Below are 111,434 nucleotides of genomic sequence, written 5' to 3' on the forward strand. Positions count from 1 at the left end.
ATAGAGACTGGATTTAGGTTCTCTTGAGTTCTTTTAAGTGTGTTATTAAAAGTAGCGCTTAAATTGACGTTGTAAAATAGAGTATTAAACAAGAATAGCAAGCAACAATTATGTGAAACTGATTAAGGGATCTTTCGTTGTGCTCAATTAATATGATGGACTGTATATTAGGAGAGGAGTGCATTAATTTCGAGTCTATCAGTTGTGAAACGTATTCTCTTTAATAACAACGCTTTGTAGGGTGCTTTAATCCAATCTACTCTATACTCATTTTTTGAACTTTTTTAATCCATGGAGCCTCATAATTATCATGAGATTGTTTTTTTGTCCATTTTGTGTGCATTGAATTCATAATTCTATAATTCTAATTGTCTGTTTTATTTAATATTTAATGTATAACAAAAAAAGCTCGAGGAAGTTACAAATATGATATAGAAAATAGGAAGTACGAAAAGAAATTCTCAAAAGTATATTTACAAGCATGTATATATATACTGTGATGAATGATTTGGGTCGAGAGTCCAACCAATTGATGAATGATTTGGACAAAATCTTTAATCTCAGCACCGTATTGCCATTTACATTAGAGGGTATTTTAGAAAGGTAGCAGAATTAAGAATTTTGATTCTCATCTCATCCATATATTTTTATACTAATAATACGGTTACCAGCAGTTATCAACATTCACCACTACACAAAGGAGATTGTGGGCGATAGCAGTTACAAAAGAAGTTCCAACCAACAACACGATCACAAGCAAATCGTGGATAACGGGCATCAACAATTGAAAGTAGTTACTAAGAAGTGTCTGCAAAAGATGGAGAATGGTAGTGGTCTTCCTGCCTATAAATACTCAAAAGCGCCATTTTACAAAGGACGACTTTTTGCATCCTGACATCACACTTAAAATCTCTAAACGTTAAAACCCTGTATCGCGCCAAACACCAGCTACAAGAAAACTCACGGTGGCTGTTGTTCGCTATTGTGATGAGTCATACGTTTACATTCACGCACCTTTACATTCCCGTACATTTACCCTTCTACATTTTAATTTATGTTTCTTTTGCTTATTTCCTTGTAAGCAATTTAGTTCTTGTTTCTGCAATATGTTTCCTATTTAGCACTTTCTGCAAAGAACCTCTACGTTGTGATTCAGTTTTTACGAGTTTCATATTCATTATTCTTGCTAGATTGTGTAATTTGCGACGTCCATTTTACTGTTACGTTAACAACACACTTAAAATAACTCAAAAAGGACCTAATCCAATCTCCAGATTAATCTTTAGATTATTTGTTTACAAACTGTCATTTTTCACCGTGCTACTACTGCCGCACAACTTACACCAACAACGATGTTACCTACGCCGTTATCCCCGTAGTTAGCCAATTTATGATAATTTATTATCTTTTATGATAAATTATCCATGTTGACGCGCGTGTTAATATTTGATATAATAATAATAATAATAATATACATATTTAAATATATTAAATATAAGGAATTGATGTTCAAATTTAAAGCATGTGAATGCTTACAATATTCCTCACCGTCTTATTTTCCTGTTAATTTAGCGTGCGTTCTTCTTCATTTTTCCCATGATATCAAATGCAATAGGTTATTTGTCAAGCTCATATGCCTACAAATATAAATTAAAATTTCATGTTTTAAATAAGTAAAACTAATTAATCTAAATTACCTAAACACCTTGTTAAACAAAATGTAGCTTAAATACCACCCTCTTCCGATGCATAACCGTAGATTTGGAGCCAATAATGTACAGAGAGGCACCGTTATTAATAACTATCATCATTATGAACTTGTCAGTCAATGAACCTTCGAGCTTTACCTTATTTCCAGGGCGATTCATTGCCCTCTTGTTCTTACCCTTAAATTGTTTATTATGTTTTTCACAATGTTAGAATCTTTGTGCTCGAAACTGCTTCTAGTCTCATCATTATTCGAGCCATCCACTTAAAATGTATTTTAATGAAAATAAAATATCATGCAACAAAAATTAATATAGATCAAAATAATCTTATTAGGGATTGGATGTGTTCTTGCCAATGTTATTCTCAAGCCTAAAATTGTAGAAAAATGCAATGAATAAATTCAAATATCAATACATAATCGTATAAATAAATTTTTAAAATTATTTTTAATGTTTATAAATATTTTTCCTTTTATTTCATCTTATCTATATATTAAACATTTTTCACTCTATTTTTATTCTATTTCTTATAATTTTACTTTTATTTTATCTTTTATTATTTATTTCGTCTCTATTTTATATCTCATTCAAACAGGAAGAGTCTTTTATTTTCCCAAGACCAAACCTGAGTTGAAGCCCAATATTGATTTCCCAAAAAGTTAAGGCCTAGAGCGACCCATCAATGTGTTATATCAGCATTCCCATGACTACGCCCATCATCAATTCAGGACCTCATTACTAATCTAAACAAATACAGTTTGTACTTAAAACTACTAAAAAGATTATCACTACATGTGATGCTACATATAGTTAATAAGTACTTAATTTATTAAAAAAACATTTAAAAATGCTTATAAATTATTATTGAGCATGTAATTCAATTAATATTGAATTGTTGGTAAAATTTGAATTAAAAACTAAATTAATAAAAAATTGTAAAAAGTATTTTTTTTATTACATTACATTGTAAATTTTATTTTAAAAATCAGTCCAATTCAAACCAAATTTTTATAGTCACGATAGTAAAATTTAGATCATGACAGTTTTTCTGGTCAATAAATATGACATTGACCTAGTCCATCAACCACTTAGCAAGTGACACTAGGCTCTGTTTCAGTGTCGTCCACTTGGATCACCACTATACTCCAAAAGGTCGAGACTTGAATTTTCTATTTTTGAAGTCTAGTCAAACACATGCTACATGTTATGTAATTAAAATTAAATTTTTATTTTGATAATTTATATAATAGAAGTTGATATTAAAAGTTCATATATGTCAAGATAAAATTTTAATTAAAAACTAGTACTAAAACTATCTATTCTAATATACCTAAATTTTGTCCAAAATTTAATTTTACATGATAAAAGGTTGTATACCACTTATATCAAGTCATTGAATAAACCAAATACAAATAAACTTGAACACTACTATAACCTAAAACCTTGAAACAAAAAGTTATGATACAACACTATTTGTATATTACTTAATTATTCTATTACTACTCACGCCATATAGTTATAGACGTATTTAACGTATTCATTTAACGATGATATTTAAAGGAAAAATATAATAGGTAATGCAACATGATAAAAAGAGATAAAAAAATAATAATTAAAATTTAAGAGAGGTAAATATAATGTCCAGGTGCATTGGCACCAATGTTTTTTGGGTACCATTTGGAAGTTGGAACCTTCCTCTGTAACAGTTCGTCAAGTTGGTTCTTACAAATATTGACATGCAACATTGTGTTAGATATTGGAAACCAGTCTTGTGAACAAACATGGCATCGACTTTTTCTTCAGCCACCTTTACGTCCATATCAACACTGTTTTGCTTCTGCATGTTTTGCATCAATGCAACAACCAACAAAGAATTCATACTAATGGGGCAATCATTGGGAACTTCAGACACCATTGTTTCTTACGGTGGCAACTTTGAACTGGGCTTTTTCTCCAGAATCAGAGACAGCACCACCAAGTACTACATAGGCATATGGTTTAAAAAAGTTCCACACGACAAGGTTGTGTGGGTTGCTAATAGAGATTACGCAGTTCAAACATCCTCAGCAGTTCTTACTATTCATTCTGATGGAAATATTGTGATCATAGATGGACCAATGATGTACCATGTGAACAACGTTTCAAATAATTTTAGTACCTATGCCACGCTCTTAGACTCGGGAAACTTAGTACTGCTCAACAACTCAAATAAAGCGGTTTTGTGGCAGAGTTTTGATTATCCAACCGATACCCTTTTACCAGGAATGAACCTAGGACATGATGCAGCCTTAGGTTACACTTGGTCGTTAAGATCATGGACAAGTGCTAATGATCCTGCTCCAGGAGCTTTTTCCCTGGAGTACGATTTTGGCAGGGCCAGTTTAATAGTCAATAAGGGTTCTAATGTGTTTTGGATTGATGACCATTCAAATGTAACTATTGAGAGTGTTATTAACCGAATTGGTGCGGTAATGAACAATTTAGATTATTGGACTTGGCCTGCGGATAGTAACTCTAGGCTGGTACTAGAAGTTTCTGGTGAGCTTAATGAGGAGTTTTGGTCAGAGGAAGCAAAGCGTTGGGTTTCTTTACAATCATCAAAGTGTGGAACGAACAATTCATGTGGAGTTTTTTCCATTTGTAACCCGCAAGCTCTTCACCCTTGTGACTGTCTCCATGGTTTCAAGCCGTTTGATATTGATTCGTGGAGGAAGGGGAACAAATCTGCTGGCTGCGTTAGGAAAACGGACTTGTCTTGCAGAAATAGCAGCAGTAATGATGGATTCCTCCAGTTCAATGAAGTGGAATTACCACCAACTTTGGACGGATATAGTGAGAAAACAAAGACCAATATGGCGAAAGAGTGTGAAAGTAATTGCTCCAGAAATTGTTCTTGTGTTGCTTATGCTTATGATTTAAACGGTAATTGCCAATTGTGGCTAGGTGAGGTATTGAGTCTAAAGAACATCTCAACATATGAGGATAAATTTTATAATACTAATCCAAGCTTTTATCTCAGACTTGCTGCCTCTGAATTGATTCTCACTGGTATGTTCCTTTGCCTTGATGTAGATATCTTTCATTTGGCTATATAAGTAAAGAACTGAGGAGGATTTCTATTCATAAATAATTTGACACAGTTGCTAAATAGGGCTGCTAAGTAGATTCCTAGAACAGAGTAGAGATTCTCTATACAACAGAATAAACAGATAAAAATAGATACCGCTAACAACTAACTTTGTGATAATATCCTTGAAAATAAGGATAAGGATCACCGGAATATATGGAATCAATAGAATTGCAAAGAGATGTGTTGTCTAAGTTATGTCAACATGTTATGTAGCTATACTAGAAATTAGAATCCATGAGTTGATTTTCATTCAGCTGCAATTTGTCTTTTCCTTCCCTCTCGTCCCTTTTCTTTATTTCTCAGCTTAGGTACATCTAGGAGCCAAAAGTACATGGGTTTGGATAATTTATAATTCTTCTCTGCAGAGTCAAACACAACAAATGGTAAAGAACCAATGAATGATTTTCACAAGCATGAAAACAGGAGGAGGGATCTACTTCTAATTGTTATACTAATCTCATTTCTAACGTTTCTTATATTGGGCCTATTTGTTTACTGGACTAGAAGGCAAAGGAGAAAAGGTAAGAGAGAAACAAGATTTTGCAGTAGATGATATGACCAGTTCAACCATTAAATTAGGCAACTTATCATATGAACTAATTCTCCTTACTTTCTAGGAGAAGATTTGCTACATTTTGATGTAGGCATGAGCATGAAAATCACAGACTCTGAGCTTAGTGAAACAGACAAGGGTGTGAAAGTTAAAAAGAAGGAAGTTAAATTGCCATTATTCAGTTTTGTGAGTGTTTCAGCAGCAACTGATAACTTTTCAGATGCAAATAAACTTGGTGAGGGTGGCTTTGGACCCGTTTACAAGGCAAGTATAAAAAAACCTTTTTCTTAGCAATACTTTCTGAATACAAGTGAACTTTGATTCTTATGGAATGTAATCAATATAACTCTGGTAAATCAAAAAATACTAAACTACTAACGAACGTACTTTATTCTCTTTTTACTTATCTACACTTTTTCCTTTGATGCTGAGATTTTACACTCTGCAAAAAATGAATTGCAGGGTAAATTATTGAATGGAGATGAAGTTGCTGTGAAAAGGCTATCCCGAAGATCTGGTCAAGGGTGGGAAGAGTTGAGAAATGAAGCCTTATTAATTGCAAAACTGCAACACAACAATCTTGTTAGACTTCTAGGCTGCTGCATTGATCGAGATGAAAAGATGCTGATTTATGAATTTATGCCTAACAAAAGCTTAGATTTTTTTCTTTTTGGTTAGTACTTGCAGCTCTCCAAAATATGATCCCTTCTATGAAACTCAAACTTTGGTATTGACATGTTTTAATGCAAAACAGATGCAACAAAAAGGAGGATGCTAGATTGGGGAACACGAGTTAGGATTATTGATGGGATTGCTCAAGGACTCATTTATCTTCATCAATATTCCAGGTTCCGCATCATTCACCGGGATCTAAAAGCTAGCAACATATTGTTAGACATCAACATGAATCCTAAAATATCAGATTTTGGAATGGCAAGAATATTTGGTGAGAATGAACTTGAAGCAAATACTAACCGGATAGTTGGAACTTAGTAAGTCCAACAAAAGAACACTGGTGAATTGATAGAAGTAATCATAGATTCATATAGTTTCCTTCAAGATTTAAGACACATACCAATCATATATTAATTACTGTGTTGATGATTTTCAGTGGCTACATGTCGCCTGAATATGCCATGGAAGGCCTTTTCTCAATAAAATCAGATGTATTTAGCTTTGGAGTCCTGTTGTTGGAGATTGTACATGGCAAAAAGAATACTGGTCTTTATCAAACAAATTCCTTCAATCTTCTTGGATATGTAAGTTTCTTTACTCCACTCAAATGTTCTTGATTTGCATGGTTGGAATTCAAGTCAATTTCATGAATTGTGAATATTTTAAGACATTTTGAAATGGTGCATTAAATTAGATCAACTGTACATTCCCAAAATATGCTCCAAACATCGTAATTTTGGGCTTTCTTGCTAAATCAGGCTTGGGATCATTGGAGAAGCAATCAGGGAATTGAGCTAATGGATTCAACACTGGAAGATACCTCTAGTACGCATGTGGTACCAAGATATGTGAACATAGGACTTCTTTGTGTTCAAGAAAGTCCAGCAGATAGGCCAACAATGGCTGATGTTGTATCAATGATTGGGAATGAATTTGTGGCCCTTCCTTGTCCTAAACCACCTGCATTTCTAAATCTGAGAGGTGATGAAAATTCAAGATTTTCCAGAAACATGCCAGAAAACTTTTCTGTAAATGGTATCACAGATTCTCTTGTGGAAGCAAGATGAGAGGCTTCTCTTGTTGAAACATTTAAACTGCAACTTGTTTTGGAAAACAAGACATATTTGCTGGACTAATTGAGGTGCTTGATATGCAATATAATTGGATTATGATTAAGTTAGTAAATGCCACATTCACATTCAAATTGTTATTTAAATAAATTTAAATTCATTTTCTGCAATTTAGTCATTTGAGATTACATTGGACTATGAATCAGATCAAGTAAATATTTGTTTCACATATATGTGAAACAAATATTTCTTATCTTTCATTACTTATTCCTTGTACTATTTAATAGTAGATTGAGAATCCAGGCAGTACACTGCTTTATAGATAGTTCTTATTTAATCCGATGGTAAATTTATGATAGATTGATAGTCACTAAATAAAAATAATCTTATATATACGTCTCCTCAAATGAAGCTAGAGTTAACTTTTCAAACGAAGATTAGTTTGGTGACATTTAAGCGGAGTCTATTCAATTTGCATCACTGAAAACCTGATTATAAAGAATATAAATTTAATATAGTGGTGATAATTACGGAAATTCTAGTTATATTAATTTAGAGAAACACATTAGAAAGAGTAAAACTTGGCATGTGAGTGTGAGTGTGTGTGTGTATACTCGATATGCTCGGGCTTCCTTTCATTCTGTTCCCTTCCCCTCAAATGTTGGAAATTTCTCTTTACACCCACCTCTTTTTTATCAAAAAATTTATTCTAGAATATACATATAATATCCTTTCACAAATTAAAATTTTAAGTGATTCTAAATTACCCTTCTAAAATTTAACTTTCAAAATGAACTAAACTCTTCTAAATTATTTTTTATAACTTTTGAAAATAATGAAAAAGCTCAAGCGAGTTAAAATAAGATAAAATAATAAGTGTAAAACGAAATTATCTATAGTGTTTTCAAGCATGTATATACTATGCTGTTAGGGCCTTACGGGACAAATTCAGCAACTTTTTTGTTTCGGGTAGGGAGTTCAACCAATTCGTGAATGATTTGGACTCATTTTTTAATCTCTGCAGCATATTGCCATTTGCATTAGGGGGTCTTTTAGAATTGTAGCAGGATTAAGAATTTTGTTTTTCATCCCATTCATATATTTGTAGACTAATAGTATGATTTTACAAGTAAATGGCACTAATCTTCCCAATTATATTTCTCCTGAAAAGATGAAACGCAGAAAGGATTACATGACCATCATGGAATCTTAATCCTATGATGAAGAACATGCACTAAAATAAGTACTTTTATGCATACACATTTCCCAGTTAGCAGAAATCACTTCTACAATTCGAGCAGAGAATCCACCAATCTGACTTGATACTATCAATGATTTTGTACCAAATGAGAATCTGAATTTGACACTTCTTTTTCAAACCTTATCCTTATTGAATTGATGATATTCTTAAAAAGATAAAATTGATTGCTTTATAGTGTGCTTCCAATTTTTCTGGTCTTTCGTGAAAGCTATGTAAAATTACAGCAACTTCATATATTTAAATTACTAAAACTTGATACCATATGATAATTATTTTTTATCTCTCCCTTACATTTTATTTTTTGGTATGCACACATCTAAAAAATACACTACAAAACACAACAGGACACCTAAAGGCGGCTATCTTGAGGTGTTCAACAAATATTTTCCAATTCAATTTGTCAAAGTAGTTGGCATTACAGATAAAGTGAGGGTGTAGATTCAATTTAATAAAATAGGTAATAATTCAGTCTGTGACTAAATAAACTGCCACAATCTATCATTGTCAGTCACAACATTGGATTTTAATTAGCTGGTTAGTTGTTACGGTCATTTTAAGTTATTGACTTGCAAGAGATTACTAACGTTAAGAAGGGTCTTCATTGTTCTTGCTTGGAGTAAGAATGTTATCACTAAATATATGTTTAGGAGAGAGTTTTTGAAGAGAAAAAGAGGGAAGGACTTATTTTTTAATTTTGTATTAAAAGAATTATATACTATTTGTGATGATAAATATATTATTAATATAAATTTATATTTTTTATTTTTAAAAATTATAATTTTAAATATATTTATTTAAAATATAAAATAATTCCTCTCCTCCCCTTCTCTCTAAAACCCTCCTTCACAAACAACTCCTAGCAGTTATACAGTAATTTATTATGTTGAGTCTTCTTAAATTTGGGTCTCAACATACCTGCTCATGCTCAAGACTGAAACTTAGTGGGGTTAGATTTTTTGTTTTACAGTCAAAGTTCTCAGTACCATCTTAAATTTGGGTTTAGACTTTATTTGACTTGACTCCAAAAAGTTAGCTTGTAAAATAAGAATGATCATAATTTTTATAAACTTTTTTAACTATATTTATAATTGACGTGGAATCTATTTGAATTACCCTTGTATTTTATATTTTTGTCCATTCTACAATGACAACAACTAAGTTTTTTCTTACGAGGTTGAGTATATAAATTATACGATGCTATTAAATTGAATAAAAAAACTAAATTTTCAGAAATTTAATTAATTAAATGGTCTCTTTTAATAACTTTGTCAAGATTTTTTTTTTAGTCTTCTTTGACTCTTTCTTATTGGCCATGAGTATTGCAATTTACTTTCTTTATTAAGATTTTTAAAAGTCTTTTCTTCACATGACTAAATCACCTTAAATGATTTTTAGTCATATTTTTTATATAAGTGTTATTCTAATATTCTTATATATACTATCATTTTGTATTATATCATTTTTCGTGTATCTACTTATTGACCTTATTCTTATTTACACTGACATTTTTCTCGTGTTGTTCCTTTAAAACTCATTATTCACTATCTTGTAGGATAACTAGTCGTAAAATTTTCCTTTTAACTTGACAGGTATTTCACTGTCACAAATAATTTATGATGTCTTTTTTCTATTTTAAACACCCAACTTGTATTGTGTGAGAAACATTTTCATTAATTGCTCTATTATTTTGTATAGTAGATCCCAAGTACTTATTATTGAAAACTTGTAATATAATATCATTTCTAATTTTATTTTTCAACACATGATTCTCATCTTGTTCTTCGTTAAACCTATAATACATATACTCTGTCTTACTTCTACTCAAACAAAAATCTTTAAATTCTAAAATCTTTTTTTATAATTTAAATTTATCATTAACTTCTTCTTTTGAATTCTCATCCAACACGATATTATCTCTGTCTATCTTAACACAACATAATTATGTTAATAAGTTATGGGAGAGATCCAAAATTCTAAATCCATAATGGAAAAGTAGTACGAAGGACAAGTTATCAATTAGCATTATACCATTTTATTCCTAATCTCATGCTACTCTTTTTGCTATTGGTGAGAAAAAAAATCATGAAACATAAAATGAATTAGGATGAATTTGTGTGTTGTGACCACACACCAAAACATATATTTATAATAAAAATAAATAATACAGAATATACAAAATATACAGTTACATAATTACATACTAATTTCTCAATTTAGAATATTAATATAATTACATAATTCCAACGGCTATCGTCTCAATTATCTTCCCCTTTAAAAAAACCACTTCATATCACCCAAACCCATATTCTAAAGCTAGGCCAGCCTATTCAATATTAACCTTCTTGCACTGTGCACAAAATTTCTTGGTATCACCAAAATTGAGAGAAAATGAATAACATTAGAATGTTACCTAAATGCTATCTTTTATTCTTCTTCATGACAATCACCACTTCACTGGACAGTATTGCTCCAGGTCAATCCATTCGCTACGGCGAAACATTAGTTTCAGCCGCCGGAGCTTTTGAACTGGGATTCTTCAATCCTGGAACTTCTGGAAGACTATATGTTGGAGTATGGTACAAGGATTCTCCTTCAACAGTGGTATGGGTGGCCAACAGAGAAGCACCACTCAACAATGCCTCTGGAGTTTTACAAGTCAATGATCAAGGACTTCTTGTCCTTCTTGATGCCACAAAGAGGACTGTTTGGTCCTCTAATACATCAAGCATATCGAAGAATCCAATTGCACAGCTTTTGGACACAGGAAATCTTGTAGTAAGAAATGGACATGGAAATAACATGGACAATCTTCTATGGCAGAGTTTTGATTATCCATGTGATACCTTATTGCCAGGAATGAAGCTTGGATGGAACTTGGTAACTGGTGTAGAATGGTTTTTGTCATCATGGAAAAGTGCAGAAGATCCTGGTCATGGTGACAACACAATTAAAATAGACATTCAAGGCTATCCACAATCATTTCAACTAAAAGGAAATACTATAAAGTACAGAGCAGGACATTGGAATGGCCTTACTTTTACAGGATATCCATTTGGAAGGCCTAATTCTATATTTAATTATGAATTTGTTTTCAATGACAAAGAGTTATATTATGAGGATGAACTTCTGAATAGATCCGTTTTCACTAGATATGTCATCTCCAATTTAGGTGTTGGGCAGCGTTTTGTTTGGACAAGTCAAACAAGTAGCTGGGAGGTAATGTCAGTAGCCATAGCAGATCAGTGTCAAAATTATGCTTTCTGTGGTACATATTCAATCTGCAACATCTTTAACATTCCTGTCTGTGCATGCCTGAAAGGATTTGTACCAAAACATCCAGAAGAGTGGAATGTGTCATATTGGTCTAGTGGCTGCATTAAGAGAATTCCATTGGAATGTAATAATAATGATGGTTTCCAAAAGTACACGGGTCTGAAGTTGCCAGACACGTCTTCCTCACAGTATAACAAGACCATGAACCTTACGGAATGCCAGAAATCCTGTCTACTAAACTGTTCCTGTACAGCATATGCAAGTTTGGATATACGCAACGGAGGGAGTGGATGCTTACTTTGGTTTGATGGTTTGCTTGACATTATGCAATTTGCTGAAGGGGGACAAGACCTTTACATTCGAGTTCCTGCATCAGAGCTACATAGTAAAATTTTGTTTCTTAAATTCTTCGTCCTTTTCCTTTATTGCAAGTTTCTTCGTTTTCTGCACATATATCAGTGTGAAGAGTGGATGAGTTTCTAGATTTTAGTTTGAAATGCAACATGCAAAATAGAAGACAGTCATGCTCTTTTAACATTTCTTATATTAAAGAGTGTGTTCAAAAGAGTGTATTGCTAGCATTCATTTTATAAGCATAATTACAGAGATAACTGCCAAGGGAAACTTAGAGTAGTGCTAATCCAATTTAAATAAAGAATTTGTTGGAACTTACAATGATTTTACTCTTCTGCGTGTGAAACAGTTTAAAGAGCATTAAATACAACTATCAAAGCCTTAACTGAGATGTTGTGCGTGAATGTACTTACTAACCATTCTCTTTTATTTGTCAGATCTTGCTGCTGACCATGACCATGGAAAGTTCAAAAAGAAGATCCTAACAGGAATAGGAACTGTGTCCATAATATTAGTCATAGGCTTGATAATTCTTGGATGCACAACATCCAAGTTAAAACAGAAACTTGAAAATATAGGTACATCTTGTCATTCCTGAATTTGTAATTAATTTTAAGACTGATAAAAGATTGGCACCAAAAATTAAGAATGAAAGAATATAAGGACAATTGTTGTCATAGTAAGTAATTTATTGTTATTGCCATAATGCAACTCCTGAATGGCAGGTAGAATGTTCAATTGGAAGCAATACAAAAATAGACTGAGGAAAGAAGACATGGATCTGCCAACATTTGATTTGTCAATCATTGCTAACGCCACCAACAATTTTTCAAGCATAAATAAAGTGGGGGAAGGTGGATTTGGACCGGTCTATAAGGTAACTATTAGAATTTAAGTGTGGGTCTGATCAGAGAGTTTGGGCTTTAAGCTTGAATAGCCTATTTAACTAAAAAAATTTAGCAATGTAGACTTATCGCGCTCTTGCTTATATACCCTTCAATTTGGTGTTAACCAATTAATGTAGGAATTTTATAATCTAACAGTACCAGGAATATAGCCAGCAAAATACAATAAAAATCTCTATTTTCTCAATATAAGTTGTTTAAATATTCCTAACGATGTTTTCAGGGTAACCTAATAGACCTATTTCTCAATAAAAGTTGTTTAAATATTCCTAATGATGTTTTCAGGGTACACTAATAGATGGGCAGGAGGTTGCCATAAAAAGGCACTCAAAGTCCTCTGACCAAGGATTGGAAGAGTTTAAAAATGAAGTTGCATTGATTGCAAAACTTCAACATCGAAATCTTGTAAATCTTCTTGGTTGTTGCATTCAAGGAGAGGAAAAACTGTTGATCTACGAATACATGCCCAACAATAGCTTGGACTACTTCATCTTTGGTTAGTTCCTTTTAAATTTAACATACGCTCTAACATTTTTGGCAATCTTTATATGATTATCCTTAAAACCAGTTGATAAAGCAAATCGTATACTAATATTGTACTTGAAATTGATCAGATGAACATAGAAGCAAGCTCTTGGATTGGATTCAGCGTTTCCACATTATTAGTGGTGTTGCTAGAGGACTTCTCTATCTTCATCAAGACTCTAGACTGAAAATTATTCACAGAGATTTGAAGACCAGCAATATCCTACTAGATGCCTATATGAATCCAAAAATTTCAGACTTTGGCCTTGCTCGGACATTTTGGGGAGATCAAGTTGAAGCCAACACAAAAAAAGTGGTCGGAACATAGTAAGTTACCATATTTTTGTACTTAATGAGTGTTGAATATGAAATTATTTTTTTTTTACTTATTCATCTGCAAATAATACTTGCAGTGGATACATACCACCAGAGTATGCTGTGCATGGTCATTATTCAGTAAAATCAGATGTCTTCAGTTTTGGAGTAATAGTATTAGAGATTGTGAGTGGGAAGAGGAATAGGGGGTTTTCTGACCCAGAACAATACCTAAATCTTCTTGGACATGTAAGCATAAAGACTAAGACTATCCACTTTGCTACTTGTTGCTTAGTCTCACATTAGTATCGATTTGAACTGAGTGATTACACTAATATTCATGGTTTTAGGCATGGAGACTATGGAATCAAGATAGACCATTGGAACTGATAGACAAACACTTGGCTGAAAGTGGCAAGTCTTTTGAAGTCATAAGATGCATACATGTTGGTCTGTTATGCGTACAAGAGAAACCAGAAGACAGGCCAGACATATCCTCTATTGTTCTTATGCTAAATGGTGAGAAAACTTTGCCTCAGCCAAAGGCTCCTGGATTTTACACTGGAAGTGATTTGCCTAACGCAGAAGCTTCATCTAGAATGTGCAATCCGTTCACCCTAAATAAGATGTCCATTACAATGTTTGAAGCAAGATGAAGTATGTGAAGATATGAGCAAATGAAGATTGAATTTTCTTGATCAGGAAAGGAAGTGATTCATGCACTCGAACTACGTTTACACATCTTTCAATGAAAATTCAAGCACACACTTAACATTCACTATGTAATGTGTTGATGCAAAACATGAACAGACAGAACCTGTAAATTTGATCCAGCTAAAGTTTGACAGTTCCTATGGAAAGCTCATTATTTTGGTTTGTAGGTATCCGGGATCAAATTGAAAAAAGAAATTAGAGCAAGCATGGTTTTCAATTTGGTTTGTAGGTATCTGCACTAATAATATTGGTTCAATTAATTTAATATTTTTTTTAGGTACTCGTTACAGTACTGATAACGGTGAAAGGGTATTATATATCTAATGACTGTTATAATTTTTCTACTATTAAGATTAAAGAGTATTTACGTATTTTTAAATAAATTACTAACTTCACTATCGATTAACATAAAACTCTCCTCTTTTCCAATGTGTCTCTCAATCCCTTTTATTTTACATAATATGTATTTTTGTTCACGTCAATAAAGTTGTATCTTGGTACACAAACGTCTTTAACACTAAAAGTACTGTAATTTCATTAGCTAAACGTGATAAGCACACACAAACTTGCACTTTGACATAAAATGACCTGAGAACACATTGTCACACTTGGGCGGCACCTTGAAGCACATAGATCTGTGCTTTGACGCTAAATAGCCTGCAATCAATATCTAAATTTCAACAATTTTTACCAAAAATAGTAGTAAGATAAAAAAAATTATAAAAATTAAAATTCTAATAAATTTTTAATAAAATAAAAAGTTAAAAAAAAAATATTAAAATTAACTAAAAACTACGTACTACTAAACTCTTAACTACTTTCGTCAAAGGTTTGCCTTCACCACATGTCTGTTTTATTGCATTGCACTTGCAAAGATGAAAATGAAGAAAAAGATCTAATTTTGTGGAAGAAGTGAGAAGATCTGGAAAGCATTTCTCACCTACCGTTGCTCACAGTCAAAGTTTATTTTAATTTGTATTTTTAGGGTGAAAATAGAATTTAGAATCTTAAATTTGATTTGAGATTTGGGAAAAAAAAAGTTAACGAATAATATTAATTTTTAAATCTTAAATTAAAGGATAATTTGACAATAATAATTTGATATTTTTAAAGGTTAATAAGAAAATAATTTTTTTTAAATTCTTTAAATATAAAATTAAATTTAGTACATATAAAGAGAGTATTGTATGCCACCTCAATACTGAGGTTATGATAGATTTTACCTTTAAAATTTTGTACTCATAAATTATCTATGGAAGTTGATGTATTCTGTAATTTGTTCCAATTTTTAAGATTACAAAGTGGTGGACTTAATGCAACTGATTTCAATGTTTTGCTCTCACTCTCCTCAACGTGTTTGACTGTATTTTGTGCTATGGAACTAATGAATTTTTTCTCCCCAGTGATTTTCTTAAATTAAATAAATAATTAAAAATATATTATGTAATTATTTTAAAATTTTATAAATTTGAAAGAGAGTAAATATGTAATTATTAAAAATAGTGATTCTATTATATTAAATAGATTAAATAAGGAGATAATTTTTAAATTAAAAAATATTTAAATAATTTAAATAAATATTGAATTAATAAATAAATGCTTATGTTGAAAAAAATGTTTAGTGAAAAATAATTTATTTTAATAAGCTATACTAAGAAACTTATTAAAACAACTTATGAAATTCATGTTATTTTTCACAAGCTGAGAATAGGTTCATACATGTTATTAGAAACAGAATTAGACACACGACTTGCTATATTTCAAAAATAGAAAATTATATCATCGAAAAACATAAATAAATTTATTCATTCATTCTTTTTTTATTCATTTTTATGAATAAAAAATATATTTAAAGAGCATAGTATTCATCTGTTCAAGGGATCTTTCATTGCACTCAATTAATATGATGGACTGTATATTGGGAGAGGAGTGCATTAATTTCGAGTCTATCAGTTGTGAAACGTATTCTCTTTAATAACAACGCTTTGTAGGGTGCTTTAATCCAATCTACTCTATACTCATTTTTTGAACTTTTTTAATCCATGGAGCCTCATAATTATCATGAGATTGTTTTTTTTGTCCATTTTGTGTGCATTGAATTCATAATTCTATAATTCTAATTGTCTGTTTTATTTAATATTTAATGTATAACAAAAAAAGCTCGAGGAAGTTACAAATATGATATAGAAAATAGGAAGTACGAAAAGAAATTCTCAAAAGTATATTTACAAGCATGTATATATATACTATGATGAATTATTTGGGTCGAGAGTCCAACCAATTGATGAATGATTTGGACAAAATCTTTAATCTCAGCAACGTATTGCCATTTGCATTAGAGGGTATTTTAGAAAGGTAGCAGAATTAAGAATTTTGATTCTCATCCCATCCATATATTTTATACTAATAATGTGATTTTACAAGTAAATTGCACTAATCTGAATCCTACTGTGAAGAACATGCACTAAAATAAGCACTGCTCGCAGACACATATGCCACTTAACAGAAATCACTTCTACAATTTGAACAGAGAACTCACCAGTTTGACTTGATAGTACCATATGATTTTGTACCAAATGAGAATCTGGATTTGAGACTTCTTTTCAAACCTTATCCTTATTGAATTGATAATGAAAAGCAGAAATATACATGAAAAATAAAACTGATTGCTTTATAGTGTGCTTCCATTATTTAAACTACTAAATATAGACATCAAATACAATTATCTCTTTCTTTCATTTACTTTTTACATTTTTTGCATGCACACGTCCCAAAGATACACTACAAAACGCAAAAGGACACCTAAAGCTAAAGGTATCTTGAGGTGTTCAACAAACATTTTCCAATTCATATTGTCCTGGATTCACGTTGGAAGTTCTGTAAACGTGAACTCAATACAGAAGTTATAATTAGAAGCATTGAACTAAAGTAGATTCAAAGTATTTAATGGTGAATATAAACATGTTAAAAGAAGTTGAGATTACAAATAAAGCGAAGGTGATTTCAATTTCAAATAACAGGTTATAATTCAGTCTCTTGAAATAAACTGCCACAGTCTATTTTTTCCAAAAAATTGGTTATTACGGTCATAAGCTATTGACTTATAAAGCATTCGGTATGTTAAAAAAGGGTCAGAGGACGATGTATATTATCACTTCTATTTAAGTAACTTTTATTTAAAATACCACTGTTATTTATATGATTATAAGAGAGAAAAACGAGTATTTTAGATAAAATTACTTAAATAAGAGCAGCAATAGACACTTAAGAGTTATAGTATACACACCACTGAAAACATAGTTCAAAGGATGAGTTATAACTTAGCATTCTACCATTTTATTCCTAATCCCATGCTACTCTTTTTGCTATAGTCTCCATTCTCTTTCTCTTTACAGAAAGCACTTCAATATCATTGAAACCCCATATTCTAAAGCTGGGCCAGCCAATTCATATTCAGTGTTCACCTTCTGGGTATGACTGAGTGAGAAAAATTCAGAAAAAACAACAACATTAGAATGTTATCTATATGCTCTCTTTTATTCTTCTTTGTTGAGGTATCAATGCAATGCGAAAGACTGGATCGAATTTAATTGGAAATAAAGAGAAGGAAGAGAATAATAGAGGCAGGATTTTAACATGGAAAAAACTCCAAATCGGAGAAAAAACTCACGGACAACGACGAGCAAAATAATTTCACTATGTAAAAGAGAGAGTACAAGAAGTCCTCTAAAATTATGAGAACGGAGTAATAAATCACTCTATTTTTCTCTCAATAAATACTCTCTCAAGTAGAATAAGAGCTACAAAAATAATACTCTCAATTTCTCTCCGATCCGTAAGTTGATATACAAAAGATCGTAATTTGGGTGTGTCTATCATTCATTCCTACACTGGGTATTTATAGGCAAAATTTTGTAAAGTTTTTCAACAATTACTGTAGCAATTCGGTGCCTACCAAATGAAAAAATCAGTGCTTACAAAGATTAAAAACAACAAAATTAGTGCCTGCAAACATTGACAAAGTGAGCCACCTACTAACAATCTCCACCTTGGATTAGTTTTGATAAATTGTTCGACGTCATTTAAACCCCGAAGGGCATTCAAGTGCTGTAGAGACCAACCAAGTCCAAGCAATGCTGGAACTTGGCCTTTGGAAGAAGCTTAGTAAGCATATCAGCTGGATTCTCAGATGTATGAATCTTCTGAACCACGACTTCACCCTTAGCAATAATTTCTCGGATAAAATGATGTCTCACATCAATATGTTTTGTCCTGTCATGGTAGCGTTTATTCTTGGTCAAGTAAATAGTACTCTGACTATTACAAAACACAGTAAGAACATCCTGTGTAAGACCAAGTTCATTGATCAGACCTTTAAGCCAAAGAGCCTCTTTCACACCCTCTGTTGCTGAAACATATTCAGCTTCAGTCGTAGATAATGATGGAAGAGACTGAAACTGAGCTTTCCAACTAATAGCACAGTTACAGAGAGAAAATATGTAACTAGAAAGAGATCTTCTTTTGTCAAGATCGCCACCATTATCCAAATCAACAAAACCTGTAACTTCAGTTGTTGCATAATTTCTATCAAATACCAAGCCAATATCAGAAGTACCTTTGAGATACCGAAAAATCCATTTTACAGCACTCCAATGATCTTTTCCAGGATTATGCATATACCGACTCACCATGCTAACGGCATATGCTAAATCAGGTCTAGTGCATACCATAGCATACATAAGACTGCCAACAGCACTAGCATAAGGAATGCGTGACATACGCTTCATGTCTTCCTTTGTTTTAGGACAAAGGTCAGATGATAACTTGAAATGTGCAGCAAGTGGAGTAGAAACAGATTTGCAATTAGACATATTAAATCTGTCAAACACTTTCTCAGTGTATTTTTGTTGAGATAGAAACAATTTACCAGCTTGACGATCCCTGCAAATCTCCATACCAAGAATCTTTTTAGCTACACCCAATTCTTTCATTTCAAACTCATTATTGAGTTGAGTTTTCAATTTCTTGATCAGAGACTTGTCACGTGATGCAATCAACATATCATTAACATATAGTAACAAGTATATGTAAGATTCATCAGGAAGTTTTTGAAAATAAATACAGTCGTCATATTGACTTCTGCAATAACCTTGCCCAATCATGAAGGAATCAAACCTTTTGTACCATTGTCTTGGAGCTTGTTTGAGTCCATATAAAGATTTCTTCAATCGACAGACAAGATACTCCTTACCAGGAACAATAAATCCCTCAGGTTGCTCCATATAAATTTCCTCTTCCAGCTCTCCATGCAGAAAAGTTGTCTTAACATCAAGTTGCTCCAATTCCAAGTCAAATAAAGCAACAAAAACAAGCAAAACACGTATGGAGGTATGACGAACAACAGGTGAGAAAATTTCATTAAAGTCAATACCTTCCTTTTGGCTGAAGCCTTTTAACAACCAATTGTACCTTGCATCTAGGATCTTCAACCCCGGGAATGCCGTCTTTCTTCTTATAAACCTATTTGCATTTCAAATGTCGTTTGCCTTTGGGAAGCTCTGTTAAATTCCAAGTACCATTCTTATAAAGACTTTTAATTTCTTCATTCATAGCTACTAGCCATTTTGAAGAATCAGCACAAGAAACAGCCTCAGTATAGCTGGTTGGTTCAATGTCATCATTTATTTCTTGTGTAACAGATAATGCATATGCAATTAAATTATCATCACAAGCATAATTTGCATATCTAGCTGGCTTAGTAATTGTTCTTCTTGATCTGTTTTGGGCAATAGAATACTCCTCTTCCTACGGTTGAATTGGAGAAGTGGTAATCTCATCAACATCATCATCACCACAAATATCAGTACTAGACTCATTGATCGAAGAAGATGGAACATCAACATTAGGAGTTGTAGATTTCAACTCCAACTCCACCTTCTCGCTAGTACCCTGCAGATTATTAGTACTAGTAGAAGAAATCACAGAAGATTATTTTTCAGAAGATAATAAAGCATCCTCGTTAAAAGTCACATCTCTACTGAGAATTAATTTTTGTGACTTAGGATTCCATAAACGATATCCTTTAGATTCAGATGCATAACCAAGAAATATGCACTTGACAGCTCTTGGAGCTAATTTGCCATCATTGACATGTGCATAAGCAGAACATCCAAAGATTCTCAAATTGGAATAATTAACAGGATTATCTGACCAAATTTCTTCTGGAATTTTGAAATTAAGTGACGAGTGTGGAGAACGATTAACCAAGTAACAAGCAGTTGATACTGCTTCGGCCCAAAATTCACGTCAATGCCATAACCTAGCATTTGAGAGCATACAACGAGCTCTTTCAAGTAGACTCATATTCATTCGTTCTGCAACACCATTTTGCTGGGGTGTTCTTGGAATGGTTTTATGTCTAGCAATTCCATGATTTGCGCAGAACTCAATAAAGTCACCGTCACAGAACTCCAATCCATTATCCGTTCTGAGCTTCTTGACTTTTCTCCCTGTCTGGGTTTCAACAAGAGTTTTCCACTTCTTAAAAATGGGGAAGGTTGCATTTTTATACCTAAGAAAATAAACTCAAACTTTGCGAGAAAAATCATCAATAATAGTTATCATATAACGGCGTCCTCCATAAGAGGGAACTTTAGAAGGCCCCCAGAGGTCAGAATGAATATAATCAAGAATACCCTTTGTACGGTGAGTTGCAGTAGAGAAACTTACTTTTTTCTGTTTCCCAAAGACACAATGTTCACAAAACTCCAACTTACTGATACCTTGATTACCAAGAAGACCTTGTTTGCTCAAAAGATGCATGCCTTTTTCACTCATATGGCCTAAGCGCATGTGCCATAATTTGGTGACATCATTATCAAGCATAGAAGAAGATACAGCTGCTGAACCTATCACAACAGAACCTTGCAAGAAATATAAAGTACCAACTCGGTTACCTTTCAACAAAATAAGGGCAACTTTTGATACCTTTAGGACTCCACCTTCAGATGAATACTTGCACCCAAGAGATTTCAGGGTGCCAAGAGAGATGAGATTCCACTTTAATTCAGGAATAAAGCAAACATTAGTCAGAGTCCTGACAACACCATCATTAGCCTTGATCTGAATAGTACCTATTCTTTCAACTTTGCATTGGGTATCATTAGCCATCAAGACAATACCACCATTAACTGGTTCAAAAGTGGTAAATAAATCTCTATAAGTACACATGTGGTATATGCATGCAGAGTCAAGAAGCCACTTATTTTTTCTTCTCTTGTCAGAAGAGACAACAGATGCCATAACATCTCCATCAAAATCAGTCTCAATATTAGCAGCTTCAACAGGTTGTTTACCTTTTTCTTTCTTTTGTTTATTTTCTTCTTTTTTTCTTTAAGATAAAACAATCAGAAATATCATGCCCATATTTTTTGCAATAACGACAGGTAGTGTTAGATTTTTGTCCCCTAGGTTTAGATCTACTCTTTTTGTGACTAGTACTCCCTTTGACTTGAGTTCTACCTCTAACACTTAGACCCTCACCCTTGTCCTCAGAATAAATTTCAAGATCAAATTTTTCTTTGGACAATAAATTAGATTTAACATCTTCAAAGGATAAGGTGTCATTATTACCATACAACATAATTTCTTTGAAGTGTTTGTAGGTAGAAGGTAAAGAGACAACCAACAAAACAACTTTATCTTCATCATCGATTTTAATATCAATATTTTGCAGATCCATAATAATAGAATTAAATTCATCAAGATGAGATTGAATGGGAGTACCTTCTATCATACGGATCGTATATAATCGCTCATTGAGACGAAACTTGTTGGCGAGGCTTTTAGTCATATACAAAGTTTCCAACTTCAACCACAATTCTGCAGCAGTGGTTACGTCGGCCACTTCACGTAGAACCTCCTTGGACAAGCAAAGTTAGATTACTGAAAGCGCCTTTTCATCCAACTCGTCCCATTGCTCATCGGTCATGGAAGCCCGTTTTTTTAACTTTCCATCTAAAGCTTTCTTTAATCCATTCTGAGTGAGAACGGCTCTCATTTGGACTTTCCAAATAGAAAAGTTAATCTTGCCATCAAACTTCTCAATGTCAAATTTTGTAACGATAGACATTTCCAATTAAATAACTGCTCTGATACCACTTGTTGAGGTATCAATGCAATGCGGAAGACTGGATCGAATTTAATTGAAAATAAAGAGAATAATGGAGACAGGATTTTAACGTGGGAAAAACTCCAAATCGGAGAAAAAACTCATGGACAACGACGAGCAAAATAATTCCACTATGTAAAAGAGAGAGTACAAGAAGTCCTCTAAAATTATGAGGACGGAGTAATAAATCACTCTATTTCTCTCTCAATAAATACTCTCTCAAGTAGAATAAGAGCTACAAAAATAATACTCTCAATTTCTCTCCGATCCGTAAGTTGATATACAAAAGATCGTAATTTGGGTGTGTCTGTCATTCATTCCTACATTGGGTATTTATAGGCAAAATTTTGTAAAGTTTTTCAACAATTACTGTAGCAATTAGGTGCCTACCAAATGAAAAGATCAGTGTTTACAAAGATTAAAAAAAACAAAGTCGGTGCCTACAAACGTTGACAAACTGAGCCACCTACTAACATTCTTCATGACAATCACCACTTCACTAGATAGTACTGCTCCAGGTCAATCCATCTGCCACGGCGAAACGTTAGTTTCTGCTGCTGGAGCTTTTGAACTGGGATTCTTCAATCCTGGAACTTCTGGAAGACTATATGTTGGAGTATGGTACAAGGATTCTCCTTCAACAATGGTATGGGTGGCCAACAGAGAAGCACCACTCAACAATGCCTCTGGAGTTTTACAAGTCAATGATCAAGGACTTCTTGTCCTTCTTGATGCCACAAAGAGGACTGTTTGGTCCTCTAATACATCAAGCATATCGAAGAATCCAATTGCACAGCTCTTGGAATCAGGAAATCTTGTAGTAAGAAATGGACATGGAAATAACATGGACAATCTTCTATGGCAGAGTTTTGATTATCCATGTGATACCTTATTGCCAGGAATGAAGCTTGGATGGAACTTGGTAACTAGTGTAGAATGGTTTTTGTCATCATGGAAAAGTGCAGAAGATCCTGGTCATGGTGAGAACAAAGTTAAAATATACATTCAAGGCTATCCACAAGCAGTTCAACTGAAAGGTAATAATATAAAGGCTAGAGCAGGACATTGGAATGGCCTAGCTTTTACAGGATACCCATCTCAAAGGCCAAATCCTACATACAAATATGAATTTGTCTTCAATGAGAAAGAGGTATATTATGAGTATGAACTTCTGAATAGATCAGTTTTCTCTAGATTTGTCATCTCCACTTTAGGTGTTGGGCAGCGTTTTGTTTGGACAAGTCAAACAAGTAGCTGGGAGGTAATGTCAACAGCCATAGCAGATCAGTGTGAAAATTATGCTTTGTGTGGTGCATATTCAATCTGCAACATCACCAACACTCCTCTCTGTGCATGCCTGAAAGGATTTGTACCAAAACATCCAGAAGAATGGAATATGGCATATTGGTCTAGTGGTTGCATTAGGAGAATTCGATTGGAATGTAATAATAATGACGGCTTCCAAAAGTACACGGGTCTGAAGTTGCCAGACACGTCTTCCTCACAGTATAACAAGACCATGAACCTTATGGAATGACAGAAATCCTGTCTACTAAACTTTTCCTGTACAGCATATGCAAGTTTGGATATACGCAACGGAGGGAGTGGATGCTTACTTTGGTTTGATGGTTTGCTTGACATTAGGCAATTCACTGAAGGAGGACAAGACCTTTACATTCGAGTTCCTGCATCAGAGCTACATAGTAAATTTCTATTTCTTAAATTCTTGGTCCCTTGTCTTTATTGGAAGGCAACTTCATTTTCTGCAAATATATCAGTGTGAAGGGTGGATATGCATCAGAAGAGTTTCCATATTTCAGTTTGAAATGCCATATGCAAAATAGAAAACAATCGTATTCTTTTAGTATTTCTTATATTAAAGAGTGTGCAAAAGATTGTGTTACTAACATTCCTCTTATAAGCATTCTCTTCTATTTGTCAGATCTTGCTGCTGATCATGACCGGGGGAAGTTCAAAAGGATCTTACCAGGAGTAGGAACTGCATCCGTAGTATTACTCATTGGCTTGATAATTCTTGCATGCACAACATCCAAGTTAAATCACAAACTTGAAAATATAGGTACATCTTGTCCTTCCTGAATTTGTAAATACTTTTAAGCGTAATAAAAGATTGGCACCAAAAAATAGGAATGAAAGAATATAAGGACAATTGTTGTCATAGTAATTAAATTCTTGTTATTGCCATATGCAACTCCTCAATGGGCAGGAAGAATGTTCAATTGGAAGCAATACAAAAATAGACTGAGGAAAGAAGACATGGATCTGCCAACATTTGATTTGTCAATCGTTGCTAAAGCTACCAACAATTTTTCAAGCATAAATAAACTGGGGGAAGGTGGATTTGGACCAGTGTATAAGGTAACTACTAGAAAATTTCCGTGTGAATCTGATCCAAGAGTACGGGCTCCATGTTTGAATGGCCAGTTTGTCTTAAAAAACTTTGGCAATTAAAACTCATTGCTCTCTTGCTTATACATATATATATATATATATATATATATACACCCTTTAATTTATTGTCAACCATTAATGTAGGACTTTAATTATCTATTAGTAACAACAACATAGCCAGCCAAATACAATAAAAATCTCTATTTTCTCAACAAAAGATGTTTTAGCATTCATAATGATGATTTCAGGGTACCCTAAAAGATGGGCAGGAGGTTGCAATCAAAAGGCACTCAAAGAAGTCTGATCAAGGATTGGAAGAGTTTAAAAATGAAGTTGCATTGATTGCCAAACTTCAGCATCGAAATCTTGTAAAGCTTCTTGGTTGCTGCATTCAAGGAGAGGAAAAAATGTTGATCTACGAGTACATGCCCAACAAAAGCTTGGACTACTTCGTCTTTGGTTAGTGCCTTTTAAATTTAACTTTCCTCTTAACATTTGTGGCAATCTATATATGATTATCCTTAAAACCAGTTGATAAATCAAATGGACTACTAATATTGTACTTGAAATTGATCAGATGAACATAGAAGCAAGCTCTTGGATTGGATTCAGCGTTTCCACATTATTAGTGGTGTTGCTAGAGGACTTCTCTATCTTCATCAAGACTCTAGACTGAAAATTATTCACAGGGATTTGAAGACCAGTAATATCCTACTAGATGCCTATATGAATCCACAAATTTCAGACTTTGGCCTTGCTCGGACATTTTGGGGAATCAAGTTGAAGCCAACACAAAAAAAGTGGTCGGAACATAGTAAGTTACCATATTTTTGTACTTAGTGAGTGTTGTATATGAAATTGTTTTTTTTTTTTTTTACTTATTCATCTGCATATAATATTTGCAGTGGTTACATGCCACCAGAGTATGCTGTGCATGGTCATTATTCAGTAAAATCAGATGTCTTTAGTTTTGGAGTAACAGTATTACATATTGTTAGTGGGAAGAGGAATAGGGGATTTTCTGACCCAGAACAATACCTAAATCTTCTTGGACATGTAAGCATAAAGACTAAGATTATCCACTTTGCTACTTGTTGCTTCGTCTCACATTAGTATAGATTTGAACTGAGTGATTACACTAATATTCATGGTTTTAGGCATGGAGACTATGGAATCAAGATAGACCATTGGAACTGACAAACAAACACTGGGATGAAAGTTGCAAGTCTTTTGAAATCATAAGATGCATACATGTGGGTTTGTGTGTGTACAACAGAAACCAGAAGACAGGCCAGACATATCCTCTATTGTTCTTATGTTAAATGGTGAGAAAACTTTGCCTCAGCCAAAGGCTCCTGGATTTTATACTGGAAGTGATTTACCTTACGCAGAATCTTCATCTAGAATGTGCAATCCTTTCACCCTAAACAAGATGTCCATTACAATGTTTGAAGCAAGATAAAGTATGTGAAGGTATGAGCAAATGAAGATTGAATTTTCTTGATCAGGAAAGGAAGTGATTCATAATATGTTTGGTTTCACGTTTAAATGTCTTTAGTTTCGCGTTTACTTCAATGCTCGTAATTTTAACTTCTGCATTAGAACTACGTTTAAACGTCTTTGAATGAAAATCCAAGCACACACTCAACATTCACTATGTAATGTGTTGATGCAAAACATGAACAGACAGAACACGTGAATTTGATCCAGCTAAAGTTTGACAGTTCCTATGCAAAGTTCATTATTTTGGTTTTTATAGCATTCAGGGATCCAATTGGAAAAAGAAATAAGAGCAAGCATGGTTTTCAATTTGGTTTGTGGGTCTGTGGTCAATATGCATGGAGCTAGAGGATCAAAATTATCCTTTGACAGGAAAAAATGAAGGAGGATAAAATGATTGTTTTCATAATGATTAGATTTTGAAATTGGGTATCTGCTAGAATGAAAGGCATTGATCTCTTTTTATGATTGATCATGTAGTTCTCGTCTTTGCTTATCTTATATTTGAATGATATGTAACTAGACATGCAAATCTACTTAATAGACAGATTGAGACATCCCTTGCACTCTTATTAATGATTTTTTTCTACCCAATTTTATCTATTATTATTTGGTTTAAGTCTAAATCTTTCTATTTTCTATGCTTTTCAAATTATCCTAATTATAAAATAAAGAAAGTATTAAATTATCTTTCAACCTTTGTTTCCTATGAGGTAAGCCTTACTTAGGTGTATTGTTTCCTTAGTTATTAATTTTTAATTAGAAAGAAGGGAGAAAATTTTACTTTTCCATTCATCGAGAAAACGTGATTGTTCAATTCATATCATTGGTTGGAAGGTTAATTAAAATCTTACTTGGATTATATTTAGATTGAAATATAGGTGGAAGAGGATATTCACTTGAGTTCAAATTTTTTGTGCATGACCTCTTTTTTAGAGGAAATACAATATTACAAGCTATACCCACCCCCCCCCCCCCTAAATTGTGGGATATAACCCAATTTTATCTATTATGATATGACTAAAAAATGGATCAGGTAATCAAATCCAGAAAATTGGTGAAGCAAAATCAGTCAATAACCAATAAAAAAATAAGCTAAAAATGTTGAAAAATTTATTTTTTTTTTATTTGTGTTTTGTTTATTTTAAAAAATCACTCTAAAATAATTTTAAAATAAATAAAAACTCATACATAATATCTACTTATGAATTATTATTTAATTATTTATTATACATTTTATCCTATAAGATATATAATATAATTATTTTAAGTTAATTTAAAATTTTAGTTAAATTAATTTTTTATGATTTTAGATTAATATTTACTTAATATATAATATAATATTAAAAACATATACTTTACTATTACTATTTGAAATTTATTTTACTATGGTTAAACTAATGAATCATGAAACATTTGACTTTACTAGTTCAATCAATTTCAAAAACATTAATAACAAATACACTTTCTATAAATACTATTCCTTTCTCAACCAAATATTTGCCATACGAATTAGCATTCAGCAACATTTAAGATACATTTAATTGATAGTTTTCTTTTATTAAATGCATCATACAACTTCTAAGATATTTCTAAATAATATTTTTAAATCTACAAAAATCCAAAATTGTTTTTAACTTTACTTGTAAAAAAATAAGAATAATTATTTCAATTAAACATACCTCAACAGTACCAAACAGAAGTGTGAAACAACCAATAGAAAATGGGACAGAAACAGTAACATGGAGCCTATTAATTACTGGTCTCATTCATAAGCATAGTTGCCACGCATTGACCACAGCAACATGGCCCATAGACAAATACTGCTAAGAATTGGACAAACTCATATCATAATATCCACAAAATTTTCTGATATTTTTTCTCTTTTTCCATTTCTGGGTTTGGAAGTGTTCACGCGTGGAGCTCATACATGACTTCACTCCCAAACCATAACAACTCCATGCCACCCTTATCTCTCCTTTAGTCTCTGTTCAAAGAACCTCTCTCTTTCTCTCTCTTTGCATCCACTCATTCCCCTACTCTCAGGTCCGAGTGGTTATTGCTTCACAATATTCCATTTCAGTGTGCCTTTCATTTTCCTTTGTTCCTTTTTCTTTTTGTAAAGTCCCATTATATTTGTTTACTATTATAACCATCCATTATTTCTCCAGAACTATACTATTTTTACTTTAAAAGAAAATTTTTATTAACTTACTCTGTTTAATAACAATTTATAGAAATTAAATTTTATTAATTTTATATAAATTTAATTTCACCTAAATAAAATAAGTTAACAAAAAATAGTGAATTATTTTGATAATAAAACCATAGCTTGTTTTGAAGTATATAAACAATATTTGTGGGTGGGGAATCACAGCTGAGGAAGAGAGATTTAGTAGCCACGTAGTTGAGTGGCACGTGTATCCACGTGAAATCTTCCCCTTTTTGTTTGACCAACTATCCACCTCAAATTTTCGGTGCTAAGCTAACAAATAAGATCTCATCAAAAGATTGTTTCATTCTTTCTCTTCTTTTTTTATACAACCTACAATCCTCTTTCCTATACAAATGATAGATTATGTGATATTTAATGTTTGTTTTTTAATAAATAATAAATAAAAGTTACCTATTTTTCATTTATTAAAAAATACATAGACACATAATTTAAAATTTAATATTAAATTATACATTTTCTTTAAATTAAATTTAAAATTCTACGTTGTGGTTATCATGTACATTTAATAGACCATTGCTAATGCTATTTTGACAAACCCAAGATTATCTTAAGGGAAACCCAGGTGATTATCACGTGGGTCTGGTCCCACAGTAGACTCGTAGGCAACCTCAATTTTGGCAAACTTCACGTGCCTCGGGCCCCACTCTGGACCACGTAAGCAACCCAAATCCGCATATCTACATTTAATGCCCTTAAATTACATATATTGCTTTTTTGTTTTGTTAATGAATTTTTAATCATAATTTATAAACATAATTATGCCTGATAAATTCATGAATCAAAATTGGATGAAGTAAACCCTCTTTTAACTGATAAATCAAAAATTTATTTCAAGTATATATTTTTAAAAATTCTCTTTAAAATGCCCAAAAGGAGGTGAAATTTTCATTTATTTTTCTTCTGAATTAATCAAGTGAATAAATATTTTTAAAAATAGAAAAAAATGAGATAGAATTGAGAACAGTAAAATAAAAGGAAAGAATGAGATATTCTTATCTGAAATATAATTTTGGGAAATGAGTGACGACAAGTGGCAACCCGCACAGAAGGAAAGCAAGAGGGACCAATAGAATGGCTCCAAGTAAGCGAAACGGCACCGAGTTTTTGAGGGAAGCAAAAGATCTCCCGAGAAATCCGACAAAGATATTATTAAATTGTTTAACGAGATAAATAAAAAGACGATAACAACCTGCGGAAGAAAATACGATGATGCAACTTGCAAACACTAGTTGTAACATTGCAGGCTGAGAAGGGTTCTTCCATCTATTTATGCAAAGCAGAACCATTGCCCCCACAAAGCCAACAAAGAGAGAAATTGATTCTAAGAAAATGGAAGAGTGTTGTGCGCTGTGTGAGAAGAGAGCCATGATGCAGTGCGATTCGGACCAGGCTAAGCTATGTTGGGACTGCGATGAGAAAGTTCACAGTGCCAATTTCTTGGTCGCAAAGCATTCGAGGATTTTGTTGTGTCGTTTGTGTCATTCTCTCACTCCTTGGAAGGCTTCCGGCACCAAACTCACACCCACTGTTTCTTTCTGTCATCGTTGCGTCGCAGATCGACACAACAGGTTCACCCAATTGGACCGTAATGAGCAACTGCATCCGAACTATGTGGATGAGGATGGGGAATATGGCCATGCCCGTCATCATCATGATGATGATAATGATGATGATGAAGGAGAAGATGATGATGAAGAAGGAGAGAATCAAGTGGTTCCAATGTCCTCTGCTTCTGCCTCGTCACCACCAAGTGCCTCTGATTTAGCATTGAAGCGGTTGCGAAATAACTCTTTCTCTGTCGATTCTCATGTAGGTTTCTCTCTTCTTCTTTTTTTTCAATTTACAATTTTAAGAGAAATTAAGTTCAATAGGCTTTTTGCTTTTTTAATTCTATTCGGATCTATGTTGTTTTTTCTCTTCTATATTTTTTCTTTAATTAAAATTAAGGTCTTTATTTTATATAAAAGAAATTGATCAATGATTCATTTTGGTTTTATAATTAGGACAATGTTAATGTGGGGATAAGGATTTGAGAGTGAGAATTTTGTTTTTGGTTACAGGAAGAGACAGGGTGTTCTTCATCTGAGATGCATAGTGGTGCAATGCCCAGTAGTGATGAATCAACCTCTATGAGCGTCTTTGGGTCATTGAAGAAGCATCGAAATGATGAGCGAAATTACTGATAGAGATTGAAGATCAAAGGGGTGGTGAAGGTTTGTGTTGATGAACCCACCTTGATTGAAAATCTGGACCGTTGATGATGATTTAATTACACACTATGCTTAGTGCTAACCCCATCTTTCTCTGGGAACTTGGTGGTTTGTCTCTTTCCTTTTCCCATTCAGTTTTGTAGCCAATCCCGTTGATGATAACTCAACTCTAGTTCATATTTCATGATACCCTTTTTTTACGCCAAGGATATGTACATACGTTTCAATCCTATGTTGATTCCTTTGCACCTGTTATTTCATCAGTGTCTTACTTTTATCTCTTGTGTAAAATTGCACCGAAAATATAAATACAAGGTTTTTCTTTTCACTTTGTTAATTTGCTCCTTTTATTTTGTCTTCTTGACATGTTGTGTGGAACGTGTAATTCTTCTTCTTCCTTCCATTTTGGCCCCACATTGTAGTTCAATGTTCACTATTCATTGAGTAGTGATTGATGCAACAAACTAGAAATAACCCATAATTTATGTTAATAAACTTTGTAATTAAATTTATAGCATAAGTTACTTATATGATAAAAAATTAAGATTGTTAGTTAAATTCAGTCATAGTGTAATTGTTGACTTAGGAGTGAAACAAGGCATGGGTATGGGATGGGGGAGATAAAATTGAGTGAGGAATATACGTGGCTGTTGAAGAGTTGTGGCTGTTTTGGCTTTTGTATGACCATACGTTTAGCATTGTTTATAAAGTAAGAATGCAATGTATAGTGGATAGAAAGCAAATTCGATGGACTTGTCTCCATAAGGTAGGTGACAGTGGACCTTTCTTAAAATAAAATATTGCGAGATAATTTGGGGTCTATTTTCTTGTTTGCACTTTGCCTTATCTTTTCCATCTTTTCTTGTCATACTTTTCTTTCTCCTTTTGGGAGAATGCGCTTCACCAAGGAAACAATAATTTCTTTGTATACATCATATATGGGACAAAAGGTTGTCCCTTTTTATTTTGGATAATATTTTTAGATGTGTATGTATCAAGAAAATAGAAAGAAAAAGCAAAAAATTGAGATAATTCTAAATAATGTAATGTATGATGTTAAATAACGGAATTGAGAAGGGGGGTGTGAGTTAAGTTGAATTTATGCATGTCATGTAACTTATTTAGGTGATCCGATCATTTATATTCAAGTATTGAACGATGAATAAGATATTGTGTGTTGGTTGAGGTTGGAATTTGATTCACAAATGTAAGATTTTAGGAAGAATGCACTTTGATGGGTAGGGACATTTTTTTTAATTGGTCTATAATTTTGATAGGGTTTATTTTTATATTTGAATATAATCCGATCAAAAGACTAGGTGAATTCAATTATTGACATAATGTATTAATTTTAACATTATATAGAATTAAATCTTAGAATAATAAAATATAAAATAAAAATTATGATAAATTGTATACTATATTTTTTAAAATAAATAATATCATGATGTGTAAAATACTATTTATTAAGTCTTAAAATTTTATTATTAATACATAATTATTTAAAAATATAAAAATTTAAAAAAATATATATATATATATATATATATATATATATATATTGAACCAAATTAGAAAGTTCCAAAGCATAACCCAAATATATTCTCAAAATATATTAAATCTAATTTTTAAAACTGAACCCCCTAATATCATTATAGACTTCTAGTAAGGAGCTATACATCATTTTAATCGTGAAGTTACCTTTCTTGCGTTAAATTAACCCAAGTGTTTAAAGGTTGGTCACACCATCACTTTATTTTGTCAGTCTTCTCCCTTCTCTGTCTCAAGATCGCATGATCATCGTTTATCACTGTCACCAAACAAGAAGAATGCACCTCTTGATGCCATGGGCCATTCTTTTTTCCCCAAGTTGTAACAGTACCACGTTTATATGTATATTTTGGGGAAAATTATTTTTAAATTAAAAATTAATATTAATTTAGTATCGTTTATTTCTATAAATATTACATAATTTTCTTAAAGCATACAAACAAGGATTTGATTCTTAAACATGCGTTTAATCTTCAGAAGCTTCCTATTATCTCAATTTCGGAACTTCCAAATCCAGAAACTGGTTCTTGCTTTCAAAAACTAAATTCCGTAACTTTCTAAATCATGGTTTGAGTTTTAATTTTCAAAAAGCATCTCTAACATGAATTCTGGAACTTGATTTCCAAAAAATGACTTTTAGAATTTTATTTCCAGAAGTCTTCAACGGCAAAACTCTTCACCTTTCTGAAGCTACTTTTTTCTGCTTTAGTGCAAGGGTATTTCTAAAAAAACGTGCAAAAAATATAGAGGTGAAAATAGAAAAAGAATATTTGGAAAAAGCAACCCCTGCCCTCAGTTGTCTGTTTTATAGCCCATGTTGTAGCCTTCGGACGGGGGGCCTCCTTCTGGCCCTGTTGAGTTCATATCTTATCACTCGTGACATTAAATAAAAATAACAAATGAGGCTTAACCCAACAAACACTTGGGAATGATTGCCTACATCCTCATAAAAGGAAATTTAGCCTATATTCCCAAGCCTCAACCTTTACTGGGTCTTCATGTATTGGTTTAAAATAACGGAGATAATAATGAACAGAAATTTTCAGAATATGTTCTTGAAATAATCATGATGTGTATACTTAATAGACGTTCAAGCGTGCGATTGTTGTGTTTGTGCTTATTATCTCTTTTCTAATTGAAATCAGATTCTACATATATATGCCCGCATTCAATGCACTTCTCATGCTACCATTTGTCCAATTATTTCCCCAAAACACACGGTTAAACATCTTTTAAATTGACCGGCAATATGTGTGATAATAATAATCAAATATATAATTATGGTGGACACCATATTCGGACTAAAAACCACTAAACTTCAAACCAAGCCAACCTTGTGCCTATAAATAGAAATACTATATCCAGGAAAAAATTCGTTAACCGTGTCAAGGATTGACTGCCACCATTCACTGGATTATCGTTATCAACATTAGTTTAGCTTAGTCGATGTGTCTGAAAAAGGAGTAAACGTGCTGACATGCACAAATTAGTCGTAGTTCCATAAACATAGCTCTATAAAATCATCAAATAGCTAAACAAGTGCTCGTCATGATAATCCGATACATAATGGGAAAACAACCCCAAAAACAGCCACAGTCAAACTTGTACATCTACATTAAAGAGTATATACCACTTGGGAACCAAAAACAATCTTCCAACAGCCTAAAGGAACCGAGGTCATATCAAGCCATACAAAATCATCCATAATCATTCCACAGTTCATATGCAGGAAATACTCTAAGTACAACCTGACAGGAAGAGAAAGAGAGCACTCTACAACCATTCCCACCAATCCCTTTGGATCAGAAACATTCTGCAATCCAGCGAAATAAAAATCACGGGGAAAAAATTACAGTGCATTAGGCTTAGATATTTCATAGAAAAGCTTAAACAAGAAAATAGGATCGATAATTGTTGCATCTGATAAACCTATAGCTAATAGAAAGCAAGCACTATGGGCCAAAAACAAAAGAACAAGGAGTAGAATAAAGGACGAGACGCCATCCAATGAAAAATACAAAACAAATTCTTTTAACATCAAAATGCATAAAGTAGGGACAAAAAGCGTGTCAGAGCACACCTGCAGAGACAGAGCTGAAGTGATGAGTTGGCTCCCGCTAATCCTCTGCCCCAAACCAACCAACAAATAAGAAGTAAACTTTCAATTTCACAACCAGCATAAATCAATTTATCAAAGAAGTAGAAAACAAATACCAATAACACAAATATCTTGAAATCAAGTGCAGATACAACTCTAAATTACATTGACAAGTGGAATGTATAAATCACGTTGATCTATTTGAAGACTCCAAAAATTAATTAAACCATTTTTTGAGAGGTGAAACTAATTTATTGAATTTGAATCAACATTAAATCCAAGCAATGCATTTAAATATTCATATTAACAGAATACTGTGAGAGTCACATCTGAGGTATATATAGGAAAACCATACTAAACCAATGAAAATTGATCACCATCGTTGCATACTCCCCTTAGAAAAAGCGAAAAAACCAGATCATTTTAATGTTCTTTCTTAATAAATCTACACTATCTTGCATTTACTCTGAATACAGAAAGCACAATACTGAAACAATATAACATTTTTATCAAGCATGTACACGGAATTGAAACTAAGTTTTGCAACAATAATAATATCAACTTTTGTCTATTAGCAACACGTTGCACAGAAAGAAAGGTCAAAAGGGCACCCTATCAGGCAGGGATTCCACTTATAGGTGGCTCATTGTACACAAAATGGTTAGCCACAAAAGACTTAACTCTTGCCATGAACCAGAAGGAATACAGTTGTCTTATCCTCAACAGAAGCCAAGATTTAAGTCCAACCTATTCGTGAATGATTTGGTTGGATACATTCAAAATCCCAAAACATCAATAAATGACAAGCCACATCATAATATTCAGGAATGTAAAACATTCACACCATCGGAGTTACTTAATAATGATCAGATATTCAACTTCGAAGTCCATAACTCCATATCTCACTCAACATACCATCCACATTTGTTCTAGAATCACAGTGGCCAGTCAATTTTGGTCTATATCACAAGTATTCTCTACTAGAGGCAGTCTTGTTTGAGCAAAGTAATACCACTATAGGCAGCAAAGCTCTCCCTATAGTAGTCAATCAACTGTCTCTACCAATATAAAGATAAAAAATTCCCTTGATCCATAAAATTCTAACATCTAAGAGCCATCACCATCCACCAAGTCACAACCAACACATTTCTTTCAGGGGTGGGGATTACCAAGGGAATGTAAGCTAAGATTTCTACACTACACAAATCCCAAACCATCCTTACCAAGCTGAACTATTATCAAATGGCACTATCAAAACCAAAATTTACAACTAATAAGGAGGCACTTGACCTCACTCTATTCAACCAATAAAATGTTTGGAATCGCATGTAAACGTGCTTTAAAATCACCTTAACATAAAAGCCACAATTATCCATAACCAATCAAACGCGAATTTGTGTCAAAAGACCACGTCTACAATGTGGCAATCATCATATTAACTCATAATATCAAATTCAACGACACTAGCCTCTACCACACACGGAATTTAACTATACTCAATTACATGGTACCTTTCTTATGAGGCACAGGCTGAATCACCGCCTCGCCCTCCTCGCCCTCCTTCACGGCCACCACGGCCTCAGCGGTGGCGGCGCCGGCGGCATCCTTGTCGTCGGGATAGCGAACAACAACGACAGGGCAGACGCAGTGGTGAACGCAGTAATCACTGACGCTGCCGAGCCGGCCATCGCTACCACGGCGCACAGCGCCGAAGCCACGGCTGCCCATGATAACGGCGCTGAGACCAAGCCGCTCGACCTCCAAGCAGAGCCGCTCCTTCATGTCGTGGTCCTTCACGATGTGGATCTTGTACGGAATCTGCGCGTCGCGTAACGGCTTCGCGAGATCGGCGGATTTCGACGCCGTGAACGCGTCGAAATCGTCCTCCAGCTTCCGCTTGCTGTTGTGGTCGTTGCTGCTGTTACTGTTAGCGTTAACGTTGACGGCGTTAACGGCCTCCTCATCAGAGTTAGGGTCGGTGTTGATGGAAAGGTCGATGGAGCCCCAATCGGCGCCGAAGAGGACGTTCGTTGGGCTGACGTGGAGGAGAATCACGGCATCACCGGGACGGATATAGTGCTGCACGGCCCAGCGTACAGCGTATGCGCTCTCATCGGAGAGGTCGACGGCGACGCCAATTTTGCGGCGGGCGCCGGCGGTGGGAGTGGGAGTGGCCGCCGCGGAGGGGTGACGAGGGGAGGAAGGGTGGTGGATTTTGATTTGCGGTAGCTGTGGGTCGGAATCGAGTGCGACAGGGTTCTGGTGAGGCTGCATTTTTTTGGTTCGGATAGAGAAATGAAGTTTCTAGAGTATAGATGTCGCTTTTTGTTTCTTACTTAACTATGAAGTAGTAGTAGTAGCATTAGTCGTCCACCACTCCGTTAACTAAGGAATCAACGGTGTTCTTTTTTAAGTTAAAAATGTGAAGCCGTATAAAGAAACTTCAAGTTGGGCTACGATTTAGTTGGGTTGGGCCTACCTATTGGCCCACTTGTAGGCTTCCATTCGGTCATTGTGTCTGAGGCAAGTGGTGCCACTATCCACTCTTATAGACAAATTAGGCTTAGTGTGATTATTTCTAAATATTAATTGAGGAGTTTTACTTTTATGCTGTTAGAAACATACAAACCCTCACATCTAGTGGACGTGCCGGAGTGGTTATCGGGCATGACTAGAAATCATGTGGGCTCTGCCCACGCAGGTTCGAATCCTGCCGTTCACGCTTTTTCTTCTTTTTTCGTAGTCATCATCTTTTGTCAGGTATGTCGAGTTCTATTATTATAAATGAATTGAACACTTTTCAAAATGAATATGGATTCAACACTCAACACTTTTACATTATAACAGACAATTCGAAAACCACACATTATTTAAGTTAACTCTTAAGTTTTTCTATTTAATCTATTTAATTTAAGTTTTTTATCTTTCATAATAAATTATCATTTTAAGTTTTTTATTATATAAAATATTTAATTTTATAGATATATTAATGTTATAATCAAGGTAATTTTTACGGTGCTTTATAAATTATTTTTATATTTTTTCACACGTAAATATTTATCATTATTAATATTATATTAATAAATAATAAATTTAGTAATTTATTTAAAAATAACATAAATATTATTTAATCTCTAAAATATTAAAAAGATCACACCATTAATTTTAAGAAGATATATAATGTCTTCTTAAGTTTATTAGTCATATATTACACTTATTTACATTAACCGTCACCTTATTTATAATATTGTTTTAATACATAGTTAGATAAAATTCAAAAACTTAAAAAATTATGAGTAATTTTTAATTTTATAAATTTTAAAAATATATAATAATAATTACACATCATGAATGTTGCTTTTTAAACTAAAGCATAAGTATATGTGTAACATATATATATCCATTTAATTTTAGCACTTCTTACTTTTTTTTCATATTAACACATTCAATGTACAAATAAACTATATAGTTTAAATGATTAAAAATTAATATCATATACCATCATTTTTATCTTATTATTTATTTTTTTAATATATATACATATTTTAAAAATACATCACAAAAATATTAAAAAGAACTTTAAAAAATATACTTTTTAAGTAATAAAGAATGTAATTTTTATAGTATTTTATAAATTATTAGATAATGAAATTAGTAACTTATTTAAAGATTTTAAAATATTAAAAGAATTACGATGGTTAATGAAGTATACAATAACTATTGTTATTTCAAAATTTTAAAAAAATACATACAACTGGTTAAAATTTTAGATGGAGGAAAAAGCCTGTATACATTTGCAGTCATGTATCCCCAGAACGTTTACAAAGATAGAATATAATGCCGTATTACAAATATGGTTAATATATGATTGTGTAAAGTATCATCCTTTGGCAATAAAAATACACATATTGTGATCTCAGTCAGATTGAATTAAAGCCTCAAATTCTAATGGGAAAATTTAACCAAAAAAAATGAAAAATCAACCAATTTCAAGAGTGCCCATCTTTCTATGACTGCACAAAATGAATCTGACTATGGCTATTACTCCTATGATACACTTCTAATACCACCCTATTAAACACAGTTTCTTCACTAATAGTTTCTCCATTACAAGGCCTTCTCCTTACGAGGAGGAACCCCAAAGAACCCAACGGAAGTGCAAATTATCGCACAAAACTTACCCCATATTATCAAAACCAGAAGACTAATGATAAAAAGCAAAGACAGAGACACGTTTGGACCAAAAAACCCTTTTTTTCTATCTCCAATATTTTGCTTCTCTTTCATCGACCCTTTTCGATTTACTGGCAAAGATGTTGAAAAGGATGAGCCTGAAGCCTTTGTATCTGTTGAAGTAATTCTTGAAATTGAAGATGATAAGGAAGATGTGGCGAATGCACTTGAAAGGTGAGAAAAGGAAGTGTTTGAAGCACTGGTTGCAAGGGAAATTTTGCTTTGTGTGCTTGCGATTTTATCACTTTTTGCTTCTAAGTTTCTCGTACTTGATCTGGAGGAACAATCCTTGCTTGTTGTCTTCCTTTTATTTACCTTCTTGGCCTGTAATTGAAGATGATCAGAAATGTGTTTATCAGCAAATTTATAATTAAAAAAATATCAGCATTATACACAACAAATCGAAAATGTGATGACATTAGCATTCACAACACTGCATTAAAACTAAACCACACACAAAGTGCGATCAAATTGAAACACGGTAACAATTATAAAGTAATTGATTGCATTAAAATACACGTTGGATTTGGTATGGTATATTGGATCATCTGAAATGAACATCATAGAGGAAAGCGTTCGCTTATGCAAGAGAAAAAAGAAAGACAACTGATTGGACATAAAATTGGCGCACTTTTGCAAAGTTAATGGCGTCATTCACTACGATAAAAATTTTATTTAGTTTTTTTCTCATGACAAGATCAAGAAAACTACCATATAATATATATTCTCGAGGAAAAAAGAGTTTAAATCTAATTATATAATTACAATTCAGAATGAATTCAAGGTCTTAAAATGTCAAAAACAGCAATCATGCATGGCGTCTATATCATGATTATGAAACCCCTCTATAACCGTATTGAATCTGCATTAGCCTCATTTGCCATAAGTTTTTTCAATTTCAGAAACTAGAACGTAACGATAACCGTAACAGCATTTAAAATATACAAGACTCATACAAATACGATCGGAACAAATGGAAAGAAGGAAGATCAACTGCAAAATTAAATAGAATTAATTTTGATTCGTTAAATGCAATTGACATGCGAATTTAATTAATTTAAACATGAACATTTCATATATTTTTTTTTATTAAAACATATATATTTTTAAATTAAAAATTGGAGAACTTATTTTGTAACTTTAGAACATGTACTTACCAATGATGAATGATTGAAAGCCGCTATGAGAGCCTGGCGAAGAGATTTATCTTTGCCAGACTTTTTCCGGCGACTTGGTTTTCCGTCTTCTCCATCACCCTTCGCGGCGGTGAAAGCTGACGACAACTTGGACGACAACTTGGTCGGCAACACCACGCTTTGCTTCTCCGACACGGCAATGTAGGAGACAAGCGGGTCGGCATTTTGCAATTTCCGACGTGGTTTGACGACAACGTGGTCGTAGCGGTCAGATTTGAAACACTGAAACAAAAAACATTTGACTCGGTTCTTAGGCTTGATCTTCGAGGACTCCATGGTCGGAAGACAAGCCTTGACTTGAAGCTTGTTACGGTGTCGATGGTTACGGTAACGTCGTTGAATTGGTGGGTTTTGGCGGTTGGGGTTTGACGGTTGAAGGAGATCCAAGGGTATGTTTGGATGGTTAGAAAATTAAAGACGTGAATGTGAGCATCATAAGAATTAAGCGTTTAAGAATGTTGTGATGCTTGGAATGTGGAAGGGTTTTTACGTAGTATGTTACCACAAAACAGTTTGATCAAAGAACAAAAAAACACATACTGAATTAATTAAGGAGAATAACATGGGATCTCACGTTTGATTAATTGCATCATTTGCATGCCCAAATCACCATTCGAACATTCCTTGGATTGAGTCATAGTCAAAATGAATAGTAAGTTGCTTGACAGCGTATTTGGATCGATTAACCATTTCTTTATTTAGGTAAACGAGTAATCAAGTATTTAATTTTTGGCATCTGTTGCGTGATGTCTAAAATTATTTGAAATTGAAATTCTAGGCGTTCATGATTACTGTTTTGGTGATTGAACGGCTGATAAAAGCTTTATTCGGATAAAAGTTAGAGTATAATTTATTTTCGATTTGATTTATGTATAAAAAAAACATATTTATTGTTCTTTTGACAAATTACTCTCTTTATTAGAAAGTTTTGTTAGTGTTCTAGACTAAAATGTATTTTCTCTCGTCATCATATTTTAATGGTTTTTTTTTACCTTCAATAATCAAAAGTGGGATACATCCATTCATATTTTTTCATGTATAAGATCTAATTCAACAAAAATTTATAAATTTTTTTATACACAATAATTTTATATATTAATCAATATAATCTTATGTGAATAAATTTTCGAATTGTATCAACAAATATTGCATAGATAGGTTTCCAAAATTATCAATCAATTACTTTCTTTAAGTTACCAATCAAATAAAAAAATATTTCGGACATAATTTTGACTGAAATCCAAATGAAATATTCAAAAAGTAATTTATCTTTGTTTTTTTATTTCTTATATTCCTCACAATCAAATTCTTGATTAGGAGTATAATAATTTTATTCTAAATTTTAATTTTCTGACATGCAAAATTACGTATGTCATCCCTTTGCATTTGTTGGATTTAACAAGTATGCTTTTGTATTCGTCCAATCCTAATGTACTGTTTAAGGTTTATAGTTTACTTAATTTCTTAACTTTTATTGATATAACTCAATATCTATGTATTTGTGAACAGTATAATTATGAATATTTTATCATAATTAGTGTGAAAACTTTTTTTTTCTCACTCAAATTGGAGTATATTCTTACCTTATATGTTCTTATTTAGGTACAAATTCAACTTTCACTATTTTAATTTTTTATAATACTCAATTCTTTTTTATGGATAGGATAGCTAATAAAATATGTTTATTTTATCACATTAACTCACCAAACTATTTATATGGACAGTTTTTAAAACCATCAAAACTGAATTAAAGAGAAAATTTTTGACTTAATTTTAGCTCAATTTTATCTAAAATTTTTAAATGGGTAATTTCTCTTTATTATTTCCTTTTTCACATTCCTTTTATTCAAATCTTTGATTAGGATAAATGTAATATAAAATAATCTCATATATATATATATATATATATATATGAATATTTTTTTAATTGTTAGAACTATTTGATATGTACTCCAAATCATTGATTATTTATTTTTTTAAAATTACTAACTAAATCAAAATGAAGATTTTATATAAACTTCAACTTAAATTCGTATGAAATCTTTAGATAAATAGTTTTATATATATATATATATATATTCCTCCTTATCAATCCTTGATTTAAGAGTATAATTAATAATTTCATTATATATTTTAATTTTCTAACTTATAATTATGCATGTTTAATTTAGATACCACGTTTCTCTAATTAGAATTAACTATCACATCTATGCTTTTGTTCAATTTATTAAACAAAATTTATGCATTTGTATTAACTTAGTACTAATGTCAAGTTATTGCATTATTTTTTGAGATCTTTAATTTCGACATAGTTGAATACTCAGTGTATTCATTTTTGGCCAATGTATACTTAACTTTTATTTACTAATTTTAAATATGTTCCTTCTTTTTAGGAATTTCATAGGTTACATGTGGGTTCAAGTACTACGCAATAATGCATGAAGAACATTTGATTATTATGAGAAAAAAATTAATATCAATTTAATCTAGAAACAACATAATTGGCTGCAATTAATTATTATCACCATAAAAACTAGTATGAGAAATTGGAAGTCCAACACCACTTAGGCACACTAGACCTTAGATTGGGTCATCTCATAACCGTGTCACCGTCACCATCGGAACTAGTGTTGGATGTTGGAGGTCCAACTTACTCCAATCAAAACAGTGTTTAATCAAGTTCTTAACCATATAAGTATAATTGAGGATTTTTAATACAAATGTCTTCCATTAAATAAATTCAAATGTTAAATTTTAAGAGATTTAATTAATAACTTGTATTGTTAGTCTGTTAAAGGAGTTATTTATTTTTATTATTATAAATATACACTTTTATTATTTAGACATGTGATTGTTTATGTCATGTTTTTTTATTGAGTTAATGATATTATCTATTAGTATTTAAATAATTTTTTAAATTAAAATCAATAAAAGATCAACAATATCTTAAGACTCGAGACTCAATTAAATCATTCATTATTTGAGACTTTTCTTGCAAAACTAGCTTGATAGAAACTGTAACTTCATAATTCTCGTACTAAAAGATGAAAAAAAAATTGATCAAAGAAATAATCAAAACAATAATAACAATGAAGTTTTGAAAAAGCACATTAATTAACAACACTAATCAACAAAAATCTAACCAATATGCTAAAGGAAGTTTAACTTAACAACAAAAACAAAATCATTCCGACATTCCCCATGTCTAGGAACCTGAACCCTAATTTCTAGAAATTTAACTAATATCAATAATCAATATTACTTCAATCTAACTCAACAATAAAACCTTCAGATTAAATTGACTACCATTCATGAAGTGGTGTTGCCAACCATGGAAGCACAACCGGGAACAAACGCTTTTGATCGCTAAAATTAAATTCGGGATGAAACCTCAATACTTTGCTCACCATGTCATATGAAGCCACACGACCATGTAATCTCAAATAGACAACATTCTCGTCAATAGGATGAAAATCGAGAATCTTAAAGAGGTTATACTCTCCGTCAACAAGTGGCAATCTTCGTTGGACAATATTATAGAACCATTCCCTATTTATAGTTGTTTTCATTCTCGCTAACGAAACACAATGCAACAAATTCCATTCATCTCCCTCAACCTCAACACTGTGATTCTTCTTTAGTTCCCAAATATACAAAACAGGAACAGTACGAATTGCCACGCGAACCGCACATAGACGCCCTTGGCGTACTCTCAGTGAAGGTCCTATTTTATGTTGTTGAAAAGATCGAACTTTCGGGAGCTTAATTACATGATTGTGATAACCTGATGATGAATTTAAATCCACTGCCAAAATCCCAGTATGCAAACTACGCGTTATTGCATAAAGTGTCCCATTACAAACTATAAGTTTTATTATTAAATGAGTACGAAAGTGTGTTTTCAACTTTATATTATGTTGTACCCATTTCCCTGAAGAAAATATTTGTAACACGAGAATATCATGACTTGATATTTCTCTTAGTACTTGCAGCACCTTGAATTTTTTGCTTCCATCATGAGAATCACACATAAGATGAGCACAAAAATTGTTACCATGTTTGGTTGGAGGAAGAGCCCTCCACTCTTGAGTTAATGGGTTGCAAATGTAATATTCAACAAGTCCGACTGCATGCGTTGCAAAGCATAAGAACAGGTCTTTCAAAGCATGAACAACATGCATATTTTTCTTCTTACTGCGTCGATAGCAAGGGAGAAAATTGAAGGAGAATCGATGAGATTTGAACACTGAGTCTGAATCCTTGCATGCTGATTTAAGCCTTTTACCGTTGAATGAAGAGTACATAAAAGTCCACCAGCCAAGAAAACAAGGATTAGGCCTAGATATCAGAAAGAACCACTCTTTTGAGACGCACTTGCACCGCATCAAATACTTATATGGGAGTTTACAGAATATTTCAATCTTTAAGTCTCTGGGTAGATCATCAAACTGCGTAGTTTTCTTCCGCTGTTGGAACATGAGAGAACGATTTCCAGCCATAGGCACGATGAGAAGAGACGACAGAAGTTATATACGGTAAGTGATGTACTGTGATCAAAAACGTGAAAAATAAAGAGAGAAGAAAGAATTTAAATAGGAATAATGTGATCTTTAGTATCATTATCTTTAAGAATTAAGAGATTGAAAATTACGCGTAGATTACCCTTACGATTTAGCATCGTTATCTTTCAGTTGAGATTTGAACTGAAGTAAAATTTGAACTGTTATGCTTAATTTAAAAATAAAAACAAATTAAAAAGATATATTCATTTTTTAATAATAAATATTTTATTATATTAAATAATAATATTTAATATATCAGATAATTTTTAAAAATATTTAATCAATGAACTTTATTTTAATATATAATAAAATTTTAAAATATATACAGGTAATTATAGGCTACAAGATTGCAAATTTATAAATGTTTAATTTACTTAAAATTGAATATAACTATGAAAATAATATCAAATATATTAATTGAATTTTTATGCATATAAAATATCATTTCATTAATCCGGCTAAGTAGTGTTAATCTCCAGAAGAGTTCAGTAGCTACAAGGAACCGTTAATCCGGTCAACGTCAAACCACGGTTCAAAGACGGTCCAGTTTTGAAATCTCATTTTTTTTGCATTGCATTGGAGCAGGATAATTGAAGCGCCCAGTGAGTGAGTGTGTTTTGCTCCGTGAAGGGTTTTCGCTGTTTCTCTGAACATGGCAATCGAATCCTTGGATTTGTTCCGTTCCAATCTCTCTCGAGTTCGGATTCCACAACCTACCAATCGCATCTTCAAGCACGAATGCTGCGTTTCTTTCGATACTCCGGTTATCTTTTTCTTCTTTCGTCCAAGTTCTGAACATTATGAATTTTAGTTTGAACTAACTTCTTTTTCATTTTCTAATTTTGTTTATGTTATCTGAATTCTGAGGTGATGACTGCGCTGTTTCTTCGATTAACTGTTTTTTTTTTTTTTTTCCTTAAGATTTTAAGCATTAGGATTTGTAATGATTATTCCTTGGCTGCAATGGTTTTGTGATTTTTCAGCATTGTGGTTTGAAGATATCAATGTTAATGGTTGTCAATTCTTGTGATTGGAAATCGATGTTGTTAGCTCGCTACATGTTTAGAGCGTCACAATGCGTGAAATTGATGCTTGTTTGGTGCTGATATTTTTTTTCTTACAAATTTCAGAGATCAGAAGGTGGTTTGTTCATCGACTTGTACACTTTCCTTGCTTTTGGGAAGGATTTTGTTGATTGGAATTATAAGAAGACAGGAAATCCTGTCTATTTGCATATAAAGCAGACAAAGAAGTTAATTTCAGAAGACAGACCATTAAAGAAGCCCACTATCTTGGCTATAGGTGTGTGAATATTCATTCTTCGCTATATATTATGATCATGCAGTTCATATGATAAAACATTAAGATGTGCTTTGTGATTATCCTGTGTTCAATTTCAATCTTTGTTCAGTTGTTAAACTTTTGTGTTTTTCACTTATATTTCTTTTTTGCCACACTGAGTATATAGCTCTAATATTCTAGGTATTGGGTTGTGGGGCCATCACTTTGGTAGTTTTGTGAATGCTAGATCGTTATTCTCTCTGATTATTGGAGTTTTTGACAACCAGCTGTGCTGTTTTTGGATAACATAATTTTATCCTTCTAATTAAATTGTAGGTGTTGATGGTGGTTTTGATAACAATGAGCCTGAATATGAGGAAAATCATAGTATAGTCATATTACCTGAGTATGTGTCCCTTCCATTCCCCTCTGTGGAATTGCCAGAGAAGGTATTTGTTCCCCTCTTTTTAATTTTCTCTGTTTATTTACCCCTTTTATTAATTGAAGAGAAGTTTGTGCTATATAGGGTAATAGGAATTTAGTTTAGTTGTCTCATTTGTTAAAAATATTTTAGGTGAGGTTGGCAGTTGATACAATCTTGTTATCTGAGGGTGCCGAACGAAAGGAGCAACTTGCAGCTTGGACTGCTGATAAGAAACAAGTTAGTGCCTATGCGATGACTTTACAACAGATTGACAATGGTGTTGTTATTCCACCCAGAGGGTGGAAATGTGCTAAATGTGAGAAGACTGACAATCTTTGGCTAAATTTGACTGATGGAATGATTCTTTGTGGGAGGAAAAACTGGGATGGAAGTGGTGGAAACAACCATGCTATTGAGCATTACCAGAAAACAAGCTACCCCCTTGCTGTAAAGCTTGGGACTATCGCTGCAGATCTGGAAGCAGCAGGTGATGCCTTCTTGCTGATTATTGTGTTTTGAGTTTTATATGTTCCTATTAATACCGACAGTTTACTTGTATTGTGTGCAGTCTGTAATTATGGGAGGAAACTATTATGTCTATCTGATTATTTCTGGGCTACAATTTACGAGTGTTTTGTTCTTTTTTTAACTGTTATTTTTATAATGGTCTGATTGGTTGATTATGCAGCTTTTGGGAAACTGTATTTTTTCTACTCTTCAAGTACTAATTAAATAAAAATTTAATTATCAATTTAATATCTCAATGCTGAGGAAGGGTATTTCTGAATGAAATGTAAATATAGGGAGTTTCTCTCACATTATTCAGGGGGAAGGGACGGGGATAAGATGAAGTGAAACTGTTTTTTAATAGGTTTAAGCTTGGATTCACCATGCATTGTGTAAATTTTTTTAAAACCATTTTAAAGAACAATCTTTTTTTTTACTTGTTTATCTGTTTGATCCATCCCAGACTCTAGGTGATTTTTATCTGGTGAGATTTATGTAAAGATAGAAGTGTGTCCTTTGGAGGTTAGATGCCAGCTGCCACTTTTGCATGATATAATCTTCGAAGAGATAAATTACAAATTTATTATTATTTTATCAAACAAGCTTTAAAGGTTTCATTATTTAAGTACATTTGTCACGCTGTGATGTTCTGTTTCAGACTAAATAGTTTTGTTTTTAGCCTGAACAAATTATTTTAACTATGTAATATAATTATGCTCTATGGAATAGATGATGGATTTTTCATTTTCTGTGCTGTGTGCTAATTATGGAATTCATTGTGGCAGCTCAGATGTTTTCTCGTATCCAGAGGATGAAAGTGTCTTGGATCCACAATTAGCCCAGCATCTGGCATTTTTTGGCATTGACTTTTCATCACTACAAAAGGTTAATTATTTATCTTAAATAATATTTCTCCAATGGTACTTATCACTCATGAATTTTCAGACACTGCACCTATATCACAGACACACACAATCAAAACTACATTGTAGGGGATTTTTTTCAAGTGAAATGAACGGATTTCAAACAACATTTAAAATGAAAGAATTTGAAAACTCTCTCTTTTCTCCCCACCATGATTGTTTTATCTTCCATTCTTGTCTTCATTTTTAAAATAGCCCACTTTTTTATATTTAGACTGAAATGACAACTGCTGAAAGAGAACTTGATCAAAATACAAATTTTGATTGGAATCGGATCCAAGAAAGTGGACAAGAAGTAGATCCAATTTTTGGACCTGGATATACAGGATTGGTCAATATTGGAAACAGGTAGAATTGGTCCCCACTGCTTACTGCTGATTATTCAACACTGGGTTGACACTTCTATATTTCTTCATTTTGTTCTTTCAGTTGTTATATGGCTGCAACTATGCAAGTTGTGTTTTCAACAAGATCCTTCATATCACGGTCAGTTCATGTCTTTTATTTTCTTACAGCTTTATGAACACTGTTTGCATTTACTTCAATTGCTTTTATTTCATTCTTAGGTACTACTTGAACCAAAGTCTAAAGAAGGCATTTGAGGTGTCTCCTGCCGATCCAACTGTAGACCTAAATATGCAGTTGTAAGTGCATGTGTGGCTTAACTTATTTTTGTGTTTAAAAAAGCTTTTTGGCTAGAAAGCCTTTTGTGTGTATAAATTAAACAAACCAATCATGTAATGTTAGTCTTTCTTACTCGATAGTCATGTTTAGTTCATTTGAATACAAGTGTATTGGTCCTTCATGCATGTTTTATTGTATCATTGATAATTGGCTCCAACAATCAAAAGAAAAAAAAAATATGGAGGAGAATGAGAAGTCAAAAGATGAAAAATATTGTTCAGTCAACTTTTAAACTTACATGATGACATGAAACTTTTTGTGATACGATTGATTAAAATTATAATTTACTTCTCAAAACTCTGCAACCCTGCAAAGCTTGTGAAAACAGTCACAGTATTCTTTTTTAGGAATTAATTAATCAATTCAGTATGATAATTTAGCACAGCTAGATATTGAAAGATTTTCACCCATTATTTTACACAAAATTTTAGCCACCCATTGTGTCAAGAATCTGTATATCTCTTATATGTGGCTACATTATTTTTCTTGTTGATTTTATCTTTTGATACAGGATATGTCGTGCTATGTTTTGAAAATTTGATAAATTGTTGTTACAATTCACAATATATAATAAAACCATAGATGCACTCAAGAGATATTCAGACTCTACAGAAATCAGATTGGTTGTCTCATATATTGTTTTAATAGCATTTGTGTCAGTGTATATGGATGTTTGTTTTATTTTAATTTAGTTTCTTTTTTTCCATGGTAAAGATGGATTTGATAATAGGTTACTTGTGTAGATAATCCATATGTATAACCGGACTTGTAAGTTCTAGGAGAACATTCTGTTTCCTCCATAAAATATTTTTTTATGAAAGGAGGTACTTCAAGCTAGAGAGTATAGACCCTTTTTAATTAATTATAATTTAAAGGAGAAGTTCAATTATAGTTTCATTTATTGACAGGACAAAATTGGCTCATGGTTTACTTTCTGGTAAATATTCTGTTCCGGCATTTGAGGTATGTCCCAAGAGCTTGGTAAACTTCATTTGAAAATTTGTTTAGAGTCTTAGCTAATTTATATGTTACCTTTGGCATCCAGATCGATGAAAAAGAAGATGTTGCTACTTCAACTACAACTGCTGTAAGCTTTCTGGCTCTCCTGTGATTTAAAATTTAAATTTCTTAGTCTATGTTTACCTTAATGCTTACTGAATTTTCACAAATAGGGTATGTTTGATTTCTCTTTTAAAAAGAGTTTTTTATTTTTTTTCTAAATGTAGTATAAATTTATACTATATTTAGAAAAAAAAAAAAATTCTCTTTAAAAGAGAAATCAAACATAAAGTTCTTGTTTTTCTTTTTTCTCTCTCTATGTCTCAAATTTTTCCCTTTAAGTTTATATGCTTTTGGGGTGGAACAAAATATTTACAGGGGATGGACTTCAATTAGGATGGGGTTGAATGTGTTGTTATTGCATTCGGTTGAAGTCTCAGTTGGAATTAAAAGAAGATTTACGTTATTTAATGTTTTCTCATCCTCTTTTGTGTGTTGTTTCTTATTCACATCGACTTTCTTCAAACATTAGAAACAAGAAGGGATACGCCCACGTATGTTCAAATCTGTAATTGCTGCCAGCCATCCTGAATTTTCCTCTACGCGACAACAGGTATGTTTGACAACTATTTTTCATTCCCGAGCATGCATAATGAGATAAGAAGCAAGCATTGAATATTTTTCTGTTTCACATGTCGAAAATTATTTCCAAATTTCAGTTGGAACGCAAACTTAAGATTATTTGCCTTTAAGAAATCATTTTATTGTAACCTTATCTTCAAGTATAATGGTTAAGATATGCATTTCCCGCCTTTCATAAGCAACACACCTCTGAAAAAATATGGATTTGAAAGTTTGGTTCAGCACTTGAATAATTAATGGGTTTTGTTAACATCAACACTCAAGGGTAAACTTAAACAACTAAAAGTGATAAATTTTTATGGGGAAAAAAGTATTCATTGTTTAAAATATATAAAAATATAATCAAATATAAAAAATTTTGATTTATAATTGTTTAAAATTAATATTAAGGATTGATGTTGACGACTATTAACAAATTATGTTTTTAAAATCAAGCATCGAATTTTGCTACAATTTTATTTTCATGTCTTTTTTTCAATTTATTCTCCATTTTATCTAATACCTTAATTTTCTAGTAAGATGGATGAATATTTGCGTTTTAAATTATAGTTGCAGTCATAATGCTCTTTAATTTTCATCACTTGAAATTTTATTGAATGCCTATGATCTTTTTTTAATATTATATATATTATCTAAAAGTTGTGTTTTTAAAATGGACTTATGGTTTAGCAACAGAGCTTACAGTTCAATGAACGATATTATCTTCAATGTCATAGCAGTTTAAAACAACTTAGTTTTACTTATGGTTTCTTAATAAATTTTGGCCATCTTATGTGTTTATTTTGGCTTTAAAGAAGTCTAGAACAGAAAATGTATAAACATAAGTTGTTCTGATTCTTCAAAATTTTCTGCCATTCTTTCTTTGATATGTAGTATATTGTTCTGCCTAATGTCAGGTTACTTTGCTACCTTTTGACTGCTTGATTTCAACTTGATGTCAGGATGCTTTAGAGTTTTTCCTGCATTTTCTTGAGCAAGTTGAACGAGCTCACGCTGGGAAAACTGAACTGGATCCATCGAGGAGTTTCAAGTTTGGTATTGAAGATAGAATTTTGTGTTCATCTGGAAAAGTTACATATAATAGAAGGCATGACTACATTCTTTCTCTCAATATCCCATTAAATGAAGCAACTAACCAAGGTGAATATTTATGTCAGTAGCTTTTTCTTAAGTGAGAATTGAGATGTATTCAGTATCACAAATCTAATACTTGTTTTGTTTGAGAAATCTCAGAAGAATTAGAATCCTTTCACAAACTGAAAGCAGAGAAACTTGCAGAAGGAAAAGAAATGTAAGTTAAGGTACTCAGAAATCTTATTATTTCATTCGTATGTTTCTTTGGGGACTACTGAGCATATTTATTCTGATAGAAATGGTGATGAGATTGTGCGTCCTAGGGTGCCTTTAGAAGCTTGCCTTACAAACTTCTCAGGTCCAGAGGAGATACATGACTTTTACAGTACTGCTTTGAAGGCAAAGACAACTGCACAGAAGTAAGTTTTCTTAAGCTTGTAAATATATTTAATTACGTTGCCGTGCTTGCTGTACCAGATAGAAATTACATAGGCTATATCATGGAAATGAGTTGTTTACTATTAGGCATTATTTTTCCAGGCTAATATAGTTATTAATCCCCTTATTGTTGGAGCATTTGATAATCTTCTTGATGCTGAAACATTTACTCCATAGGACTGCAGGTCTGATCTCGTTTCCTGATTATCTGGTGTTACATATGCGGAGATTTGTTATGGAGACAGGATGGGTACCCAACAAGCTTGGTATGTTGTCTTAATATGCCTATTTACAATAAAAGTACTATTTTTTAAAGAATTTTCTGATTTATATATTTTGTTAAGCATTTTTCTTCTTTCAGATGTGTATATTGATGTTCCTGATATCATAGACATCAGTCATATGCGCAGCAAAGGTCACCAGTCTGGAGAAGAGCTGTTACCAGATGGGGGTACGTGAAAAAATTTTCTGTTGCACTGATATCCTATGTAGTTTCAAGTAGAGAAAAGAGATAATTTATTTCATCGAAATCAGATGTTTTGTGTCAAAACTAAATTCTGTGTTATGGTGCCCACATGTCACTGTTTTATATGTTTAAGGTCCCACTGCTATATCTAGTGATAAATAATATATTATTTGACCAAATTTAATAGTGTCATGTAATTCATATAGTCAAACCTTCCCTAGTGGGATAAGAACTTATCTTCATTGTTGTTGTAAGGTCCCACACTCCCACTGCTATATCATTGATGGAATTTGATGCTCATAGTGATAAGTATCATTTCCCATTGCTGATGATTTTATATATGTGCTTTCAGTCCTCTAAATTGGCTTTTTATTACTCTTTTCTAATCTGTTTTCAACTGATCTTGTTCATTTCTTACATTAATAAATATAGTTGGTCCGTCACATTGTCTCAAGCAGCAATTTTATTCTTGAATGAATACATGTGATGAATCTGATTACACTACCCTTTTTAACTCGCAAATTTTGCTTCTTACTGGTTTTTCAACTTGGTAGCCAACCACACATAGTGGTATAAGGCTTGTTATTATTGTAATATTGATTTTTCAACGTAGTTATATAAAGTTGTCTTTCTCAGTTAAATAATGACAATCAATAACTATTTTAACGGGACTAAATCTGAAAATTATGCGGGTTGCAGTATCTGATGAGGAGGATTCAAACAAAATTTTGCCCAATGAAGAAATTGTCTCACAGCTGGTTTCCATGGGCTTTAATCATCTGCATTGTCAGAAAGCTGCCATAAATACATCAAATGTTGGAGTGGAAGAGGCAATGAATTGGTTACTATCTCACATGGATGATCCAGGTATATGATTTGTTTTTCTTTTTTTTCACCGTGTAAAACAAACTTGTTTGCAAGTTTCCTTATAATGCAGGACTGGTGCTGGTTTTTTATTTTTTTATTTTTTAACTTTTACATAGATATTGACATTCCTATTTCCAAAGGCAATGGCTCTGAAACTTCAACTATTGTTGAACAATCGAAAGTTGACACCCTAATGTCGTTTGGATTTGAAGAAGAAATTGCTAGAAAGGCACTGAAGGCATCGGTAATTTTGTTATATTTTCCCCTCCCTTGTAACTGTAGGATTTAGGTATTTGATAAATTGTGGCGGAATGTTTGACTTTATTGACGGAAGTCACCGTTATGTAGGGTGGTGACATTGAGAAAGCAACAGATTGGATATTTAACAATCTTGATGCATCAGTCTCCAGTATGGATGGTGCCACGTCAAACGCTGCTTCCCCTCCCAGTGATGTTGACCTACCTGATGGTGGCGGGAGTAAGTTGCTTATACTTTCTCTGACGTACCTTGCTGTTGGTTTTATTGATACTTACTCTGAATTGGAAAAAAAAAAAAAAAAAAAAAAAAACGGAAAAGGTTGTATTGTTGTGAATCGTGATCGTTTAATTTTACTTCCCCTTTCACCACACCTGAAAATTTCGTGTCGCATTTTTCCATTTTGCTGCTAAGTGATTACATTTTCTTCCTAGGGCTTATTCCAATTCTTGTTGGGTTGGGTTGGGTTGTGGGCTGTGAAAATTGTTGCATCTTATTGTTTGTTAACAATGTAACAATCTTATTTTCTTTGGCATTCCAGGATATCGCCTTCTTGGTATTGTAAGCCACAGTGGAAGCTCTACGCAGTGTGGTCACTATGTTGCTCACGTTTTAAAAGATGGTAGATGGGTTATTTTCAACGACAACAAGGTTGGGGCTTCCATTAATCCTCCGAAGGAAATGGGCTATCTTTATTTCTTCGAGAGGCTTGATTAAATATAGTGTGTCAGGCGTTGAACAAGGTGAACATTTCAATCATGAAGAGGCGCAGGACGTTTTAGAATGGCACTAACAAGCCACCTACTTCTGCTGACGTGATAATTGCTACCCTTGTCTTATTAGCATGGTGAACAATCCTATAATTGGCTGGATCTTCTTTTCTTGCTTGTCAGCATTAATGAAGCGTTTTGGAACGTTATTTATCATTCATCTTCTAGAAATTGGTTGCATGTTCTTAGGAATTCAGATAACAATAGAGTAACGAATGATCAGTTTTAGGAATTCAAACAGTACAGCAACGAGCGATCAGTTTTGGTGAATGTTATGCAGTTTCAAACAATAGCAAGCGTATTGGTCGCGCCCAATTGTCATATGATCAATCAGTTTTGGTGAATGTTATCAGTTTTTAGAATGCCGTGCTCGCAGCGTGATTTTCGAAACTCAATAGGAATAGAAGAGAAAAAGGCATTGAAAATTTGTGCATTAACTGTTGCAGCTAAGAAATTTACCATCCATACTTCTGCACCACCATTCTCAAAATTTTGTGCAAACAAAATGGCCACCTTTTACGGGGCCACCAATCCATCAATGGCATAAGACAGAGTTTCTGTCCAGTCAGCTTTAAATAGCAGTGTCTGCAAAGCATTCAACACATCATATTCTGGATCAAGTCTTCGCTGCCAACCCTAAAGAGGAGACAGGAACAAATGCATAGAAAAATAAATTCACGTTTTACCAAGACATATCACAGTATTAGTTTGGAGCTCTAAACCTTCAAAATAATACTTAAATATCCGAAAAATAATAACTACTTCATGCCTAGCCCTTTAATTTAAGTTTTTTCAACATGTTTCTAAATACACTAATTGTAGTAGAGCAAGACAAGAGAAAATTTAAAGAAAAATAATTTTTAAAAAAATGCCTTTCTATAAGTTTATTTAATGAATGTTAGTTTCTAACAGAGTTCAAATCCAATGGCATCAATTGATTTCAAGTAGTTAAACCTACCCATAGGATATTGTCTCGCTATTGTTGTATACATCCCAAAATTGAAAACCAATTACTGCCTTTGTTCTCAGGCATAAGAGCATAATTGATTGGTGATTTAAGTTTTTACGGTAGTTTTGATTTTATACAAAAATTATTATAAGAAAAGTAAGCTTAATCATCATAGTTTAGGGACAATCAACAGACTAACTTTCTTAATCAGAAAACTGCAAAGATGGACATAAGGCACAGTATGGTTTACCCCTCAGGCGGTAATAAAAAGTGCATTTCTAAACAAACATTCCACATACTTTTTAGATTTTTAAATACTGTTATTAAAATTTGAAAAGTATATCCTGATGGATCACAAAGGTATTAAAAAAGTGAGATGAATTTCCAACAGTATACTAATAGCAATGCACAAATGCTAAATTACTCATGTTGTCAACATTCATTTCATTCACACAGGTTTCAAGAATACTTTGTAGAAAGTGTTATTCAGAGACAGAGCTTACCTCCAGAACCAGCATGGTCACTATCACAGCACAAACATTGCCATCGATATTGACTTTAGAGCGTCTAACATGCTCAAGCAGTTGTTGCATACGGTCAGCTGTGTGGACAGATTCACCTTCTGGGGACCTCCAAAATTTAAATGATTTGTCCACTTCCTGTTAAAAGCTAAAAGATTTTATTAAGAAAAGAGAAGTGCAGGTTGATGCTGAAATAACAACTTCAAATCATTAGCCAACAGTACAGCAGTTATAGATTCAGATGGAAAAACTATTAACAACAACATACATAATACAATATGGATACAAATGTTTAGAGTCGCAACTGAGGACACAGATTAGGAGTATCAAATTAACATGCACTTTTTAAGTCAAAAGTGGTATGCAATCCCCACAAAAAAAACAGGTTTGACCAAGGTAGCAAGGACACTTGAACTTAATTACTTATCAGAACTTTGTAAACCCCAAATGTGCAAAACTTCAAAGTATCTATCAACTATAGACCTTCAACCCACAACGGGTATCAGAGGTCAAATGAATGACTGTTTTTCAGATATAGTATGGCAAGTGAAGGATAAAATTTGTCACAAATGTGAATGCAAAGCAATATTAATGTGTTAACAAGTTAGCAGGATGCTAACAAAAATCGTATATGAAAAAGCATAAAACAGTGTTTCTTACCTCAATAAAAGATTTTGGGTCTGGGCAATTCTGTTGTTTCGATAATCTAAGTGTGCACTCTGCAGCAGTGCAGCCATCTTGAAGTGCAACAGCCTTTAAGAATTCTAGTAAACCTTCTCGTTCCCTCTTGGAAAGTTCAGTAGTCATACCTACATCAAGGAAAATGACATGAGGCCTTGACTTCAAGAGCCATATGGGTGATGATTTCCTGTTCGCTACACGGACAAGAATATTTCCAGGATGCATGTCTGCATGGAGAAAATTATCCACCTGTAAGAAGAGAAGACATATCCAAGTAAAGGAAATTGATAATTTTACTCAAATGTCTACTTCTATTCATCAGATAACAAATTAGCAATACAAATTGTAACTATAAGGAAAAGGGAAAAACATTTAGGATCTCTATGATGCTCCAATGCATTTAAGAAAAAAACTATCACCAAAACAGTTAACCGTAGATCAAGAATCTCATCTCGCAAAATCTGTAAAGAATTCACCAACATCTATTGATATCAGATGTTAAACTTAGACACTTACACTATTTAATAACTTTTTATAGAATGTAAAATTTACCAAATTGCAACACCGAGTCACCGACCTCTACGAATACATCTGAACAATGAGACATGAAAACATCTACAAATAGAAACCTGGACATCTCGTGCGACTGCGAACAGGCCCAACTCTTTGCCAAACAGAGACTTCCTCTGACTCGTGAAGAGGGAGCCCCACTTCCTCACTTCTTTGACATTGTATGATTTACTATTTGAATATGTTTTATTAACTTTGATATAATGTTTCAGCTTCATTATTATGAGCTTTTTAACATTTTCTCTGTATGAGGTATACTCTTACGAGTTTATGAGCCAAATTTATCAGTCAAGTTTATGAGCACCTTATGAGTTTACTTAAACTCTCAAGTTTAACAACCTTGCTAGTAAGGTTACTTGCAAACAAAGCTGTTTCCGAAGTAATAATCCTCTTCACTCATTTAAAAAACAAATACTCTTTCAAATTTAACACACAAACACATAATCTAAATCAACTAGATTAAATGTTTGGTACTATACCAGTATACCTTATTATCATTCTATATTTTCATGAATTACATAACACCACCAACAGACAACAAAATCTGATAAGTTATTAGGGAAAGGAAAACAATAAATTGCACAGGAGAATTCATAATATTTTACCAGAAGCATCTTTAAAAGAGCATGTGTTCCAATATGAGCTAGAGCACTTTTGAAATCCTCATATCCGTCATGCCGATCAACATAGTGCAAAACACTTTCGCCTTGTTCAAAGGTTTCTACCAAAACAGAAGGGTGCACAAGGGGATACAAAGGCACTGGGAATGAAACATCTTTCCATCTCCGGAAATTATAGATAAAGCGACAAAGATGTGCTGCCTCCCTTGAAAGATCAACTTGAGACATCATAAAGACAGCAAATTGCTGTATGCTTTCATCTAATCTCAACCACTTCAAATTAGGGAATAGAGATGAAATCTTGGCAACAAGATTGATAATGATGAAATCCCTTCTAATTGCTTCAGAAACCCCTGGATGTCGGACCTTCACCGCTACAACAACAGGCTTGATTCGCTGACCAGGGAATTTGTATTTTATTGTAGCTCGATGCACTTGAGCAATGCTACCTGAAGCTACTGGTTCTTCCTCAAAATTTTCAAATATTTCATACAATTTGCGACCAAATGCATTTTCAATACATTTTCTGGTATAACTAAATTTATGTGATGGTGCTTTGGTGTGAAATTCTGCAAGTTCACCACAGAGATCCCTAGGAAAGAGATCTGGTCGAGTTGCAGCCCATTGACCCCATTTAATGAATGCCGGGCCAGCTTTTTCAAGCGTAACGCGGACAACATGAATCCATGTTTTTCTAAATTGAGTGCCAAAAAAGTCAACAAAAGGAGCCATAACTATGCAAGGAGAGAACAAAATCACCAAATAGATAGCCCTGAGAGACAATATAAAAATCTCAAAGGTTGCTAATAGAGCTGAGGTTAAATATACAGGTCCATCTTGTGAATGCACATACAGTGAATCCCTTATTGGGAAAGATTCTGCTTCTGCCACCTTTCCTTGTGTCCAAGCAAGTTCTCTTATTATGAAAGCAATCACACCATGAACAACAAAATTTGATTTGATCATGGCCAAACTTACTGCACGGGCAATTTGACCAATTGGCGGTAGAGCTGGCCCTTTATGGATACACATCCTGTTCCAAACAACTAGGCCATGCTGAAATTTTGCATTATTTGCAGGGAGGAAATGCAAGTTCCTCAACCTGCTACTCATAAAAAAGTTAAACTTTGATTTAAGTAGCATGGATGGAGTTTGTCCTTTGTGTGAACATCTACATAATGAGAAAAGTTTGAATCTTGAGTAAGGGGACTCCACTGGATACAATACTTCCAAGCAGCCCCTCTTGTGAACAGAACGTGTAAGCCTTCTAACATTTCCACAAGCAAGAAGCCTGCACATTACATTGCATAAATATTCTTCACATACTAAACTGAAACATAGCTAAGATACAGAATCTCTCTCTCTCTCTCTCTCTCTCCACATCATCCATCTATGTATATGGAGAGATATAATTTAATTTTGATGCATCGGTAAATGCAACCAATTAGAATATTGATAAATGTGACTATAATTAATTATTATCAGTGTGCACAAAGACAAACTCAACTGTATAAATCAAGTCAAACAAATAAACTATAGAAACCTAAAATTCCAGAAGAAAAAAGAGATTAGCTTTCCTCAGAATGGGAAATTTCTATAGCAGGGTTTATCTGTTGTTCTAGAACCTTTCTATTTACGTCCATGCAAACAAGTATCAAAGAGAAACATAATCCACTTTGAAGTTAAGGCAACACCACTAGGACTGAAGAACCACAAAATTTTTTATTTTTTTTTTAAATAACAAAAACAGCAAATGTCAAACAACAAGAATAAGCCTATTAGCATTAGTATTTGATATGCATTTATGATTTATGAATGCTCCAAATAAGATGAAGGGGTGGGATTATTATGAATTTTACACAATGAATGAAAGCATATGCAGACTTAAGAGTTCAGAGAAAGGTGATATAAAAAAAGCAAAGATGAAGAACCTTGACATGGTGACGTGGATTTCGGGACGGCGAAGTCCAACGTTGCACACAACATCCTCGTCCTCGGGCGGTGAGGCTTACGCGGCACGTGGAGGCGTTGACATGTGTCAGTGTCGGAGCACCGCAGATTCTGAACTCGGTGGCATCTTTCGTGGTGGCTGCGATTCTTTTCATTTTGGACTATTATGGGCCTTTCATTTTCCTATTGGGACTACTTCTACTTTTTGTACATTTGGGCCTTTACTTAATATAAAAAATTTTAAACTAAATTTTAATTGACCAAAAAATGTTTGCTGAATTTAGAAACCAATTTAATTTGATTTCGGGTGCAATTGAAAGAGCTTGTAAGAAATCTATAAAAATAACTTATGAGTTTCATAATTTTTGTTAAAGTTGTTTTAATAAATATTTTGATATAATTTATCAGTTTAACTTTTATTATAAGGATTGAATTAACATGGAAGATTTATATAGTTTGTATGAGCTTTTAAAACTAGTTATTACCATTTATCATTCTGTAATATTTTTATTTCTCAACAATTTTGAATGAGCGAATTTAAAAGTGCACTTAATTTTTAATTTATGTCATATTGGATTTAGCAATTTTTAAAGTATAAAAGTCGTGAAAACTTTTTTTTTATTTTAGTTGTGCATTTGTTGAAATTGAGTATAAGTGTATATTGTTTAAAAGATTAATAATAAAAAATATCAAAAGCTTTCAATAAGCTGAATATTATTTGAAATAACTTTTTATAGGTTAACTTTAAAACGTATAAGTTTCTTTTGTTTTTTTCTTTGTTAAATAGCGCTATTACCTTATTGACAAAAATAATCATAAACATACTCTTAAAATTCATTGAAATAACCATAATTTTACAATCTCTTCCTTTTTCTTTTAAATAATTTTTTTTAAAGATACGTTTAACAAAATATTTGAATGTATGTTTACGTAAACCTATTAAACAAAGACTCGTAAAAAATCGAAACTTTGGTCATCTAGAGCTCGATCATGATTCAAGAAGAGTAGGATGATCAAAGTTAAACCTAGCATTAGGTGTTCTCAAAACAAATAATATCCCCCTAATTGGGTTTTCACATCATTCCAAACAAGCACGTACTTTTAAATCTTAAAGATGATGAATGTGATGCTGATCACTTTTTAGTACATCAAGATTTAGCATGTGATAGCAATAAACTACGGAAATTACCATAAGAATACCCAATTTACTAAAACAATGTTGAATAGCTATACCATTTGATGAATAAGTCAAGGGTTATTTAAGTTGAGCACAAGAGCACGAAAGAAACACCCATCTTTATTTTCCTTTGATTTTCCAAAAATGTAAAGTTTTACTTAACTTAATTATCTCACTCACTATGAACATGGAAAAAAGTTAAAGAGTGAACGAAGCTTCTCTCTCTCCTACACACACACACACACACAAACACACAAAACGTACGCGGCTTTAGGTAATCAGAAATTACTTAATAAAATCCAAAACTGTATACCTTAGAGACGAAGCAACGCTGGGTTGGATTGAAGTATTTTGCATTATTGCATGCAAAATGCCAAAGCGTCATTCTCAACTAATGAGATTGATAGTCAAATTCCATAGACACTTTACTAAAAGTCTTGGGTTGTTATTTACAAGGTTACATCAAATCTAAACTACTCAGTTGCTAAAGTTGGTTAATTAGTATATTTATGGTGGTAGACCTGCCAAGTTGACATCACCCTTTACAGGTGTTTGAAATCGTGATATGATATCAAAATCAACCCTCTTTATTCTAATTATCAATTTAAATCATAAGAATTTATATCAAATTTACTTAACTATGAAACCTTTGACACTATCAACAAAAATTTTGTTTATAAATAATGTTAGTTTAGTTTTTATTAGTATAATTTTTTTAATAAGAATTAAATTGTTAGTATAAATATTGTGAGCCTATACTTAATAATATAGTGTATTATATAAAAATTATGATATAAATGTTAATATATTAAATCTCAATATTATGCATTAGTATAAATAATTAAGGTCTATATTAACAATTCATGTTTTGAAGACCATGACAACATTGATGGTTTTTTTTTTGTTAGTGAATAATTTTTTGGTAATAGTAGAAATATTATTTACAAATTAATCGAATAAATTCTTAATTAATGTAACTTGTATTGATTTATAAAGTATAAATTAATTTATTTTAATTGTGCACTTGCGATAAAATATTTTCTCTATTTATTTATCAATTTAATATAATTAAAATACACTGTATTAATGTAACAATATTTTGCGTTGTCATTCGATCAGAAATTAAATTAATATATAAGTAAAAAAATTGATTTTTAAAATGATTAATAGTAAAATTACACCTATCACATCTTCTAATTAACTTGGAAGTATAAAAATGTTTATATTACAAATACATCAAAATTAAACTTATATTATTATCACTAAACATCTTAATAAAATAAATGTATTATGTAATGAACAAAATATTATAAAATAAGATAAAATTCCCCAACCACAAAAAATAATCATAAATTCAACAGTAAATTTTAAATTAAGTTTTTCAACATGTTCAAATTTTAAAAATAGGAAATTTGTATTAAAAATAAAAATATTTATTATTTAATACATGCCTTTATAATAATTTAAAATATTTAATATTTTTGAACAAGCAACAAGTTAGAAAGATCGTTTATAAATTAATATCCTAAAAGTACATACACCATTTTTTCTGTGATGTTCTTTCCTCTAATATATTGTTTACATTCACTGCCTCGTTTCCTATTATCTTATATATATTGTGTGTGCAAGAAATCGTCACAATTAGCCTCTTCATTCGTAGAGGCAGGGAATTAGCAGCCAATATTGATATATAGAAAACCAACAATCCATTAATGGATGTTATTTGATTCTTTCATTTGCAGAAATTTCAACGTTGATGAATATGAATGTCAAGATGAGTATGTTGAACCCCAGTGATAAATTTAATGCTATTTATTCATCTAATTCACATATTATTATTAAGAATATAACATTTAATTAGATTATTAACATTTGATATACTTTTTTTTTATTAAATTAATCATATATTTCATTTAACAATATAACTTTTAAGACTAATGTGCAATCTATTCAATTTGAAGTAACATTTTTTAGCACTCTCTTCAATACACTTCTTATTATTGATTGTTAAAAAAAAAAGTGATTGATTGATAAGGTGAAATATTCAACTTTTTAAAAAATATAAGAATTAAAAAAATTATTACTAAAATTTATTATTTAATTTTATATATATATATATATATATATATATATATAGATTAAGTGTAAGAGTTTTTAAACTTGTACTAATATAAAAAAATCCTAACCTCTGTATATATATATATAGATATATCACTATCTATTATTAGTTATCAACACTTATATTGAATAATTTCTTTGTAAAACATTATTATTTATTTTTGAATAATCAATAATCATTACTAAAACTTTATTAAGAACAATTTTAATTACTATATATAATCAAATCATCTTTTTCTTAATTAAAATTTTAATAATAATTTCAACATAAAAAATTAGCAATACTTTTATTTTTTAATTAACCATTATTTTTAATAATGTTTGTCATTAATTATATTTACTATTTTATATATTAAAATCGAGTCTTCATTCTTAAAATAGGAGGATTTTTATGAATTATCATAAATGATATTTTGCGTTATTAATTCTGTTTTAATTCAATCTTAATATACATGCTAAGTCTTAATTTATGTTTAAAAAATGGAACATAAATGTGGCTGAAGCAGAATAGCGGCCATTGCAAGCGCGTTCTTTTTCACTGGACAAATACGTGTGGCCCCCAACTTTACATTTCCCTTACAAATTTTTAATTAAAAATATCATTAATATAATTTCTAAAAAAAAAAAAAAGAGCTTGGAAATTTCCTCGTCACGGTGATTCCGTGGAGCAGCGGGGCCCACGAATCATGAGGGAGGCGTGACGTGGCAAAACATAGCAGGGATTTCATGACTTGGTCTTCTCACATTCAACAGAAAGGTTGAGGAATGAGGAGTGGTGACCCCACTCAATCCCCAACTCTATATAATCAAATAAATCTTTCTCTTCTTCTCATATCATATCATATCATATCGCGCATTTCCTCAGTTATTTTCGAAGGAATCCACCGTTGCTTCACCAACTAAACTAAGCACTGTTTGTTTGGATCATTCTCAATATCTTCCCTCAAAAACCATTACGCAAATACCGTTTCGGTAAAGCATCTTTCTTTTCCTTTTCCCTTTTCTAATTCTCTTTGCAGCACTGCACGTCGTCGTGTGATTCCTGTTTGCACTGTTTTGCGAATCTGGTTCTGTCAATGATGGAAGCTGTGTTTTCTGTTTTGTACTCTTTTTGCTGTTAGAAAGGTCTTCTCTTTCGCTTTGTTAGCTTCTTTTTTTTTTTTTTTTTTGAAGTTGGTGGAAAGTGTAAAACGGCCATAACAAACAACACGCGTAACTAACTTTCGTGTTGTTCAAGCAATATGTTGGCCAGACATTGCAAGGGTTCGATTTTTCGTTCCCTTGTTAGGAGGTGGTGGTGGATCGTCATTACCATGTTTTTGTTTGATTTTTCTTTTAATTTAACTTTTTTTATGATTTTTCTATTGTGGGTGTGAGGACATGCGAAAAGAAATTCATGGACAGTAAATTTTTATTTAAAAAACATATAGTATTTAATGTTATTAATATTGATATACATAATAAAAAATCTGTTTTCTTAATTATTATTTCAACGGTGTGCTGCCAGGAAGCTTATTGATGTTTTTAACTTGAATTTGATTTTTTGTTTTGATAAAAATATGCAGTTGTGAAATGGAAATGGAAATGGAAATGGATGATGGTAACTATATTAGAACATTGGAGGAGTTCTGTATTCCGAATTACATATTAGTCGCAGGGTCTGAGGTAAGAAGTGTTTCGCATGTACCAGCGTGTCCTGTTATTGTTTTCATAAACACCAAAAGTGGTGGTCAACTTGGAGCGGAACTTCTTGTTACCTATAGTTCACTTCTTAACAAAAACCAGGTACATGTTTTTTCATTTTTGCAAGTGGTTCATATTATTTGAAATTGTTATGAGATGGAATGAGACAAGCTGTTTGATGATGCTAAGGAAATTTATTTACCAGGTTTTTGATTTGGGAAAAGATGCTCCAGATAAGGTGCTGCATAGGCTTTATGCTAATTTGGAGATGCTAAAGTACAATGAAGATAATTTCGCGGCTGAAATTCAGAACAGATTGAGAATAATTGTAAGTTGATTGCTTTGCTTTGCTATGCTTTCAAATTCTGATGTCCTTGAAGCATGGAAGCAGATTCATGTTGCAATGTTTTTTTTTATTCTTGATTCCTAATGGATTACTGAAAATCAGGTTGCGGGTGGAGATGGCACTGCAAGCTGGCTTCTTGGAGTAATATCTGACCTTAGATTACCTCAGCCACCACCGATTGCGACGGTGCCGTTGGGGACGGGAAATAATCTCCCTTTTGCATTTGGATGGGTATTTTATTTTTCTGTTTACTCAATCTGGTTGACTTAATAATTTCATGATTTCAATAATTCATAGATTTGAACATTTCTTTATCTTATTGTAATCACTTGGATCAGTGATCATTCTGTTTACATTTTCTGGAATAAACCATAGTACCATACGTATCAAATTGTTATCCAAATGATGAATTGCGACTCTAATTCTTGAATTGTGAATTGGACAATTTTGATTACCATGGTGCAAACTATGCCTGGTTGTTTTTTCTTGGATATTTTGCAACTTTTACCAATTATCAATTTATTGCATGCGGATGTGGATGTTCTGAAAATGTTGAGAAAATGTTAAGCTCATATATCAGGTTAGGAGTGATGTTCCTTTTTAGTTATGGTCAGATGTAAGGTTTTGTTCTGTGCTGGAATTAGTGTGAGTTATGTATGTAGTTAAAATGATATTTTCATTCACAGGGAAAGAAAAATCCGGCAACAGATCTTCAGTCAGTGATGTCATTCCTAAATGAAGTAAGAGCCGCAAGGGAAATGAAAATAGATAGGTATTTACTCATTTTATTAATTTGAATTTTCATATTAGTGAAACCTCATACAAAAATGTGAACAAAATTCAATATATTACTGTAAAGACATCAGGGGACTTTGGTTTAACTGTACACAAATGTGATGGGAACAAAAGTTGCATCTACATTGTAAGAAGTGTGTGTGAGACTTGTGAGAGACAATTATATATTTGATGATAGGCTTCCAGTATTTTAACATGGGTTGTTTTGGTTGCATTTGTATAGGGTTGGTTTTTCTTTTTATATTTATGATATTTTCCTTCCTGTCCTCTTTTATTTTACTATACCCATTTGTCATTTAGGTTCCAAGATCTGATGTACGTTAAAAACAAATATAGGATTTTTGGCCTTCAGTAGCATTCTTGATTTCTTTTGGAATAACTGAGGACTGGACAGGATACTTTATCATGTGACATGTGGATAAGAGGCATCATCATGTGTTAGGTTTGTCATGCATTTTGTTTTGTTTTTAAGTACATTACATCATGTACTGAGTTTGTTATGCCATTAGTTTACTTTTTGATGTTAACCATCTTTGGTTTTCGAGATTTTAGCGAGGTCAATTTCATATCTACTAACCTTGTTGCCCAATCAAATATATACCCATGGTTTTGTATGATTTGCTAGTGTGGAAATTGGATGTCGGCTACTCTGATTTCCGCTATATCCAGCATTTCCAAATAGGAACTTGATGCATGTACAAAATGATGAACAAAACATAGTTAGCATCTTTTGTTGGTTATTTTTTGCCACTGATAAATTTCTTTGACTGTGCTTTAATTATATTTCTAAACGATCATATTTTGTTCAGCTGGCATATTATAATGAGAATGAAGGCTCCAAAAGAGGGTTCATGTGACCCTATTGCACCCCTTGAGCTGCCTCATGCTATGCATGCATTTCATCGTGTCTCTTCAACAGATAAACTAAACATGGTGAGTTTTATACTTTTTTTTTGTAACTTTTGACGCATGTGCATAATTATTTGTGCCAATAAATTTATGTTCAGGAAATTATTGCTGTTGTAAGCTTATAATTTGATGAAAATTAGTTAGTTTGCTATAATTAATTTCAGATAACTTCTGTTTTCAAAAATATTATTGAAAACTCTGGTCTCTGTCAGGAATATGACTTCTGATTGGACACCACAAAATCTTATGTATGGTAGACATTCATAGAAATTAAAGTATTATAGAAGACAATTAGAAAAGCTACTATGGTAGACAGAGGATCAATTTGGATCAACTTCCTAATAAGTACTTGTAGGAAAAAAAAATAAAAGAGATTACTTGGTAATCAAATGAATATGAAATAGGAAACCTAAATTTCAATGGCATAGGAATAGCAAAAGTGATTCAAAACAGAATCAAGCAATTGCAGTGCTAAGCTTTTATTTCTTTAGCATTTCCTGTCTACAAGTCCTTGATATTTCCATTTACTTCAAATTCTATACATGCTTTATCAGTGAATTGTTCTGTTGACAGGAGGGTTACCACACTTACCGTGGGGGATTTTGGAACTACTTTAGCATGGGTAAGAAAATCAAACTTGTCTTGATCATTTGGGTTGATGGCAAGTGCATTTCTGAAATTTTGATACTGTGTGTATTGGAAATTTTTTTACCTTGAGCTGCTGAAGTTGGGTAACACAGTATTGGCCCGGGGCAACATGAATTTTGGGGATGAAGGCTTAAATACAAATTTTAAAGCTATTAGATTAGTGCAACTAGCCAGTATGCCATAAAAACTTGTATTCATTCTATTGCAGGAATGGATGCTCAAGTATCCTATGCATTTCATTCTGAGAGGAAGTTACATCCAGAAAAGTTTAAAAATCAGTTATATAATCAGGTACCAAATTCCTCACATATAACATATTTCATTAATTTTATTGCTTTTAGTTTTATATCCATATAGCTGTACAAGATATTTGGAAGTTATAGTCAACAAAGCACAAAATAGCTATAGATGATTATAGCAAATTTTCTATTCATGAATAAAATTTAATATCTTTCTGTTTGCTATGTATTTTCCAAATTATTTGAGCATTTGTTATCTGATGGCCATGGACAAAATATTGTGTGTCTGAACTTATTTTAAATGTTCAGTTGTTACCATTTACTTCTAGTTTTAATGTCCTGGAATTTATTTATTCAAGACAAATTCCAATTATCAAGTCACTCAACAATTTGTGGATTTTTATTAACTAGTTACTTATCATTTGATCAATTCCATATATCATTAGATTTTGAAGCTATATGAGGTATGTTTGGTGTACACTATTGTCAATAATTGACCCTCTCATTATGCTTTTTTCTGGTAACCAGAGTGCCTATATGAAGCATGTATGTACACAAGGATGGTTCTTTGCTTCTCTGCATCAATCTTCTTCACGGTTAGTTATCAAAGAGGCACCAATTTGTATTACTTTTGAGTTCATTCTGGAAGAAATTATTACAATTTATTAATATGAGAAGCATTTAATAATAACATTTAACAAAGTGATTACATCTATTTTTCTTGTTCCTAAACAGTTCTATTGCTAAAGCTGAGGTGTGTTTGGTGTAAAAGACTTGGCTTTTGTTCACATGCTTTTATTTTCTTTGATAAGCTGTTCAGTTGCTGTGTATTGGCAGCCCTTGCTTAGTCACTTGCCACTGTTATGAAAGATACAGTGAGCAAAATGAATTTTAAGAAAATGATAGAGTTGATCCAGCATGAAATTTCCTCTTTGTTTATTCATCTAAATTTTCTGTATCAGATGAAGTCAGGTATAGCATATAAGAAAACGAAGACAGTGCTTAAGTTACAAACATTACCTCATATTTACTTAATAGTTATGATTCTTTGATACTAAGCTGAAACAGGAATAACTATCAATGATATTATGATTTAATGGTGACACTGCTTATAATATCTTGAGTCAAGATGAAGTCATAAATGAAGAAATGCTAGTTTCTGTTGGGATATTTCTGGTTTCCTGTTTTTTTTTATTTTTTATTCTGAATTATGTGGTGTTGAGTTTAGAATTTGCCATCTGTCATGGTAGTCTAATTCAGAATATTTAAATTTTGACACAGGAATATTGCTCAGCTGACAAAGGTTAAGATAATGAAAAAGCAAGGTCACTGGGAAGATCTCCACATACCTCGGAGGTAACGCTTTCAAATATGGATTTATGGATTATCGCAGCGTATATTTTTATAAAACATTTTGCATTTGTCTGAATTCAATAAATCTATCGTATACTAAAAACATTAATGAAACTTAATGGTACTTTAATGGACATCCAATATCTTGATGAGTTAACATCTTCTAGTATTCTCTTTTTTTGAATCAATTTATTTCAATTATGTAATTAGGCTTCCCATGAGATTTTATACATTATCAAACTACAATTTTTTTCTTTGGTTCTCTAGTGAGATTTACTAGTGATAGATATGAATTTTTTATTGTTTTTGAGCATTTTGTTGGCAGTTGAGTTTAAAGATATTTATAGGATGTCTTGATAAAAAAAAAAAGCAATATAAGATATAGGAATGATGCAAAAGAAGAAAGTAAATGGGACCTATTACCCGGCTATAATTTTATGGAGCTTCATACTAACTCAAACGTTTAATATTTATATACAGCATACGATCAATAGTTTGCCTCAATTTGCCCAGCTTTTCTGGTGGACTCAATCCTTGGGGAAAACCAAACAGAAAGAAATCAATTTATGTAAGTGCCAAATTTCGTATCACTCTTTTCTCAATGTTTCATGTATCTTTTGCTGCACATATTTGTTAAGAACTTTGGCAGATTTATGTGGGGAATTTGATTGGATATTTATCTAATTTTGCCTGTCAGAGAGACCTGACTGTTCCCTATGTGGATGATGGCCTATTTGAGGTAGTCGGTTTTAGAGATGCTTGGCATGGTCTTGTTTTGTTTGCACCAAATGGACACGGCACTCGTTTGGCACAGGTAAGACTTCTCGGTTTTATCATCATAACAATATTCTATGTTGATCCCTATATTTTTACGAGCTTTTAGTTTTAGTATGTTTTTCTTCTCTTAAGTTTTACCCCTTAATTTTTCTGAAGGCAACACTTTGAGTCCTTAATGACCAATTACCATTGAATAATGAAATGGCTAATGAAGAAACTGCCACACGTCAATTATTTGTGTGAAAATGTCAACTAGAGGGACCAAAACACTTTAGTTGGACAAATATAAAGATCTAAAGCATAAAAACAAATGAAAAATTCGTTAAAATATAAAAAAATAAAAACATTTTAATTTTTTTAATATATATATAGAGAGAGAGGGAAAATGCATCTAATGAGAGTCTCATTTGTTATAAGAGTGAGAGATAAATTTGAAATGTATAACTATACATGAATGGTTAAGTTATTGGAAGTTACATAATCACTTAAAAAAATCATGTGATCAATGATAAAAAAATGTAGAACCAATGATATAATCATTTTTGTTTCTCTCTCTCTTTTATTTTGGTTGAAACTTATTTTTCTATGCTGCTATCACCATGCAGACAAGCAGAATCCGTTTTGAGTTTCATAAGGGTGCAGCTGACTCTACATTCATGAGAATTGACGGAGAGCCATGGAAACAACCCCTTCCAAAAGATGATGACACAGTTGTTGTTGAGATATCGCACCATGGTCAAGTTAACATGCTTGCCACCCCATTGTGCCGTTCTAAAAGTATGCATGATCCCTCCTCACCCATGGTAAACCAGGAAGAAGATGATAGTAATGATGAAGAATCACAAGAAGATTGTGAAGAAAGACGCAAATTTGGTGCAGCTGACACATTCAAATATTCTGGTGAAATTGATATAGCTCGTATAAGTTAGTGTAAAGAGAGCAGTAGCATTGCTCAGTGTTGGGTTGTACAAAGGCAATTATGGTAGAAATGAAAGGGTGGGAATGTAATTATCTTCTATGTATATCATTTTTCTTAATTGTTTTTTAGGGTCCAGGCCTTTTGGGTTGTTTTTACATTTCTTCAACTAAATTTCATGATCATAGTGATGTTTGTAAAATTAAACATTTGTGGATACTTTGACATTCAAATTGAATAGACTCTAATATTTTATTAAAAATTGTTCAAGTGTTATAAAGAATGTTTTACCCATATTTTTAATTAATTTAAATATTTTAACATTGTCCAAAGTGTGTGATCCGTTAGGCATTGGGTGTGTAACAAACAATTATTAAAAAACAAAATTTTGGGCACAAGATATTAGCTTCTTGGCACATGGTTAAAAAATGCAAAACATCGTAAAATATTAGTACTTTGCATTCGTCTGCATCACCGATTCACCATAACCCTTTTTAACCGTACTGAATCTTGATCCATTTCTTTTGCTAAAGTTGGGCAAAATTACCTCCCTTCTTATTTATCAATTTGGAGAGAGGAAAACAAAAAGAAATTCTTATTTTTTTTCATTAAATATCTTTTTGTCCATATAAAATATTTATATTATTTGAGTACTTCAAAAGAAAAAAAATTCATCAATAAAGAATTAATTAGAAAATTTAGTAATTAAATTTAAAAAATGATTGAATTTCTTAATGTATATAATTTTTTGACATAAATAAAAACGAAAGAATATAAATTAAACAATATCTTTAAACAAAAAAAAAAATGTTATTTGTTCTTTCACACACACACACAGAGATATATATATATATATATATATATATATATATATATATATATATATATGAAAAAAAGATATAAGGAAAAAAGTAAGAATAAAATAGTTGAATAGGATGTTAATTTTTAATCGTTCAAATACTAAAATTGAAAAAAAAATTGGGATGGAACATGCAAGGACAAAGCAGTAGGGAAAGTTGACATCGCAACAAGCTAGCAGGTGCAAGCAATTAAATCTGAGAAATCGAATAAAACTAACAGCAATTAGATAGAAGACAACGGATTCAATATTAGTGTCAATCTCCAAATGCAATCAATAAAATTGTGTACCCCACAACTTTAAACTTCTCTCTTCATCTCCTATTTATAGAATCAGAACACAATCTGTACACAGCCTAAACAAACAACAATGCAACCGGAAAATGATAATAGCAACCATAACAAATAAAACTAACGAATCAATATCAACATCATATATCATCCGGCAGCTGAAAACTCTCTGAACCAAAAATCTGGTGCGAACTGCTCTGAACAAAGACAGCCAAACCACATTTGCTGCCGTTGAATCCTTCCCACAACGAAAAATTAACCGTTCCTGACACTGTTTTCTTGGCAGAGATGTCTTTGACAGTGCAGAGCTTTTCGAACTTTCTAACGACGTAATCATTGGACAGAACACGCCCTTTGTTCTCCCCTCTTGGACAGTCGGTAACCAAACCACTTTCATATAACGCTACCATGACATTGGCGCCATCACTGTCCACCTTAGTCCTCAATGCTCCTGTTAGAGACACTTGCAATGAATCTGGTGCAGGCCTGGTGAATGTTGCCTGATAGAAATACAATTTGCTTAATTAACAATACTGGATTTTGAAAAGAAAAAACGACAAACAACAAACAAATACACAAAGTTCTTGCATATTTATGAATATACTCTTTCATAGACATGACATTCTTTGCATGATTGGTTGGCATGTTTCATCACTCAATGGTACAACCAGAAACAAGCAAATGTATGAAATCCAACTCTCATCTTATTCTTTCCTGTTCTGTCAAGTCCACCAAATAGACCCTAAAAGTTACAGATTTTTGTTGGTAGATTTTAAGGGGTGTGTGTGTGTGTGTGTGTGTGTGTGTGTGTGAAACAGTTATTTATTTGACAAGCGTGTATGAAACAGTTAGTTATGGGGTTGGTTTCAGAGGATGCCTTTGATGCAACTCTTACTTGTGTTAGGTGTGCAATTGATCTCACTTGGTGTTGGGTGGGATGAGAGCATTGTGATTGAAAATCACACGTCAACATCTGTTTTGGATCTACCTGATAGTATTCTAATTTACTTCAGTTTGAAGTGATGTTGTTGTGGCGGCTTTTAAGCAACATTTGTTATTTTCTTGAGGAATGCCTTAGATTTTAATCATCTATTATCATTAGAATAAGCATTTCTTGAAATGGTAAATGTAAATTTTAGACACTTCAATATTAAACATTTGGCACCTAAAAAATTCACTGGCTTATGCTAATCAACAATAAAGAAAAGTACATGAACAAAATTTTAAAATACAACTGACTAATAATAAAGCTAGGAGTTCCATGTCCCACGAATCTTTCTTCCTTGTGTTTTTGGCCAAACTGATTTTCCTACCTACCAAATCTGGCCTTCCAAATTAAAACCAATTTACTTTCTGTTTAAACAGCCTCATCAAAATAAAAAGTAGACATAGGTGTAAAGCATAGACATCCATATTCGCAAAACAATTGGTTCTCTCAGAGCATATAACAACATTAATTATTGTCCCTTCATAAACCTCAACATAAAAAAAATCCATTATAACTAATAGTATTAAATCAAGCATAGATCTATAATAATTTAAACATAAAATCTTGTTTAAATTCAAATACGCATTAAGTTAATTGTAAGTAAACTTCACTAGGAAATGCCTTAAAAAGTTCAAATAATACTTTAAGAAAAGAGAGAGCAACGCTAACCTGGAAGGTTGGAGCAGGGAATCTAGGAGCGTCAGTGATGGCATTGATAAGGGCGTTCTCGTCATTTCCAACACAATGGGCCTTACCTTGGACCACAACCTGGGGCGTGAAAATGGTGTCAAGCCCAAGAGACTCAACATAGGCCTTCTGTCTAACGGTCCATTGGCTCGACCCAAAAGGGTCCTTCCATCCCATATAGTCCCAATAGTCCACGTGGAAGGCCAACACCACCACCGGAACCTCAAGTTTGAAGTCACCTCTTCCAAGCCGCGACAGCACCAGCTCTGCCGCCGGCGACGTCGTGCACCCCTGCGACGAGAACATCTCCACCACCACCGCGCCACCGCGCTTCATTTCCTCCGCCGTGAGATCAGCCGTGACGTGGCGCTCGACGGCGTCGCCGCGATTGCCCTTGCTGCCGAAGCAGGACCAGAGACGCGGCGCCATCGCCTTTGCCGATCAACGGTGGCGACTGGGTGTGAAATGAGTAGTTTTGGATTGTTAGATGCAAAGAAAGGAAATTTTGAGAAAGAAAGGGAAAAGAATAAAGAGAAAGAAAGTGTTGTAGTGTTAATAAGGGAATGGGAATGGTAATAGCGATGGAGGGTGAAGAAAGAAAGGTGGCGAAGAAGATGCGTAGTGTTAATAAGAAGAGCAATGGGGTTTTGATTTTTTAATATTCAATGTTTTGTAGTTGTTTCATGGAAAATATATCTACTATTATTGGACAACAATTATTTTCTTTTATATTTATTTTTTATTATCATACAGTATAAACTTAATTTTTATGTTTTTAAATATAATCTTTATTTTTGATATACTATTATTTAGACCATGTATGATAAAAAATAACAAGTTTTACATTTTACAATTTGTTTATTATATTATATGGTTTTATATTTTGAATTGTAAAAAGATTACAGGATTAGGTGACATAGGTTACGTTATGAACACGGTTGTGTCGGTGGCATGCACGTTGGGTGGTCAATGTTACATTTGGGTGGTACTTTGTATTAAATAATAATATTATATGGTGATAACAGGTGTCACAGATCACCAACTCAACAACGAATCCAACACCAATGGCGGGTGTTGCAAGGAATCTGTATTAATGAAAGTGTATAAAAGTATAAGGAACACAAACTTGTCCCTTTTATGGTGGGTGGGGATTGCAACTTGCAACCTCTAGGATCTCACAACACTTTCGTATTTGTTTTTAATTTGAATAAAATTACTCACAATTACGTGCCCATTGCTTTAATTTGATATATATCTTATCTTAGTATATATCATTAAGGAGCCAACAGAAAACAATGCTTTGTTATCAATGAATGCTACTTCAATTTGGAAATAAACTTTTTTCATCTTTCTCTCCTTAGTAACATGTGTGGATTAACGCTTCATTTGCATTCACATGATTTTAAAAGATTCAAAATTAATCTTTACCTACTGTTTATAACTGAAACAAATTTGACGAACAATTTTGTGCAAAACTTTTGTTGAGAAAATTACGCCGAATTTTTTTGTAATGTCAGATTTGTGGAAGTGAAAAATAAATGTGGAATATTGCACACACAAAATTGATAACGGAGTTCGGCCAATAATACCTACGTCTCCGGACTGCTGCAGATATATTACTGAAAAGGGAATACACTTAGTGTTTACAAAACACTCAAAAATGACTCACAACCATTCACAACCCGTAACCCAATTGTACCAGAAGCTAAACTATTTTCTCTATTTTTGCTCTCTGAATATTTTCAGTTGTTCTCTCAGAAATGAGATGCATAGAATGGATGGAAGAGCTTCGTATTTATAGGCAAATGAAACGTTTGATTTTCAAAACGCGTTAGGCACTGAATTTCAAAACGCGTTAGGCACCGAAATTGTACGCATTTTTCTTTGTCATGCGCCCTTTTTCTTTGACTTTTCAACAATCTCCCACTTGAAGACTGATTTCAATCTGTCTTCACACCTCAATCAATGCAGCAGTCTTTTCTGGTCTGTTATTCTAGCAGGCCAACTGAAGTTGAACACAACTTCAGTTTGTCAATGATCACCACCTTTGTTAGCATGTCTGCTGTGTTCTTGCTTCCTACAATCTTTTTCAATGTCAACACCTCATCCTCAAGCAGAGATCTGATGAAGTGATAACGTATATCAATGTGCTTGGTTTTAGAGTGAAATGCTGAATTTTTTTGCCAGATGTATTGCACTCTGACTGTCACTGTGCAAAACACTCCTCTCTTGGATGAATCTCAGCTCTGTTAACAAACCTTGAAGTCATATCAACTCTTTACTAGCTTCTGTTACTGCTACATACTCAGCTTTTGTAGTGGATAAAGCAACAATCTTCTGTATCCGCGACATCCAACTGACAGCTGTAGTACCAACAGTAAAAATGTAACCGGTGGTACTTCTTCGGTGATCGACTTCACCTCCGAAGTCTGCATCTACATAGCCTTGTACTTTTAATTCTCCTTTTTCAAAGTACAAACACTTCTTTGTTGTGCCTCGTAGATACCTCAAAATCCACTTGACTGTTTCCCAATGAGCTTTTCCTAGATTTGCCATAAACCTGCTTACAACTCCTACTGCATGGCCAATGTCTGGCCTAGTACGTATCATTGCGTACATCAAACTTCCAATGGCTGAAGCATATGGAATCTTAGCCATGAAGTTTCTTTCTTCCTCCGTCTGAGGGGACTGATCCTTGGATAGGAAAAAGTGACTGGCCAAAGGTGTGCTAACTGGCTTGGCCTTGCCCATGTTGAATCTTTGTAAAACACGATTGATGTACTCCGCCTGAGATAACTGCAAAACTCCTTTTTGCTTATCTCTCGTGATTTGCATTCCAAGAATCTTCTTTGCTGGGCCTAAGTCCTTCATGTCAAATTCTTTTGACAACTGCATCTTTAAATTTCTGATGTCTTTCATATCTGATCCTGCTACTAACATGTCATCAACATAAAGTAGCAATATGATATAGCTGGACTTATACCTCTTGAAGAAACAACAGTGATCAGCATTGCACTTCTGGAAACCTTCCTTGTACATAAAGCTTTTGAACTTCCTATACCACTGTCTAGGAGCTTGTTTCAGGCCGTACAAGCTCTTTTTCAATTTGCACACCATATCCTTCTTTTCTTCTGAAAAACCTTCAGGTTGGTGCATGTAGATCTCCTCATCTAAGTCTCCATGAAGAAATGCAGTCTTCACGTCCAATTGCTCAAGATAGAGCTCTTCACTAGCCACAATACTTAAGACAGACCTGATAGTATTGAGCTTTACAACTGGAGCAAAGATTTCAGTGTAGTCAACTCCTTCTTTTTGCTGAAATCCTTTGACAACTAGTCGGGCTTTGTATCTTTTGGAGCCATCATGGTCCTCCTTCACCCGATACACCCATTTGTTGTGAAGTGCCTTCTTTCCCATAGGTAACTCAGCTAGTTCCCATGTCTGGTTGGAGATCAAAGACTTCATCTTGTCTTTCATAGCAAGCTCCCACTTATTGGCATCTATAGTCTGACATGCTTCTACATAATCTTCAGGCTCTCCTCCATCAGTCAACAACATGTAATCCATATATCTCCTGTTAGGCACATGAGGTCGAGAAGACCTTCTCAATACAGGAGTTGAAATAAGAGCCTCTGATGTGTCAGACTGCTGCTCACTGTTCTCTTCAGTTGATTCCTCTGACTGAGGATTCTCAACTATAGGATTTTCTAGGACATCATCCACTTCTGCATACACTGGCTCAATCTGTTCTGCATTGTTGGCGCTTATGCTATGCTTGTCCTTGTACATCACTCTTTCATTGAAGATTGCATCTCTGCTGCGGATCATCTTTCTGTTTTCATCATCCTATAGGCGGTAGCCAAACTCATCTTCACCATAACCGATGAAAGTGCACTTCTTTGATTTGGGATCAAGCTTACTCCTGCCTTGATCATTAATGTGCACATATGCTACACAGCCAAAAACTCTAAGATGTGAGAGTTTTACCTCTTTTCCACTCCATACCTCTTCTGGTATTTTGTGCTCCAATGGTACCGATGGACCTCGGTTGATCAAGTAAGCTGCTGTGTTGACTGCTTCTGCCCAGAACTGCTTTGGTAAGCCTGACTGCACACGCAAGCTTCTGGCTCTTTCAGTCAACGTTCGATTCATACGCTCAGCTACACCATTGTGTTGAGGCGTACCTGGCACGGTCCTCTCCATTCTGAACCCGTGCTCATAGCAAAACTTCTTGAATCTGGTGTCTTCATATTCACCACCATTGTCGGTTCTGATCTTTTTAATCTTCAATCCTGTTTCATTTCCAACCATGGCTTTCCACATCTTGAAAGCCTCAAATACTTCAGACTTATATTTCAGAAAGTATACCCATACCTTTCTGGAGTGATCATCGATAAAAGTCACAAAGTATTGCTTTCCACTAATGGATGGAACAGATGTTGGACCCCAAACATCAGAGTGAACAAGCTCGAGTCTTTCCTTCTTTGGGGTTCTTCCACTTGTCTGAAAGCTGACTTGTTTTTGTTTTCCAAGTATACAGTCTTCACACATGTCAATTTCTACTGACTGAAGACCTGGTAGCTTACCGTTTGAGTGCATGATTTTCATCCCTTTCTCACTCATATGGCCTAGTCTCTGGTGCCATAGATTGGGATTTTCATATGCTGCAACTGCAATCAGATGACATGCTCCTGCTGTCTTATAAAGAGTACCACTCTTTTTGCCACGAGCAATTACCATTGCACCCTTTGAAATCTTCCAATTATCACCGTGGAAGACTGTTGTGTAACCTTCACTGGCCAATTGGCTTACTGAGATTAAGTTTTTCGTTAGGTCGGGAATATGTCTGACATTTTTCAATTCCCATACAGACCCATTCAACTTAATCTTCACTATACATTTGCCCACAATCTCACATGATTGGTCATTACCAAGATAAACTTTACCAAGGTTTCCAAGAACATAGTTCTTGAAGAATTCTCTCTGCGAAGTGGCATGAAAAGATGCTCCAGAGTCTAACACCCAAGACTCTTCCTTGCTCTCTAAAGAACATATCAACGCATCATCTCTTCCAGGTGGAAGCAACATTTGCCTCGTCTTTCGCCTCCTGAGTCTTCGGTGCACTCCTGCACTGATTTTTGTAGTGTCCTGTCTTCCCGCAATTCCAACACTCAATAGTCTTAGAGTTGTTGGAGCTATGATGATTTCTGGACTTGGAACGCCTCACCTTTGATTTACTGCGTCCTCTTCCTCTGGTTGAACTTCTGCCTCTTGACTCTATATGCAATACTGAAGAGGTTGATGATTCACCCGACTCTCTACGCCGGATTTCTTCACTGAGAACCAAATCACGAACATCATCAAATTTCAACTTATTGTTTCCCGATGAGCTACTCACAGCTGTGACAGTAGCATTCCAACTCTCAGGCAAGGGAGATAAGAGAATTAAAGCCCGTACTTCATCATCAAAATCGATTCCAACTTAACTCAATTGGGTTGTGACAGTGTTGAGTTCGTTTAGATGTTGCGCCGTTGAGGCGCCTTCTGCCATCCGTAAGTTGAACAACCGCCTCATCAAATGAACTTTGTTTGAGACTGACGGCTTTTCGTACATGCTTTCAAGAGCCTTCATAAGATCCACCGTAGTCTTTTCTTTTACTATATTGAAAGCAACATTACGGGATAATGTTAATCGGATGACTCCAAGAGCTTTTCTGTCCAGAAGTTTCCAGTCTTCTTCCTTCATAGACTCTGGTTTCTTGCCTGTGAGAGGTTCATGCATGCCTTTCTGATACAAATAGTCCTCTATTTGCATCTTTCAAAAGCCAAAGTCTGTACCATCAAACTTTTCAATTTTCACCTTTCCTTCATCTGCGTCCATCACTCCCACTCAAATCTGACTTCTTCTCAGAATCGTTTCTGACAATTTCTGTATACCACTATGTTTAGAACACGTCTGTGAACAAATTTGTAATGCTGACAAATTTTTCACTATTCACTATTCACCATTCACTATTCACATGAACAGTACTTGCGAGTTTACTATTCGTGTGAACGGTTGATTGCAGAATTTTACTATTCACATGAACAGTACCTCACAAAAATTGCAGAAATTTTGAACCAGCTCTGATACCAGTTGTTGAGAAAATTACGCCGAATTTTCTTGTAATGTCAGATTTGTGGAAGTGAAAAATAAATGTGGAATATTGCACACACAAAATTGATAACGGAGTTCGGCCAATAATGCCTACGTCTCCGGACTGCTGCAGATATATTACTGAAAAGGGAATACACTCAGTGTTTACAAAACACTCAAAAATGACTCACAACCATTCACAACCCGTAACCCAAATGTACCAGAAGCTAAACTATTTTCTCTATTTTTGCTCTCTGAATATTTTCAGTTGTTCTCTCAGAAATGAGATGCATAAAATGAATGGAAGAGTTTCGTATTTATAAGCAAATGAAACGTTTGATTTTTAAAACACGTTAGGCACCGAAATTATACGCATTTTTCTTTGTCATGTGCCCTTTTTCTTTGACTTTTCAACAACTTTTTCTCTTCCTTTTGGACAACTCGAAGGAGAATACCAAAATCGGGGAGTGAGGTTCCTCAGGATATGATTTTGTAGTAAAACGAGGGGGGGAAAGGGAGCGTTAAAGTTGGGGCAATGTTTTATTTTTAATATTTAATAGCATATTATATACTATAAAAGATATTGCAAACTAATATTTTTTATAAAAAGATACTGCTTTTATGAATATTATAACTATTTTTTTTATTTTTTTACTTATTTACATAAGTAAAAGATATTGTTTATTTATTTTTCTCTTATTTTTTTCAATTTCAATAATAAAACCCTTTTAAACAAAAGGAAAAATTATTAAAATCAACACGAAAATTTTTGCATGGTTTCACCAAAAAGATGAATAAGGATGACAAAAGAATGGTTAGCCTTCTTAAACTTTTCTCTCTTTATAAGTACACATACTTTATTTTGACGATAATTTCAAAAAACTTAAATTTAACATGTCACATTATAAATTGACATGATCTTATTTCATTTTACTCCATTAGTTTTCAAGGTTTGATTTATCAGTTTGAGGAGCATAATTGATTTTCTTAATTTTTATACAATACACCAAAACGACATTTATTTTAAAATAGATAGGGTGATATATTTGACCAAAAAAGGAATGAATATTCCTCTGACTATGGAGATGAATATGCCGACCTGGATATGGTATCATGCTATCGCTGGCCATGGAACCACTTTGTGGTGCTTGTTACTTTGTCTGTCTATGTTTACCAAGTAAGAACCTAACCAAACTCATGCTAAAATCCATTAGGTCTATTTGTAACGATCAAAGTGCAATATCTTCATCTGAAAAATTAATGAAATTTTCTTATCCTTGGGAAAATATTACAAGGGATCTAACATCTCCAAGTCCAAAGTCTCTGCTATGGAATGGGGTTTCTAGTTCTACCATAAAATTTTTCAAATCAAATTGACCATAATCAGAACTTGACAAATTACTAGAGCACCATCACATCACACACCTTTATTATCACACGTGGCAAAATCAGCCGACAAAGCCACAGAGTACTGAACACGTGTCCAGCATTTTCTAGGCTCAGCAGAAGCTAGTAACTTATCCTCATTCACATTCTCGTCCATGTTCTGCCAAGGATAGTACAGACAAGCTCGATCCACATGCAGAAGCTGTCAAAATAAGATTGATACAGTGGGACCGTGTTTATCATATGGTAAATGAATTAACGAAATTTATATAATATTTCTACCCTTATTTCCTTTTTATTTATTTCGCCTTTTTACTTACATCTTAATTGCTAATAACATATTGATAATCATAAAATTATGTATGTCTCACCTTTATGAATTTCACTCACAAATTTATACTTTTTAATAAATTTTAATGGATTATAAGAATGTATTACCTTATATAACATTTTGATTTTTGTGTTGTTTTATTTCTCATTCAATATGCATAATGGGTCTTTTTTTTTGGGTCGCCATTCAATAAAATGGGTTAATTCATCTTTTGGTGACCACAGAGCGAATCCATACGTGGCTGACCCATTAGCACTAGCCTTTTTGGACTCTATATAGTCTCTCTCATCGCTTACTCTTTAATCTGCACTTTACAACTTGTTACAAGTGACTCATTTTGCTTTATTGCTTTGCTTCATTATAATTTTTAAGCATTTCCATTCTCTTTGTTTGCCAATATTGTTTGTTGTGGTGAATTTTCCTTTAGTTCATCATGCTAGAAGGCAAGGCTGTGATTGGTGAGACTGACATGCTTCAGACTATGCAGCAAGATGCCCTGAATTTAGCATCCAAAGCACTCGATTTCTTCGATGTCACTGAGGCCATTGAGATAGCCCGATTTATAAAGAAGGTAAATTAAAAAAATAATAAAATAAACAATCTTGCTAACAAGTGTTTAAAGATATTGATTGAAAATATTCTTATTAAGTGGTTTTAGTTACTTGAAAAGTATATGTTGAATAATTTTTGTGATTATGTTATGATAAATATTTTCTTTTTTATAAAACTTTTATTTGTTTGGTTATGTAATTGATAGTATGATAATATTTTCTTGTGATGTTACTGCAGGAATTTGACAGGATGCATGGACCTGGTTGGCAGTGCATTGTAGGCACTGATTTTGGTTCCTTTGTGACTCACTGTTGTGGCTGTTTCATCTATTTTTGCATAGGCAATTTGGCCATTTTGCTCTTTAGGGGCTCAGGTGCTCCAGAGGCACATGAAAATCAGTTCTCAGCACTAGAGGCAGCCAAGACATAAATTCATTTCCTAATTTTCCATCAGTTTAGACTCTTCTGTATTTTTGTTAATTCCATGTAATAGAAATCTAGAACAAAATTCACGGTTTCAGGAAAAAACAATTTGCTAGAGGTCTCTAAATTATCTACTATAATTGAGACATGTCAATTTATTTATTTATATGGGATCATCAATATCTGAATATCATATTAGGTATTTGATTAATTCAGATTGGTAAAATTACTGTACACGTCTACATGACAAAGAAGTTACTCTTTGTAGCATGCCGTGTCCATATTTATGTTAGAGAAGAGAAATTGAAAATAGTCATTTTTTTCAAAAAATTCTCTTAACTTGTGTTTGGATGTGCCTACCAAATATATTCATATTTAATTTTGAGAAGTTACTCTTTAAAACATTTAGATTACGCATGTTCAAGCCTCTGACACAAAATTAAACATAAATTTATTTTGTTTCCTTTTTTTTTTTTTAACTTACTGGCTTAATTGTAAATGCACTAGTGCATAATTATTTACAAGTATACAAAGATACCTCTTGATACAAGAGATATATATCCATATACTAACTTAAAATAGAAAAAAATTGAATCCAACTCTTAAAAAATAATTTGGGCCACATTCACATCTTCACAAGAAAGCCCAACCCAAAATCAATTTACACAAAACCAACAATGGGGTTGACAAAAAAAAGCTCACAATGGAGTACAAACTCTTCCATGATCAATAATCAAGCAGTTTTATTGACCAAAAAATAAATCAACAAGTGCTATGACTAAAAAAACAAAAGTCAACGAGTGCTCAATTGCTCAAAGTCATTATTCTCTTTATTAAAACCATGCATTGTATACCCGTGTGACATTTTCTTTTCTTGAATTCAACCCATTTTAGTGAGCAAGAAGTGAATCTATCTTCAACGAATTGGCAGAGTGTTCGTATTGTTTGAGATCATGGCAATCACAGCAATGAACCGGGACAAGGAAGATGATTTATTTGTGACACACCACAAAATATTGATGAGTGTTACTATCTTGGTTATTCTTTACTCCTTGATTGTGCTTGTGATAGTGGCACCGCCTCGTCAAATTGGGAACTTCTTTCCAATCTTGGTCTTTCTTTTATTAGGAAGTGGATGTGCTATTACGGTGCTACTCATGATAACAATTTCACCCATCACTGCATGGATTGCTTTGGTCATTTGGATTTGTTTCTTTGTTTTGGTCGGCTATTATAATCGTCAATGGTTCAGTGGTATCTCAAGCCATAGAACAGAATTGGACGAGAGTACAAGATTGTGTTAGAGAGGGGTGACACACAAAACCCATCTTTGTGTTAGTTTGATTTGCTTGTGAACTATATTTTCTTTTGTATTTTTGTGATTCTGTTAACATAGAAAGGGTCACGTCATGCACCATTGACTGTATCATATGGGTGTGTCGAATAAGTTTTGAGTTTATTGGGCAATGATTCATGGTAGTTTTTTGTAGTAAAATGTTCATTTTAGAATTTGTGAACTCCAAAATAAACATTGCCAAATAAGTGCATGTTTTCCTTTCTGTTGAATTAATGTTGAGGTGATTTTCCAATTTTATGTCATATTATGAATTTGAGTATTGTATGAATATACATTAAAGCAAATTAAATAAACATTCATTCAAACACTTTCTTAAATATAAATATTTTGTAAGTGTAAGGAATTTTCTTTCTTAGAATGTGGCACCATTTCATCCTCTAAATATTTTGTTAAAAAAAGTGAACTTGCATGCCAAGGCAAAAAGGCCGAACGAGATAGCTTTCAATTTGAGAAAATGAATTATTGGGCTGAAGTTTTTGTTTTGGTCCAAGGCTGGACTTCATAAAGCCCAAAATTGAAGTCCAGTGATTTACTCTATTAGCGAAACACAGCGACAATCTTTCCCTGCGTTTTAGAGTTTGAACTGTAAAGGAAGCATCATTTTCAGTGTTCATTCACCCCAGATCGTCGTCTTCTTCTTCTTCCACTACGATACTGTGATCTTTACCTGTCGTGCAGGTACTTCTCACTTTCATTTATTTGAGATCTGTTCCGTTATTCATTTCTCAATCCAACGAATCCGTTTTTTTTTTATATATATATATTTTCTGTATAGTCTATAAATTGCTCCGAAGTTCCGTTCTTAGTGTTCTATGAATGTTTTCGTAGAAAGGTTCTAAAATATATTTTTTTTCTTTTCGGCTATTTAAAAAGAAAAATGGGATAATAGAGCTTGTTAACGCACAGAAATACTGAATGCACGATGTATGATTGATGGTTTTGATGTTTAATTTGCGATAAAATTGGGAAAGAAATTAAACCGAAGTTTGGATGCTTACTTCGTGTAAGTGGATTTGATTTTGTGTTGAAATAATTAAAATTACGGGCGTTGCTTATAATTGCGGTTGATTGGAGAGTGTTGTTGAGGCTTTGGCTGCATAGTTATTGCTGATAATTGATCACAGTTTGGTTTTTCATTGGACTAACTTAGGAATGATTGTATTGTTGCTTGGAGAGTATTCTATATTTCTATCTCCAGATTTTGTCTTCTTTCTGGAATTTCGTAGATATTTTGTGTTTCTTTACTGCATTAGAATTTAGAAGAATGTTTTTAATTGGATTCCTAAATGTATTTTGGAGTAATCTAATTGTGACTTGATTCAATTGCACACAGACTCAAGAATTAGGGACATCAATTTAAGCCTGTCTAGGAATCTTACTCCTCTCACCTGTTGGCATTGCCTACCTTATGATAGGAAATTCTAAACTTTGTCTACAGTTACACAAGCTGTGCGGTGTATAGAAGAAGCCAATAAAAGACTGACACATCATCATTTTAGATAGAAAAATAGTTGTAGAGAACATAAATTTATGTAGAATGTTTTTGTTTATTTGATGATATTTATATTCAATATTTTATTAGCTTAGTCTGCACAAGTTAGAGTTTAAGTCTTTAGAAGAATTTTTACCCTATGATGGAGTGTTTCCCCTTTACAGGGTAGTGAGCTGGTTATATTCATGGCTTTTTCGTCCAAACTTCCACACCAGTTCAATCATGTAAGGAATTTTGTGAATGCAAAAGTAAAGTGGGTCCGAGACCTGGATCTTGATATTGCAGTTCTGAAAGAGAAAGATCTTAAACAGACAATTTCCCTCAAGAACCAAATCATTTCATCTCCTTCCAAATCCCTCTCCATCTACACTGCTTCTCAACTAAAAGCTTCCCTCAACCTTCCCAGTTCACCTACCAAATTCATTGACAAATATCATTGTGTTTTCTCACAATTCCAACCTGGTCCTGGTCGCCCTCCACATGTCAAGCTCACTCCTCAAGCCTTTTCCCTCCACAAAGAAGAAATGGCTATTCTTAACTCTCCTACTAACCGTGAAGACACTGTTCAGAGGCTTGCAAGTCTTCTAATGCTTGCTGGCATGGGAAAGTTGCCTCTTTATGTAATTGAGAAGCTAAAATGGGATATGGGTCTTCCCCATGATTATGTGACAACCCTTTTGGCTGATTACCCTGATTATTTTGATGTTTGTGTCGTGGAAGATCCATCATCTGGAAAAGAATTGCTTGCTTTAGAACTTGTTTCATGGAGAAAAGAGCTTTCTGTGTCCGAGTTGGAGAAGAGAGCAATGAGTTTGGGCTACAGTGGAGATAAAAGAAGGCATGATATTGGATTTCCCATCTTTTTGCCAAAAGGTTTCGATTTAGAGAAGAGGGTGAGGACTTGGGTTGAGGATTGGCAAAAGCTGCCTTACATTTCTCCATATGAAGATGCTTTCCATCTTGACTCAAATAGTGACCAAGCAGAGAAGTGGACAGTGGCAATTTTGCATGAGCTGCTTACTCTTCTTGTGTCAAGGAAGACAGAGAGAGAGAATTTGCTTTGTTTTGGAGAGTGTTTGGGGTTGGGCTTGAGATTTAAGAGGGCTTTGGTTCATCATCCTGGTATATTTTACATTTCCAATAAGATTAGGACTCAGACTGTTGTACTTAGGGAGGCTTATAGAAAGGATTTTTTGGTTAAGAAACATCCATTGATGGGTATAAGATATTGGTACATTAACCTCATGAACAAAACATAGAAGCACTGTAAACAAGCTGATTTGGTGGATGGTCATGATGTTGAAGCTTAGCTATTGAGGCTGAAGTATTTTCCTGTTCAAACTTTCTGCCAAAGCAATCAAGTCTAAATTCCTAAAAAACTGCTTGTTAAAATGTTTCCTTTGAAAATGTTCAAGAAGAAATTTATGAACTTAATTTCCAGAATATAAATGTACTTATTTGTTTATTATGTAATTTCTTGAAAATTTATGGTAATTGGCACTGATGCTGCCAAAGTGATCAATCAGACAATCACAGTGGGGTGGAGTGGATGTCTGCCATTCCCAGACAAACTTAAGTGTTGTGTGAGTTGTCATGACAATAGTGGATGATTGTAAACCAAATTATGGCTGTTGGGGCTGCAAATTTTCTCAGGGACAAAATCCCTGTTTTGCCGATGGTGAACATTGACCACATATGATTGATTGAGGTGTTTATTTCTCTCCTTCACCAATTGCATACATTTGAAGCATGTTATGATTAGTTCCTGGTGTTTTGTTGCATCACACAGAGAAGGGATGTTCCCATGTTTTTATCCTGCAATCCACCAATTTTTAGGTGAGATATGGCAGCCCATGCATTTTCAGGTCTTGAAAGGGAAGAAGACATTCTGATTTCCTCGAGTAAATCCTCATCTAATTTGAGGAATTTAAGAAAAGTGGAAAATAAATCAGAAAATGTACAAATCAAATCCTAATTATCCATATCAACAGAAAACATACAGTCCCTAATGGGAGTATTTTCAACTATGGTCAAGTTGAACCTTTTCACTGCCTCTGTTGGAAGCTGAGTTGGAGTTCCTCTGTTTTTGGTAGCTTCTGCAGTCCTTGTTTTCAAGATTCCTCTACCTCCTGCCTATGTTACTGATTTATTGTTATTAATTACTGTTTTTGATTCAGCTTATATTAGCAGTTTTGTGAGAAAGTTTTTGAAAAATGAGCGATTAATTTCCTAATTAAAAAACTAATCCAAGCATGCAGCCATGCACTTCGATTAATGATGGTTGTCTTTAAGCTGTGACTCTTGAGTGCCTTTTTTAATATAATATGACTGAGTTTTAATGATGAATATGTCATAAGTTTTGAGTAGAGTTTTATGCATTTATTATATGTATATCAAGTATTAAAATTTACCTGTATCTTTGGTGTGGCTGCCTGCCACTGCTTGATCTGCTATGTTATTATAGCATTTTGGAGTCATCACTGTACAAGATATACTATTTTGGATGCTACCATACTGACACAAAAAAGTAAACATCATGGGTGTAGGAAATGATTACTGATGGAACTGCTATTGAGTATCTTTGCAAATTTTGAATTTGAATGCTCAATTACTAGTGATTACTTCTGTTGTTATCATATGATGATAAGATTTCCATTTTAAACTAGCTGAGGGTGAACTCTTTGTTGCTATATGCTAAAACATAAATTTTATTAATCATACAAACAACCAGCCATTTTGGAGTGTGATAGGACTTGGGATTAATTGTCAACCCGCCTGATCCCATCCATTTAAGGCTGGTGTGTAATGGTCAATAGGCCGTCCTGGTTGAGTCTGTTCTGTTGGGGCAAAATTATAACTATCTTTTGGATCTAATATAAGTTTGTTTTATAATTTGTCTTTTATTTGCATGATTCTCACTAATTTTCAATTGTATACTTTTTCTTTTTCAGCGACCATACTGTATAAATTGTGAACGGAAAATTTTGCTTCATTTCTTTCATCTACTCATCTATATATGATTTTACCATTGCTAAAACACCATTCTAAGTTAATTTTGTATTATTTGTGCAGCTGAAGTTCATGTGATTGCGGAACATTAGTTTCTTCTTCTTTTTCTGCATGGTGTTTGTATTCAAGTGAACACTTTTCAGGCATGAAAATATTCAGTGGATGGCATCGTTTTGTTCTTGGTCTTCCTTTGATTTTCCTCCTGACTCACCTGTTCTCTGGTGGGTAATCCTTTTTTATTGCAAATATAGATCTAAATGTTTGGTGGAGCCTTACAACTTACAAGTAAACCTTTGTCTTTCAATCAGTCATGGAGTTGTACAAAAGATCAAAAATGGAGGAACCCCACAAGCAACTTAACAAGAAATTTGATCATCTGGTTCTTGGTCCTGCTGCTGGACAAGGCTTGTCAAATCGTTTGCAATGCCAAGGTTCTTTTTGTCATTTTATAAAATAGTTTTTTTTTTATAATGGTCTCAATTTTTGAATGTTTTTGCTTAGCATAATGTGATTCCCAACAAGGTTGTCTCAGAATCTTTTATATCGAATAATGCTGCTGAAATAAACCCACTTTGGACAAATTTTTGATAGACATGGTCGCTTAATACTACTAATATGCTAGTCACATTGTCAAAATTGCATTTGGGATTTTGGTCATTTAGCATTCGCAAATGCTAATGCATAACTTTTTTTTCCTTCAAAATCCTCATATTAGTGATCATCTTAGACATAATATATGGTGCTAGAGAACCAAATGGATATTTTATATTTATTTCATTTATGTGGCTGAGGAAAATATTACAACAAACTGATGAAGAATTTTGACATCTTAAAGATCCAAGACTATATATTTATAGTACTTCCGTCAAACCCTATTATCTTTAAGAGTTGACATCAATTTTTGTTTTAAAGAGCCATTGCCTAGGTATATTACCATGTCAATTTTACTTATAACAAAAACTTGAAGTTTGGAATGAATAATTATTGCATTCAAACTACTTTTAAAATTGATTGTTGCTCATAGATTTGCTTGTGACATTTGTGTGTTGTTATTACAGATTGTCTGAAATTGTTTTCTATATCTGGCTTGTTTTCCTTTTGTTATTTGATACCAACCTGCTTATGAACCTAATTTAACAAAATGAAAAAATTCTACACCCAACATATATTTTCCATTGTGACATGTCATGAGTTGGGTATCATTAATGTGTATATTTATTTGTATACTTTTCACATTGGACTTGCAATGTAGACCGTATGCCCAAAACTTTTTTGCATTAGTTTGTTGGATTAACTTAATTTGGCCTTTAATCTTATTTTGGAGATATTTATTTCAGCCTGTTTGCAATTTCCTCTTAATTGTTTCATGCAAGGTTGTTAAACTTGACTCAAAGTCGTAAGAATTTACCTCATCCAAAAGAAATATTAAAAAAATCACAATAATAAAGCAAAACATAATAACAAAGTTAAAACCACAATCAAATAGTCAAATCATATTCATACAATGATAAAGTCAGTGAGAATGACCCGATGTCCAAATCTCAAGTTCATAGCAAAACATTAACATAGATTCATGAGGTGAAAAACCAAAAACTTCAAATAAGAGCAAATAAGTCATGATCTTTCATGTGTGTTTATCCCCATAGTGATGGTGTATGTGAAGTTGAAGATATTTTGTTTCCATAAGTTTCGTAATCTAGATAAACCTGTAACAATGATTTCATCCAATGATTATTGAATTTTCTTATTTCTTATAAATTTTAAAAGGTCTGAAATCATATATTTAAAATTATTTATCAGGTTTTTCATTTTACTCCTAAATTTCATGTTTTATTTATTTTTTTCTCGTGTGATTCTTATAATGCATTTACAAACTCTCAATTCACAGGGACATACGCTCTTAACAGGACCCATTCTTCTAACAGCAGATCAGGTTTAGACGGAAGTATCACATTTGTCACTGTCTTTACTGTTTATAATTCTTCTCTCGATGATGTAGATGATAAATCATCAAACACAGTTGTTGGCAATGCTTCATATAATAAGGTGGGCAGGTCAATGGCTTTGTTGAATGTCTTCATTAACTTCATTCAGGTAAATATTGAATTAAAATTGTGGGTCTGTCTCACTGCAAAGAGCTTATTGCCTTTGATTATTGCATATATTGTTTCTTTACTGATTATAGTATAGTTAAGTGTGCTGTGTTCGTCTATGATTTTATACTTTTGGAGTTTATGAACTGCCATTAATGTAATGTTCATATCTTCTTGAGTTTTTTTCCTCCATTGGCACTAATTGTTCAGCCACATGCACCCAAAATGTCATACTTCCATGTCATCATTTGGCTTCTAATAAATTTTGATTGATACACTTTACTAAAAAAAGGTAGGAAGCTTAAGTAATTTAATAATAAATATACTTTTGGTCTTTTATATTGTTAAAATAAAGCTTAATTTGTTTAAAAGGACCAAATATTTGGTATTTAACTTTTAAATGGATTTATGTTGTCATTTGTCCTAGAGTTTGTTTTCTGATAATTATACCAGAATGGCATCATTCATTCAACATTTGGTATGGACAATGTTTGCAGGTTGCAATGCCCTGGAGCAAAGTGATTATTCTCACAGACCCAGTGTCTGATCTCTCAGTGGACCGAAATAGTGTCTCTCTGTATCCTATACAAGGTGAATATTCACGAGACAAGTTGATGCTCCAAAGGATCAGGTCTTACATTGTAAGATCACAATGCATCCACAGTAGATAAAACATTTTGGTGAAATAATTTCTCATCACTCATCATGACCACTTTTTGTGGAATATTTTTCCTGCCCTCTGTGTCCAGCAATTTTAATGATCAACGCTACATAAATTAGATCTGCAGTGCTTGCTAGTATTTATTCAAAGATATAGTTTTTTTCTATTTATATATTCATGAAGATGTTTAAAATAATATTTATTATTATTATTATTTTTACTAATATGTTTTTCTCATAAAATTTCTAAATATAATAAATAAAGTATTTACACTAATGGAGTAGTTTAAAGATAAAAAAGAATGATATAATAAAATAAATGAAAGTGTAAATAAAAAAATTTACCAACACCATATGAGTTAATTCCTTAGTCTGTATAATTTATTGCCTTTTAAAAAACAAATAAAAATAGATGTAATATATCATTTAATTATATAAAAATTAAATATGTATATATTTTATGAATTTTGGGCACCAAGAAGGTCCACCTCTGATTATGTTCCCCCTTTAGGGCTAGTAGTGTTTTTTATCATTACATTAATGATGTTTAGAATTTTAAAATTTTAGTTCTTTAAACTAAAATAACCTTTTTTAATTCTTTACAGACCTTTTTAGAAACCAGGCTTCAGAAACTTCCTCAGAAGCCAACGAATATCACTCATTACATCTTCACCGATTCTGATATAGCAGTGGTTGATGATTTAGGGCAGATTTTCCGTGACCATCCTAATTTTCATCTGGCTCTGACTTTTAGGAACAATAAGGCTCAACCTTTGAATTCAGGATTCATTGCTGTTAGGGGTACCCCAGATGCAGTTTTAAGGTGATAATCTGTACTATCTGTAGTTTTAATTCAACTGCAATTATGTCATATACTACAGAAACTTTAAAAAGCGGACTGATTGTGTAATTTACTAGTATTTGTGCAGCTTATTCATGATATTAACCTTCTGATATGGACTTACCTATCTTTAGATCACATACTTGATCAACAACATGCTTATTTAGGGTTTTGGGGAGAAGGGAAACAATTTATTTTTGGCATTTAATTTTGATTTTTTTTATTGTTGTTGGTGTAAGAAGTTTTATACTGTACTATCCATCCTATTTAAAACCTGAAAATGGAAAATGTCGGTTACTTTTACTGCATGATGTTTTTTGTTTACTAATAATGTAAATAGTGTTGCTGAAAAAAACACTTTATTTTGATGCTAGCATTCCAATGTCATTGAGTGTTACTGACATTATTATACTTGATGGAAAGTAGTAAGGAATTTTGACCTACTGTTCTAGCAAATTGCTTGATGTGTAACGTTACCCTACATAGGTACACATGCAATTTCCTTTGATATGCTTCTTTGGTCATTTGCAAGCTGGCATTGCCAATGGTATCATGATTTTTGTTTTAATTTTTTTTTTTGGTATATATTTCTCTGCTGAACAATGTTTGAAAATATGTAAATCTTTTTCAATTTCCATTTTTCCTGATTTATCCCTCATTACTTTGGTAACTAATTCTTGAGAATAAATGCAGGGCAAAGCTTTTCCTACAAGAGGTCTTGAAAGTTTACAGCTCAAAATATAGAAATGCTTCCCGCATGCTGGGTGACCAGTTAGCTCTTGCTTGGGTTGTGAAGTCAAAACCTCATTTTGACGCTAGCAGGTTTGGCAAAGCACGTGCTTTCTCTGAAGATATTCGTGGTACTTCAGTATTATTCTTACCTTGTGCCCTATACAATTGGACTCCGCCTGAGGGTGCTGGTCAATTTCATGGCATGCCATTGGATGTTAAGGTATAACTCAGACTTACAGCAGTTGTATTTTTATCTGATCCTCGGCTGATTGAAGTTTGATTTTTGGAGGTTTTTAAATATGAGATTTGTTAATCTCAACTCTTTGGACTAAGTTAAGCACCCAAAAGTAATAAACTTTTATTGGAAAAAATCAAATTTACTACAATAAAATTATAAAAATGTGATAAATGCTTATTTTTTCAATAATTTTTTTTTATTATTAGTTGTTTAAATATAATATATTGTCCTTAAAACTTTTAACACGATGAGTTCTTGGTTTGTCTTTGGGATGTAGGTTGTTCATTTTAAAGGATCAAGAAAACGTCTAATGCTCGAGTCTTGGAATTTTTATTCCTCTTGTCGTGACATTTCAGACATGTTATGTCTCATTTTGGGAAGTGGAAGAACAAAATATGATTTTTGAGAATGGTCACTCTTCAAATATTCACATATCATATAATTTAGCATCTTGTGGCAGTAACTGCTTCAAATTTTAGCACAGAAAAACTCAGCCTTCCTTTTTATTTACTGAACTGATAGCTGCAAACTGAAGGCAGAAAATGGCGCTAAAATGGGTTGGTTGGTTCTTCTCCTTGGAAGAGTTCTTCTCAGAAGACACAGTTTTCCCGTTCCACCATATCAAAAGCATGTGCAATATAATATTATTGTTTTTAAAATGGCAGTGTGATATGTGCCTTTTTGTGCAATTGGAAAAGATATTCAGGGTGTGTAACTCCTATTGCTGCTTAACAAGTTGAATAGCTCGTTCACAGGGGAACTACACTATGAATGTTGCTTGTTTCTATAAGCACGGGAAATTGGAAGAGTAAGAACAACAGAAACTTGATATTTTACAGAACATATTGTTAAAATTACTTTACCTTTTGGTTAGATCATCAACTTCCATTGTACAACATTTTGGCTTCGCCTATTTTTAGTTCACGAGTTCAATTGTTAGATTCATCACCTCAGGGAATGAAATGAAACACTATGAAAGGGTACATGTAACTATAGCATGGGAGCCACAAATTGCTTAGCCAATTGAAGACCTTGATTTCGCATTAGAACGGGATGCATGAGCCCGAGATACCTGTAATCATCATGTTCCGACTAAAATGACTCCGAAGAAAATTAGCTACTTTGGATGTTTTCCCATCATTTCAAATGCAACTATCTCAAAGCTATAAATGTCGCATTTTGTCGAATATTTCAATTTTATGCTGAGCCAAATGATTATTATTTACTTACATAATTTAAAAAGTAATATACTTATATATACATTTTGTATCCCTAATCCTTATAATAATAATCATCATCATCATACCTAGAAGGGCTTATTGCTTATAATATCAAAATTTTATTAACTTAACAGTACAACTAATATAAATCTTTTACATAAAAGATTTTGTTTATTTTATTTTAATAAAAATTATATTATTCTTATATTTGATGAAAATATATTTAATTTTAAAATTTTTGACAAAAATATAATTAATGTCTTTTTTTCCCCTCAAAATATATATATTTATGTCTATGTAATAGAGGTGCACTTTGAATCATCTACTGTCAATGTTTTGGTCCAATATGCAAAAATCCCAATCATTGATTTATTCTTAAACAACAATTAAGAGTGTCAATGGAGGTTAGAGTCTGTCCTCCAAAAGCTTGCCATAAAATGGGTCAGTCTGTCCCATCTAAAAAGAGACTGGATTTTCAAGTTCAGCTTGTTCAAGGCTGGAATTGGTGTGCTAACTGGCCAGTTTACCAAAGATAATTTTTTTTTTTAAAAGTTGGTGAGTTGATAGGCTAGCCAACCTAAAACTAACACAAGAATAGAAAATATATTATTTTTATATTAATAAAAAATAATATTTAATTAATAAATAATTATTTTTTTTAACATTAAAAAATGGGCATGATGAGCTAGCCCACCAATGGTGGGCTAGGCAAACTTGCCCATCAAACTCAATCCACTTTAACATTCCTACAATTGAGTAGAGTAGGAAATGAAATATACGATAAAAATTTTAATTACAAAGGTGGTAAAAAGAGTTCTTTTCACCATAACAGTACAATTTTGAAAATTTTTTATTAAAACAATATTATTTAAAAATAAATTATTAAAATGAGTGAATTTATCTCTATTAAAAGAAGTATTGAATAAAAAAATAAACTCCACATTACCACAATACAACATGTGTCATGTTTTACGTGTGACTTGCATTAAAAGAGCTCCGCATATTAAAGATGCATGCTTTGCATTATAGTATGTGATGTCATTTTCATTAAGAGTTACGTATTAAAAGGTGTTATATATTATAATTCAGTGCACTCTTTCCTTACTTTTACTCTGCATATTAAAAATTCACATGTAATACATTTTGGTCTGTGTTACTTTTTAATATTAGAGTTTGAATTCAAATTTAAAATTTAATTTCTCTCATTCTCTTGACTAAATTTTAAATTTTACTTTTTCTTCACATTACTTAACATATAAATTTATATTTTAGTTTTTTTTAAAAAAAATAAAAGTTTAAATTTTGAATTCAAACTTCTTGTGAACAAATTTAAAATTGAAACAAAGTTTTAATTGATGTGAAAAGAAAATTTAAACTTCAAAATGAAATTCAAACTTAAATGCAAAAAATAAAAATTTAAATTTAAATTTTAAATTTTGGTCAAAGTAAAAAAAAAATTTAGACTCCAATACCAAGAGGCACCATATATTAAAGTGCACCACGTGTTTTGCAAACTTTCATAAAATTATTTGTTATACTATTTATCATTTTTTTCTTTATTTCTTTATCATCCATTTAAATTTTCTTTAATTATTTCTCTTTTTTATTACTTTTTGATTTTGAAATAATGTTTTTTATATATTTTTAAATTTAGAGAAAATATAGCAATTTTTTAAATATTGTGATTTTGAACTTTTTTCTTCTGTATTTCTCCATCTCTCACAATTTCTCTTTAATTATTTTTCTTTGTTATCACTTTCCTACTTTAGGAATGCGTGTGAGATTTTTTTTCTTTCTAGGTTTATTAAATAAAAATATTTCCATAAACAATTATGAAATTAATTGAAAAGGTAATCCAAATAATTTAGGTATTAATATTCTATTTGATTATTATTATTATTATTATTATTATTATTATTATTTCTATTTCAGATAATATATTTTTTATCATTCTAATTAATTATTTATCTTTTTATCATTTTTTATTTTTGGAGTTAATGTGTTTATTTCATTTTTAACTTTAGATAAAAAAAATATATTGTTTTCTATAACAACAAAATTAATTGGTGTAGTTTCATGTTTTGTTCCATATTTTAATATATGCAAGGTTTTAATCATCTTAATTTTAATTTTTCATTTTTAGTCCTTTTATCTTTTTTTTAATTATTCAAATTAAGCCTTTTACATCAAAGTCTCATTGAATAATTTTAAAAATTATAATAGAGGTGGGACATATCATTGATTTGAATAAATTTAAAAAGAAAAAAATAACATAGTTAATAAATTCTATAAAATATAATAAATTTATTTTTATTTTCTTATTTTATATATTATTTTTCTTTGCAATTTTTAAAAATTAATAATATATTACATCTTTATTATTTTTTCATTAATTGTGATTGAAAGTTTATATTAAAGAATTTAATTTGAATAATTAAAAAATATATAAATTAAATTGAAGAATCAAAATTAGATAAACTAAAATACACGAACTAAAAACGCAATTAAGGCAAAAGAATTCTTCTCAAATTTTTTTTTTTAATTTCTTCATGTTTCATTTAATTCCTCTTTAATTGTTTCTCTTTGTGTCAATTAATTTCCTTTTTTAAAGTTGCTGTGCGATTTTTTCTTTTCAATATTTATTAAAGGGATACAATGTTCAAAACTTTTAATACACAGCATTCATAGTGTCAGCAGTGGTATAGAGAATAACAAAAAACAAATGGACATGACCAAGGTTCTGCCTGCAGAGTGTGTCTCAGTCATTATTTCCTTCACATCCCCTAACGATGCATGCCGATTATCTATTGTGTCCCCATCCTTTAAAGCAATTGCAGATTCAGATGTTGTGTGGGAAAGCTTTTTGCCATCTGATTAAAAAGATATCATTGACCAGTCTTCAACACCATCCTTAAATTTGTTGTCCAAAAAACAAGTTTATTCTCACCTTTGTGACCATCTGTTCTTTTTGCTAATGGGATTATGGTAAGACTATAAACTTATTCTAAGTATATTTTGTTTTGTCACATATTTTGCATTAGATTAAGAGATGTCACTTATTTTGTTCAAGGAAGTTGCATTGGTTAATTGGAAATGTTAATTAATTGCTAGGAGGCAATGATGCCATGCCAATCCTTTGCCAATTTTTGCACTTATAATTATTATTTTGTTGAAAGGGCAAAGGTATCTTGGATTAGCTCCATTATTTTTTCCCCAATTCATTATAAAATTTTTTTGCTGTCATCATAAATTTGCTAGTTTCAAATTTCTCTATATATGATTTAATTGAAGATAGTGATTGGATCATCCTTAATTCTTCTCAATTTCGTTTCTTGATCTTGATATTGCTTATCCTCTTTCTAATCATTGATTTACCAAAAGAAAAAGAATGCTTCTTTTCACATCATGTTTTTCTACTTACTCCCATTTAACACGCAAAATTATAAAAATTGATTTCAATTGAGCAGAGTTTATCTTTAGAGAAAGCTACGGGCAAAAAGTGCTGCATGGTAAGTGCAATGGGACTTGAAATTGCTTGGGGTGACACACCTAAATACTGATGCTGGCAGTCTATGCCCCAGTCCAGGTTTCCTTTCTTATCTCATCTATTGTTTTGATTTATCGGAATTTCATGATTTTTTATGTTGTCGTGATTATACATTCATCACGATCATCTCATTTAGATCACTATACATATCTACCTACCATTACGTTCATCAATTGTTATAGTTTCAGAAGGTTAATAAACAATTTGATTCTTGAAAAGGAAAGTTAAATTGCTTTGGTTTGTAGAAGTGTATATAATTAATCTCTAAAAGTATCAACTTACTATTAAATTTTTCCTGTTAAGTTATAATTTTTATAAGTATTTATAAGAAAATAATTAAATAATTTTTTTTATATAAAAAAATTAACTTACACTCATTAAATTTTAGGATATGTATGAAAAATTTTACGATTCATAAAAAATAATTTATAACACTTATAAGTTATTTTTAACCTATTTCAATATAAGCTTCTTAGTATAGTTAATTAAAATAAGTTATTTTCAGTTTATTTTAATATATTATATTATTACATTTTTAGCAAAATCATTATTTTTTTAAAAAAATATTAAATAAGTGTTTAACTAAGTCATGTGTACCATTAAACGTATAGATCAATTAATAGAAGATTGTTCTGACTTAATATGTGGTCTCAAATTTTAATGAATTTATTTTACTACTAAATATTTTATTTATTCTGAGTATTTATTGAGCGATTTATTTAAATTAAACCCTATATAAAACTTTTAGAAACGTAACTTTCGGCGACCAAATTGTATAATTATTTTTGTTCGTTTTGGAGGAATGATAATTGCTATGCATATGCAGATTTTCTAAAGTAGCAGTGCTCCAATATGTATGGTGGCTAGAAGTTATGGGAAGTATAGAAGCTAAGCTTTTGCGCCAAATACAAACTATGCTGCATACTTCATCTTTAACTTAAGAAATCATCAAAATTTCACACAAGACTGTGTGTGAAGCAAGTATAAACTAGTCTTACAAAAGGGCATTCCTAGAACCTCCTGGTGAGGGAGTTCAACAAAGAGAAGATGGATGGATAGAGGTTGAGATGGGAGAGTTTTTCAATGGCAATGATGATAGACTTGTTAACTTTAGGCTATGGGAAACTAACGGGTATATTAAATCTGGCTTAATTGTTCTAGGAGTTGAGTTTAGGCCCAAGAATGATGAGGAAATCTTTTGTGTGTTTGGATTGGAGTTTTTAAATTTTATTTTAGAAGAATTTGGTTTATAGAAATGATTTTAGCTAAAAGGAGGTTTGAATGAAAAAGATTTATATTTGGAAACATTTACTTGAGAAGTAATATTTACATAATGAATGTCATTTGGATAGTGTTACTATAAATTACTACTAGATTATAATTATTAAAAAATATGTGACTCTTCTTATTTGATATATTAAATAGTAAAATAATTAAGTTCAACAGATATTTTGTCAACAAAATTTTGCTTTGACATTGACGGGTTAATTAAAACCAAGTTTATAATCTAAACTTATTAGTTTTATCTTAGAATTTCTTATCTATATATAGATGAACAATATTTGAGGCTAAATACATCTTACAGATTGGAGTTTGACTTCCATGATGCCAAACCGAACAAACCCTCAATGTCACTTATTATTATTGCCGTAGTCAACACAATATGCCACTTGGGCTTAACGAAATGGTGCCTAGTATAATTAACGAAATCTATTGCTGAAATAATGATAATTTAAGAAAATGTATTATTAATGAATTTCTTTATTTTTATTATTATGTGATTAAAATTTGGATCCTCTAATGCTATTAAGTATATGATATTAACATATTTAAAATAAAAATAAAAAGATACATTTTTGTCAAATAAAAATCTATCATATAATTTATTATTAAACCCTTTAATTATATTTAATAAAATAAATTATATTTCTATCTCTAACATAAGTAAATCATGTTACTCATCAAAATGAGAGAATCTAAATTCATGAAAGTATTTATACTTCCATAATAATTGAAAATAGAACTAAAAGAACACTTAAAACATATCTGTAATTATCATTATTCTATTTCATAAAAAAATAATTTAAGGCACACAACATTCCAGTCTAATCACTAGCTTCCTAAAATGATTGTTCATTAGCCGATGCAAGCCTAAAAAATTTAATATATCTCATCCAAATATAATTATTTCCCCATATTTCATTTTTCCAATAACCCGAACATAATGAATACAATCATAAAACATGCACACATGTTACATTTTTTCCCCCACCCATAAGATGAATTAAACAATAAAAATACACACCCACATGGTCAGAAGTCAAAATCATCCTGATTAGGCTTTGGTGAGGTCAACAAAGCCGTGTAGAGGCGAATCCTATCTTCTCCCAAGGAAGAGCACCTTGACAAAGGCCTCCTAGGCCTTATAAAGGACAATGAAGTCAAAGTCAACCTATGTTTGTACCTTCTCCATGCCAATTGAATGGCCACAGAAGCCCAAGTTCTCCACCCTGGTGAGTAATACCTTGCACTTCTTTTCACCTTTTCCTTAACAAATGTGTACCTAAAATGTTGTGTCACATATTTAACATCTTGTGCTTCAAGACCAAATGCCTCTGTGGTTTCTAATGTGATGAGTGTGGATGATGATGGTGGAAGACGCTCTATGAAGGGTCTCCTTAAACACCACGAAAGAAGCTCATCGCCACTGAAGTTTCCTGGACCTAACATGCAACAACTTTTCACACCATCCCTTAGAACTTGGCTACTTTGAAGGTGACCCCTTACAACAAATAGCATTCTCTGAACTGGGTCTCCTTCTTTTGCTATCTGCATCATAATTAATTATTAAAATTCTGAGTCGTTTATATTTGCAAACTAATAAAACTCTCATATTGGAAATTGATCTACTGTTGGCACAATGCTTTATGCTGAGTCTCAAGTGAGTTATTGACATGGTAAAGTTAGGCCTTTATTTTATATATAAAGAAAACTTCTAACATAAGCACGTATTAGAAATTTAAAATACCAAATTCATATAATTTTATGGACAAATAAGATAAGTTTTTTCGCTTTTTTGTGCAAGATGAGATGTGACTTTACTATATATATTGGTGTGTCAAGATTAAGTGGAATTAATTAGAACGTACTATTTCTCCCTTTGTGAATATCAGAGACTTCACACGGTCACAGATGTTCTCTAGAACCAGATCGTCCATGTGTTGAAAAAGTGGCACCTGAACAAAATATCAAGACATTAGTATTACTATTCAAGCTTAAAGTCCTGGTTATTCTAATTTGGTTTGGGCCAGTTGAATTACACCTCATGGGAGACCCACTCACGTAGAAGGTTATCCAATGAAAGACAAAAGGAAAAAGAAGGTTATCAAATAATCTTTCTTTGTGCCGTTTCGAAATTAAAATAAAAAGAAATAGAGATAACTACCAGAATTTATCTTTAGTTTAGTATCAATTATATTTGTGCCACTAATTTCATTAAAAGAATGATGGCTGTCTTCCTTACTTTATACATTATTCATACATATTAAGACGCTATTTTTTAAATAAATTATACATTTTCCTTATTTTTATATTCAAAATACATATGTATTAGCTTAAAAAAAAATAACCAAATAAGAGTATAAGAAGGTAAGTGTACATACATACAGATAATTGAGCACTTCAGATGTTACTAAAAATGTAGGAAGAAGAAAACATTTCCCCTCCTTGTTCACTTCATGTAAGTTTCTGATCCAGTAGTTTATAACAGTATATTGCAGTCAGATTTTAAACGCGATCATACCATTGTTTTTTATTTTAAAATAAAAATGATGATTCAAACATGGTAATATAAAAGTCTTACTTAAGCCTCAAGCTAATGTGAGAAAATATATTGGATTATATGCGTTGTTAACTACTGAATGATGAGATCTCTGAACCAAAATAAAAATAAAAATGGGTCACTTTGAGAAGTTGCATTACCTGTCTGACCAAGTCCAAACAAAGATGGTACTTGATGTCTCTTCTTAAACCCTCAGGAAGATTTTTGGTCATTTCGCATTCATCAACGCCACGCATAGCAGCCCAACGCTGTCTTTCATAGTTACGCACTCGCTGCCTAAACCCTTGAGGTAACCTCCTTTTCCTCATCCACCATTCAATGTTCCTCATCTTCAATTGCATTGCTTGTTTCTTTGATGTTGTTGCATGCAAAAACACCTGCACCATGCACATACACCCATGACATTAAAATAATTTCATAACAAATACTTATATATCTAAGTTATCTTATGAGAAAAATAATTTAATTTTAGGTATTTATCAGATTTATTTTATAAAAGTTAAATAAAAGGTTTTAATTCAATATCTTAACTCTATTAATTTACTTAAAACAAAATTATTTCTTGATGAGATAATTTACACGGACCCATATCACCAAATTATATAGTGAGCAAGCCAAAGAGTAAAAGTGAATTTGAAAGGTAGATTTTGACAATTATATAGTTACTGGTTATTTACCTTGATGTTTCCAATCAACATAGTGACAAGAAGGAGGCCACTAGTTAAAACAATGATGTTGAAAACTACTTCTAGCCATTCCGTTGTGCTCTCTAGGTTCCCGAAAGTGCTTATCACATCAACAAAAAAGAATTTTAGACTAAGTATAAAGCAAGATGGATAAACATCAAAGTGGAAACTAATTAATGATAATGCTAAGCAAATATTTATTTAAATTTGGTTTAAATACACTAGATTTTACACTATTATCAAATCATAGATTGATATATTAAAAAATATTGATTTTTATAAAATTATATCTACTATAAAAATTTTACATTGAAAATATACTAAAATTAAATTATATTTTTTTTTGGAAGAAAAAAATCAATTAATAATAAAATTAGAGCATTATTTGAGAACACCTCTCATATTTAGGTGACAATACAATACATGCATTGCTGTATTACTTACAAAATATCAATCATCGAATAAGTCTTAAAACATTAATGATCACCGTATTAATAAGTTAAATTTTTTAACTATTATATTTTAATTCTGAAATTTCATTTTTAAATATAAAAACATTTTTTATAATTTTTTTAATCTCAACCTTTAATATTAAGTATAAACATTTTAAAATATTAAATTTTATTAAAGAAGTTATTACATTAAAGATATAAAGTATAGTAGACAATCTTTTTTAATAAAATTTTATTATTACTGGTTCTTTAAATTTAATTCGAAAGACTAAAGTTAAATTTTTTTACAAGTGAATTTATCTATAATTTTAATTTTTAAAATTTCAAATTGTTAATTACCTTTACAATTTTCTTTTATGCTAATATACTTTATATTAAACTTTTATCATATGTAAAAAATTAAAATTCCCAAATATCAACTTTAATTACTTTTAAAATTTATTTCTTTATTATTCTTTTTCATCTCAATTTTTAACTACCTTTATTCTAAAATGAATTCCTTTGGTTTCTCAAATTTGTTTTTTTTCTTAATTTTTTTATGTAAGCAAAAGTATCTATGCAATATTTATTAGATGCCTCAACCATACAAAAATTCAATAACTATTATAATAACTTGTATGATATTAGATAACCAATTGAAAATATACTCTTATTTCTTCATCAAACTCTTGGAAATAATGACTGTGATTATATGTATAGAAATGACCCACGAAATAGTAATATAAACACGACAAATAATTAAAGAGATTGTCAAAAGAAAAGAGGACTTTTTTTTAGGGTCAACAAAGCAAGCAAGACTTTAAGCAAATATAGGGAATATTATCTGAGAAAATAAAGGTACCTGAGAGTCATTAGGCCCCAAAAGATAGGGAATAGTATCTTTTCCAATCGACTATCATTAGTGACAAGCTGAACGGTCCATCTATAAGCTCCATATGTGTAGTTGTCAGGGCCATTTAAGCACATATTCCTTACTTCCCTGTTCTCTGCCCATGCTATTCTTCCTTTGTCCCTTAACATGTTATTGCTTCCATAATATATAGGGTTTTGACAAGACAATATTTTCATGCCACAGCCACTTGTTTTCCCACATTGCTCTTTCAGACACTTGCTTGCCCTTTGAATCCCCAACAAGTACCAACATGCCCCTGCGGCCTGTTTTGCATAAACAAAATGCACCTTTATTAATTTCTTGAAAGGGTATTTCAAAAGAAAAATAAAGTTGATTTTGTTAGTTTGTGCCCAATTATGTGCTTAAAACTAAAATAAACGATTTGTTTATTTGTTGAAATCTAAGCCTGATAGCCTCTTGAACAGGAGAAATTCATTTCGTGATATATTCTATCAAATGTCAAGAAACATACAGCTATGCTTTTTCTTCTATCAGCACACGGTTCTACCTAGCCAAGCTATTTAAAACTTTGAATATTAAAAAGACTCGTTATAAGAAAATTACTTTTTCAACACGTTTTATTAAGAATAATGGTGACATATATATTTATTAAGAAAGATAAAAAAAAAAAGGTTCTATATATATTCTGTATATAATTAAAAACTAAAATTCAAAATAATTTTTAGCTAAACAAGTTTATAAAAAAAGAGAAATCTCGCAACCGGCACGAGCTCTTAACTATTCATCAAATGATGGGGACAATAATAATAAGTAAAAATTTTCACCATCACAACTGTTAACGTCTTTTTCTCGGATCACTTATTTATTTTATTTTCTTTTTCCTGTGTCAGAAACAAGTCTCTTATCACTTTACTTAGACGAGCCTTACATTCATTATTGGCTAAGACTTCTTGTTGTCATCTTTGATTTCTTGAAAATTATAATCAATGATGTATTACTCATGCCCGACAAAATTTACTCCTTTCTCAAAAGCTCGTTTAAAGTAAAAACAGACTCTTTTTTATTATTATTTCTTTGACAATACATAAAGATTTATGTTGAAAATATTCGCTCATGATTAGGAAATTAAAAAAGAGAAAAATCAAAACATCACGAATTATGGTGATTGTGAGTACATTTTGAATTTTGTCTCGTATTTAAATATTTTTGGCTTCAATTGTTGTGGAACGTTTCACTATCAGTCACCTTTAGCACAACAGGTAAGAATCATTGAACCCTTTAATTTCCATTGCTTCGATATAGCACCCTCTTTTTTCGTGCACTTGTAGATAAGATTTTTAATAATACCCTTTTAGCTAAGGTTGTCCTGATCAGAGGAACAATATATATTATCCAACAAAATTAAGTTGTATATTGTATTTTATCAGTTTTTCCAGTCTCTTTCAACTTCTTATAAATCCCTTTCTTTTTTATTCAGATTTTCTCAATAACATGATATGATCATATTAAAGAAAAATATAAATTTTATCACTTATAATTAGTGAGCATTACAATCAATAAGATGGGTTACTATCTAATAAAAATCGATTTTTTTAATATAATCATGCCATGTTAAATGTGAAAATCATCAAATTCTTTCCTTTTATTGCTAAGTTCCTCTGTACCTTATGTTTTGTTTGGTTTAACTGTGATTTTATGCTTCTTAACTACAGTTTCCATCATAATCAGAATATTTTTCACTTTAATCTAAATTTTAGGACAGTCTAATGAGTATAGAGGAAGAGGTCGGGTAAGTTGATCATGGTTGATTTTAAAACCCACTTTTAGAATGCGAGAAACTGACATGAAACTACAAGCATTACAAAACGAAAATTTATTTACTAATCATTAGTTTTTATTAGTGTAGACTGTTTTTTAACGGAACTTAAACTATTAGTATAATATTTATAAGTTTATATTTATATAAAATATATATTATACTAACAATATCAGGTAATAATAATATATAAACTTTCTATATTAACAAACTTATTTATTATTATATTATAAACATACATTTATAATATTTATGTTAACGGTTTAATTTCTATTATAATTAACAAACATAAGTTTAATTAGTAAATATTTTTTAATGAAAAAAGTAAGGTATGACTTATCTTTTAATAATATTTTAGTATGTGAACTCAATCTAAGAGTAAGAAAGAGTGATTAAAATTGAGGGAGAATGGTTAATTAGATTTAAGCTTGAGTGACTTAATTGTAACGAGTATTACCTTATATCTTTAACTTAGTTGTGGCTTGCATTTTTAATATTTTTCCTTTAACCTGATTGTGTACTTTGATTTTTAGCCTCTTCTTGGTATAGGTCAAATCCAAAAGTGAGGAAGAGTGACTAGATTTAACATATTTGTCTAAATTGCATTAAATAATTTAGACTTGAGATCTTCTTACCTATATACCATTTGTTTTGTTGTTAATCTATTTGAGTCTCAACTTATTATGGGCTCCAATCCAAAAGTAAGGAGGAGTGACTAGGTTAAAGCTGGAGTAACTTATTTGTCTAAAATATATTAGATAATTTAGACTTGAGATCCTCTTATCTATATACCATTTGTTTATTGTTAAACTATTAATATGTGACTTATCTTATTACATAAAATAATCATAATTGATTTTAATAAGCATATTGATAACTGATTGATATTAAATTCTTGTCTTTGAAGCTATATATAGAGATATATAGATGGGATGAAAGGAAAAGTGAGACTTACATGGGAAGCAACAAAATAAGCGATCATGTTAAGGGCGATTCCCCACCAAACTGTGCCAAAAATGTAGCCAGAGAGGTTTTGCGTGTATCGTAGATGGCAAACAGAATGATAAATTTTGGGAAGGTATTGGAAGAGAAATATAATTAAGAACACTGTCATCACCAACGTAACTGAACCCTTCTCCAACAGCGAGGGGATTGCCACCCAAAGCATAATCTGAAAATCAAATAAATAAATTTTGAAATATAAGTATGTACGTACTCACTCATTTTCTTAATAACAAAATATTACTTATACCTCACTTTTTGAAGTTTACGTACATTCACTTCATAAAGTTCTAGCGACTGTAGTATTTTAACTAAAATCAGAGTCTTTCATTTCGTAAACCAATAACATTCTATCAATAGGGAATATAAGTTGTAATCCAAGTACCCATTTCAGCCATATCTTTGTCGTACACCGATCTAAAAATGTAACACCTATTAAATTCACATGCTCCATATGTTTTTAGTGTTTATAAATAATAAATTTTAATTTCAATTTTTTATATATTTATGAATTTTAATCCTCGTAATTTTTAAAATATTTTAAAAATTTAGTGACATATCATGAATCCAATACTACGTAAGTGACCGTTCTAAAATGATAACTCACATGACATACACGTCACATCATTAATAAGCAATAATTAAAATTATTTCTAAGAATTTAAAATTCATAAAATTTTAAAATAATTTTTTTAAAAGATTAAAAGTAAATTTAATCATATTAACTTAAAGAGATACGATTATTAAAATTTAAACCAATTATGAAAAGTAAAAACAATGTAATTTAATTAAAATTGAACTTAAATATCCTTTTTTTATTAATATACTATCTAAAAATTTAAAATTAAAATTCATTAAAAGTATAATAATCTTAATATTCAGTTTATCTTAAAAATAAGATATTTTTAATATGATACATTCTATTAAATTTAACTTAAATTATATTTAAAATAAATAATATTTAAAACAAATAAAAATTAACAAAAAATTAAAGAGAAACCACATTGCATAATAAGAAGGACAATTATTCCTAAATTAGTTATTTAAAATAGCTCTTAAAATGATTTTTATTTAAAGACGACTCTCAAATTTAATATATTGAGGTAAAATTTTAAAGAAATGAAATTAAACAATCAATGATGAACAAAAGTCAGATGACATACATATGTACCATGTTATCACTGAGTTGTAATGTTAATGGCCACGAATGAATTGTTCTAATTATAGGGGACCACGTTATGCATATGCCATCATTAATAAATTCTAATCAGACAAAGAATCAGATTGGTTGTATCTAAATTGGTGGCTCCCATTCGGGTTTGATACAACAAACTCAGTAACATATTTTGATGTTCATTTTTTATTTTATTTTATTGTACAAGTTCAAGCAGCAAGCAACGCATGTTATGCAGATCAGTACATCAAACAAGTGCCGTGTGTTACCTTCTTAAGAATAATGCCAAGAATCACACTTCAAATTTTCCTTTGGTACAATGCAAACAACAAAGAAAGGAAAAAGAAAACACAGTCACACACCATCAAAAGTTTGACAAACAAAAGTACCTCATCTGCAAAATTCTGGGATTGGGAGGTTTTCTGCAGGAACATGTGCTTTAGGCTCATCCAGTGTTCCTTGCTTCGTAGAGTTTATCAAATGCTCTTTTTTTATATTTTTATTTTCAAGTGGAATACTATCGGACACTTGTTTAATCAGCAGTAATTAATCAAAATGGGAAAGAATCTGTTTAAATGCTAGACTTAAGGGGGTGTGTGTAACTAAGTGACTTGCAATGTGGGTTAGAGGACTAAGAATCGAATGTCCCCTTCATGGAAAGAAGGAAGGTTATTATTAATTTAAATTAAAATATTTTATAAGTATAATTAATATTAAATTAAAAATAAATAAATTTTTATTTTTCCCACTTCACACGTCTCTTTATTTAAAAGACTCACTTCCATAATAATGAGGTGAGCAGAAGAATTTATAAAAGACAATAAGCAGTCATAGTCATGAAAATCATAATTATAAGGACACCCAACTTTCTAAAATAATAATAAGCATACATGAATGAACGATTATGTATGATATATAAATAATTTTAAAAAGTAAGGGAAGAATTAAATAAAATATAAATAATTATTACATAAAACGCACAATACACACAAGAGTATAAAAACACATCCTAAATGAAATCATCTTCACAATATACATATAGAACAAACAAATCTTCCAAATAATTGCAAAATTAGCATCTCATAAACGCTAACGCGAAACATCGCATGCAGAATAATGCTGACAACCATCAAAGTCTCCATGCAAAATTATGCAATCGCATACACTTACTTGTCGTCTCTTCCCTCAATAACCACTAATATATAAATACCAAACAACGAACTTTCTCCTCTCAAATCATTATTTTGATTAAGAAAACAATAAAATTTATCGCCAATATGCCGTCCATAACAAGACAAAATTCATAATGAAATAAAATCAATCATACTTGTTAAACATTCCTTTTTTTATTTAAATCTTCTAAAACAAGAGATATATGGAAAATGAGAAAATTAAAAATAGCTTTTTGTTAATTTAACAACTTTATTAATTTCAGTCATGAAAGTTAACTTTAACAGAAATAGTATATTTTTATGAAAATATTTATTATAAATTTATATTTTTGAATATACACTTTAAATAATTTTTTTAATGTTTAAAATTAATCTTTTAGATTATTTTAACATGCTTTTTAATTTTAATTTAAAGTAAGGAATAAGCATTAAATATACATATATGTATCTCTTTAATTTAGAGATTTTTTTTACAATTCTATTTATTACATCTTTTAAGAAAGTAAAATGCAATGTATGATTTAAAAAGAGACATGTAAAAGAAGGAGAAAATAATGGATTATGTAGGAGTGCTTGAATTTAATCAGAAGATAGGAAATCATCTTGATCAATTAAACTGCTACAGTTTCATTCGTAACATTGGTTGCTAATTTTTATATTTTTTACTCAAAAAAGCATTTTCTTATTAAATTTGTATAAAAGAAGTTTCTTATGAATTTTTTTCTGTGTCAACAGAGGAATGTAAAATTAGTTAACAATAAATAAAACAACAAAGGAATAAAAAAAAAATTACCTGGGGAAGAGGAAGAATAACAAACAAGTCAAAGAAGAAGCCCGTCCGTGACTTGATATAACCAAGAGCAACAGAGCCAGGCCTCGTGTCTATAAGTCCGTCGGAGGAGCCACCGTCCGCCGCCGAAGCTGCGGCGGCGCCCAATCCAAACGACCGTTTCGCCATCTTGAAACGCAGCAACATGTTCCACACGTGGAACGCGTCCGTCATGCAACGCAGCACCGTTACAGTAACGGCGAGCCAACCGTCAACAAAGACGCACATGCAGGATTCACTAACGGAGAGCGCGTAAAAGAAGAGAGGGTCCACGAACAACCCCATGGCGCACACTAGCAAGAACACCCGGTTCCATTCCTGGACCCATCTCGCCCTCGGGTCCAAAACCCGACGCAGCCCCAATCCTCCCCTCCGCCGCGCGCCGCCGCACACCTCCGGCAATCGCCAGCGGACGGCGGAGAACTCGGTGGTGTCCGGCGCGTGCTTCTCCTCCTCTTCGTCGTCGTCGTCGCTGTCCTGAGCGTCGTCGTCTGAGGTGGTGGCGTCATGGAGCACGTGAGAAGCACGTGAGTAGTCTTGGTCTGTGATAGTAGCCATGGTGGAGAGAAAAGAGGAAAATATTAATAATAATATTTATAATTTTAGGGTGAGTTTTTAAAGTGTGAGGAAGTGAAATTGGGGAATAATTGGGTGGGTAGGAGCATATACCTACCTGGATTAGGATTTAGAGATTAGGGATTGGGATTTGGGATTTGGGATTTGGGATGTTTGTATGTATGAGAATGTGTGTTGAAATGTTCTGACACAGTTGGGGTCTGAGAAGTGAAGTTGCTCTCTATTCATATAGCCATGCTTGGTTGTTTGTTAGAGAGACCCACATGTAATACCAACATAGCTTCAACTTTCAATGATTTTTTATTTTGAACATGAGATCAACTCATTACGATATGCTATACTACTCTTATCTACTACTTCAAAAACATAAAATAAATGCTAAAATTCTTTTATTTTTATGTATTTTAATACATTTAATGCAATTTTAAATAATAATAATTATTTATTAATCATTAACTAGTATTTTTATGACTTGTTAATAAAATTTATAAGCTATCTTTTTATACTCACCTTGTATATAAATTTTCATATTAGTATTCATGCTCGCAGTTTAATTATTGAGTGAAATATAAGATTTTTTAAATATCTTTTATGAATTAAAAAGGTCAAAATTTAAAAAATTGTTTAACATTCTAATTTAAATTATAAGGTTAAAAGTAAATAATATTAAATTTGATAAAATAGTATCATAACGACAGACGTAACGAGTTGAGTTACTTACGAATTATTCAGTTCAGTAATTAAAGATTTTGGCTTTAAAATTAATTTATTTAAATAAATTATTAATATAAATGATTCACTTAAATCTGATTTTCTAAATAAACTTAAAATTTTTTACCCGATTCATTAAGTTTACACTCCTGATCAACAAACGTCGGCGCACGGCGTAAATATTCTTAAGTCAAACTCATCAAATAAATATTTATATCTAATAAATATAAAACATATTATCATCCATACATGTGTATATGTTACGAGAATAAGTGTTGGAAAGAAATTGAAAAACTATTTGTAATGCATGATTTAACTTGTTTGGTAGTATTTTTTTTCAGAATTTTCTTCTTTTTAAAAATTTATTTTCTCTTTTTTTTTTTTGTAGGAACTCTATATTTGGATATTTTCATTTATCAATTTTTTTCTTATTTTTAAAAAATCTTTTGAATTTGTTTTTAGTTTGACTTTTTTCTAAAGAAAATAAAATTTTAAAAAATTATATATTACCTTGGTATCCATTATATCTATTATGAGTGTTACTATGTCCTCTACATATAAAATTAAAATGTACTAACAGTATAATAGTTTTTGCACTATCATTCAATAAAAAAAATATATTACCATTTAAGTAAAAATATTGACTTTATGATAATTAATATGAAAATTATAGATACTAGTATTATAATTAATAGTGCATTAAAATTAAAATAATCAGTTAATTATATCCTTATATAATATTTTTAATAATTCTTGAGTAATCTATATTTAAGAAGTATTAACTAATAACAATAATATTTTAAATAATAAACATTTAATATTCTCTTTGTATAATGATGGAAAATGTTGTTAAAAATCAAGGTGCTGTAGGAATCATTGAAAATTTTGTTTTAAAATTATGGGTGTAGCATGGACACATCTAAAAATACTTTCAAACAAAACTTATTAAATATTTTAAAATAAGAGACTAAATAAAATAGATATTCATAAATTATTTGAACTCAATTCATTTAATCTCTAATTAAAGTTAAATTTAAATCGAATTTAAGTATATAAATTTGATATTAATAATTTGTAAATAACTTATATACATTCGTATAAACATGTCTAGTATAAAGTAAATAGCTATAATTTTATTTCTTATCACCTATTATATATCCGTTATTAAATTTAAATGGTGATTTTTCAAAAGAATTCACTACCTATAATGGGTGATTATTACCTAATGAAATAATTCTGTTAAAATT

General features: G+C 32.1%; 14 protein-coding genes, 1 non-coding gene and 1 pseudogene across 23 annotated transcripts; 11 read left to right on the forward strand and 5 right to left on the reverse strand.

Moving 5' to 3' along the window:
* Window positions 1-3,379: 3,379 nt before the first annotated feature.
* Window positions 3,380-7,237, forward strand: LOC113865628 (receptor-like serine/threonine-protein kinase SD1-8). The gene is made up of 7 exons (XM_027500318.1): window positions 3,380-4,757; window positions 5,205-5,360; window positions 5,457-5,656; window positions 5,855-6,065; window positions 6,147-6,384; window positions 6,504-6,651; window positions 6,826-7,237. Exons 1-7 carry the CDS (start codon window positions 3,491-3,493, stop codon window positions 7,132-7,134), a joined length of 2,529 nt encoding a protein of 842 aa, XP_027356119.1. The 5' UTR covers window positions 3,380-3,490; the 3' UTR covers window positions 7,135-7,237.
* A 3,597-nt stretch (window positions 7,238-10,834) lies between these two features.
* Window positions 10,835-12,154, forward strand: LOC113865099 (G-type lectin S-receptor-like serine/threonine-protein kinase At4g27290). Its single transcript, XM_027499464.1, has one exon. The coding sequence runs from the start codon at window positions 10,835-10,837 to the stop codon at window positions 12,152-12,154; it is 1,320 nt and encodes a 439-aa protein (XP_027355265.1).
* A 432-nt stretch (window positions 12,155-12,586) lies between these two features.
* On the forward strand, window positions 12,587-14,426 carry LOC113864412 (G-type lectin S-receptor-like serine/threonine-protein kinase SD1-1). Its single transcript, XM_027498077.1, has 6 exons — window positions 12,587-12,603; window positions 12,751-12,902; window positions 13,216-13,426; window positions 13,545-13,782; window positions 13,869-14,019; window positions 14,121-14,426. The coding sequence occupies exons 2-6, from the start codon at window positions 12,756-12,758 to the stop codon at window positions 14,424-14,426; spliced, it is 1,053 nt and encodes a 350-aa protein (XP_027353878.1). The 5' UTR covers window positions 12,587-12,603; window positions 12,751-12,755.
* Window positions 14,427-21,712: 7,286 nt separating this feature from the next.
* On the forward strand, window positions 21,713-26,528 carry LOC113865100 (annotated as a pseudogene).
* A 3,473-nt stretch (window positions 26,529-30,001) lies between these two features.
* Window positions 30,002-31,341, forward strand: LOC113865900 (zinc finger protein CONSTANS-LIKE 4-like). The gene is made up of 2 exons (XM_027500703.1): window positions 30,002-30,611; window positions 30,863-31,341. Exons 1-2 carry the CDS (start codon window positions 30,072-30,074, stop codon window positions 30,983-30,985), a joined length of 663 nt encoding a protein of 220 aa, XP_027356504.1. The 5' UTR covers window positions 30,002-30,071; the 3' UTR covers window positions 30,986-31,341.
* A 2,486-nt stretch (window positions 31,342-33,827) lies between these two features.
* Window positions 33,828-37,067, reverse strand: LOC113864926 (universal stress protein PHOS32-like). Of its 2 annotated transcripts, XM_027499170.1 has the most exons (3): window positions 36,173-37,067; window positions 34,644-34,688; window positions 33,829-34,376 (listed from the first exon to the last, which is right to left on the reverse strand). In XM_027499170.1, exons 1-2 carry the CDS (start codon window positions 36,933-36,935, stop codon window positions 34,681-34,683), a joined length of 771 nt encoding a protein of 256 aa, XP_027354971.1. In that variant the 5' UTR covers window positions 36,936-37,067; the 3' UTR covers window positions 33,829-34,376; window positions 34,644-34,680. The 2 variants fall into 2 exon arrangements, with proteins under 2 accessions (XP_027354970.1, XP_027354971.1); XM_027499169.1 differs by lacking the exon at window positions 34,644-34,688 and having other exon boundaries at window positions 33,828-34,376; window positions 36,173-37,058.
* Window positions 37,068-37,301: 234 nt separating this feature from the next.
* TRNAS-AGA lies at window positions 37,302-37,383 on the forward strand. Its single transcript has one exon. It is a non-coding gene; the product is annotated as a tRNA-Ser (tRNA).
* Window positions 37,384-43,392: 6,009 nt separating this feature from the next.
* On the reverse strand, window positions 43,393-44,589 carry LOC113865101 (F-box/kelch-repeat protein At5g15710-like). The gene has a single exon (XM_027499466.1). It carries the CDS (start codon window positions 44,587-44,589, stop codon window positions 43,393-43,395), a length of 1,197 nt encoding a protein of 398 aa, XP_027355267.1.
* A 543-nt stretch (window positions 44,590-45,132) lies between these two features.
* On the forward strand, window positions 45,133-54,341 carry LOC113864301 (ubiquitin carboxyl-terminal hydrolase 14-like). 3 transcript variants are annotated; one of them, XM_027497870.1, is made up of 20 exons: window positions 45,133-45,415; window positions 45,783-45,954; window positions 46,270-46,382; window positions 46,508-46,844; window positions 47,655-47,749; window positions 48,002-48,135; window positions 48,217-48,273; window positions 48,354-48,431; window positions 49,380-49,434; window positions 49,517-49,558; window positions 50,003-50,083; window positions 51,054-51,252; window positions 51,346-51,403; window positions 51,483-51,605; window positions 51,802-51,890; window positions 51,986-52,075; window positions 52,790-52,957; window positions 53,074-53,201; window positions 53,306-53,435; window positions 53,755-54,317. In XM_027497870.1, the coding sequence occupies exons 1-20, from the start codon at window positions 45,305-45,307 to the stop codon at window positions 53,928-53,930; spliced, it is 2,436 nt and encodes an 811-aa protein (XP_027353671.1). In that variant the 5' UTR covers window positions 45,133-45,304; the 3' UTR covers window positions 53,931-54,317. The 3 variants fall into 3 exon arrangements, with proteins under 3 accessions (XP_027353671.1, XP_027353672.1, XP_027353673.1); XM_027497871.1 differs by having other exon boundaries at window positions 45,164-45,415; window positions 53,098-53,201; window positions 53,755-54,341; XM_027497872.1 differs by having other exon boundaries at window positions 45,164-45,415; window positions 51,510-51,605.
* LOC113864302 (probable serine/threonine-protein kinase abkC) lies at window positions 53,062-59,397 on the reverse strand. 2 transcript variants are annotated; one of them, XM_027497874.1, is made up of 5 exons: window positions 59,256-59,396; window positions 57,310-58,615; window positions 56,114-56,383; window positions 55,436-55,591; window positions 53,062-54,568 (listed from the first exon to the last, which is right to left on the reverse strand). In XM_027497874.1, exons 1-5 carry the CDS (start codon window positions 59,261-59,263, stop codon window positions 54,500-54,502), a joined length of 1,809 nt encoding a protein of 602 aa, XP_027353675.1. In that variant the 5' UTR covers window positions 59,264-59,396; the 3' UTR covers window positions 53,062-54,499. The 2 variants fall into 2 exon arrangements, with proteins under 2 accessions (XP_027353675.1, XP_027353674.1); XM_027497873.1 differs by having other exon boundaries at window positions 54,251-54,619; window positions 59,256-59,397.
* A 4,009-nt stretch (window positions 59,398-63,406) lies between these two features.
* LOC113865273 (diacylglycerol kinase 5-like) lies at window positions 63,407-70,489 on the forward strand. 2 transcript variants are annotated; one of them, XM_027499712.1, is made up of 13 exons: window positions 63,407-63,541; window positions 64,135-64,354; window positions 64,458-64,580; window positions 64,701-64,829; window positions 65,285-65,370; window positions 66,203-66,326; window positions 66,876-66,924; window positions 67,159-67,241; window positions 67,718-67,785; window positions 68,471-68,545; window positions 69,023-69,110; window positions 69,240-69,356; window positions 69,925-70,489. In XM_027499712.1, exons 2-13 carry the CDS (start codon window positions 64,142-64,144, stop codon window positions 70,246-70,248), a joined length of 1,479 nt encoding a protein of 492 aa, XP_027355513.1. In that variant the 5' UTR covers window positions 63,407-63,541; window positions 64,135-64,141; the 3' UTR covers window positions 70,249-70,489. The 2 variants fall into 2 exon arrangements, with proteins under 2 accessions (XP_027355513.1, XP_027355514.1); XM_027499713.1 differs by lacking the exon at window positions 63,407-63,541 and adding an exon at window positions 63,681-63,694 and having other exon boundaries at window positions 69,925-70,488.
* An 860-nt stretch (window positions 70,490-71,349) lies between these two features.
* LOC113865462 lies at window positions 71,350-73,725 on the reverse strand. Its single transcript, XM_027500035.1, has 2 exons — window positions 73,042-73,725; window positions 71,350-71,884 (listed from the first exon to the last, which is right to left on the reverse strand). The coding sequence occupies exons 1-2, from the start codon at window positions 73,486-73,488 to the stop codon at window positions 71,525-71,527; spliced, it is 807 nt and encodes a 268-aa protein (XP_027355836.1). The 5' UTR covers window positions 73,489-73,725; the 3' UTR covers window positions 71,350-71,524.
* Window positions 73,726-81,227: 7,502 nt separating this feature from the next.
* LOC113865736 (dynein light chain 2, cytoplasmic-like) lies at window positions 81,228-82,140 on the forward strand. The gene is made up of 3 exons (XM_027500463.1): window positions 81,228-81,483; window positions 81,702-81,996; window positions 82,030-82,140. Exons 1-2 carry the CDS (start codon window positions 81,346-81,348, stop codon window positions 81,891-81,893), a joined length of 330 nt encoding a protein of 109 aa, XP_027356264.1. The 5' UTR covers window positions 81,228-81,345; the 3' UTR covers window positions 81,894-81,996; window positions 82,030-82,140.
* Window positions 82,141-83,896: 1,756 nt separating this feature from the next.
* Window positions 83,897-93,124, forward strand: LOC113865001. Of its 2 annotated transcripts, none has more exons than XM_027499298.1 (8): window positions 83,897-83,921; window positions 87,808-87,965; window positions 88,053-88,175; window positions 89,633-89,838; window positions 90,335-90,478; window positions 91,103-91,320; window positions 92,032-92,290; window positions 92,586-93,124. In XM_027499298.1, the coding sequence occupies exons 2-8, from the start codon at window positions 87,890-87,892 to the stop codon at window positions 92,712-92,714; spliced, it is 1,155 nt and encodes a 384-aa protein (XP_027355099.1). In that variant the 5' UTR covers window positions 83,897-83,921; window positions 87,808-87,889; the 3' UTR covers window positions 92,715-93,124. The 2 variants fall into 2 exon arrangements, with proteins under 2 accessions (XP_027355099.1, XP_027355098.1); XM_027499297.1 differs by lacking the exon at window positions 83,897-83,921 and adding an exon at window positions 86,283-86,443.
* Window positions 84,921-85,994, forward strand: LOC113865103 (protein WHAT'S THIS FACTOR 9, mitochondrial). The gene has a single exon (XM_027499470.1). It carries the CDS (start codon window positions 84,921-84,923, stop codon window positions 85,992-85,994), a length of 1,074 nt encoding a protein of 357 aa, XP_027355271.1.
* A 6,219-nt stretch (window positions 93,125-99,343) lies between the features above and the next one.
* On the reverse strand, window positions 99,344-109,795 carry LOC113865014 (cyclic nucleotide-gated ion channel 4-like). 3 transcript variants are annotated; one of them, XM_027499320.1, is made up of 9 exons: window positions 109,649-109,780; window positions 109,521-109,609; window positions 108,865-109,478; window positions 105,679-105,894; window positions 102,896-103,209; window positions 101,594-101,702; window positions 101,057-101,293; window positions 100,225-100,311; window positions 99,344-99,904 (listed from the first exon to the last, which is right to left on the reverse strand). In XM_027499320.1, exons 3-9 carry the CDS (start codon window positions 109,456-109,458, stop codon window positions 99,389-99,391), a joined length of 2,073 nt encoding a protein of 690 aa, XP_027355121.1. In that variant the 5' UTR covers window positions 109,459-109,478; window positions 109,521-109,609; window positions 109,649-109,780; the 3' UTR covers window positions 99,344-99,388. The 3 variants fall into 3 exon arrangements, with proteins under 3 accessions (XP_027355121.1, XP_027355123.1, XP_027355122.1); XM_027499322.1 differs by having other exon boundaries at window positions 108,865-109,442; window positions 109,574-109,795; XM_027499321.1 differs by having other exon boundaries at window positions 108,865-109,795.
* Window positions 109,796-111,434: the final 1,639 nt, after the last annotated feature.

This window comes from Abrus precatorius, unplaced genomic scaffold (genome assembly GCF_003935025.1).
Source record: "Abrus precatorius isolate BTA unplaced genomic scaffold, Abrus_2018 Scaffold4, whole genome shotgun sequence".
Lineage (NCBI taxonomy): Eukaryota > Viridiplantae > Streptophyta > Magnoliopsida > Fabales > Fabaceae > Abrus > Abrus precatorius.

Excerpts from the sequence above, each read along its gene's own strand:
- LOC113865628 (XM_027500318.1), top strand. The coding sequence starts at position 3,491 with ATGGCATCGACTTTTTCTTCAGCCACCTTTACGTCCATATCAACACTG. Across the intron at positions 4,758-5,204 it reads CTCTGAATTGATTCTCACTG|AGTCAAACACAACAAATGGT; the intron begins GTATGTTCCTTT and ends TCTTCTCTGCAG. Across the intron at positions 6,385-6,503 it reads AACCGGATAGTTGGAACTTA|TGGCTACATGTCGCCTGAAT; the intron begins GTAAGTCCAACA and ends GATGATTTTCAG.
- LOC113865099 (XM_027499464.1), top strand. The coding sequence starts at position 10,835 with ATGACAATCACCACTTCACTGGACAGTATTGCTCCAGGTCAATCCATT.
- LOC113864412 (XM_027498077.1), top strand. The coding sequence starts at position 12,756 with ATGTTCAATTGGAAGCAATACAAAAATAGACTGAGGAAAGAAGACATG. Across the intron at positions 13,783-13,868 it reads AAAAAAGTGGTCGGAACATA|TGGATACATACCACCAGAGT; the intron begins GTAAGTTACCAT and ends TAATACTTGCAG. Across the intron at positions 14,020-14,120 it reads ACCTAAATCTTCTTGGACAT|GCATGGAGACTATGGAATCA; the intron begins GTAAGCATAAAG and ends TCATGGTTTTAG.
- LOC113865900 (XM_027500703.1), top strand. The coding sequence starts at position 30,072 with ATGCAAAGCAGAACCATTGCCCCCACAAAGCCAACAAAGAGAGAAATT. Across the intron at positions 30,612-30,862 it reads CTTTCTCTGTCGATTCTCAT|GAAGAGACAGGGTGTTCTTC; the intron begins GTAGGTTTCTCT and ends TTTTGGTTACAG.
- LOC113864926 (XM_027499169.1), bottom strand. The coding sequence starts at position 36,935 with ATGCAGCCTCACCAGAACCCTGTCGCACTCGATTCCGACCCACAGCTA.
- LOC113865101 (XM_027499466.1), bottom strand. The coding sequence starts at position 44,589 with ATGGCTGGAAATCGTTCTCTCATGTTCCAACAGCGGAAGAAAACTACG.
- LOC113864301 (XM_027497870.1), top strand. The coding sequence starts at position 45,305 with ATGGCAATCGAATCCTTGGATTTGTTCCGTTCCAATCTCTCTCGAGTT. Across the intron at positions 45,955-46,269 it reads GCCCACTATCTTGGCTATAG|GTGTTGATGGTGGTTTTGAT; the intron begins GTGTGTGAATAT and ends ATTAAATTGTAG. Across the intron at positions 46,383-46,507 it reads CTGTGGAATTGCCAGAGAAG|GTGAGGTTGGCAGTTGATAC; the intron begins GTATTTGTTCCC and ends AAAATATTTTAG.
- LOC113864302 (XM_027497873.1), bottom strand. Across the intron at positions 55,592-56,113 it reads ACCCAAAATCTTTTATTGAG|GAAGTGGACAAATCATTTAA; the intron begins GTAAGAAACACT and ends AGCTTTTAACAG. Across the intron at positions 54,620-55,435 it reads TGACCATGCTGGTTCTGGAG|GGTTGGCAGCGAAGACTTGA; the intron begins GTAAGCTCTGTC and ends TCTCCTCTTTAG.
- LOC113865273 (XM_027499712.1), top strand. The coding sequence starts at position 64,142 with ATGGAAATGGAAATGGAAATGGATGATGGTAACTATATTAGAACATTG. Across the intron at positions 64,355-64,457 it reads CACTTCTTAACAAAAACCAG|GTTTTTGATTTGGGAAAAGA; the intron begins GTACATGTTTTT and ends TTTATTTACCAG. Across the intron at positions 68,546-69,022 it reads GATCTCCACATACCTCGGAG|CATACGATCAATAGTTTGCC; the intron begins GTAACGCTTTCA and ends ATTTATATACAG.
- LOC113865462 (XM_027500035.1), bottom strand. The coding sequence starts at position 73,488 with ATGGCGCCGCGTCTCTGGTCCTGCTTCGGCAGCAAGGGCAATCGCGGC. Across the intron at positions 71,885-73,041 it reads TCCCTGCTCCAACCTTCCAG|GCAACATTCACCAGGCCTGC; the intron begins GTTAGCGTTGCT and ends TATTTCTATCAG.
- LOC113865736 (XM_027500463.1), top strand. The coding sequence starts at position 81,346 with ATGCTAGAAGGCAAGGCTGTGATTGGTGAGACTGACATGCTTCAGACT. Across the intron at positions 81,484-81,701 it reads TAGCCCGATTTATAAAGAAG|GAATTTGACAGGATGCATGG; the intron begins GTAAATTAAAAA and ends ATGTTACTGCAG.
- LOC113865103 (XM_027499470.1), top strand. The coding sequence starts at position 84,921 with ATGGCTTTTTCGTCCAAACTTCCACACCAGTTCAATCATGTAAGGAAT.
- LOC113865001 (XM_027499298.1), top strand. The coding sequence starts at position 87,890 with ATGAAAATATTCAGTGGATGGCATCGTTTTGTTCTTGGTCTTCCTTTG. Across the intron at positions 89,839-90,334 it reads TCTTCATTAACTTCATTCAG|GTTGCAATGCCCTGGAGCAA; the intron begins GTAAATATTGAA and ends CAATGTTTGCAG. Across the intron at positions 90,479-91,102 it reads AAAGGATCAGGTCTTACATT|ACCTTTTTAGAAACCAGGCT; the intron begins GTAAGATCACAA and ends AATTCTTTACAG.
- LOC113865014 (XM_027499321.1), bottom strand. The coding sequence starts at position 109,458 with ATGGCTACTATCACAGACCAAGACTACTCACGTGCTTCTCACGTGCTC. Across the intron at positions 105,895-108,864 it reads TTATTCTTCCTCTTCCCCAG|ATTATGCTTTGGGTGGCAAT; the intron begins GTAATTTTTTTT and ends TTTGATTTTCAG. Across the intron at positions 100,312-101,056 it reads GTTTGGACTTGGTCAGACAG|GTGCCACTTTTTCAACACAT; the intron begins GTAATGCAACTT and ends TATTTTGTTCAG.